Source organism: Pipistrellus kuhlii, unplaced genomic scaffold (genome assembly GCF_014108245.1).
Source record: "Pipistrellus kuhlii isolate mPipKuh1 unplaced genomic scaffold, mPipKuh1.p scaffold_m20_p_4, whole genome shotgun sequence".
In the NCBI taxonomy this organism is placed as follows: Eukaryota; Metazoa; Chordata; class Mammalia; order Chiroptera; family Vespertilionidae; genus Pipistrellus; species Pipistrellus kuhlii.
The window spans coordinates 73,305,933-73,427,828 of record NW_023425540.1 but is presented as its reverse complement, the minus strand read 5'-3'; the positions used below and the strand labels follow the sequence as shown (position 1 = coordinate 73,427,828).

Below are 121,896 nucleotides of genomic sequence, written 5' to 3'. Positions count from 1 at the left end.
CCTACTGGGGATTGAGCCTGCGACCAGAGCATGTGCCCTGACTGGGAATTGAACTGTGACCTCCTGGCTCATAGACTGATGCTCAACCACTGAGCCACGCCGCCGGCTGGGCAGTACAGGAGCACTTTAAATCTCACCAGAGCAGGCTGCAACCTACCACCCAACCCCTCCCCAAGCTTGGAGGGAACTCCTTTCTGAATTGCCAGCTGTCCTGACTCTTTCATTGGCCCCAGCCCTTCCTCCCAGCCCCAGAATTAGTAAGAAGCTCCGAGCTACCTGTGGTTTTCAGGCTGTGCTGATTCCAATCTGTCAGGATTCAGGCAACAAGTGGAGTGCCCATCCTCTCTCCGTATGTACTTCTTTTCCCACCTGTTTGAGACCAGCTCTTCCATTCATACAACGCTGAGGGTCCTCAGACTGGGACAAGGAATCTCCAAGGAGCCTCCTCTCCCCATCCTCCCACACTCCTCACTTCTGTCCATTTGTTCATAGATTCATGATCTGGAGGATCTCGTCCCCTCCCAGGATGGCAAACAAGTTCTATCACCACCACATTTGACTAGCAATGGCAGCCTAAAGTGGTGTGAGAAAGGAGCCTGAGGATTTCCAGGTGTGGCGGGTGCTTGGCAATGTCTGCTTGGGAGCAGAGGTGGGCGTTGTGCCCTGCATGTTGTGTCTTTAATGCTTCTGATTTAGTCTAGGTCTCTCATTAGCATTAATACGAAGTAGAGTTTAAATGATTCATTCAAGGACACTCAGCTATTATTTAATTGAGGTGGTTTAGAAGCTCAGGTGTTATCCATTCAACAGAGGCACTTACACATTTATTCAGCAAATATGGACTGAGCACCTATTGCAGTTCAGTCATGGTGTATTTCAGCACTGGGCACAGAGGGTGCGATGGTGAATGAAGCCTCGTCTGGTCTATCCTGAGGTCCACAGGACTTCCTTGCTGCCAATATTCAACATATATAATGAGTGAATCCGGCGTCTCTTGTGATGGCCATTTGCCGTCTGCTGAGCTTGCTGTTGCTCATTCCACCTCCAGCCCAGTCCATGGAGTAGGGTTATTGTACAATTTAAAAGCACAGAAAATTTGGTAGATACCTGGGGTTTCATAGTTTCAAATGTTTCTCTCCAAGTAATTTTCAGGAAAGAGGGTCACAAATGAGGTCTGTAAACAAAGGATGTGAAAACGCTAGTTGCTGATGAAACGGACCATGGATCTCTGGGGTTTCTAAAAGGGACAGCACAGGGGCTGCTCCGCACGCTCAGGCCTTTCTCCCTGCTCCTTCCTGCTGTATGCACACACACACACACACACACACACACACACACAGATACACACATGCACACAAACACACAGGCACAGACACACACACAAACAGACACGCACAGAGATACACGCACACAGACACAGACACATAGACACACAGACACACAGACACACAGACACAAACACATGCAGACGCAGACATATGCAGATGCAGACACACAGACACAGACACACAGACACACAGACACAGACACACACTCACAAAAGGACACACACATACATGCATACATGGACATGGAGAATACACATAGACACAAACATGTGTCAGGCTCTCTCTCCCTCTCTCCCGCTCTCTCTCTGCCCTGTCCCCCTTGCTACCACCAGGTTCTGGGCTCACCATCTAAGGTTCAAGTTCCTATTGTCCTCCTTTGAGCGATTTGACCTTGGGCAGTTATCCTCCCTGAGCGTCAGGTTCCCCCTTTCTGAGAGAGAGGTGTGGGGGGAGTTAAGGAGCACATTCCACATGTTGGGCATAGGGTAGCTGCCCTACTAATGCCCGTTACAGCCCTCCTGTGGCCCCCCTGAGGTCACCGGCTCCGGGTTATACCAAGAAAGCGGGGCAGGGAGGCGGTGTGCAGACTGGCATCTCTGTGCCCCACCCAGAGCTTGGCATTGAGCTGGGACATGGAAAGATGCAATCAAGACTCATTATGCAGGGAGGACCAGGGTTTTACCCTCAATCTTCCATTTTTCCCTTTGGAAAGCCCTAATTTGTTCCAGAGGCGTGAGGAGCGGGGTCTGAATGTTTTCCGGACTAAGTAAGCAGGGAGAAGGCTGCTGGGGCCTCCCCTGGACTAGAGGGGCCCAGGAGGTGAGCCCCAGTCCTGCCACAGAGCCTCTGACCAGAGCTGCGCTGGGCCCCTGCTGCCCGCCCGGGACCCACATTCTGTGCTTTTTTCATGTCCAACGCCCTGCCTGGGCCCCTGCCAAGCCCTCGCTCGCTGGTGAGGGCCAAGCCAGGGCCGTGCCAGGCTCAGTGGAGGCCCTTGGCCAAGAACAGCAGAGCCGTTCTCAGGAAAGCTGGGGGATTAAGCCCCAGGCCTGAGGGGACTCAGGTGTCCGCCTCCTGCCCCAGCCTGGAGATGAGGGGCAGGATGACCTCGCAGCGGCCAAGGGCTGTGAAACAAAGGGGCTGACACCAGCCACCCACCAGGGATGTGGGAACACCGCACCCCCTGGGCTGGATCGATGGGGGACCATGTCCAGGGAGATAAGGCCACGTGCCCCCTGCTCCTAACAGGCCCAAGTCTCTCAACTTAGAGCACCCCTTCCCCCAACAGGCCAAGCCCTGACCCCACTCCAGACTCAACCCTGGATGACAGCGGCCTCCCTCTTGTCCCTGTTCCTAGGCCGAGCCCTGAGTCATGGAGTGAGGCTGCTGAGGGGTGGGTTGCCGTTAGGGGCTGGAGCGGGCTCTGTCCTGGGCTGTCAGAGTCGGCAGCGGAGGGGTGAAGGTACCCAGCTCATTCTGGTGTGAGACCCCAGTGCCTGGCCTCTGCTCATTTCACTCCCCTGTCTGGAGTGCGTTTCCTCGGTCCCTGTCCTGTCCAGATCCAATCCATCCTTCCAGACTTGCTTGCCTCTGGGAGTGTTCTCCGACCTCAGCTGGCTCTCGGGCTTCCTCCTTCTCCCCCAGCCCCACTTCTCCATCTGCTGTGACGCTGACCGCACCGCACTGCCACCTCTGCAGACACCTGTCTCCCTCAGGAACCCAGGGCAGGGCCCGCTCTTCCCTCCCCTCCCAGCCTCGCTCTCCTGACCCTGATAGTCTCTCTGCCCTCAGGGCTGGGCCCGTCACTGGCAGGGCCTCCCTGGAGCAGGTGGCCATCTGACCTGGCCCGGTCCCCTGTCTGGGCTGCCTCTAGGCCCCTCCCGGCGGGCCCAGGCGGGTTGGGGGTGGTGTCTGTAGGGGCGCTGAGTCAGATGTTATTTTGGGCACCCCTTGGGCTCAGCGAGCTTTAGGCCCTAAGGCCTGTTTAGACGGCTGGGCCGGATGTGACCGAATCCAGGCGCTTGGGTGTCCACGGGAATGGGGGAGAGGCAGGCCAAGGCAAACGCGACTGGACAGGGGCAGACGGTGAGGATAGGCCTGGCAGGTTAAGGGATCCAAGGACTGACCAAGGCCCTGCCCGCGCGGGCCTGGTTCTTGGCTCTGGGGTCCCGGCTGAGGCCCTGAGCCTGGGAGCTGGCCCTCGGCCCCAGAGGCCATTCTCTGGTAGAGTTACAGTCCCAGGAGCTCCCAGCGAGAACACCTTGACAGGCCTCACCCGGACACACACCTGTGTACAGGGGCGGGGCCTGAGCGCTTTGGTTTCCCATCTGGGCTCTGTGCCCCGTGCACTGTGGGCCCTGGGAAAGCTTCTCTCCTCCGTGGGCCTCAGTTTCCTCATTTGTGAAAGAAGCTGCTTGGGCTCTACTGCCCTTTGGACCTGGGTGTCCTGTGAGGACCAGGACAACCCCAGTCTGCTGTTCAGCCCCTGCCCCAGGTTCCAGCCCCCAAATAACCAAGGAAACATGAAAACTTTTAAGGTCTGTCCACCACGTCCAAATCCAAAACAAGAGGCTGAAGCGCTACCGCAAACTCCAGTGCAGGCACCGGGCCTCGGGCTGGGGCGGGCCCAGCTGCCCCTCTGGGGCTGCCCCCCCCGGCGTCACCATCGCTGGCTTGTACAGGACTGCCAGGTGGTGCTTGGTGTCAGCCAACCTCACCTGGGCCCAGCGACACCTGGGAGCTGGCCCTCGGGCCTGAGAGGCCATTCTCTGGTAGAGTTACAGTCCCAGGACCTCCCAGTGAGAACACCAGTCAGAGGGCATTGCCTCGACAGGCCTCATAGGAGGCCTTTTGAAAGGAGGGAAGGGGTAGCTGCTGCAGAGCTGTGAGCCACTGACTATGCTGTTTCTCCCCCCCCCCCCCCCCCCCCGGGGGGCCCCAGGGGAGCAGGCCCATCACAGCACTGTTTCAGAGCCACCTCAGGGCTGTGCTGTGCCAGGTTCCCCACCAGAGAGGGAGGAATATAGAAAGCAGCCTCCACGGCCCCCATCTTGCTTGGTCCCCTGCAGCACAAGGGCAGGGACAGGTGAGAGAGACGAGAGGAAGGAGATGTGTGAGAGATCAGAGCGGGCGTCCCAGGCTGGGTCCAGATGCACCTTGGCTTCTGTGCTCAGAGTGGGCGGAAGGAGAGACGCGTTGGGCGACAAGAGGCCATCAGGAACAAAGGCTGACGCGTCCCTGCCTTCGTGGGGTACGGGCGTGGGGATACCTGCGGGCCCCTTTCTATCCTATTGGTGTGAGCTGCCCCGGTCAAGGCCCAGAGTTCCTAACTGCTGACCCCTCAGAATTGGGAAGGCCTTGGGACAGCCCACTGTGTGGAGGGTAAGACTGAGGCTCAGAGAGCTGTGGCTTGCCCCATATCACATGGGTGTGGCCTCTGTGGGAGCTGGCAGCCAGGTCTCTGTCTCCCAGACGCAAAGACAGTGCCTGACCGGCAGGGCCCGGGCCTGGGCCTGGGTGGAGGGCAGTTGACCTCTGTTCTCTGAAAACTACCCTCCCCCAGCCACGGAGACACCCCAGTCCCAGAACAGCCCGCCTGAGTTCCCAGGCAGGTGGTAGTGGTGGAGCGGCGGGGCGGGGCCCTTCCCAGGGCCAGGCCCTTCTGGGCTGAGGACATGGCTGGCCTGGGCAGCCCGGCGGAATTCCGGCAGCTGCCCAAGTATGCGGACGGCAGGGTGGACAGCCGTTCTCGCCACGTTCCCAGAGCATGCACCAAGGAAAACACGGAATGTTTCTTGGATGACACAGTCTTCGTCCAAAGTCATGCATTCCTGCGGGAGGGCGGTGAGGAGGGGGTCGAGGCTGTCTGCAGGGGCGGGGGCTCTGTTTTGGCACCATCCGTCCTGTCTGCAGACGTGGGTCCCCGGCTGTGCCCGCAGCCAAGGGCGTCTGCTGGATGCACTGCCGGGCGGCTGTGCCATGGGCACACAGCTGTGTTCCTGCCCTCACAGGCAGTCAGCAGACACCGGCCCTGTGCACACGGCAGATGCCCTGCTTCTCCTGCTTCCTGCCCTGGGCACTCTGCTCGTACCTATGTCTGCCCCACATGGACATGGCATGGCCCTGCCCATACTGCCCTTAGCCCTGAGCAGGCAGCCCATACAGTCCCTGCCCTTGCCCACACACTGCTTCCCCTGTCCCCGTGTCCTGCCCGGGCACCAGCTGGGATGGGCCCTGCACTGTACTTTAAAGTGGGCATGTCTCCAACCTACTGTAGACATCAGGTCATGTAAGTCAACCAGCGTGGGCTCTACCGCTGTTCACATATGGCTTGGATAGATATGTTCTCCTGGGCCCTCAGCCTCAGTTCTCTCCTCTTTCATTGGGCCTAGTCATACCCTTCACACGACCACTGGGATCATGATAAAGGGCAATGTCCAGAACACCTTTTGTCCCTGGGCCAGGACTAGGCTGGGCAGGCATTATGCCGGAGGCCTGATCTTTTGGCCTCTTCACAAAAGGAGGGAGCCTCCAGTCTTGACCTGGAAGATCCTGTGTCCTCCAGAGCCACAGGTGGAAGTCAGGAGCACAGAGAGGGCACACGGGAGGCCTCTGTCTGAGGGAGCCCCCCATCAAAGGCTGGAAAGAGTGCTGAGTACTGTGACTGAGAAGGCTGGGCTGGGGTCGGGGGAGGTTGTGGGAGCTGAGGGCATCCACTAGAGAGGCAGAGGAAACTATGAGATGGGTTTTGCAGGTTGAGTAGGAGTTTGCCAGTAGATCAGAGTGGAGAAGAACGTTAGAGCAAAGCCAGCATGTGTGCAGAGTCCCCAAGGTGGTACGTCTACCCTCAGGGAAGTGCAGGAGGCCTGGAAGGCTGAGCCTGAGAAGGGCCATGATGATGCACAAAGAAGGAGAGACCGACTTGACCAGTCAGTTGATGACGGAGAGAATGAGGAATTCAGGAAACATTCCAGAGCAGGTTTGGCTTGAGAGAGAACGCCAAGTTGGGCAGAGTTCCGTGATGAAGTAGGATCTCCATGGAAGGGGCAGTGTGAGCCGTGGTGAGGAGATGGCTATGTGGGGTAGAAAGAGGGGTCCAGATCTGCTGGAGGGCAGAGCCCGGTCCAGCCAGGGAAGGTCCTGACGCTTCCTTCTGTCCAGGATGGCTGCCTCGTCCTGCTCTGATCTCGATGTCTCTGGCTGGTACTGGGAGTTGGGGTGCCCCCTCCCCACCTCACCCCACCCCCCGTTTACATCGCTCACATACTTGTGGGCTCTTATCTCCAAGGGTCTGTCGTGCGTGCCCACCTTGCCAAGTGGTCCCATCACTGCTTGCTCATAAATCAGGCTTGCCTCTCCCCATGTCCGCCTGTGCCCGCCACACCCTCCCATGCTGCCCGCCCCGCCCTGAACCCCACCTGCTGGGAGGGGAGGCAGAGAGGAGCCCGGGGCAAGCCGAAGGCCTGCCCAGCAGCTCTTGGCTCCGCAGAGCAGCGGTCCTGAGTGACCTGGTTCTCAGGAAGCACCCCCAAAGGTCCCCACAGACTTCTCCAGTGGCTGCCACCCTCCCCGGCTCCTGAGGGGCGGCCCCTGCAGGGGACTGTTGCTCCCTCCAGAGGACTGACTAGGGTAGGGTGATGTTTTGGAAATTAGCCTACACGCTTATAGAAACTCAAAGTGCTGTGCCTGTACTCCACAGTGGGTCTGAGCCACCATCACTGCTCTTCTGAGCCTCACATCCCTTGTCTGTAAAATGGGTGCATTCACTCGTTCATTTAATAGACATTTACAGCAGCCCCCCACTTTTCTCCATTGAGCTTTCCGAGGTTTTCAGTAACCGTGGTCCGAAAATATTAAATGGGGAAATCCAGAATAAACAATTTGTAAGTTTTAAATTGCATGTCGTTCTGAGTGTGTGCTGAGATCTTACACTGTTCTTCTCCATCCATTGTATATATTGTTTGGTGCTATTGGTGGTTTGGGGCACCCCCTGGGGGTCTGGGAATGTACCCCCGTGGATAAGAGGGAACAACTCTACTGTGTGCTGGGCCCCAGGCATGGAGATGCACCAAGGAGAGCCATGGGCGAGTCCACAGGCTAGTAGGGGGGACAGTAGAGGTGGACAGAGGAGTGCCTAGAGTGTCTCACGATCCAGGACAGAGGGCGAGGTGCAGCAGGAGGACTGAGATGGAGAAGTCAGTCCTCTCCTGAGAAAGCAGGATCCTCTGTAGAGGACTGGGGCTGGGGGTGCATGGAGGGAGGGCTCCAGGCAGAGGCAGAGGCTCAAAGGGAACAGACCGAGGACCTGCCCGTGGTTTACTCCGATGAAGTAATGGGGATGCGGTGTGGGTGCTGAGACGAGGCTGACCTTTTCAGCTGACCGTGGGAATCAGGTCAGACGTCTGCCTGAGGCCCTGAGGAGCCATGGAGTGTCTGAGGCAGGGGCTGTCACAGTCAGGTCTGCATGTACCCTCGGACCGCCCTGGGAGAATGGGCCGGGGGACGCAGAGAGTCTTGTTCGGGGCTGTGGGATCCTGAGGGGCAACTGGAGGAGTCAGTGAGGGTCACATCTGAGGCGCTGTCCTAGATCTGCTTCTGGTCCAAAGGGTCGCGTCGCTTCCACCAGCTTGGAGGAGAGGCTGGCTCATCCCTGGGGGGACGGTCCTCCTGAGGACGCTAACATCTTCCCAGGACAGCACCACGCAGGGCCCCGTGCCAGCACAGTCCCTGCATTCCTACCAGGGACAGTCCCAGATCTGTCTGTTGGGCCACACTTGTTGGGCCACATGGCCAGTTGCCTGCTGGATGCCTCCCCCAGGATGCCCTCAGGCGCCCACCCAGGGCCCCTCCTCAGTGCCAGCCTCTGTTTTCAGAGGCCCCAAGTCCGGTGGGGAAGTTATTACAATGGAGGAATGGGGTGCCCTGAGGGGAGCATAAGGCGTGGGAGCCCAGAGGAGGTGCTGACCTGCCTCTGCATCTTCTTGATGCAAGCCAGTGTCCCTTTCAGCAAGCCAATTTCTCCTTGTCCTTTAAGACCCAAGGGTGAGGAAGAATCTTAAGAGGACAAGGAGAAATTGGCTTGCTGAAAGGGACACTGGGCATGGCAATTAACCACAATTCAGAAACCACAAAGCAAGACAGAGGCTAGACATCGGGTGGGGCGCCTGAGAGGGGAGAGTGGGGAGAAATGAGGTGGGGAGGCTGGTGGGGCCGGATCCTGCCAGGCGTGACATGTCAGGTGGAGTTTGAACAGCGCAACAGAAGTGACTGGGAGCCAAGGGAGGTTCACAGCCCAGAGGCTATGAGATCAGATTGGCACCCTAGAATGAGCCCGAGGCATCGCCTCCAGCGTGCCGAACACTGCACCAGGGGCACCGAGGAAGGGGCCCGGCAGGGGTCAGGACAGAGGTCACGGTAGCGTCCCAGAGAGGTATTGCTCAGTATTGCTCATGTCCGGCCCCCGTTTGTCCCCGCGCCTGGCACAGGTACAGGGCTGGGTTGAGTGGCCCACAAAGGCGTCCTCTCTTGGAGACAGGCAGTGGGAGGGTTGAGTCCTCCCTGTGCCTAGGATGTGCTCCATCCGCATCTGCCCAGCTCCCCTCACCCGCGGCCTCAGAGCCCCTCCTGAGAAGGTTCCCCGTCTTGCCTGGAAGGCGGCAGTTTGCCCCCAGTTCCTGCACCAGGCTTGCTGTCCCACTGCACGTTTCTAGAAAGGCCCAGGGAAGGCCTGGGGCCCACTCCTGACCCCCAGTGTCTGAGCCTTGAGGTCACCCCCAAGGTATGTCCTCTGGGAGGACACAGGCCCAAGGTATCTGTTCTCTTAAAAAGGCTTCTTCTAGAATCTTCCCCGTGGTGCGCTCCTGAGAACTCAGGTGGGGCGGATGCAGAATGCAGGAGGCACAGGTGTTGCCTGTATCAAACACACACACTGTCACTACAGGCAACAGCTGCGGATGTAAGGCTACGCACTCTGGAGTTCAATTTCCATCAAGCTCAGGAACGGGCAAAACCAGTCCATGCTGAGAGAAGCCAGAGGAATGGTGATCGTGGGTGGGAGAATAGTGACTGGAAGTGGGTGTAAGGGAGCTTTGGGGGGTCCTGGCAGAGTTCTATATGCTGATCTGGATGCTGTCAGCACAAAATGTGTTCAGTTTGTGAAAATTTAATTTGCTTTGATGAACATTCACATATGATGTGTGCATCTCTCTATATAAATAATATGATCCTGTGATTTAAAAGTTCAAAATTTAGTGGCAATATTGTACCTGTGTGTGTGTATACAAATCTATGCCTGTCTCTGTCTATTTGTCTGTCACCAATGTCTGTATATCTGTATATTTAGGATAATCTGGCTGATGAGTTTTTCTTGAAATACAGTGGGGTTCTCTGTGGGACAGGGTGGAAGGAGATACAGACTATGGAGTAGGCCCCCCTCCCCCCCACGAACCTGCACCCTGGGGAAGGGGACAGTGGTGCTGGCCAGAGGGGATGATGACGTCCCCTTCTCAGTCCCTACGAGCTGGCACTGGGCGGCAGACCAGGCTGTCAGCCCTCAGGCTGGCCTCCACACCCTGAATAAATACTTGCTGACCAATTGCCTGCCTAACTCACAGACCGTGACCCACACTGGCCAGGATGCCCAGAGACAGGGTGGAGGACACGCTGTCTTGTCCCAGTTATTAGGGCCTCTGGAAAAAAAAAAAAAGAGCAGTTGGAATAGCCAGCATTGGTCCAGGGACAAAGCAAGAGGGACAGACAGACAGTCGGACGTTTGCACTCACATGGTCACACACACACACACACAAACACACACACACACGGACACCCTCACACACCAGGCTTGGATGCCAGGCAACTAGAAGGGCCCAGCCACAGGACTCAAAAACAAAGACTCGCACTTGTCCTGCTGTTGAGAGGGACTCTCCCACCCTGGACCCAAAGTGCCTCCAGGGCAGGGCTGGCCTCGAGCTGGGTGACCCTCTGCCGGGTGACCCCAGGGACGAGACACAGATACCCCAAGCGCCCCAGGGGAGACACCCAGGTGGAGCACAGACACACGCTGGAAGAGGCAGACACACCCTCAATTGTTCACAGCGTTTCAGTCTGGTGTGTCTTGGCTGGAAGGGGCTGGCTCCAAAGAGCCGTTAGAGAAACCGGAGAGGATTCTGGGAGGGGCGGATTGAGTCCCAGATATGAGATCTTAATCTGGAGCCCTCTGCTCCACTAGGCTGGCTCACACGTCCCTGTTCCCCTCTCCCCAGACACCCCCTGCGGACTTGAGCTTTTCACCACCCCCAGCCCTGGAGGCTTGCTCCGGTCCCCCAGGGGCCTGGTTTGCCTCCCACCCCCACCTCGAAAGGGCAGCAGCAGCTTTGCCAGTTACCCCTGACCTCTCCCTGACCTCTGCTGAGTCCCTCCTGCCCTCCACCCACATCACCTCCCCAGCCCTGACCTCATGTCTGCAGGGCCTGGGCACGGGGGAGATAAGGCGGGCACTACACCCGCCTGCCTCCTGGGTACCGACGGGAAGGGCGGGCCGCCAGCCTCGAAAGACCCATGAGTCACCAGGTGGGCAGGGCCCAGGCTGGTGTCCGGGAGGAAAAGCCACTTCCTGAGGATAAGGCCAGAGGCCCAGAGGCCCGCCGGTTTGCATTACGTTTGGGGTTTTGTTTTGAGAAGTCCTGCTCCTATGTTACAAAGATATTCCCTAACAGTTTGTTCAGACGGATTTGGTCCTTTTTTTTTTTTTCACGTTTAGGGTCTGACATTAATCCATCTGGACTTTATGAGCCGTTAAGTAGGGGTCTGGTGCCATCTTTCCCATAAAATGAACCCATTCCCTCAGCCCGGCTACCACCAGGCCTCGGCGTGAGAGGCTCTGTCTTGGAGCTTGCTCCTCTGCCCGTTGCCCCCGGGCCATGGTATTTTCCTTGCAGCAGCTTTGTAGTATGTGCTAACGTTGGGCACACGCACCTAACCCCTTGCTCGGCAAACTGTGGCTCTCGAGCCACGTGCGGCTCTTTGGCCCCTTGCGTCTGGCTCTTCCACAAAATACCACGGCCTGGGCGAGTCTATTTTGAAGAAGTGGTGTTAGAAGAAGTTTAAGTTTAAAAAATGTGGCTCTCCAAAGAAATTTCCACCGTTGTCCTGCTGATATTTGGCTCTGTGGACTCATGAGTCTGCCGACCACTGACCTAACCATTCACCAGTCTGTATTCTTCCATATATGTTAGAGTACGTTTATCAAGTTCCTCAAAAATATCCAGCTGGAGTTAGGGGTTCCGGTTCAACGCAGGGCCATTTTCAAAGTGACAGACAAGGAGGAGAATGCTATTTGTGATTTTAAAGCAACAAGGAGCTTCCACCTGGAATTTACAGGGGATGCCTGCAAAGCAAGGAGGAAAAGACAGCCAAACCTGCAGAAAATTGAGCTAGAGCATGAAGCGACAACTTGCAGAGGAAAAGTCAAACCATGAGAGAGCCTAGGAAGACGCAATCTCATTTATGACCAGGGAAATGCAACCTGAAACCAAGATGAGCTCTTGGGTCCCACAGGCCAGGCTGCCGGGCATGAGCGAGCTGGGTAACTCCACGTGCTGGCAGGGAGGTGGGCGGGAGCGGCCCCGCGGCCGTGCCATCTAGAAGTGCCTGGTTGCCTTAAAACCTGCTCGCCTGGCTTCCTCCTCAGAACACTACTCCCTGGGCCCACAGGAACGCCCCTGGCAGCACTGTTTGGGGGAGAGGGGCTTCCTAGGTGGCTAGCACTGGGATGTGGGTGCAAAAATGTGGCCATGCCTGCTGGGGACACCATGTCACAGGGCAGAGCAGCACGCCCGGTGGAGATGAGACTGTGCTGTTAGATCTAAAACACAGGGCACCGAGTGGAAAAGGTGAGGAAGAAACATGGCCCACAGCCTAATCCCAACCATGGGAATAGCCCTCCCCCCAAAAAACAGTAATACGTGTTTTTAAGAATTGAGGTAAAATTCATCCAACATTAACCGTTAACCATTTTAAAGGATAGAATCCATCTGTGTTTATTTTATTTTATTTTAAAAATATATATATTTTATTGATTTTTTACAGAGAGGAAGAAAGAGGGATAGAGAGCTAGAAACATTGATGAGAGAGAGAGACATCGACCAGCTGCCTCCTGCACACCCCCTCCCGGGGATGTGCCCGAAGCCATGCCCTTGTCCGGAATCAAACCTGGGACCCTTCAGTCCGCAGGCTGATGCTCTATCCACTGAGCCAAACCGGTTTCGGCTGTGTTTAATACATTCATCATGAGCCAAACCAGTTTGGGCCGTGTTTAATACATTCACCATGTTGTGCAACCACCCCCTTTATCTAGTTTCAAGACTTGTCACCTCCCCTCCCCCAAAGAAAACCCTACCCACTCAACAGTCACTCCCTGTCCACGTTTTAGAAGCACACACAAGCGTGGAAGGACGTGTGCACTGGAACGGATGCCTGTAGGGGGAGAGACATGGGTACTGATGGGAGGAAGTAGGCGGTGTGAGGTGGGACCAGGGGCCGTGGGCGGCAGCAGCGGCAGACCCCATGGGGGTACAGGGTGTGCTGAGGTGCAGTTAAGGGGCTGAGTGGAAGGGTCAGGAACCTGAGGGCTGTGTCAGGACACACTCTCCGCTGGTCCCTGGCTCCAGAGCAGAGCAGAGCCTAATGTTCTGAGCAAGAAAACCAGACAAGTGGCTTGCCAGAGGCCTTTTATTTTATTTTATGTTCTTGGATTGGAGAATGTATTTATGTGAGAAGTCTTACCAAGGTATAAACATTCTGGGCCTTTGCACATGCTGCAGACTTAGCTGGAATGTTCCCTCTAAGCCCACCTCCCACTCTGTGTCCGCCTGGGGGCCTGCAGCACCTCAGAGCACCTCCTTCAGAAAGCTCTCCCTGACCAGTGTCCTCCCCACCCCCAGGGGCAGTTGCTCTCTCCTGGTGGGACTCACAGCCCCTCACGTAAAGATCACCCTCCATTTCCAAGTCTGTCTTCCCAGCACCTCAGTAGGAGGGGTTTCTGCAGGGCAGGAGGCTGCCTCCTCCTTTCCCAGGTGCCCGGTACCCTGAGGCTCAGCAAATGGCAGGTCACCCTGGTGGGGGGTAAGAGAGCTCAGGCCGGGGCAGGGCTGTGTTCCCAGCACTGAACCAGTGGGGTTTGGATTGAGGTGGTCTCCAGGCCCCTCCTCACCTCTCCCCAGCTAACCCAGGAGGCTGGAATAAGCTCTTCTCTGCTGCCAGAGACCCAGGGGCCTGGGCGACAGGGACAGCCAAGACTCCAGATCCCAGAAGGCAGAGGGGAGCCCGGGGCGAGTCAGACTGCCACCTCGGGGGTGGGGAGTGGGGTGTTTGTGAAAGGGTCTGGGGTGCCTCTTTCCATCACAACTGCCCCTGGTTGGCCAAAAAGATGGGGGCACCATGGACAAGCTGGCTGCCTCCCCGAGGCCAGATAGGGGCTGCCACACTTGGGTCTCGGCAATGGGGCCATTTCCCGACCCTCGGCAGGGCCCAGGGACTCTCCTGGCTGCTTCACAGACCCTGCCTCTGAGTGGGGCATTCTTCCCAGACAAGGGGCCGGTCTGGGGGACCTGTGTGAGCCCCCGGGTGGGGAATGTGAGGGAGAGGAAGGGTTTTTGAAATGCATGTACTTTGATTTTCTGTGATATCAGCTCCCAAAGTTGCTGCTCCCCTCCTGGCTTGGCAGCGCTGCCCGCCTCGCGCTGTTGACCTTGGCTGCGGGTTTGCGGGGGCTGGAGCTCTCACACCATAAATTCCTGTCTTCTAGGAATCCAGCCTGGGAAAGAAAGGAAACACGGAGGAGAATATTTGATTAACATTTTTCCAACGTGACCACATCACAGAGACGTGTGGCCGGAATTCTCACCCTGGACAGGCGGGGTAAGGCTGCGGCTCGTGCCCAGCTTGGGGGGTGGGGAGAGGGTGTGGGGAGGCCTGGCTGGAGGCCCTTCTGGCTTGGAGGCAGAGTGAGGGCTCTTGAACGGGAGCCAGGCCAGGTCAGATACCAGAGACTGAGGGCCTGGCTGAGCTCACCTTTGACCCCAGTGGCTCCAGAGGCTGTACCCTGACCTCGGGATGAACCCCAGCGGAGTGTGGCTCTGACCTGTTTTAACTATCTGCTTACCCACTCTGGACAGAGCCCTCTCTGACCCCGAATTGAATCTTGACCTTAACCCAGACTCTGACCTAGCCCAAGGTCTGCAATGACCTCTGGCCTCAGCCTCAGGTTAACCTGGGCTTTCCCCGGTCCCTGAGCTCACACGCAGACATCCTTCATCCTCCCTCACTGTCCTCACGCTCTGAGCCCTTAGCCCAGCCGGAGGCTAGTTCGATGGGACTGTCCTGAACTTCTCAGGCCAAGCCTCCGGCCATCTGCCTGCTCCCCTCCTCCCGGTCCAGGCAGAAGAGACGCCATTTTGTCCAAGGTACACCCCACCTGGTCCTGGGCCCCCCAGCCCTGCCACTTGCCTGACATCTCAGCCCATCCACCAGCTTTGTGTCCAGCACTTCTCATTGGTTTCCATCCCTCCTCATTAGCATTTACACATTCCATTGACACAAGAAAAAGAAAACCCTCCTTGAACCCCACTTCCACCTCTGGCTGTCCCTCCCCTCACCTCCCTGTCACAGTCAGATCTCCAAAACCCTGTCTGCACGGTTGTTTCCACTCCTCACCTCCCTTGCACGGCTCAGCCAGTCCTGTCAGCGCCCCTCCCCACGCTGCCCAAACGGCCCTCACTGACGTCGGCGGTGACCCCAGGGTCCAACCCACTGGGCGCTGCTGCATTCTTTAACTTATTCATCATCTCAGCAGCCTTCAACCCTGGACCACCCACTCCCCAAGACTGCTCCTTCCAGGGTCCCAGGACCTCACTCTGTCCCCCTCCGTCCAGACTGGCAGTGCCATCTCTGGCCGCTGTTCCTCGAGCATCACAATCTCAGTGTTTTAAATCCAGACTCTACTCCCCCTCAAACTGCTCGCCCTCGGACTCGAGGCCCAGCGAATCGCACCATCCCTGTTGCTCAAAACCCCAGGTCACCTTCCACACTTCCCTTTTCCTCCGTCCCAGGTCCAACCCACCTCCATGCGCTGGAAACCTTACCTCATGAGTATCTTTCCTCTGTGCCCACTTCTCTATTTCACCCCATTGCCACCTCCATCACCACCCCAGCACCGCCTTGTTACCCCCACCCATCCTCCCACCCTCACCTACATCCCCTCACCACCCCGCCATGTCTCAGTACCTCCCAAATCTCCATTGCCCCACCACCCTGCACACCAAAGCACCCCAACCCCATTGCTACCACCCTCTTCCCCCAACCCAATGGCCTCCCACTCCACTTCAAGCTGCTGTCGCTTTTCGTCTGAGCTAGCTCTCCGGCTCGGCTATCCTCATCCACTCCGGCCCCTTCGTTCAGCTTCATCTTTAAAAAATCCCAATCTTATCATGTCACTTCCAGAAAACCCACCATACCTTCCCATTCCCTGTAGGATAACATAAGAATCCTTTCCGTGCCCACAGGGCCGCGTGTTCTCTGGCTCCAGCCTCCCGCACGAAAGGAAGGCTTTTTCTTAGAACTCCACCAAACGATCCTATATTTCTTCTGGATAATTTTTCTTTTTAGAAATTCAGGAAAGAGGCAGTAATTTTTTTTAATTTTTTTTTTTTTTTATTTATTTATTTTTTTTTTTAGATATTCAGGAAAGAGGCGAATTGAAATGGAACAAAACCCTCCATGTATTGGTAACAAGAGTAGCATTTACCGTGCGCCTGCCACATTGGGCCCCTTCTGAGCGCCTCCTGGGCATCTCACCAAACGCTCACCACTATGTGAGGTTGTCACCGGGGAGTCTCCACCACCACCTCCACCTCATATTTCTATGTGAAGGGACCTCACAGGACATTCCAACCCCCAGACACCTGTATTTTATGTTGTGCTCTGTAGTAACTTTATTGGGGAAGGCTCTGCTTGGCTAGGTAGAGGGGAGACCTGGGGCTGAGGTCAGAGTTCTTGTGTTTTGTTGTTTTTTTTTCTAAACATCATACCTTTTTTTTTTTTTATCATGCCTTTTATTCCCTTTTCTTGCCTTATTACAATGGTTAAGCCCTCTAGCACAATGTTGAATACTAGTGGAGGAGGCAGTGGATAGAAATACACAGTAATAAGGCTGATGTTTATCTCTGTCTGATTCCTATTCTCTCTTAGTTAATTCTGAACTTTGAGGAGATACCTTTTTAGAGATTCCTAATACTCCATTTTACCGATGGAGAACTGTGAAGTAAAAGGTCGCACATTTTTTAAATGGCAAAGTTCCAATATAAATCCCAGTCATTTTGACTTCAAAGGCCATAATCTTAACTACTGGGCTATAAAGCCTTCAATAAAACATGTCCTAAAAGAACAATAATTTGACAGTGTAGTACTAGAATAAGATCACAAATACATATCGCTGGAATAGATACAACGGCAATTACATATAAATGCAACACATGGCAAAGCAAGCATTATAAAATGAATCTAAGAGTCAGTAATTCAGGGTGGGAGGAAATTAGCTAACACTTTCTATTTAACACTAAAATTACCGCGAGGCAGATGACAGAGTTAAAACTTACGTAATTACCGTAAGTAATAAAATTCTACAGTAGCCAGTAGAAAATAGTGAGGTCTCTCTTACCCTCTGGAAAAGCATTCATAAGTTTTCTTTAATGTTTCTTAAACTTCCTGAGAGGTTTATAAGTTTCCAAACAATAGAAGAAATCACAAGGAAAAGATGGATGTTTTTGGCTAAGATGGGGGTATTGGCGTCAGGGGAGGTGGAGAGGGCAAGAGTGGCATTCCCCTAGCAGTAACCATTGGGGACGAGGTCACAGTGACCAGCCGTGGAAATGACCTTTGAGGACCAAGAAATAGATACCAACACACTGCTGCCACGTTCCCCCTGGCAGCCCTTGGGTGCTCACCCAGGCCACACCTCCAGCACACACTTACATCCTTAGTTGTTCACTAGATCCCTGGTTTGCACTCACACCCTCTTGCGTGTCCACTGGCACATCTTCTCTCGACATCACACACCCCATTGTTCTCCTGGAAGAGTGCTCCCTTGGGGATTGCTGACATGTTTGCACGCATGTAGGCACGTGCACATTCACTGGGTAGAGATAGCCAGCAGCTGAGCACAGGCCAGGACACCATCTGCCTGCACAGCCTGGGCCTCTTTGGGTGACCAACTTACTCCAGAGTGTGGCAGCTGAGGGCCCTGCCAGAATTCACCAGGCAGTGAGGCCTGAGGCTGACCAGACCGGCCTAGGAGGAGCCCAGGGCTTGGCCTACCCACTGCTCAGCCGCAGCTCCTGCTGCCTCCCATATCCCCACCCTAGACACCTCTCCAGCCCAAGCCATACCGCGCATCTGCACCCACTCTGAGCCCTGTCTGCAGGCCCTGAAAGATGGATGGCAAGGATGCGGGTCTTGTCATCCCTTCACCTGCAGGTTCAGCCCTGTTTTCCAGGCTCCCCCACCTGCTCAGGGGTCTCCACGGAGAAGTGCTGACCTTCACCTCTGCTCCCTGTGTCTGTTCTTGCCCATTACCCCCTGGCAATTGGCCTAGCCCAACCTCACCCCTCAACATCTGCCTGAGCTCACCCTCCCAGACTCAGAACTTCAGCCTAGAACTTGAGTTCTGTCCCAAGCTCTGTCTGGAGCTTGGCTGAGCCCTCATCCCATCTGGAGGCCAGAACCCCTTCCCCACCTCCAGTGACTCGTCTGGCCAGAGTTGAGCACAGCACCTGGCACAGAATAGGATGGCAATCAATATTTGCCAGATGGATCAGTTCCTCAACAATCCCCTGACATAGTCCAGTACGCTCCTTGACCCACCCTCTCTGCCTTGCCCCTGAGCGGGCTGCTTTGGGCCAGGGGAGGAAAATTTGCTTGATGCAGCTCTGTTCCTGCCGCCCGTTCCCTCATTCACATAGGCTCCCCGTTCACCTCTTCCTTCCCCAGAGAGAGCGTGTCCTTCCCAATTCTGAGCACCTCCTCCCGGACACACAGAGCAGGGTCCCACCACCACATGGGACTTTTTTGTTGTCTTGAAGTTTTCTCCAGGCCTAGCTCCTCCTGGGCTGCAGGCACTCCATTCCGTTAACCAGCCTGGAACCTCCTACCTGGCCCCTCCAGGGCTGGGCATCCTCATGTCCCCTCTAAGGGTGTGTGTTCCACTCTCAGGGCTTGGCTGGGGGCTTCTGGGCTGCTCAAAGCCCCCTACACAGGTGGCCTCTCTGAGCGGTGAGAGGTGTACTAACACTGCAGGGCACCCACCACCACCACACACACACACACACACCCCTTGTCTCCTGGCCCTCTTCTCCTACATGTCTTCCTGCAATCTTGTGGTTAAAAATAAATGAGGCCCCGAGGCGGACGGTTAGTCATGTGGGTCAGTGTGGCTCTGACATTTACAATACAAAGAAGGTGAAGGCAGGTGGGACCCACCTCTCCAGATGTACCTCCGAGGCCCTCCCAGCTTCTCTCATGGATGACCCCAAACAAAAGCCAGGCTTTCCTGCCTCTGACCTCAAAGAGCAGCTGAGCCCTCACCCCAGCACATGGCAACCTGTCGGGCTACACCTGAAATAGAACGGAGAGCTCAGGGCGGCACTGGGTTTTGGAAGGCACCTCTACACGAGAGTGGCATCCCCCACATCTGGCCGGGCTGTGCGTCCTCACACTGGATGGTTGGTGCGCGGCCTCATCCAGATGCCCCTCTGACCAGGGACATGGTGACAAGTGAGGCTCAGGCTTTTTCTGAGCTCCTCATGTATTGACTTTTCCAGGAATTTGCCCCCAAACTTTGACTTATGAGCCTTCGTTCCTGTCTCTGACTGGACACGTAGCCAGGTCTTGGGAACCCAGTCTCCTTGCTGCTCAATTTTAATCCTTCGTGGCGGGAAGAACATGTTTTTTAAACACACAAAAAGCCCATCCTGTCTGAACTGAACATTTTCTCCCGCTTGTTCAACACCACCATTTACATTCCTGGGCCGGTCGCGGCCAAGTTATTTATAGCGCTGCCCTGGCATTCCATCTTGCCTAATTGGCGCGGCCTGACGGGGCCCCCATCTGTCATGGTAAGTGGGCCTTTCACCAGCTCCGGCGGCTCTCTGCCGTCCCGGACATTCCCAGGCCTGGGGAGAAGATGCCCCCTGCCCAGCCTCCTTCCGGTGCCCCTCATTGCCCCATCCAGCCCAAGGTGACGGGAGATCCCTGACAGCAGCTCCCGAGACGTTCCCAGGCCTCCACACCGCCGCCTTCAGCTTCCTGTCATCCCTCACTCCTTCCTTCCAACCTACAAAGGTGGCCTTGTCACTCCGCTGCCTAATGACTTCATGGGTTTCCTTCTTTGCGGGATGAAGCCTCCACTCTTTCTCCAGCCCTGAAAAGGCCGTCACCATCTGCCCGAGACATCCCCAGACTACTCTCTCTTTCCCCATTTCGGCCACAGTGAGCTACACGCCATTTCCCAGGAGGGAAGGTGTGCTCCAGGCCTTTGTGCGGGTTATTCCCTCTGCCGGCCGCACTCCCCACCCTATCAGCCTGCTGACCCTTTGCTCCTCCTCTGGGATCTGCCTTAGATGCCCCCTCCTCCAGGAAGTCCGTGGTGCTCCTCCCCCTCACCGCCTCCCCCGCAGGGCTGGGGTCTCCCCGTCAAATACCCAGGAAGTCCTCAGCACCCTCAGCACAGCATCCAGCACACATATCACCTTGAACTCTCCATGGCCAATGGCAGGGCTTCTCCTAGCTCCCAGGCGGCTAAATTCCTCAGCACTGCTGAGGCACCCCCCTATTCCTTCGTTCTTTGGGTCCTAAGGATGGAAGGGGTTTTGTTCCCCAAATACCATACCTGGCTCTGCCATGTTCTGGCTGTGTGATACTGGGTGCACTGTGTGATACTGTGTAATCCTAGCTTTTGAGCCTCGGTTTCCACACCTGAAAAATGGGGAACACTGATACTACCTACCTCTCTGGGTGGTTGAGGTGATTATATTCAAAATGAGAGAGAATTGGACATGCTCGGTGTACAGTAGCTGCTGCTATTATTTTAGTGCTTAATTCATTCCACAGAAATTGGAGTGCCATCCAGGAACACAGTGGTGAGCAAGGGTCTGCCCTCATGGATTTTTCAGTTTGTTTCAGAGACAAAGGGCAAATACATCATTATAAATTAAAATAAATTCCTGAGAGACAAACACGAGGCTCTAAGGCAATGGCCTGGGGGACACCTCCTTTGGGGTGGCAAAGAAAGTGAGATACACGCCAAGACCTGAAGGACAAGAACCAGCCAGCTGGGTGAAGAACTGCAGGGAAGACCTTCCAGGCAAAGGCACCGATGAAAAGAGAAGATGGTGCCGGGACAGTGGAAGGAGCCGAGGTAGTGCCAGGTCAGAGGACTCCACAGCCATGGAGGGGTGTCAGTTTTGCTTCAAACACAACAGGAAACCAATGGGCGAAGGGGCAGTTTAAGCAGGAGAAGGTGGGATCTGATATACATTTTAAGCCAATTTCTCTGGCTCTGTGGGGGATTGGGCTGGGGCGGGCAGAGGGGTGGCAGGCAGGAAGCTGACATTGCTGTCCAGGGGAGAGCCGGTGGTGGCTTGAACACAGTGGTGGCAGCGGGAAGCGAGGGGAGTGGATTTGGGATTTGTTTTGGAGGCAGAATTGACAAGTCTTGGCAATGGATCGGTGTGGGTGGTGAGGAGAGGGAGGAACCGACGATGCCTCCCAGTTTTCTGGCCTGAGCAACTGGGCAGACTATGGTGCCATTTCCTGAGACGGAGAAGACACAGGGAGGAACAGGTTGGGGAGGAAATCAAGAGTTTACTCTTGGGCATGTTAAGCTTGAGCTGTTATTTGTCTTGCCTGGCTGATTGCTGACAGAACTCCATGGGCCTCAGAGCTGCAGGGAAGCCAGAAAGAGGGGTGTCTCTAGGCTAGAAACCGCCCTGCCCATGTGTGGCCCCATTAGGTGTTTCAAAGCATTGAAATTGCTTGAGTATCCATTATCCTGCCTTCACAATGCCAGAGGCCAAGGAGCCTTCCCAAGCCTTAGCCAGGGAAGAACCGAGTTCCCCAACCTCTTTATTCTACAACAAAGAAGGACTCGGAGGGGAGCGTCCACATCCCTGTTGGATATCTCCCACTCCCCCCCACCCCCCCAACATTCATCTACTGTGAGCTTCAGAATCTGACCTTCTTCTCTGTTCCCTAGTCCAGCCTCCTCTTGCTCATCCGGGACCCTCGTACAGAATTCATGAGAACCACACAAACACCAGCTCAAGAGCCACCTGTTTCATCCATATCTACTAGTTACGAGTTGGGTGGCCTAGGATGAGTGTTCTGTAACTGTAAAATGGGGGCAATGGCAGCAATGTCCCCTCAAGTGCTGTGAGCATTCACTGAGCTGATATTTATTAGAGCTTCATACCAAGGCTGCTGGAAGTTCTTCTTGCCTATTATTCTTCCTGCCCCTCTCTCAAACTCACTGTAACCCCCTCGTGTGAAATCCCCAAGCCGGGACCCCCGAGCCTTCCTTCTTTTCCTGCCTTTTCCTCTGTGGCACCGCAACAAAGCTGTGGTGGTGGGAATTCCAGACAGTGTCAATCAATGGGAAGGGAGGGAGTACTGAGTCACCCCCTGCTGGCACGTGGTGGCCTCTGGAGCCTGCAGGCTGGGCTGGCTTTGTCTGGTGAGTGGGGCGGGAACTGGCAGGGGTCCGGAGAAGGGGGGACAATGGGCCCTTGTCTTTGCCGAGCGTTCTCCTTCCAAGATGCTCCTAGACAAATATGACCTCATTCCTCCTCCAGGCTCCAGGGCAGGGGGCAGAAACAGGCCTGGAGTTGGACCCAGCCACCCCATTTCACAGACTGGAAACCAAGTCACTGGGGGAAAGAAGACAAGAGGGCACTGAGGCTCTGGACCTAGTGCCAGGCCTGAATTCACACCCTCCTGGATGGTGGAGCCAGACAGACGGTGGGCAAACTTCTGGGTCAGACCAGCTGTGATTGGATCCCAGCCTTGCCACTCACAGCTGTGTGTCCTAAATGCTCAATCTGCTTCTCTGGGCCTACGTTTTCACATCTGACCAGCCCCTTCCTGGCAGCAGTGTCCTTGGGCATCATTGACCAAGGACGAGGGCTCAGACCAACCTGCTTGAAGCCCAGGTGCCCACCCACTGACCACTGACCTGAGGGGGTGATTTTCTGAGGTAGAAGGTTTGGTGATGGGATCAAGACCAGCAACAGGAATGTGCAACAGGAACGTATGGTAGGGACCTGCAATATCCTTCTGGCCAGTTTTTGAAGATCATTTTCAGATACTGGCCCTGCTGGCTCTCACACCCCTGCCCATGGCAGCTCCGCCTTCTCATGTGGCTGCACTTCCACCCGTCTCACAGGGTCTTCTCCCAGCCTGGTCTCTACCTTCCACCCAACCAAGGATGCCCCCTGAATCCAGTCCTCTCTAAGGTATTTCTCATGTGAGCCTCCAGGCCAGCACAGGCTAGACAAGGAGCTTTGTTGCTGATGACAAAGAGCATTTTCTTTTTTTAAATATATTTTTATTGATTTTGTACAGAGAGGAAGGGAGAGAGATAGAGAGTTAGAAACATCGATGAGAGAGAGTCATCAATCAGCTGCCTCTTGCACACCCCCTACTGGGGATATGCCCGCAACTAAGGTACATGCCCTTGACCAGAATCGAACCCGGGACCCTTCAGTCCCCAAGCCGACGCTCTATCCATTGAGCCAAACCGGTCTTGGCGCAAAGAGCATTTTCTAAGGTCATTTAGAACAACCTTCAATTCTCAGCTAGAGAAAACAAGGCCCATAGATGGTCAGTTCTCAGCCTGGTGCAGAACGTGGCCTCTGGGCTCCATGTGAGGGCTTCCCAGAGCTGGCCTCTCCCTGTAGGGTGGGTGTGGAGATGGCCGACCCCGGGCATGGTGACCCAGGTGAGGGAGGTCGGTGAGTGGGACTGGACTTTCTTGGAGGTGGCCCAGGCTCAGGCCCTTCCCTTGGCCCCAGCTTCCACCGCGGCTGCGTTCCCAGTGAGATAAACAAGGGATCAGTGGGAGCAAAATGAATGAAGTAACGGGGAAGATATGAGCTGCCGCGCCCAGCCCCCCAGCCCGCCCGCCGCCCGCCCACCCGCTGTGGACAAGGAAGGCTTTGGAAGAGGCCAGGCCCCCAGCCTCAGCTGGTGCCAGGCACCCAGGGAGCTCAGCTCGGGGCCAAGCTTTGGCTGACCCCCAGGCTCAGGATGCAAGCCCCTCTCAGAGCTCCCAGACCCTCCCGGGCCCAGGCCCTGTGCCCCACCCTCCTCCTTGGCCTCCTCAGCCCCCCAGCCATCAGTGAGCTGGGCTCATTTCAAATCCAACCCTGGGTGATCTGGGGAACGCCTCATTTCCATATGCAAACTCACCAAGCCCCTGACTGTCTGGAGCAGCATGGGGTTTGCCACCCTGGCTCAGTTGGGTCTTGGGTTTGGCCCAGCACAACCCATCCACACCTCTGGACATGAGATGAGCCTCTGCCTGCAAGAGGTGGACAAGCCATTTATTCCCAGGGCCTTGCCAACCACAGGGCCAGCTCCTTTAGCCATCTTGGCCTCTCCCAGAGGAGCCCGGGAACTCTGGGTGTGTCTCTGGGCCCAGATGGGTGGCTGGCACTGCTGACCCAGTTTGGATATCAACCAGGCTGGACACCAACCCAGCACCTTCCCCTGCTGAGAAGCAGACAAAGAGCGAGTGTCACCTGAACAGGGCTCTGCCAACCGGCTGTGGGACAAGCTTCTCACTGAAGGGATTCAGGGCCCCAGATCGGGGACCCCAGATCAGGGACCCCAGAAACTCAGACCCGTCCCTTCCTTGGGAGGAAGAAGTGGAGGTAAATGGGCCCTCTGCCTGCTGGGGATCATGCAGAGTGCCCACCTGTACCCTGAGCCAGGAGCCTAACAGAGTGGGGCTTGTGGTGCCCGCCCCCCCCAGGGCCTGCCTGCCTGGCTCACCCTGGACCTCAGCTGCTCTCTGCAAATGGCCCCCAAACTTCCCCAGGTCCTGGCCAGGCTGTCTCCCACCTCCCCCCGATTTCTCTGCAGTCCACCTGCTGCAGCAATGGAGCTATCGGCCTGGAATCTGCATTTTAACATGGGTGATCCAGGCCATACCTAGAGAGAGAAGATACTTCTTGTCCCTTCCCAGTTAGCCATCCCCTCCTCGTTTCCAGAATGTTCTGTACTGCCTGCTGAGCTCCACTCACCACACTGGCTCCCTGGTCCTCAGGCTCCCACTTTTCCAGCAGACTTTCTGCCACCCGACCCCGTACACCCTTTGCTCTGACTATGGAGAGCCACAGCTGTTTCCCCAGCACACAATCACCCTCCCTGTCCAGGGTGCTGGTCCGTCCATCTGGAATGCTTGTTCAATGGCCTCCTTTCTACCTGAGACATCCTTGCTCATCTCGTGGACCAGCTCCAACGTCACTCCAAAAACGCTTTCCCTGACCCCCACCTTGTCCCTGCTTCCCCTTCTTCCGGACATGTCTTCTAGTTGCATTCATCACTCTGCACCAAACTCCTCTCCCCTCCTGGCTGGGCTGTGTGTGACCCCCCAGCACGGGGCCAGCCCAGGACTGCTGGAGAGCAGGGCAGAGCAGCTTCGCAGTGACATGCACATCCAGACTCGGCTGCCGAAGTCCTGCTATGTACTCGTCTCTCTCCTCACTTTTTTCTAAAGACAATGGAGCCCTCGGCAGGGGAACGAACTACCCAGAATTCCTCAGTCAGGTGATGGTGATGGCCTTAGAACTGACCTGTGATCACTGCCTGCACCAGTGGCCTCACTGACTGGGACCGTAGTCTTAGACAGTGGCTTGGACACAGGCTCACCCAGTCCCCAGGCCCTAGATGGGCCTCGATGGGTCACATTGCAAAAATAAAAATAAAAATAAAAATAAAAATACTGAGATCAAGGGCTTGCCCAGAGCAGAGGCCCAAAGCCAGGGGCTTGGATATCACAGAGTGTGGAACACAGGAGCCCTGTATGTGGGGTACACCATGAACATGGGGGCTGGACTCTCCGGCTTTCCCCTGGGCCCCTCTAGCCAACAGTCCATCTGCCCCAGGGGCCACAGGTTCCTAAGGCCACCCCCCAGAGAGCTGCCAGGCAGAGACTGGATCCCAGAGTTGATACTAAACATGCCTGATCCTCGCAGACAGACGTGGGAGGCGCCCCGAAGAGGCCAGTGCTGTTTGAGCAGAGCAGCGATGAGGTGACCCCTGACTCCCTGCCAGGAAGCCACTTAGCGGCAGCCGCTGGCGCACCAGAGACACCCCATCTGTCAGCACAGGCCACGTGATGGGCTGCTGTCCAGCCATGGCCTCGAGGGGAGCCGCCAGAGGGGGTCCAGACGCTATTCAGGGCCCTGGGTATTCAGGGCCCTGACTCAGAGTCAGGAGAGGGCTGAGGTCACCATCCTGAGGGAACCACCTTGCTAGCTCTGGGTCCTCAGAGCTAGCTTTAACCACGGCCCATGCACAACCCGGGGCTTCCACTTTCTGCATCCTCTGAGCAAGGAATGCCTCGGAGGTTTGTCCTGAGTGCCAAGGCCAAGGTCCCAGACAAGTGAGTTGGCCACTTACCAACTGTGCAGTGGCCGTGGGCAGGTCCCCTCGCTGCTGTCCTTTGCTTTCCTTCTCCATAAAATGGACTAAAAATGAAGAATGATGACTGAAGGATGCATATGAGGTGCTCGTGAGAGCAGGGCGGGAGGAGAAACGGGGCGTTTATCCCTGGCTCTCTTCATGCCTCATCATAGGTCTGCCAGTGGCTGTTCCCCAGGATCTCAGCTGCTGTGGTGGGGTTGGGGGTCCTGTTACATGGTCCCACCTCTTGCTGGACCCTGGTACCACCTTCCCTTCCTGTGCCCCTCCAGGCCTGGGGGCAGGCTGATCACAGCTGGGCCTCAGCACTCCGTGCCTCCCCCCCCCCCCCCCCCCGCCCCGGCTTCTGCACCCACTCCCCTCCTTAAAGTCGCTTCTGTTCATGCCTTTGGATGTATCACTGACCTCCTATCAAGACGCTCCTGACACAGAACCCACCACAGGATGGTGCCCAGGGCTGCTTGACAAATGGAGTTTGCCCCAGCACCGTTCCTGCATCCCAAAGCTGGGGAATGGTCCTTCCGCCTGAGACCTTCCAACTGCCCCCGCCCCATAGTTGGCTGGCTTCTCCAGGGGCCCAGGCTTTTCCCTTTTCCCTTCTCCCTCTGCACGGCCTTGTCCACAGGTGCGGGCTTCTGCCTCAGCTCCCCCACCAGGATAGAAGTCCAGGCCCACTCACGCTGGCATGTCCCCTCCCCAACTCTCAATGTCAATCATGTTGCAATATATAAATGTATCATATCAACATGCTATACACATCACATTTATAAGATGTTATAGTATAATAGATTTAAAATTTAAAATCTTTTTTAAAAGAAAAGAAAAAGGCATATGCTTATGTAACCCTCACCTCTCTCAGGACACAGACATTCCTATCACTCCAGAAAGTTCCCTGGTGCCCTTTTCCAGTTCCTCAGAACCCCTGATATGATTTCTAATAACCATACATTAATTTTGTCTTCAGTGGAGGCATTTGATGAGCAATTTAATTTTTATGAAATTATATATTTTTTCTTTCGTAGCTAGTGCTTTTTGTGTCATTTTTTAAAAAGTATACATTTTTGTCTATCCCAAAGTTATAAAGATATTCTCTTACAACTTGTTCATAGTTTTAGCTTTCATATGTAGCTTTATAATCCATCTTGAGCTAGCGTTTGAGTGCCAGCATTTATTGCATAGAATTGTACTGTGCCTTTGTCATAAATTGAGTGGCTGCATGGGCAACCTCTGTTTCTAGACTCTATTCTATTCCATTTGGATTCATTTCTATTGGCGATTAAACATGGCTAAGCTGCTCCCTGCCTGACAACCCCCAGCCCTGGCTTAACTCCACTTTGCTCCACTTCAAAGCAAAGTTGTTTTAAGAGTTTACTGTTTCCACTACTTACCTCCCACTTTCTCCACCATCCCCTCCAGTCTGGCTTCTGTCATCCCTCTTCCACCAAAACACTTCCCTCCATGTTCCTGGTCCCTTTTTGTGGGTAAATCCAATGGATCCTTTATATTCTCCCTTTTATTCCATTTTGCTACAGTACTTGGCACTAGTATCAACTTCCCACTCCATGAATCCCCTTTCCCTTTTATTCTAGGACCACTCTTGATTTTCTGCCTGTCTCTCCAGCTACTCCCAATTTCTCACTACTCTCCCTTTTCCGTCTCCTAAAGTTGGGGCTCCTTGAAGTTTAGTCCCAAATCCTCTTCTCTCTCATGCCCCACTCCCTGCTCTGGGGAGCCCATCTTCTCCCATGATGACAATTACCACCCATAGTGAAGGTTATCAACTCTGTCTGCATGGTAGAATGCCATGGGAGCCTTAGAAAAATTCCAGAGCTAAGCATCCTCAGAGATTCTATTGGTCTAGGGTGGGGCCCAAGCATCAGTATTTTTTTTTAAACTTTCAGTTTTCATTCTAATATGCAGCCAATGTGGAGAATCACTTGGAGAGATGCTGGTGACTCCCAGATCCTGCACTCCAGCATCTTTCCCCACACTCTGTCCCCCAGTACCACAAACTCAGCATCCCTGAGACTGAAGCATCCCCAAGACTGAAGCATCTCCACCTGTCCCACCTTTCCAAACCAAAACCCCAGCAGTATATACTTGAGCTGGAAACACCAGAGTTTGTTTGGTTCCTCAGCCTCCTCACTCATCCTCAGATCTGGCCAAGTTCTTCCTGAGACAATCCACTTTTCTCTGACCCAGTGCCTAGACAAGCTAGAGTGGGGGCATCAGATACACAGGGGTGAGCAAGACAGACTTCACTGCTGCCTTTATGGGGCTTACAATTTAGCAAAGGGTCAGTGGGTGTGGGAGTGAGTGAGTGAACAAATGATCATCTATTTAATCTCTCAGCTGTGGTCTTGGACATCAATCACGCCATGCCTTTCTGATTGCCTGCTGTGATTTGTATGTTGGCTTGGTTTTTACAAATTCATTGAAGTTCAATTGGCATACATTAATAGCAATGATCTAAAATGTACAATTTGATAGGTCTTGTCATATGTACACAGCCAGGAAATCATCATCACTTTAAAGATAATGAGCACATCCTTCATCATCCCCCAAAGTTTCCTCCTGCTTCTTAGGCCTCCCATGATGTCTCCCAGACAACTCACTACAGATCCGTTGAATTTTCTAGGATTTTTTATACTCTTTTTTGGGGGTGGTGGTGGTGGTGGCTTCTTTCACTCAGAATGATTATTTTGAGATGCATCTATGCTGTGACGTATCAATGTTTTTTTTTAATCACCCAATCATAATCCACTGTATGATATTCTTCAATTTGTTTATCCATCCACCCACTGAGGGACATTGGGTTGTTTTCAGTTTTGAGCTCTTACAAATAAAGCTGCTATGAATATTCATGCATCGTTTTGTGTGTGTGGAGAGATACTTTCAGTTCTTTTGGGCAATATCTAGAAGTGGGATGGCTGGGTCATGTGGTAGGTGTGGCAGCATTTTAAGGAACTGCCACACTGTTTTCCAAAGTGGTTGCCCCGTTTTACACTCCACCAGCTGTGACTGAGAGTTCTAGTTTTTACTTTTTTTTAGGTCTAAAATTTCTTCATATATTCCAGATATAATTCCTTTGTTGGATTTGTGTTTTACAAAAATTCCAGTCTATGCCTTTATCATTTTCTTTTTTTTTTTTTAATGTATTTTTATTGTTGATATTACAGATCTCTCCCATTTCCTCCCCCTTCATCACTTTCTCAATAGTGTCTTCCAGGAGCTGAAGTTTTTCACTTTAATGAAGTCCAATTTGTCGATTTTGTTTTTCTTTTATTGTTTGTTCTTTTTGTATTTCAGAAATATTTGCCAAACCCATGGTAATTAAGGCTTTCCCCCTATGTTTTCTTCTGGAAGTTTCATAGTCTTAGCTCTTACAGGTAGGTCTAGACTAAGGGTATAGAACTCAATCAGAGAAGGGGCCAAAATCTAAAATCCAGCCTAAATCGCGGGCCGAATGGTTTACTGAACAGTCATAAACTGTCATTGTGATGGAAACGCAGCGGAGTGCAGTGATGACAGCGCGGTGCGGGCCACATTGCAAGGCCTGGCGGGACAGATTTGGCCCGAGGGCCTTGTGGTCTAGACCTATGTTGAATTAATTTTTGTGTATGGTGTGAGGGAGGGTGACTTCCACCAATCTTACTCCTCCTCCGATCCACTCGCCACACTAAAGGATGTTTTGGGAAACATGTAAACCTTTCCATGTAGCTCCTGGACTTAAAGTGCCCCCCTCAACGCATACCCCACCCTCTCTGAGGTACGTGCCTCAGCCCACAGCTGGCCCCAGTCACATCCAGCCTCCATCCCCCTGTTCCGTGAACAACACTAGCCGTTTTGCACTTGCTGTTCCTTCTGCCTGGAGGTTCCACTCCTCTCTCCCCTCCCGGCTGTAACCATAAACTTCTGGTGTTTCTTGTGAGTCCTTTGGGGACTAACTAAGATAGTGCCTTTTCCAGGAGCCTCAGACAGAGGCAGGTGACACCCGGAACCCCACGTTCTGCTGACACCGCTGATCACCGGGATCATAGCGACCTGTCTGTTTCCTCGCAGCAATTCCTTTGGGCAAGGGCAGGTGCTCCTCATTCAGGGCCTCAGCCAAAAATATTTAACAGCTGAGATCCCCTCTCCAGGACGTGCCATCTGAAGATCAGCCCGGCCTTTATCTGTGTCCTCGGTGAGGAGAACACAAGGCCTGGGCACTTGCTCTGCACACCTTTCCCTCCACCTGGACATTTGCTTCCAGGACACACTGGCCTCGTGTCTGTTCCCTTGGAGGCGGTGGGAGGCCATGTCCTTGGGAAAAGCAGGGCTGGGCTGGAGAGGGGAAGGGAGGGGAGCAGAAGCTGAAAAACAGGCCTGGGTCCGCAGGACGGGGTGAACTCAGTTCACCGAGGGCAGCCTCTGGTCAGGGTCTGTGGTCCCCCAGGAGCTGCCACGGGAGGCCAGGGGGCCCTGGGCAACTTCAGGGCTTTTGCACGGCTCTCCCTGCTCCGGCAAGGCAAGGGGGTGAACCTGAGGTCACCCCACGCCTCTCGCCGCTTTCTCAAACAGCCGCCTTCCACAGGGGACCTGGGAAGCCAAGTCAATAACGTGAAACCATAAACTATCGAAGGCGTTGAACGTTTGGACAGAGGAGCAGACGCGGCAAATGGGGCCTTTTCCCAGGCAGCTCGTGTGGAACAAGCACAACAGATTTATGAGCGTCTGGTTGAAACGGAGCTGTGCGCGGGTGGGGTGAGCGATGGGGGCTGGTCTGAGACGGGGACGTCTCTCGTGCACGGGAAAGCTGATAGATGGGGATTAATTGCACCGTCCCCATGACCGTGATTTAAGATGCGTGAAACACTGTCTCCTTCTTTAGTGCGGTTTGTTGTGGTGTCATTTGGAGGAACATAAATGCCTTTATCGGCACTTTTATGGGCTCTCCCAAGACCTTCAACCCCTGATCCTCTGTTCTCTGAAAGGGGCCATTGGAGAGGGATGTTGGCCTGTGTGTGTGATGGGGCTGGTGGGCTGCGAGCCCGTCCTTGGCCAGGACTGCGGACTCCCAGATGTAGCCGCATGGCCTGTCTCGGAGTCACGGGGCGTGTCTAATTCTGGTTACAGACTCTGGACAGACTCTGAGGCTTCGAGTGTGCAACCACACACACACACACACACACACACACACACACACACACACGTGCACACTCGAGCTTTATTGAGTGCCAGGCTTTATTGTAGGGATAAAGGAGAACCTCTCCCCTGCAGCCTCCCTGAGGGATCGGCTCATTTGTGGGAGCAGGTCTCCTGACCCACTGGGGAGCCACCCACCCTCCCTGTGCCTTCCCCCACAATCCAGGGATATGCTGCGGCAGCTCCTCAAATGCCCTCGGCTGGTGTGGAGCAGGTGGCAGCTGCTCAGGGTCCGAGGCAGCCTTGGGAGGTGGGCAGGGCAGAGGCCATCAGGGCCTGGTCACCTCCTAAGGTCCCTGGAGGAGGCACTTGCCTACCCGGGTCAGTGGTGATGGGTTCGTCAGGGTCAGAAGGGCCAGAAGATAGCTGCACGTGTGTTTGTGTATGTGTGTTCATGTGTGTTCATGTGTGTGCTTGTGCGGACATGCTTTGTGTATGCATATGCACAATTTTACGTGTGGGTTGTGGGGGCGTGCCCATACATATGTATACATGTATGCGTGGAGCTTGTGCGTGTATTCAATGACGTCACAACAAAGCACACTAGGGGGCTCCATGTCCTTGGGGTGACTCTTCTTCCTCCCAGGACACCCCTGAGCCACTCCTGCGTTGGTCCTAACCACACCCGGTGCCAGGGGAAGCCCCGAGGCCAGAGGAGCACAGAGGCTGCAGCTCTCAGGGAGGGAGACCTGGGGCAGGTGGCCCTGGGGAATGGATGCCACAGGGAGTTTACAACGTCCAGGCCTGCCTTTGGGAGCCCCAAGCTGTGGTCAACTGACTGTCACTGTTGGCTACTGGAGCTCCAGTCCCGAGGGACAGGATGTGCTTGTGAGGAGCTGTACAGCCCTGCCTGGCTGTCATCACACCATAAAGAACGAGCAAGATCAACAAAGCCCTGCCATCTTACACACTACCCGGCTCCACCGCCAGGCCGCGTCCTAACCCACCTCTTCCTGCCCCAGAGACCAATCCCCTCCGGCCGTAGTCTCCCCTGACCCCCTCACCCAGGACCACACGATACAGGAGCACTCCAACCCCCTAATTTCTAGAGATGGGGGTACCAACTTTTGTCCTCAAACAGCCTAGGCCCTGGATCTGTAGCAGAGCCCAGCACAGCCCTTCTAGATGCCTGAAGGCTGTGCTGATGCTGTGAGGCCAGCACAGCCTTCCTTCACCCCAAAGGAAACTGAAACCCAGGGAGGTGAATGACTTGGCCAAGGTCACACATCTATGAAGGCGTGAACCAGCCTGGAAGCCTGGCCTGAAGGTCAGATGCTTAGCTCTCCAGGCTCAGTCTCTTCAGCAGAGACCAAGCAAAAACTGACAGGCTCTAGTGTGTGTGTGTGTGTGTGTGTGCGCGCGTGCACGCATGCACGCACGTGCACACATGCACGCACGTGCACACATGCACGCACACACGCACCTCTTCAAATCCCAAAATGCACACACAGGAACACTGAGTATACATGAACATGTGTGAGCACGCACATGCACGAGAACACATGAATACACACACAATCCACACATACATGTATACATATGTATGGGCACACCCCCACAACCCACATGTAAATGTGTGCGTGTGCATACATAAAAGCATGTCCGTACAAACACACACATGAACACATATCAACACGCATACACATGCACACACGAGCAAACACATGGGTGTATGTATACACATGAGTATGCACAAACACACGTGCATTCACATGCACATGAGGGCACACACCCACTCAGCATGCAGCAGAAAGCACAGGTTCCCTTCCCACCCTGCTCACCACGAGCCTTCCTGCTGTTCCATGCAATGATGGATGAGGAGCCCAGGGGCCCAGGGCCTGGGCAATGAGAGAGGCCTCAGCAGGATGGCACGCAGGCCCCATCCAGACTGGGGCGTCACCCGGAATAAAATCATGAGGCAAACATGAGCAAGGCTGTAAACATGGGCAGACAATAGGGGAGACAGGCCCTGGGGCTCCATAACGAGCGTCCAGCCGGGCCAGAGCTCAGGGCCTGCTTGGCTCAGGGGTGGCTGAGGGGACGGCAGGCGGGGGCTGCTCTGCGCTTGGCTGGGACAGCTGTCTCGGGCCGTGGCTGGCCGGTCCAGCTCTGAGTTGGCTGGAAGGCCTGGCCTCCACACAATAAACAACAGAGAAAGATAAATCGCAAATGTGTCTGGAACTGGTGGGGAGCGGGGAGGGGTATGAGGGGGTCACTGGGGGACCTGTTTCCTTCCTTGGCCACTCCGCTGCCCCCATCACAGGAGGGTTCAGCTCTCCAGGGGGCTCAGCCGTGGAGCCCAGGACCGCTGGGGGTCAGGGTGGTGGGACCAGAGACAAGATGTATTGAGCATGTGGAGCCAAAGAGGGCCTTTGAGGGGAATTTCCACCTGGAAAATTCCAAAGGAGCGCGAGGGCTCTGTGGGGAGTGGAAAGGCTGGAGGGCGGGGCTGGCATCCCCAGACCAGGCCGATGGGCCATCAAGGAGCCCACAGACCCACCGGCATCCGCTGCTTTGGCCCCCACCCCCAACCCCCGCACCCCACCAAGGATACAGGCCAAGCAGCACATGTTCTCCCCTCTTCCAGAAAAGGAAACAGGCAGGTCGGGGGCTTTCTCTGCTGTGCCTCCTTCCTGTGCCCCCCAACCCAGGTCCAGAGTCCCCCCTTTCCCTAGGTGAAAAGGGGGAGCAATTCTACCTGCTACCCCACTCCTCCAACTCCACTTCTGATGCAAACCTTCTCCCTGGGCTGCATTCTGGATACTTCCACCTCCACGCCCCTGGGTACCCAGAAGGTATAGGCCCTTTTCATGGTTCCCCTTCTGTGGACCCACCTTTACTGCCTCAGCCAGAGACCAGGGAGCTGGGCCTGAGTCCCCCGTCTTTCCCCCTCCCCAGGCCCATCAATTCTTCCTCCACTTGTTCCCGCCCATCCTCCCACCACGTGGCAGCCAGGCTTTCATCTCCTCAGCCTGCACAACAGCCGGAGAGGTCTGGCAGGATGCATCTGACTTTCTTGCTCTCTCCCTGGTTCCCCATAATCTTCAGGACAAAAGCCCATTCTTAGGGTGTCACGGGGCACACCTGGCTCCTCACTCTTTTTTTTTTTTTAATTAATTTCTTTATTGATTTAGGTATCACATATTTGTCCTCGACCCCCAGCCCCTCAATCTTTAGCCATTATTTTCTCTCCTGTACCCCTTGACACCCACAGAGGAAACCTTTGGTAGGGCCTTGACTTCGCCATGGTTTCCCCACCACCAGGTGCTTCTAGAATGTTCTTGTAACTCATCTCCTCCCCTAGTCTGAGCAGGAGTCATGGCTCTGCCCCAGGAAGCTGGTCTGAAGGAGGAGACATGGGCCTGCCATAAAAAGTGAGTGAGTCTGAGGGGAAAGACACAATCGCGCTCTGGAAAGGGTCTGAGGGGGGAGACACAGTCCTGGCCCAGGAGGCCTAGTCAGGGGGGGGGTACACGGCCTCCTCTGAGAAGACCCAGCCGCAGGGGCAAGGGCCCTGGTGCTGTGACCTGAGTGGAGATGTGACCCTTCTCTTACAAGTCCCCCTTCATCAGCTCTCCCCCGGGCGGCTCAGCGGGTGTGGGTCTGGCTCCAAGGCCCCTTTGGCTCTGGGGAGGGCCTGCCAGCATCCGCCTGCAGGAAGCCGGTGCCCAGGCAATGCCAGAGAGATGTGAGGCACAGAGCCACTTCAATGATGGGGTTGGCCCTACCTCCGGCTGCAGGGCCAATGCTGGGCGCACCCAACACTGGCCCCGCTGGGCTGTGAGGCGTGCAGGGCAGGGGCCTATGCTGGCTTATGAGCAGGAAGGACAGACAGGCACCCTGTGCACCCGACTCAGGCAGTCCACCTCCCAGGGCAGAGACCTCGGTCCTCTCTGCTGCCCTCACTTCCCACATCAGGATGCTTGTATGGGCTGCAGGATCCCAACTCTGCTTCTTGAGGATGGGTCCCACGTGACCCACGTTGAACAGAGTGCCCTGAAAAAGGAAGGCGGGAAGAAGAACCATCCACCAAATGCCCGCTGTGTGCTTTCCCAGCACCATCTCACTGCTTACAAAACCCTAGAGGAAATCGTCATTGTAGGCTCGAAAGGGCTTCCCCATCAAACACCAATAACCCATGCCCCTCCTTGCCTCCCAGCTCCCATCTGCTGCCCCAAACCCTGCGGCTTTGAGCGTGGCTGCCAATGGCTGTCCTGCTTGAGAATGTTGTCCAGCCTTCAAAAAACACCTCAACAGTATGGAAGGAAGGGAGGAAGGAAGGGAGGAAAGAAGGAAGGAAGGAAGAAAGGAAGGAAGGAAGGAAGGAAGGAAGGAAGGAAGGAAGGAAGGAAGGAAGGAAGGCTTAGAGGCCTCACACCTCCTGTGCCCATTGGTAGACCCTAGCCCCCATGTTCAGACCTGTGACTGGTCATGATGGGCCACAGAGCAGGGCTTGCATGTGGATAGTGCCCCAAGCATCCAAGCCCACTGGCGTGGGGAGCTGTGCCAGGGCCATGAGGAGAGAGGGTGATGGTCCCAGGAGCTTGGGTGTTCCAGCCACCCTCAGTGCAATAGGCAGCAGGCCCTGGCAGGGAACAGGCTGGACTGTAAGTGGCAGGGAGCCCGGGCCCGCAGGCAGCTGGCAGGGGCAGCAGCTGCTCATCTTGTTTTCCACTCCTCCCCAGCTCATCATCCAGCTCATCACTTTCCCCTACGGTCCCTGGTCAAGTGGATAGAGACTAGGCTGTAGTGCGTGTCATCCAATGGAGCCTCAGGCAGGCCTTGCATCCAACCCCAGCTCTGCTCTAGCTAAGCAGTTTCTCCACTTACATGGAGATACAAACACCCACAGTGCCCGGTCTCTAGTGGTTACCCGCCGAAGGGCAGGCTAATGATGGCGGAGCAGGCAGCAACCGCACATGACTGTTACACAGGATGGTTGTCTCATTGAGGCCTCCTCTGAAGCAGGGCCTTGTACAAGAAGGACAAGACAGGAGGAAAGTCCAGGACTTCAGCCACCCTGGACACTGGTCTTCATGATGTTGGAGAGGATTTTTTGTTGTTGTTTTTTTAAATATATTTTATTTTATTTTTATTTTTTTTTACAGAGAGGAAGAGAGAGGGGTAGAGAGCTAAAAACATCGATGAGAGAGAATCATCAATCAGCTGCCTCTTGCACACACCCCACTGGGGATGTGCCCGCAACCAAGGCACATGCCCTTGACCAGAATCGAACCCGGGACCCTTCAGTCCACAGCCCAATGCTCTATCCACTGAGCAAAACCAGTTTCGGCGATGTTGGAGAGTTTTGCTGATGGTCAGAAAAATACCACCAGCTCAGGACAGAGGCAGTGGGGAGCCCGGTTACAGCTCTGGTTTTGCCTTTGCCTGGCCTTCCTCTGGTCGTAGCTGTCATTTGAACAAGTTGGATGTGCTGGTGGTCTCCACGGACCCTTCCAGAGCTTGGCTTTTAGGATGCACGTTCTTCACACCCAGGGGCTAGGCATCTGCCTTCCTTGACCTCAGTCTGCAACACTTGCTTGCTCAGGTTCCCTTGACTGGAAAGCTCATCTTCTCTGGTGTTCCCAGCCCTGCTGGTTCTCTGACACTCACCCCGGCCTAACCCAGCCTTTCCCAGATCCTTGGCCCTGAGCAATCCAAGGACTTCTCACCGAGTCCCGCGGCCAGACCTGGACGGCACATTCTTCCTCAGCCCAGCTCTGCGGCCAGGAGCCCAGTCTTCTCCCCTCCCTGGCTCAGCCCATGGGCTCCAGGGAAAAAGCGAGCCCTCAGCATCCCTGTGTGCCCCTCAAAGTCTGGGCACAGGCTCCTAAGTCAATGGGACTTAGAAAAGGAACGATTGTAAGCTTGTGGCCTGACTTCTAACCCCTGCTCTATCACTTTGAACAGGGTGACCTCAGGCAGTTCTCACCACTGACTCCAGCCTCTTCCCCCCCACCCCTCCAGCTCTCTGTCACCCCTGTAAAGTGGGGACGCACCACCGCTGCATTCCTGGCTCACAGGTAAACATTTGAACTGAGTGCTCTCCATGGATCATCTTAGTTAATCCTCACGCCAATCCTAAGAGGTCGAGTCTACTGCCATTTTAAGATGAGAAAGGGAGGCCTGGAAAGAGGCGGTGACTTTAGAGGCCATGCCGAGTCCATGGACAGCCAGGGGGGTGACTCCTGCTTCAAGCTGCTCCCTTAGCCCTGGGTTTTCTGGTTTCTTTGAGATCACACCTAACCACAAAGCTTCTCAGCCCCACAGTACACGAACCAACTGGGCCTGATGGTGGGCTGCCCACTGATTCTCAGGCATTGGCTGCATGGATGCCAAGTCAGTCAGCCCAGAACTCCACCCTGGGCTACCATCACCGTGCAAGGCCAGCATCCCAGCACATGAACAGACATCAGCTATGAGATAGCCAGGACCTGCAATCTGGCACACCCCCACATCCAGGGTCACCTCTCTAACCAGACACATGCCTAGTTGTTAAGAAATGTCTGGTGATGTCAGAGGTCCAACCTGGGAGCTAAGTGGTGGCAGTGGTGGTGATGGTAGAGATGGTGAAGGTGGAGGTGAGGATGGAAAAAATTATAGAGATGACTGAGACATTGGCAGTGGCAATGGTGGTGATGATGGCAGGCCTGCTGAAGATGGTGGGGATGGGATGAGACTGATAGTGAGGACGGAGGAAGTGGTGGGGACCATGGGGTTATTGGTGGTGGTGATGGTGGTGGTGACAGGGATGCTGCTGTGACTCATGAAACTGGAGACGACAGTGATGGTGAAAATAACAGCCAGAGAAGCGTTGCTGGGAGCAGCTCTTGACCAAAGCCCCTCCAGCAAACACAGAAGCTCCTTCCACCATGACTTTCAGTCACAGAAGCCCCCTCTGACCAGTCAGTGTCACTGAGGAGCATTTAGCTTCAGGTAAGAGAATGGACAGGAAGGGGACGCCGTTGCCTCCCTGGCATTAACGAATGTAAGCGAAGGATCAGGAATGACTTAGGCAGCTGACAATGTAGGGGTTTCCCGTTCAGTGAGAGGCCTGGTGACTGGGGTATCAGACAGTTGGGATGATTGGGAAAGGCCCTCCTCTTCCAGCAAGGAAGCAAGGCCCTGGCCTCATTCACACAGGATAGCAAAGGCTCACGGTAGATGCAGAGCACCCGGGAGCTATCCAGGCTGGAAGGCTGGGCCCAGCAGAGTCTGCTGAGAGGGACACTGGAAAGGTGGAAGGGGCCCCGGGAGAAAGCTGCCAGGAGTGAGAAAAGTGAGGCGGACGGAGGTATCTGAGGCAGAGGGGCTGGGGCACGCTGGACGCGAGGGTGAGGCAACGGTGACAAGAAGGTTCCAGGAGTGGTTCGAGCATGCCTTCTGAGGCGGTCACTGGGAATCTTAGCATCTTTGGCAAAAAGTTACAAATTCCTCTTCTATTGTTGACATCAATACACAAACACAGCAGTCCCGCCATGACCAATGTCTGAGCTTTTCCATTACCGGCGGGCGGCCTGCCCACCTTCCACCCCGAGCACAGTCCCACGGCGCACCCACTTCTGGCTTCTGCCAGGACCCCAGCGAGGGGCTGGCCTGGAAGGGCCTGGCCAGGGTGCCGGCCAGCCTCCCTAGCGTGCTGCCCGGGGAGAGAGCCTTGCCAGGTGTCAGACTCAATTTCCCGACTCTTCTTGCTCAGAGAACCAAACATCTTTCCCTCCACACAAGCCAAGTCCTCCCAGGCCACCTCCTTGGCAAGCAAGAAGACCTCTGGGGGTGAAGGGGCAGTCAGTCTCCCCAACTCATCAGGCAGGGCAGGGTGGGGGGCAGAATGCAGAGAGGTCATTCATCCGATTTGTCGACCACCTCTCAGCAGGCAACCGGCCAAAGGTAGGGCAATGCTGCCAAATGGGGTGAGATCCAGGAGGGGACAACTGCAGGCAAAGTGGCTGGAGGTGGTGGCGGAACGCTGGACCAAGGAATTCAGAGACTTGGGTTCAAGCCCCTGACTCACCCTGTCCCGTGGGCAAAACCAGAGCCCAGTCCCCCCCCCGGTGGGTAAGGTGGGTGAGTAACAGGACTTTTGAAGTCCTTCCCATGGTCAGCAAACCTCCCTCCACAGCCAACCCATATCCCTTGCACAACTTTGCACTAATTGCTTTTTAAAATATAACAGCTTTATTATGATACAATTCGCATACCATATAATTTGCCCGTTTAAAGTGTATAATTCAATGGCTTTTAGTATATCCACAGCGTTGTAGTCATCTCCACAGTCCATTTTAAAACATTTCATCACTCTAAAAAAGAAAATGCATAGCTTTTAGCTATTAACACCGCTCTCCACAACTCCCAATCCTTCTGCCTCCCAGCAGCTCTAGGCAGCTAGTAATCTACCCACTGTCTCTATAGGCTTGCCTATTCTGAACATTTCATGTAATTGTTGTTTCTTTTGAGAGAAAGGGCACTGGGAAAACCAGATGTTTGCTGTCCCGAACCAGTGCCGCCCCTCCATGGCTCTATCCTGCCCCAGGTCCCAGGCCCCAGGTCCTGGCTGCCAGGGCTTTGGGCTATAGTCTCTCCATGCCCCTCCGACCAGAACCAAATCCTATTTCTCTCTCTCCTTCTCAGTGACTCCTGTTCTCTTCTTCCCCTCACACTCACCCGCTGACCCCTCTCTCTCACTGTGACAGTGTCCATGGCTCCCTGTCCCTCAGGAATGTTCTAAAGTAAAGACCTGATTAAGTCACCCTGACCCAGCACAACGCCTTCCACAGGTCTCTGCTAGCCTCAGAAGTCAATCCAAACTTCTTCCCCAGGCATTTTAATCTGGACTGCCCTGAGGGCAATGCCTAAACAAAGGCAGGCATTTAGGAGCTATTTCCAAGAGACGGGAGGGAGGAGCAGGGGAAACACGAAGGCTACCTAAAGATGCTCTCAAAGTCTGCTGTAGGCAGCCGGAACAATTCCGCTGGAACCTCCGGGGACTACACAGATTGCCATCCAGCCTGGTCTGTTGGAGAGACAGTCTCCTCACCTTCACTGTTTTGCTGCCAAATGAGTTAACCCCCAGCCCACATCCCGTCCGTACTTGCTCTCAGGCTAAGAACGCACAGGCTCACAAACTCAGAGGCAGAGAAAGGTGCCACGGTTGATGTCATTGTAGCCCTCTCCCGATCCCCCTTGGCGGGCTGTGTGCGCACACAACTGTGAGCTGTGGACATCAGAGGCTCATGACTCACAGCTGCCACTTCTCCAGAGAAGAGCTCTCAGCTGATGGAAGCTGAGCAAGCTACATTCAATGGCCATCCGAAATGGGGGCCTCCTGGCCTCAAGGGGGTGGGGCAGCACTATGGTGCAGTTTACCAGTGTGCTCCGGAGCCTTCCCTGTGATCAGGCCAAGAACACACTTTCCCTAAGGCCACGTCCTGCTTCCCTCCCTCGGGAAATCATGGCACCCAATTCTTGACTCGGGCTCTGCTTCTGGACACCCAAACCAAGGCAGGCATTGTGCAGAAGGCAGGGCACTTGGAGTCGGTGGGGCTGTCTGCCAGAGTGGGGGTGAAAATCTGAGAGACCTGCCATACCAGACTCAGAAGCTCCAGCCACGGAAATCCAACATGCCTCTGTGGTCTCATCTCCCATCTCATTCCTCCAACCTCCAGCCAAATGTTGTAGTTGATTGGGGCTGAGAATGAGATTGGCCCACCCCATGCCATGACTGTCTGGACCACAAGGCCCACAAGGCCCATGAGGACAAGAACTTGGCTGCATGTAGGAGTGCAGCCTGGGGAACTACCAGTAGTAGCCCTGGGTGGAGTCTGGCTGGGGGTGACCAAGTGATTGATACCGAAAGGTCAGATTTGAGGAGAGCAGGGAGTCCCAAAGGCAGGTCTCTGCCTTGTGCATGAGAGATAGCAGAGTGCTCACACATCACATTCAGAGTTCAGTGTGTGGGTAAATGGCCTAGGAAGCTCAGGGCCAGATGCAGAGACCAGAGGGGCTGGATGGGCAGGTCAGACAGGGATTCAGGTCTGTCATATAAGGATCAAGTGCCACAATCATAATCAGGGTATTTGGTGAAGTCTGCTCTGAGAGAATGAGGCCAGAACTCAGATATCAAAAATGCGGTCATACCCAGAGCCAGGGTGAATTGAGGTGGTTGCAGGCTTGGTCCCAGTAGGGGGTATGCAGGAGGCAACAGCCGATCAATGATTCTCTTTCATCACTGATCTTTCTCTCCCTCACTCTCCCTTCTTTTCTGAAATCAATAAAAATCTATTTTAAAAAAAAGATATTTTATCTCATTTAAATTTTTAAAAGATAGTTCACTTTTAAAGAAAAAATACCACTGTATTGTAGGGTTTGTAATGTACATAGAAGTAAAATGCATGTCTACCCAAAGGATAAAAGTGGCCCTAGCTAGTGTGGCTCAATTGGCTAAAGCATCCTCCCATAAACCAAAAGGTCACAGGTTCGATTTCTGGTCAGGAAATATACCTAGGGTGTGAATTTGGACCCAGTTGGGGCATATAGGAGTGGCAACCAATCAATATTTTTTCCATACATCAATGTTTCTCACTTTCTCAAAAAACAAAAACAACAAACAAACAAACAAACAAACAAAAACCTTGTAGGCCAGGGGAGAGTGGAAAGATATATTCTAAGTAAAATATAAAGACTTCCAATCAAACCATTTTTCCAGGTAATGCTGTCCTTCAGAAATGAGGGAAAGATAAAGATTTGCAGAGATAAATAAAATCTGAGGGAGTTCATCACTACTAGATCAGTCTTATAAGAAATTCTAAAGGAAAATTTTCAAGCGAAAATAAAAGGATACTAAATGGTAACATGAAACCATGTCAAATTATAACATTCACTAGTTTAAAAAAATACATATATAGGCGTATTTAGGAAACTCTAATGCTATAATGGTGGTGGGTAAATTACTTTTAATTCTAGTATGAAGATTAAACAACAAAAGACTTAAAGATAACTATAGCTATAATAATTTGTTAATGGATACACATAAAATGGGGTGTAAAAAGGTAGAGTTTTTGCATGTGATAAAAATTAAGCTGTTATCAGCCTGGCCAGCATGGTTCAGTGGTTGATCATGACCTATGAACCAGGAGGTAAGGGTTTGATTTCCGGCCAGGGCAAATGCCCAGGTTGCGGGCTCAATCCCCAGTGTGGGGAGTGCAGGAGGCAGCCAATCAGTGATTCTCTCACATCATTGATGTTTCTCCCCCCGCCTCCTCTCTGAAATATATATATATCTTTTGGGATCCAGTATATGGTCTAGCTGGGACAGTGTTCCATGTATGGGCACTTGAGAAGAATATATATATATTTGTTGCTGTTGGATAAGATGTTCTATATGTCTGTTAGGTCTATTTAATCTAAACTATAGTTCAAGTCCAGTGCTTTCTTATTGATTTTCTGACTGGATGATCTATCCATTGTTGAAAATGGGATATTGAAGTCCCTTACTATTATCATGTTGATATGTAAGACATTATTATAAAATTAAGTTGTTATCAGTTTAAAGTACACCATTATAACTATAAGGTCTTTTATATAAGACTCTTGACAACCATAAAGCAAAACCTTCTAGTAGATACACAATGAATAAAGAGAAAGAAATCAAAGAATACCACTATGTCCCATAAAATCACAAAGGAAAACAGCAAGAGAGGAAGAACAGAACAAATGAACTATAAAACACCCAAAAAACAATGAACAAAGTGGCAATAAGTCCTTACTTATTACTAATTACTTTAAATATAAGTAGATTAATTTCCTCATTCAAAACACATGGAGTGGCTGAATAAATTAAAAAGAGAAAACCAACTATATGCTATTACAGACTCATTTCAGCTTTAAGAATGCACATAGGCTGAAAGTGAAGGTATGAATAAAGATATTCGATGCAAATTAAAACCAAAAGAGAGCAAGGGAAGCTATATTCGTGGTCAGCAAACTGCAGTTTGCCAGCCACATGCAGTTCTTTGGCCCCTTGAGTGTGGTTGTTCCAGAATATACCACGGCCTGGGCGAGTCTATTTTGAAGAAGTGTCATTAGAAGAAGTTTAAGTTTAAAAAATTTGGCTCTCAAAAGAAATTTGAATCATTGTACTGTTGATATTTGGCTCTGTTGATTAATGAGTTTGCTGATCACTGAGCTATACTAATATCAGGCAAAATAGATTTTAAGTCAACAACTATAATAAAAGATAAAAGGTCATTACATAGAGATAAATAAATCAAGAGGATATAATAATTCTAAATATACATTCAGAAGACCTAAATATGTAACTCAAATATTAAGAAATCAAGCCCAGCAGGTGAGGCTCAGTGACTGAACACTGACCTATGAACCTGGAAGTCACAGTTCTATTCCCAGTCAGGGCGCATGCCTGGGTTCCAGGCTTGATCCCCAGTGTGGAGTGTGCAGGAGGCAGCAGATCAGGATTCTCATCATTGATGTTTTTCTCTCTCACCTTCTCCCTTCCTCTCTGAAATCAATCAAAATATATTTTTTAAAAAGTTAAGAGACCAAAAGGGCGAAATACTATACATTGCAACATGATAATAATAAGGGACTTCAATATCCCATTTTCAACAATGGATAGATCACCCAGTCAGAAAATCAATAAGAAAACACTGGACTTGAACTATAGTTTAGATTAAATAGACCTAACAGACATATACAGAACATCTTATCTAACAGCAACAAATATATATATTCTTCTCAAGTGCCCATACATGGAACACTGTCCCAGATAGATCATATGCTGGATCACAGAACAAGCCTTTACAAATTTAAGAATTAGAAATCATAGCAAATAGTTTTTCTAACCACAATGATATGATACTAGATTAAAAACAGGAGGTAAACCAAAAATTCACAAATATATGGAAATTTAAAAACACATACACACAACTACTAGAACTAATAAACAAATTTATCAAGACTGTAGAATACAAGAGAAATATTTTTAAAAATCAGTTAAATCTATATACATTATAAGTGAACAAGCCCTAGCTGGTTTGGCTCAGTGGATAGAGTGTCAAACTGCGGACTGAAGGGTCCCCATTCAGATCAAGAGAGCACACCTCGGTTGCAGGCTTTCCCCAGCCCAGGCCCTGGTCAGGGTGCGAGCAAGAAGCAACCAATTGATGTGTCTGTCTCACATGGATGATTCTCTCTCTCTGTGTGTCTCTCCCCCTTCCACTCTCACTAAAAAACCAATGGGGAAAAAATATCCTCTGGTGATAATTAAAAATAAAATAAAATAGAAGTGAACAATTTATTTTTAATATGTTTTTTATTGTTGATAGCATTACAGATATCTCCCATCCCCCCTCATTTCCTCCCTCCTCCCAGCCCCTACCCACCTCCCCATTTTTCACTACCCCTATTTCTCGTGTCCATGGGCTATGTATATAAGTATATAAGTTTTTTGGTTTATCTCTTCTCATCTCCCAACCCCACATTGAGATATGTCAGTCTGTTACATTTCTCCATGCTTTGGGTCTTATTTTGTTGGTCAATTCATTTTAGAAGTAAACAATTTAAAAATGAAATAGGCCTAGCTGGTTTGGCTCAGTGGATAGAGCATTGGCCTGCAGACTGAAGGGTCCTGGATTTGATTCTGATCAAGGGCACATGTCTGGGTTGCAGGCTCAATCCCCTGTAGGGGGCATGCAGGAGGCAGCCAATTGATAATTCTCATCATTGATGTTTCTCTCTTCCTCTCTGAAATATATTAAAAAAAGATAAAAATGAAACCAAGAAAAAAATTCTCTAATTATATACAAAAATTAACTCAAAGAATTATAGACATAAATGTAAGAGCTAGAACTATTGAATTCTTAAAAGAAAATCCTACATAATAAAAAGCTGATATGGAAATCGACCTAACGGTGGAACCAACGGTTGCTATCATGCACAGTGACCAATGGGGAGCAGAAGCTCAATGCAGGAGCTTCCCCCCGTGGTCAGTGCACTCCCCAGGGAGAGCGCCCCTCAGCCAGAAGCCAGGCTCATGGCTGGTGAGCACAGCGGTGGTGTTGGGAGCCTCTCTTACCTCCACAGTAGCTCTAAGGATGTCCAACAGGGGGCTTAGGCGCATTCCCAATGGAGAGTAGGCCTAACCCATTATCCCCTGAGGGCTCCTGGACTGCGAGAGGACACAGGATGGGCTTAGGTACCGCCCCAGTGCATGTGTTTTGTGGACCGAGCCTCTAGTACAGGTATAAGTCTTTGTGATCTTGGACTAGGTAATGGTTTTTTTCTTTTTCTTTTTTAAAATATATTTTATTGATTTTTCACAGAGAGGAAGGGAGAGAGAGAGTTAGAAATCAGCTGCCTCTTGCATGCCCCCTACTGGGGATGTGCCCACAACCAAGGTACATGCCCTTGACCAGAATCGAACCCGGGACCCTTTAGTCTCGAGGCTGACGCTCTATCCTCTGAGCCAAACCGGTTTTGGCTAGGTAATGGTTTCTTAGATAAGATGCTGAAAGCACAAACAACAACAACAAAAAGTAAGTCAATTGAATTCATCAAGATTTTAAACTTTTGTATTTCAAAGGGCCATTAAGAAAGTAAAAAAAAGACTACCCACAGAATGAAAGAAGATATTTACAAATCATTTCTCTGATAAGAGACTAATTTTCAGAGTACATAAACAATTCTTACAACAGAACAATAAAAAGATAAATAACCCACTTTTTTTTTTAATGTGAAAAGGATTTTAACAGACATTTCTCCAGAGAACATATACATAAAAATGGCCAATAAACACATGAAAAGAAGTTCAACATTATTAGTCACTAAGAAAATAAAAATCAAAACCATTCTACAATGTCTATAATAAAAAAAAAAAGACAATAAAAAAGTGTTGACAAGAATGTGGAGAAATTGAAACTTTCATACATTGCTGGCAGAAATATAATATAGTGCAGCCACTTTGGAAAACAGTTTGGCAGTATCTCACAAAGTTAAACGTAGAGTTGCCAAAGGAGCAATTCTACTCCAATGTATGTACTCAAGAGAGATGAAAAAGTGCATTCACACAAGAACTTGTACACAAATTTTTATAGCAACATTATCCATACTATTCAAAAAATGGAAGCAACACTCATACTCAGTACTGTAAGCTGGATAAATAGAATGTGGTACATCCATACAATGGAATAATATTCAACTATAAAAATTAATGAAAAACTTATTTCATCCATGCTACAGCATGGGTGAACTTGGAAAACATTTTGCTTAGTGAAAGAAGCTACCAAAGGTCACACACTATGTGATTCCTTTTATATAAAATATCGAGATTAAGCAAATCCATAGAGACAGAAAGTGGTCGTCAGGGGCTGGGAGGGGAGGAGAATCAGGAATGTCTGCTAATGAGTATAGGAGTTTGGGGAGGGAGATAGAATTTTATGAAATTAGTATGGTTGCACAACTTTGTGAATACACCAAAAACCATGGAATTGTTCTCTTAAAAAAGTAATTTTTGTGATTTATGTCAATAAAAAGAAGAACTAGATCATCTGAATGAATTTATATCTATCAAAATTTATATTTTATAGTTAAAACTTTCCAACAAGGAAAAATTCCAGGCCCAGATGGCTTCACTAGTAAATTCTAGCAAGTAATTAAGGATGAGGTAATACAAATCCCCAAAAACGTTAAGAAGACATAGAAGGGAATACTTCCCAACTAATTTTATGAGGCCAGTGTTACTGATACCAAAACCAGACAAAGACATTACAAAAGGAAAAAACAGCCTAACAAATATAGACAAAGGATCAGCACACCAAGGCCTGTGGGCCAAAGCCAGCCAGAAAATAATGTTTTGTTAAAACACAGCCACACCCATTTATTTACATATTGTCTATTGCTGCTTTCATGCTACAGTGGTGAATGTGAGTAGTTATGGCACAAATCATATGGTCTACAAAACTTCCAATACAGGGTGGGGCAGAGGCGGTTTACAGTTGTTTATATGGAAGATAAAACAATAATTAATAAATAATAATGCAAGAGTACAAGAATAAACTTTCAAATATTCACAACTGTAAACCTACTTTCACCTCAGCCTGTACTTATTACCTGACTCTACAGAAAAAGTTTGCTGGCCCCTGCTATAGACAATAGCTCTCATGAAGAAAGATGAAAATCAACCAAGAAATATATAAGACAGATAAAACATAGATTGCATTGAATTTATTCCATAAATGCAGTGTTGGTCTACCAAAATATGAAAATAAATCAGTCATTGTAATGTAACATATTAACAAAATAAAGGTTAAAAGGATATGGTGTCTTGCTGGCACTGCTCAGTGGTTGAGCATTGACCTATGAACCAGAAGGTCATGGTTCAACTCCTGGTCAGGGCACATGCCCAAGAGGCAGGCTCCATCCCCTGCGTAGGGCATGCAGGAGGCAGCTGATCAATGATTCTCTCTCATCATTGATATTTCTATCTCCCTCTCTCTTCCTCTCTGAAATCAATAAAAATATGTTTTTAAATGATATGGTCATATCAATAGTTGAAAAAAGCCGTTAATAAAATTCAAGCCCTAGCTGGTTTGGCCCAGTGGATAGAGTGTCGGCCTGTGGACTGAAAGGTCCCGGGTTTGATTTTGGTCAAGGGCACATGCCCGAGTTGTGGGTGCAATCCCCAGTGTGGGGTGTGCAGGGGCAGCTGATCAACGATTCTCTCTTATCATTGTTGTTTCTACCTCTATCTCTCTCTCTCCCTTCCTCTTTAAAAATCAATAAAAATATATTTTTTTTAAAAAAATTCAATATCTGTTCATGATAAAAATACTTTTCAGGGAAATTTTCCCATTGGGCATGTAGGAAATTTGTAAGTCATTGCTCTGTTCTAACAACAAATAAAAGGCTGAACAAACTGAAAAATCAACAATTCTTCTTAGATCCATCTGAGAAGTTAGGTCACAGGAAAATTGCTGCACCCAAAGCTGCAGAGACATCAACATCATTAGTCACAAACAATTACAACTTAGCAGAATAGAAGCCCATAAGCGGAAAACAGAGGGGATCAGTGCCAGGGAAGGCAAATCTGAACTACAATTAACAAATGGCTGGAGACTCAGCGTGGACAAGTCTGAGAGATAAAAACTCTAGAGTAGGGGTGTCGAACTCAATCAGAGAAGGGGCCAAAATCTAAAATCCAGCCTAAATCGTGGGCCGAATGGTTTACTGAACAGTCATAAACTGTCATTGTGATGGAAACGCAGCGGAGTGCAGTGATGACAGCGCGGTGCGGGCCACATTGCAAGGCCTGGCGGGACGGATTTGGCCCGAGGGCCTTGTGTTTGACACATGTGCTCTAGAGGGACCAATTATAAGGTGACCTGTTTCCCCCAACACACACACACACACACACACACACACACACACACACACACACACTTTTGTGAGTTTGTGAATTTACCTCCTGGAGCTCTACCAGGTTCTCACAATGAATATCAGAAAAATCTCCTCATGCTTTTGGCAGTTGGGAGGGAAATTAAACCTTTATAAAATACATCAGAGCATTCTGTTCTTCTTAATAAAGCCCTCCCTCAGGAGAAACCATCAAACCAGAGCCCAACTTGTTGAGTTTTTATCAGAACCTAATTAACTTGGGGGAAGAGAAATACCCAACTCCAGTCCACTCAAGCCATCCTGTTCCACCCAAGCAGGGGGTGAGGGTGGGGTGGGGGGGACAACTGAGAAGCACTTGTGAATGTCACAGTCCAGAGGCATAATTTCACTAAAAGACTGAGACCTAATTATAATACTATAGAATGCATCACCCACATTACCACTACATCACTGAAGACCTATTTACAGACAGTCCTTTCACCCAGTATATCATGTCTAACTATATAAAAAAAAAATTACAAGGCACATTAAACGGCAAAAAATAAAATAAAACACAGACTGAAGAGACAGAGTAAGTATCAGAGCCAGACATGGCAGGGATATTGGAATTATCAGACCAAGAATTTAAAACAACTATGATCAATATGCTAAGGGCTCTATAGATAAAGTAGACAGCATGCAAGAACAGATGGACAACATAAGCAGAGATATGGAAATTCTTAGAAAGAAATACTAGAGATCAAAAAGCACTGTAACAGAAACGAAGAATCCCTTTGACGGGCTTATTAGCAGACTGGGCTCAGCTGAGGAAAGAATCTTTGAGCCTGAGAATACCTCCATTGGAATCTCTAAAACTGAAAGGCAAAGAGAAAAAGGACTGGGGGAAAAAAGAACAGAATATCCTAAGACTGTAAGACAACTACCAAAAGGTGTAACATATGCATAATTGTAATATCAGAAAGAGAAGAGAGAAGGGGGAACAGAAGAAATATTTGAAACAATAATGACTGAGAATTTCCCCAGACTAATGTCAGATACCAAATACAGATCCAAAAGGCTCAGAGAACGGTAAGCAGGATGCATGACAAAAACCTACACCAAGGCATATAATATTCAAACTAAAGAAGCCAGGGGTAAAAAACAAAAAGCACCTTATCTACAGAAGATCAAAGATGAGAATTACATCTGGCTTCTCCTCAAAATTTATGCAAGCAAAAAGAGAGTAGAGGGAAATAATTAAAGTATTAAAAGAAAAGAAAAATGCCAACCTAGAATTCTGTAACTCTTGAGATTATCCTTTTAAAATGAAGAAAAATAAAGACTTTCTTAGACAAATAAAAATTGAAATAATTTGTTTCCAGTAAACTAGCTTTGCAAGATACATTCAAAGAAGTTCCTTAGAGTCCTCAAAAATTAAAAATGGATCTGTCGCCGAAACCGGTTTGGCTCAGCGGTAGAGCGTGGGTCTGTGGACTGAAAGGTCCCAGGTTCGATTCCGGTCAAGGGCATGTACATTGGTTGTGGGCACATCCCCGGTGGGGGGTGTGCAAGAGGCAGCTGGTCGATGTTTCTCTCTCATCGACGTTTCTAGCTCTCTATGTCTCTCCCTTCCTCTCTGTAAAAAATCAATAAAATATATATATTTTTAAAAATGGATCTGTCTATAACCAAGTGATTCCACTTCTGGGGACTTATCCAAAGAAACTCAATATTTGAAAGAATATATGCACCCCTACATTTATTGCAGCATTATTTACAACAGATAAGCTATGAAAGCAACCCAAGTACCTATTAATAGAAGAGTAGATTAAAAAACCCTGGTACATACCGTGTTTCCCCGAAAATAAGACATCCTCCGAAAATAAAACCTAGCGCATGGAAAGATAAGACATCCCCTGAAAATAAGACCTAGCGCAACTTTGGGAGAAAAATTAATATAAGACACTGTCTTATTTTCGGGGAAACAGGGTATATACCATGGAATATTATCTACAATAATAAAAGAGAAACATGCAAAAATGACCATACCTCTGTAATGCCTATCAGCCAATTAGGAATGAGTATGCAAATTATCCCAACAAAGCTGGCAGGTTAATTTGTATACACAGGAGCAGAGTGGATGGGTAGGGCGGGATACCTGCTATGAGAGGGAAGGCGACTGCGGAGGGAGCTACAGGAGTGGTGCTCCGGCCAGGAGGAAGGACTTGCAGGCTCCCTGGTGGCTGGGAGCAAAGCCAGTGGAAGGAAGGTCTATTCTTGCATGAATCTTTGTGCAACAGGCCTCTAGTTCAGCCATAAGAAAGAATAAAATTTTACCATTTGTGATAACTCAGTGAAAGAAGTCAGTCAGAGAAAGACAAATACCATGTGAGTTCACTTATATGTGGATTCTAAAGAACAAAATAAACAGACAAAATTGAAATAGACTCATAGATACAAAGAGAGAACTGGTGGTCTCTAGAGGGGAATGGGAATTGGGGCACTGGGTGAAAGTGGTGAAGAGACTGAGAAGCACAATTTAGTAGCTACAAAACAGTCATGGGAAAGTGAATAAAGCATAAGAAATGTAGTCAATAACATTGTGATAACTATGTATGGTCTCAGGTGTGGTACTGGACATATTGAGGGGAACACTATGTAAAGTATATGATTGTCAAACCACTAAGCTGTACACCCAAAACCAATATATAGTAAATTATTTTAAAAGAAGTTCCTTAAAGAGAAGGTAAATCATATAAGGTCAGATATAAATAAAGGAAGAATGTCAAAGAAGAAATAAGTGAAGATAAAAGAAAAACTTTTATTTTTAATTGATATAAAAGATAGTTTGTTCAAAATAATAATAACAACAATGTATTGGATTGTGTATTCAGATATATATGTGTATATTATATATATATATGTGTGTATATATATATATATATATATATATATATATATATGCTTATGTGTGAGTGAAATAAATAACAGCAATGGTACACAGGACAAGAGGGAGAAATTAGAGTTATTTTGTTATTATAAGGGACTTGCACTACCTGTGAAGAGGTATATGTTATTGGAAAGTGAACTTGGATTTATATGTTTGTAAATATATATTGCAAACTCTAGGGCAACCACTAAAAAAGTTTAAACAAAAGTAAAAGAAAGGAGAGAATATGGAATAATAAAAATGCTCAATTAAGATCTAAAAGGCAGAAAAAGAGTGGAAGGCAAAATAGGAGAAAAGAACAAGGTAGACAAATAGAAAACATAACAAATATGGGAGATATTAACCCAACTATTAATATATCAATAATCACTTTGAATGCCAATGGTCTAAATGCACCAATTAAAAGACAGATTGTCAGAGTGGATAAAAAAAAATAGGACCCAACTACTATACATGTTGTCTACAAGAAACCCATTTTAAACATGATCATACATATAGATTAAAGGTAAATGGATGGGCCCTAGCTGGTTTGGCTCAGTGGAAAGAGCGTCGACCTGGGAACTGAAGGGTTACAGGTTTGATTGCCGTCAAGGGTACGTATCTTGGTTGCAGGCTTCTCCCAGCTGAGCCCTGATAAGGGTTCATGCAGGAGGCAACCAATTGTTATGTTCCTCTTACATTGATATTTCTCTGTCTTTCCCTCTTTCTTCTACTCTCTCTAAAAAATCAATGGAAAAATATCCTAGGGTGAGGATAAATAAATAAATAAATGGAGCCCAACTTGCATGGCTCAGTGGTTGAGCATTAATCTATGAATCCGAGGTTGCTCCTGGACTTCTCACTGTTTATGCCAATGTCACCCCTTGGCTTCAAAATGTATTATGCTCAAACTTGAAAGATACTGGAGAATATAATGGTAGACTCTACACTGGATCAGTGGTACTCTGAATTCTTATCTTTTTTCCCCCCAATGTGCCTGCTAATAATTGACTTTTGAGAGCTCTCAGATAGCTCTTCCACATATTTTGTTCAAACTTTACAACTGTATTCAACAAGAGAGACAGGATAGAATGCTCTTACTTCATTTTATCCAGAACCAGAACATAAAGATTTCTTTGGACATACAAAAGAATTAATCACCAGCAGATCTTCATTTCAAAAATGTCCAAGGCAGAGGCAGTTAGGGGCAAGATCAGGCCAGCACAGGGGAGCAAGCAGTTAGGGGCGAGATCAGTCTGGTTTGAGAGAGCAAGCAGTTAAGGGGCGATCAGGCCAGCAGGGGAGGGCAGTTAGGGGCAATCAGGTTGGCAGGGGAGGGTAGTTAGGGGGCGATCAGGCAGGCAGGCAGAAGTGGTTAGGGGCGATCAGGCAGGCAGGCAGGCAGGCAAAGTTAGGAGTTAGCTGTCCCGGATTGTGAGAGGGATGTCCAACTGCCTGTTTGGGATCAGGCCTAAACCTGAAGTTGGACATCCCTCAAGAGGTCCCAGTTGAAGAGGGTGCAGGCTGGGCGGAGGGTCCTCCCCTTCCCCCACCCTCCCGCACAAATTTCGTGCACTTGGCCTTTAGTAGATGTACATAAAGGAATGAAGAGCACCAGAAATGGTAAGTATGTGGGTAAACATAAAAGACTTTTAATTATTTATTAAATCTTTTCAAAAAATAATTGACCAACTAAAGTAAAAATAATAATAATGTATTGTGGAGTTCATATCATGTAAAAGAAAAATATAAGAAAACGGCTTCAAAGAGGAAAAATAGAGGGACAATGTTATAATATTTTATACTATATTTTACATGATATAATGTTACTTGAAGATAGACTAATAAGTTAAAGATGTATACTATAAGCTATAAAGTAATCACTAAATAATAAAAAACTAAGAGTTATACCTAATAAACTGATGAATAAAATAGGACCATAAAAAGTTATTTAGTTAGTGCTTTTAAATGCCAAATAGAAGGAAAAAGAAAAAGAACAGATGTGTCAAATAGAAAACAAATATCAAGATGGCAGAATTAAATCCCACTGTAACAATAACTATGTAAGTATAAATGGCCAAACCTGGATTACAGCATATTTTTATATGGCCTCAAGCTAAGAATAGCTTGAACATTTATTTATTACTAGAGGCCAAGTGCATGAAATTCGTGCACTGGGGGCGGGGGGGGGGGGGTCCCCTCAGCCCAACCTGCACCCTCTCCAATCTGGGGCCCCTTGGGGATGTCCAACTGGGCCTAAACAGGCAGTCAGACATCCCTTTCACAATCTAGGACTGCTGGCTTCCAACTGCTTTCCTGCCTGCCTGATTGCCCCCTAACCACTCCCCTACCAGCCCAATCATCCCCAACTGCCTTCCCCTGCATATTCCCTCTTTATTAGATAGGGTTTTGTTGCCAAAACCGGTTTGGCTCAGTGGTAGATAGGGTTTTGTTTTGCTTTGTTTTGTTTTGTTTTAACATATTGGACAGCCCTAACTGGTTTGACTAGGTGCATGGAGCATTGGCCTGGGTTCCAGATTCGACTCCGGTCAAGGGCATGTACCTTGGTTGGGGGAACATACCCAATGGGGAATGAGCAGGAGGCAGCTGATTAGTGTTTCTCTCTCATCGATGTTTCTAGCTCTCTATCCCTTTCCCTTCCTCTCTATAAAAAATCAATAAAATATATATTTTTTAAAAAGGGAACCCGGGACCTTTCAGTCCACAGGCTGACGCTCTATCCACTGAGCCAAACCGGTGCCGGCTGGCACAGAACTTTTAAAACCCTTGTGATGTTCTATGTGGTAAGAGCACTAGGAGCATCTCTTATTTTAATACTAGAGGCCCGGTACACAAAATTCATGCAAGGTGGTGTGTATCCCTCAGCCCAGCCTGCACCCTCTCCAATCTGGGACCCCTCGAGGGATGTCCGACTGCCCTAAACATCCCCCACACAATCTAGAACTGCTGGCTCCCAACTGCTCGCCAGCCTGCTGTCCTGATTGCCCGTAACCACTTCTGCCTGCCAGCCTGATCACCCCCTAACCACTCCCATGCCAGCCTGATTGATGTCTAACTGCTCCTCTGCCAACCTGTTTGCCCCTAGCTGTCCTCCCTTGCAGGCCTGGTCCCCCCCAACTACTCTACACTGAAGGCCTGGTCACCCCCAACTGCCCTCCCCTGCTAGCTGGCGGCCATCTTGAGTCCACATGGGGATCACACCATGGGGGTGCGGCAAGACCCCAGCCCAGGCTGCTGGCACTGGGAGGGGGTCACGCTATAGGGGTGCAGTGCCCCTGCCAGGCGAGACCCCAGCCCAGGCTGCTGCCCACTGGCAGGGAATCGCACAGTGGGGGTGTGGTGCCCCTGCCAGGCTGAGACCCCATCTAAATATAAAATGTAAAACTCTAAAATTTTTAGGAAAAAACTGTTATGACCTAGGATAGGCAAAGAATTCTTCAATATGACACTGAAACTACAACTGGTGAAATAGAAAAAAAATTGGTGCTTCATCAAAATAATCAGCTTTTGCTCTGTGAATGTCATGATTAAGGAGGGGGGAGGGGTGGGGTTAGGGCCAATGTGACCTCTCTGGCTCTTTGCATGTCCAGACACCTGTGCAGGCCTCTGGCCCGTACACATCTGGACTTTGCAACATGTCTTGACCGCCCATGGGAAACTGTTACAACAGGTGCGATGCAGAAATACCCAAACCCTCAGAATCCAAGTGTGATTGGAGTTGATGTATTGGACAGACACATAGATCCTTCTGGAGAGCTGCACAGCCGTGGGCTTCTCAGCACAGAGTGGGAGTGGTCTTCAATGTGAAACCTCTTACTGGTGCAGCAAGAACCAAAACAAGTGTGCAAAAACACTCTGTAGCTGCTCCTGTGGAGAAAACAATGGAACCTAAACCCGCTAATATTTCATTTACAAATATGGTTTAGGTAGATAAGAGACTTATATACAAACCACATCCTCAGGACCCAGAAAAGACTTTTTGAACAATGTGAAAGGAATCGGTCTCAGTAGTTACCTCAAAGGGCTGATGGCAACTACGATACCTTCAAATGTTAATAAAGGCCGAGAAGCAATGGAATGGGTGACACAAATTAAGTGCAGAGACTGACGAGCTGACAGCTTGGCAAGAGGGAGCAGAAGGACGCCAGCAGCATTTGTAGAGAAATGATGATGAAAGTTGGTATGCAACATCCAGCCCCCCCGAGTCTCTCTTAACTGGCATTAGATTTACTTACCTATTAAAAACAAACAAACAAAAAAACAAACAAACAAAAAAACAAACAAAAACACACAACTATACACCATGGGAGACCAAGACGGGTTCCTCCATGGAACTTCTCGCCAGATCGGCTCAGCCCACGCTTGCCTGTCTTCGGCGGCTGCTGCTCTTCCTCCAGAGTAAGGCAATGAGAGGGCATGCAGGAGGCTGGGGGGAGGGTGCTGTGACCCGCTCATCCCCCTGACCAACTGCCACGGCCTGTGGGAGCATCTAGGGATCACTGGGCCCGAAGCGTCGTGAGTGACTCAGAAATAATGTTGAGTCCTGACCGGTTTGGCTCAGTGGATAGAGCGTTGGCCTTTGGACTGAAGGGTCCCTGGTTCGATTCCGGTCAGGGACATGTACCTTGGTTGTGGGCACATATTCAGTAGGGGGCGTACAGGAGGCAGCTGATTGATGTTTCTCTCTCTTCAGTGTTTCTAACTCTCTATCCCTCTCCCTTACTCTCTAAAAAATCAATAAAATATATTAAAAAAAAGAAAGAAAGAAAGAAAGAATGTTGACATTTGGAAACCCTCATGGAACTTGCATGCAGAACGGGCAACAATCTATGGCAGCCAGAGATTTGAAGGAATCTGTTCCTTTTGGTGGAGACAACTGCCAGCACCACCCTGATGCTTCGGACCTGCCACCAGCCTCTGGTGGTCTTCTGATGGTGCTGTTGGCCTGCTGGGATCCCTTCCAGAAATAACCACCCATGAGAAACGGGAGGAAAGCTGGCAGGTAAGGAAAGGCATAAGCAAAATGGGAGAAGAAGTGGATCATGAGGTGGAACTCTTGTGGCTGGAAATATGGTGACCTGGAGCCAAGGAAGTACCAGGTATACTGGTTAATAATGAGAATTTTGGGTTTTTTTCAATAAATGGAGTTACACATATGTTGATATATATGCGATTTGATATGTATGCTTTTTTGTTGTGCTGACAACACGCTTCAAAGCTTCATGTGTTAAATTTGCTGAAGGTGTTAACACCATAGATATTTTTATGCTTAAAAATGTTGCATTTCATGCCCCCAAAAAAGAGCATTTGCAGGAAGTTTTAATTCATTACTTTATTTTGAAGAAAAAGTTATCGTATACTTTGGGAAGCTTAGGGTGAACATGCTCTATCTCAAGATACTTGTGAACACTGGTTTAAAAACGAAAGACAAATGGAAAACCGAAAATTCACCTGTAAAATGTTGCTTCAACAGCACAAAAGAAAGTCTTTTTTTTTTTTCTTCATCAAATTGTGATGAAAAGTGAATTTATTTTGAGAATCCCAAATGCACAAAACCATGGGTTGATCCAGGTCAACCATCAACATTGAGTGCAAATCCAAATCGCTTCAGAAAGAAGACAATGCTCTGCATTTGGTGGGATCAGGAAGGTGTGGTGTATTATGAGCTTCTAAAACCAGGTGAAACAGTTAATACTGATCGCTACCGACAACAAATAATCAATTTGAACCACGCTTTGATTGTAAAATGACCAGAATGAGCCAGAAGACACGGCAAGTGATTTTGCTTCATGATGAGACACCATCACACACTTCAAAACCAGTTAAAGACATGTTAAAAGATCTTGCCTGGGAAGTATTAATCCACCCGCTGTATTCACCAGACCTCGCTCCTTCAGATGACCACTTGTTCCGATCAATGGCACATGCACTTTCTGAGCAGCACTTCAAAACATATGAAGAAGTGGAAAATTGGGTCTCTGAATGATGTGCCTCAAAACAAGAAAAATTCTATTGGGACGGTATCCACAAATTAGCTGAAAGATGGAGGAAATGTCTAGCTAGCAATGGACATTACTTTGAATAAAGCACTTTGATGTTTCTCTTGAAATTATCCTGTTTTCTTGGATTACAAAATCCGCATTATTAATCAGTTAACAGTTAATCCGCATTATTAACTGGTCAACAATTAATCTGCATTATTAGCCAGTTAATAATCTTTATTATTAATTGGTTAATAGTTAATCCATACTATTAACTGGTTAATAATTAACCTGTATTATTAATTGGTTAATAGTCAATCCATACCATTAACTGGTTAATTAGTAATCCACATTATTAATAGGTTAATAGATGATCCATATTATTAACCAATTAATAGTTCATCCATATTAACCAGTTAATAATTAATCCACATTATTAAGCATAATAATGTGGATTTTGTAATCAAAGAAAACATTATAATTTCAAGAGAAGCATCAAAAGTGCTTTATTCAAAGTAGTATTCATTGCTAGCTACACATTTCCCCATCTTTCAGGTGCCATCCCAATAGAACTTTTCTTGTTTTGAGGCACACCATTCAGAGATCAAATTTTCCTCTTCTTCATATATTTTGAAGTCCTGCTCAGAAAGTGCATGTGCCATTGATTGGAACCAGTGGTAACCTGAAGGAGCAATACAACAAAATAGCATACACATCAAATCGTTTAAATCAACCTATGTGTAACTCCATCTATTGAAAAAAAAAATCCACATTATTAACCAGCACACCTAGGAGTTCCTCTCACACTGGCCCCTCCATTGTAATGACCTATGCTATTGCTCATCGTTTGCATTCTGTGGTGGTTCTCCCAAGAGTGAAGACAGAGGGAGATAATGTTGTGTTAAAGTTCTCCGAACAGGAGGAAGGCCCTCTCCGGGAAAGTGGCCGGCAGCAGCTCCCTCACAGCACCCCTCAGAAACCTCTGCAAGGAGGTTCCCCGTGGCCTCACCTCTCCAGAGTGCTTCTCCATCCCCAGGCAGAATGGCTGCTCCTCACCACCCAGGCTGCAGAGAGCTCTGCCTCAGCGGGGAGGCTCTCAGGCCTGCTCTCCCCGGCCTGAGGAGGGCGCTCTTCCTCCGGTGCAAAGGCCCAACCCTTTAAGCCGTGATCAAGCTCCAAGGAGACACGGTATTTCTCAGTCTCCGTATGGCAATCCGAACGGCTCTTTTCTTGTACCAGAAACAGTCCATTGTTCCTGAAAAAACTGACCATTTATGGACAGACCATAAAAGTAATTACTAATATAGGGTTTGGACTATATGTCTTTATATTCTATTCAAAGAAAAAAATGTGGCTAAGAATCTTAGAAAATTCTTGGTATTTTGCTTCAACTTCATCTTAGTATACTTGGTTACTAATACTTAAAATAATATTTACAAAAATACATAGATCCCTAGCCAGCATGGCTCAGTCGATGAGTGTCTATTCCCTGTCAGGGCACCCACTCGGGTTGCGGGCTCAGTCCCCTATAGGGGGCGTGCAGGAGGCAGTTAGTCAATAAAATCAATAAAAATATGTATCTTAAAAACAACAACACATAGAGATATGTATTCAGACCACCTCTGTTTCAGGAGAGGACATTAATGATATTAAATGATCATAAAAATAAAAAATGCAACTATATTTTAGGCAGAATTATTTTAAGCTGAAAAAAAGGCAATGAGACTTGATCAAAACAAAGAGGAACAGGATTTCTAAATCAAAGGGAACGTCTGAAATTATTAGTGTTATTTGAAATGACTGTCTGGTTTTGAGGACTCCAATATCCACGTGAAAAATGTAACAACTTTTGAAAAGTACTTGGAAATTGGTGTTAGCATATTAAATCTCCTTAAGGTAGAATTTTAAAACCTGTCATACTTTGGAACTCTACCTGGCTTCGGACCAACCCAGAACAAAGCAGGGCCGCCTCTACATCGACACAATTGCCCTGCTGTGGTGAACTTCAAGAGCGAATCCACTTTAAAAGGAGAAATTGTATAGCTTGAAAGGATATATTAACTTGTGTAAAACAACCTGTTCTGTATAAACCACCATTAAAAACCACAGCATTTTAATTGGGAACTTAAACGACATTTTTGGAGTGAAAATGATCATGCAAGTAATATGTAACTCCAACAAAAATACGATTTTATTGTATTAAATGAGTGCTGTATTAGTTTGCCAAAGCTTTGTAACATAGTGAAGGTATTACTTTACTCGGATTTGTTCTTTACGACCTAGTATGCTGTATCGTGGGCTGATTATGTTAACTGAAAAAGTAAAGTCATTACTGCGGGGAGAGGGAGAAAGGAAGAAAGAAAAATTACAAAGAGAAAATATTTGCAAAATATATTAATATATATCTAAGAAAGGACCTGTATCTAAATACATATAAAGAATAACTCATAATAAGAAGTCAATTTCTGTACCTCCCCCACCCAAAAAAAATGGGGAAATGTTTGAACAGACACTCCTGTGAAGAAGATAAAACAGGTTACAATACTGACACCAATTCCACTGTGTGTGTTTCCCAACACCACTAAGCAGCACTTTGAGGTTTTTATGGAGGCGTCATTACATAAACATGATTGATTAAACCATTGGCCATTGGTGATTGAACTCAATCTTCAGAGGGGCGGGGAGAAGGGGAAGAATGCAAGTTCAACCCTCTAACCACCCCGTTGGTTCACCTGTCAGCCAGTCCCCATCCTGAGGTTAGCTATGGACTTTCCAAAAGCCGCTTCATTAACATAACAAAATACATCTTTATTGCTTTCATCGCTTAGGGCACATGTGTCAAACACAAGGCCCGCGGGCCAAATCCGTCCCGCCAGGCCTTGCAATGTGGCCCGCACCGCACTGTCATCACTGCACTCCGCTGCGTTTCCATCACAATGACAGTTTATGACTGTTCAGTAAACCATTCGGCCCGCGATTTAGGCTGGATTTTAGATTTTGGCCCCTTCTCTGATTGAGTTCGACACCCCTAGCTTAGGGCATTCGAAAGGTTTTAGGAGCTCCAGGCCAAGAATAAAAACAAAGACCAGATATATATTTCTTCTTATAGATCACAATATCACACAGGTAAATGAACAGATGTTCAACATAATTGGTCATTAGAGAAATGCTATTTAAAACCACATTAAGATACCACTGCACACCTCTTAGAGGGAGTAAAATGTTTAGAGATTGATCACATGAAGTGTTGGCAAAGATAAAGAACAACTAGGACTCTCCTGCACTGCTAGTGCAAATGTAACATGATACAACCACTTTGGAAAACAGTTTGGCAGTTTCTTAAAAAGTCAGACATATATCTACCAGATGACCCAACCATCCTACTAATATTGCATATTAGAAGCACATTACACATAAACACATATAGTCAATGTCAATGTACTGATTCTATCATGGTATTTTTCTATGCACCATTGTAACATTGTTAAGTGTTTATTTGAATAGTTCATGTAGAAAGCACTGGTAATAATGATACCTACTTATATTGTAATTAGTAATAAACTTGAAATATTTTTATTGATATTTTCATTGTAATTATAGTTAATTCCCTTTTTCAGTTTAAAAAATAAGTATGAACAAATTTTTAATTTTAAACAAAGGCATATCGCCAATGTAGAAAAATTGAGATATAGGAGCTAGGACTATGACTACAATAGGAAAGAAAAAATGGAAACTGAGAAACTATATTGCAAATTTCATAATGAACTGCAAATTGGCTTCGGTAGAGCAAAAAAAAAAGCACTTTGTTTTATGTAAAATATTTTTAAATAATAAAGTGTGCAATATTAAGAAACATTTCAGCAAATACATAATACACTTTTAAACTTTTTCCTTGCCAGCCAGTGTTGCTCAGTGGTTGAGTGTCCACCCATGAATCAAGAGGTCATTGGTTAGATTCCGGGTCAGGGCACATGCCCAGGTTGTGGGCACGATCCCCATTGGGAGGGTGTGCAGGAGGCAGCCAATTGATGTTTCTCTCTCATCTATGTTTTTATCTCTCTATACTTCTCACTTCCTCTCTAAAATCAATTGGAAAACATTTTTTTAAAAATTTTTTGACAAAAAAAATTGACAAAATGACAAAATTAGCCATCTAAATCAGATTTTAAAGACAATTTGTACCAGAATCTGAGTTGGTCAATTTAGCCAGCTGTAAAGTAGCTAGAATTCAACAATGTGAAAAGGAAATCTAAGGGACAAGATAATATATTTATTTGCAAATCATGTATCTGATAAGGGGTTGTAACCCAAAATTAAAACACACACACACACACACACACACAACTCAATGGCAAAAAATAAAATCTTATTTTAAAATATTATATGCAAAGAACACAGTCCGCAACTGATGGCCCTCGCTGGTTTGGCTCATAGAATGTCAGCCTTCAAACTAAAGGGTCCTGGGTTCGATTCTGGTCGAGAACACTTGCCCAGGTCGCAGACTCAGTCACCAGAGGGAAGCATACAGGAGGCAGCTGATCGATAATTCTCTCTCATCATTGAGGTTTCTATCTATCTCTCTCCCTTCCTTTCTGAAATCAATAAAACCATATTTCTTAAAAAACACCCACAAACTGATGGTTACCAGAGGGGAGAGATGGGGGTTGGGCAGAAAAGGGGGAGGAGATTAAGAAGCACAAACATCCAGTTATAAAATAAGTCATGGGGATGTAATGTACAACTTAGGGAACGTAGGTGTTTGTTTGTTTTTTAAAGAACTCTTATAACTCATAACAAAAATACTTGAATAGATACTTCTCTAAATAAAATATGTAAATGACCAAAACTCTCATGAAGAGATGGCTAACATTATTAGTCATTAGGGAAATATAAATCCAAACTATAATGACACTGCTTCACACCCACAAGGATGGCTATAATTAAAAAAATGGAAAATATGTTTTGGTGAGAGGGTGGAGAAATTGTAACCGTCATACATTGCTGGTGAGAATGTGAAACAGTATAGTCGCGGGGGAGACAAAGCGTGGCAGTTTCTCAATAGCAATTCCTAAGAGAACCGAAAACATATGTTCACACGGAAACTTGCACAAAAATGTTCACGGCAGTACTATTTACCATAGCCTAAACATGGAAACAGGCCAGATGTCCACCAACTGATGAACAGATAAACAGATCGTGGTATGGTCATACAATGGAACATGGCTGAGCCACTTAAAAGAATGAAGTTTTGGTACTTTCTACAATGTGGATGAACCTTGAAAACATTATGCCAAGTGAAAGGAACTAGACACTTTAATATAAAACAGTGAAAATAGCCAAGTCCCTGGAGACAGAAAGGAGATTAGAATGAGAGCGTGAGGAATGGCAGCTTAATGGGTATTGGGTTTCCTTTCGGAGTGATAAAAATTAGAGAGTGGTGATGCTTATATATATTGTGAATGTACTAAATATCACCGAACTTTACATTTCAAAATGTTTAAGATGGTAAACTTTATGCTCAGAATGTTTTACTATAGTTAAAAAAAAAAGTAATCAAAAAGAAAATAAACAGACAAGGCACAGACTTGGAAGAAAATATTTACAAAACATATATCTGGCAAAGGACTTGTATCCACAATATGTCAGTAACTCCTACAAATCAATAATAAAAAATAACTCAGCTTAAAAAAATGGGAAAACACTTCCCATTCTTAAATGACATTACACACATCTCAATTTTATAACTGATAATAAGTTCAACATAATTAGTCTGCAGGAAAATGCAAATTAAAATCACTCTGAGGTACCACTACATAGCTATAAGAATTCAGATTTTCAATGGATATATACTGCATGATACTACTGTAAAGTCTAAAATTAAAATGACCAAATGTTGATGAGAATGTGGAGCAACAACTTTCTTTATCGCTGGAGTAAATGTAATACATGCAAACACTGTGAGAAAGGTTTTGACTCTTTCCTGTTTGGTTAAACATACGCTTTTCTTATCACCCAGTCATTCTACTCCTAGTTAGTTACCCTAGAAAACATTCTGAAATAATGGAAATTTTCTCTGCCTTGACTGGTATTATGGACTGAAAGTCTGGGTCCCTCCAAGGTCATATTTTAAAGCCCTAACCACCAATGCGATGGTACTTGGAGGCCGGACCTTTGAGAGGTAATTAGGTTTTGGTGAGTTCATGAGGGTGGGGTCCTCATAATGGGATTAGCAATCTCACAAAAAGAAGAAGGGTTTTCTCCCTCTCTCTCCCTCTCTTTCCCCCTCTCTCTCCACATCCCCGGTGCACTGCCATGTGAGGACACAGCCAGAAGGTGGCCACCTGCAAGCCAGGAAGAGAGTTCTCACCAGGGACAGAATTTATCACCACCTTGATCTTGGATTTCACAGCCTCCAGAATGTGAGAACTAAAAGTCTGTGGTTTAAGCCATGCAATCTGTAGTATTTTGTTATGGCAGCGCAAGCTGACAAAAGCAATTGGGCCATGGGTAACACAATGTATGTATTTGTTAAAATTTATCAAATAATACATTAGTTTTTGTGCATTTTTATATTAAATTTTATCTTGAGAAATATTGAACTCCATTTAGTAGGTTTGCCTGTTACAGTGTTATGGGTTACCAACTCTGAAACTATTTTCTTATATTCCAAGCTTGAGCAAGTGAGTTAAAAATGGGAGCCCGATTTCTAATTATTGGAGAAGAAGAACATATATACAATAGTTTCCCTTTATCCATGGGGAAAATGTTCCAAGACCCCCAGTGGATGCCTGAAACCATGGGTAGTGCCAAACCCTATATATAATTTTTTCCCCTCCCTCTTCCCTCCCTCCCTCCCTCCCTCCCTTTCACTCTTTCTAAAAAATCAATGGAAAATAATCCTCAGGTGAGGATTAACAAAAAAAACAAAAACAAAAAATGAAGGCAGTGTAGATAAATCCTGTGCTTGCCTCCTCCCATGATCACATCAAAATTACAACTAAATTATAGAACAATCCATCTTGAGAACCACCTTAAGATTAACTTAACAGGCCCAGCCAGTGTGCTTCAATGATTGAGCATCTACCTATGAACCAGGAGATCACAGGCTCAATTCCCAGTCAGGGCACATGCCCAGGTTGCGGGCTCAATCCCCAGCAGGGAGCGTGCAGGAGGCAGCCAAACAATGTCTCTCTCTCTAGTCAGTGTTTCTATCTCTCTGTCCCTCTCCCTTTCTCTCTCTCTCTAAAATCAATAAAAACATATCTTTTTGGAAACTAATTGAGAGGGTTATCTTGGCTATTGAGGTCCCCCCTGAGGAGTGAGGAGTCCTACAATGAGCTCCCCAACTGGAGCACCAGTGCCAGGAGGAAGAGCCCCACACATATGGCTGTGAAAATCAGTGGAGATTCCATCCTGGTGAGATGGAGGGCTGCGGTAGACCCAGGCATTTTCTTAAAGAACTGAGACACAGACTCACTTGTTCACAGATACTCTCCCTGGGCTCCAACAAAGGGAAAGTCGTTTGAAAAACACCAGGGACACATGAGGAGAAATTGAATTGTCTGGCTTCAGGGCTTGGGCTGGAGGGGCAGCTCTCTCCCAGACAGAAGTGCTGACAGGCACCATTACTCCTTTGTTGAGCCCTTCCCTCACCAGACATATCTGGGTCTCCTTCAACTTGGCTAACACTGCTCACCCCACCCTGATGACTCCCTAATACCCCCCTCCACCCAACCCATGCACCAGCCTGAACCTCTTTCAGCAGCTGTTCCTCACAAGCTACTGGCCCCAGCCCATACAAACTTTCCTAAAATCTTTCAAAGATCCACAACCCCCCAAAAAGCAGCAGCTGGCCTTCACATGCCCTTACATAAAGAGATAAAAACATTTAAAAAGTCAGTCAGAAATGAACAATATAATAATTGAAATGAAGAATACATTAGATGGAACCAATAGCAGATTAGATGAAGCAGAGAATCAAATCAGAGTTTTGAAAGAAAGGTTGTAGAAAACAGCCAATCAGAATAGCAAAAAGAATTTTAAAAAATGAAGAGTTTAAGGGGCCTCTCGGACAACATTAAGCATACCAACATTTGCATCATGGAGTACTAGGAGAAGAGAGAGCAAAATAGATTTGAAGAACTAATGACTGAAAACCTTTCTAACCAGGTAAAGGAAACAGACACACAAGTTCACGAAGCTTAGAGAGTCCCAAACAAGATGAACCCAAAGAAGTCCACACTCAGATACATCATAATTAAAATGCCAAAGGTTAAAGACAAAGAATCTTAAAGCAGCAAGAGAAAAGCAATTAGCAGGGAGCTCCCATAAAACTGTCAGCTGATTTCTCAACAGAAACATTGCTTACCAGAAGAGATTGACAAGAAATATCCAAAGTGGTGAAAAGCAAGGACTTACAACCAAGATTACTCTACCCTGTAAGGCTATCATTTAGAATAGAAGAAAAGCTAAAGAGCTTTCCAGACAAGAAAAAGCTAAAGGAGTTTATCACTACCAAACCAGCATTACAATAAATGTTAAATGAACTTCTTTAAGGAGAAGGTAGGAAAAGATTTAAAATACAAATAATAAGAGAGAATCAAGATGGTAAACGTGGTACTTGCCGCTTCCTACGACTACATCAAAATTACAACTAAACTACACAACCACCATCATTCAGAATCACCTGAAATCTGGTTGAACTAGAGAAGTAAAGAATAAAGCACTCTGCCCCAGCTGGTTTGGCTCAGTGGATAGAGCTTCTGCCTGCAGACTGAAGGGTCCCAAGTCTGATTCCAGTCAAGGGCACATGCCCAGGTTGCAGGCTGGATTCCCAGTAGAGGGGCATACAGGAGGTAGCCAATCAATGATTTGCTCTCATCATTGATGCTTCTATCTCTCTCTCTCTTTTCCTTCCTTTCTAAAATCAATAAGGATATATATATTAAAAAGAAGAAAAGAATGGCAATAAATACATATCTATCAACAATTGAATCTAAAAATCAAAATAAATGAACAAGGAGTCTGATGAACAAAATAAACTGATGAATAAAATAGAATCATAGGTGCCCTAGCTGCTTTGACTCAGTGGATAGAGCATCAGCCTGCAGACTGAAGGGTCCTGGGTTTGATTCTGGTCAAAGGGATGTCCCTTGGTTGCAGGCTTAATCTAGCCTCAGTCACCATGCATGCAGGAGGCAACCAATTGTTGTGTCTCTCTCACATTGATGTTTCACTCTCTGTCTCTCCCCCTCCCTTCCACTCTCTCAAAAATTAATGAAAAGCCCTAGCTGGCTTGGCTCAGTGGATAGAGCATCAGCCTGTGGACTAAAGGCTCCTGGGTTTGATTCTGGTCAAGGGCACATGCCCAGGATTAGGGCTTGATCCCCAGTAGAGAGTTTGCAGGAGGCAGCCAATCAATGATTCTCTGTCATCTTGATGTTTCTATCTCTCTCTCCCTTTCCTTTCTTCTCTGAAATCAATAAAAAAACATATTTAAAAATAATAAAAAATTAAAATTAGTGGGAAAATATCCTTGGTTGATGATTAACTAAAATGAAATAGAACCAGAGGCATGGAAACATGAAAAAATAACAATAAAATGGCAATAACTATATACCTATCAATAATTACTTTAAATGTAAATGGATTAAATGCTCCAATTAAAAGACAGAGTGGCTGAATGAAGAAAAACAAGACCCATACATATGCTACCTATAAGAGACTCACTTCAGATTGAAAGACACACACAGACTAAAAGTAAAGGGATGAAAACATAGATTTTATGCAAATGAAATGGGAAAAAGCTGATATAGCAATACTTATATCAGACAAAATAGATTTTACACAAAGGCTATAATAAGTGACAAAGAGAGACATTTCATATAAAATAGCCAAGAGAGCCAAAACCGGTTTGGTTCAGTGGATAGAGCATCGGCCTGTGGTCTAAAGGGTCCCAGGTTAGATTCTGGTCAAGGGCATGGACCTTGGTTGTGGGCACATCCCCAGTAGGGATTGTGCAGGAGGCAGCTGGTCGATGATTCTCTCTCATCGATGTTTCTAACTCTCTATCCCTCTCTCTTCCTCTCTGTAAAAAAAAAAAAAAAAATCAATAAAATATATTTTTTAAATTTAAAAAAAATAGCCAAGAGGGAGGGAGCTTGGGGGGGCGGGGGCGGGAACCAAAAAAACAAACAAATAAATAAAATAGCCAAGATATGGTAGCAACTTAAGTGTCCATCAATAGATGTTGGATAAAGAAGATGTGGTACATATATATAAAGGAATATTACCCAGCCATAAACAAAAAATTAAACCTTACCATTTGCAACAACATCAATGGACCTGGAGGGTATTATGCTAAGTAAAATAAATCAGACAGAAAAAGACAAATATCATATGATTTCACTTACGTGGAATCTAAAAAATGAAATAAACGAAAAATCAAAACAGAAACAAACTCATAGATACAGAAAACAAACTGATGGTTGCCAGCTGGGAAGGGGGTTAGAGAGCTGGGTGAAAAGGGAATTAAGAAGTACAAATTGACCGAGACCGGTTTGGCTCAATGGATAGAGTGTCGGCTTGGGGACTGAAAGGTCCCGGGTTCGATTCCGGTCAAGGGCATGTACCTTGGTTGCGGGCATATTCCCAGTAGGGGGTGTGCAAGAGGCAGCTGATCGATGACTCTCTCTCATCGATGTTTCTAGCTCTCTATCTCTCTCCCTTCCTCTCTGTACAAAATCAATAAAATATATTTAAAAAAAAAGAAGAAGTACAAATTGGCAGTTACAAACAGTCCTGGATATGTACATTATGTCATAGGGAATATAATCAATAATACTGTAATAACTATTGATAGATATGGTGCCAGGTAGGTACTAGATGTACGAAGGGCATCATTTCATAAATTATATAAATATCTGACTGCTATGCTCTTCACCTGAAACTAGCATAACATTGAATGTCAATTGTAATTGGAAAATTAAAAAATAAACTAAGCTAAAGAAGTAAAACTTATGAATTATTTATTTCTTGAATTTTCCGTTTACTAATTTCAGACCACAGTGGTAACTAAAATTGCAGAAAATGAAACTGCAAGTAAGAGGAGGGACTATTCGACCTGGGAAGGAATCTAGAAATATACTAGACTGTTGATTTTGAAATTGGATATATCAGGGGTGGGGGTGAGGAGAGGTTAACCAAAGAATATACACACATACACACACACACACACACACACACACACACACATACATACACATGTAATCCATGGACACAGACAATAGAGGGCTGAAGGCCTGAAGGAGGGAAGAGTGGTGGGGCAGGTAGTAGGAGGTCAATGGGAGGAAAAAGGGGAACATCTATAATACTTTCAACAATAATTTTTTTTAAAAAAAATTGCATGTATCAGCAAGAAGTCACAGTTTTTAACGTTGTGTGTGTGTGTGTGTGTGTGTGTGTGTGTGTGTAGAGGGAGATTATATGATATGAGGCAAACAGCGATTCTAGGTTTTTAAAAATTACAAGGGAGTTCCTTATAATATTCTTGCAGTTTTTCTATAAGTTTAAACTTATTTCTAAATTAAAAGTTTCCCCAAAAAGTGGGGAGGGGCGGGGGCGGGGGGAGGAATCCTGTGAATTGGCAAAGGCAGCTTATAGGGCTGCAGAGAATAGATGTGCTTTTGAAACTCACCCAGCAAGGATGCTTAGGAAAGAAAATCCACTTCACACACACAGACGTGTGAGCGTCCCCAGGCACATTTTATTATCCCCTCCGGAACCGAGGAGAATGCCACGTGGATTTTCCCGTTTGGAAGAGGCAGCGGCAGCTGGGCAGAGAGAAAAAAGGCCGGGCCCGGAGCCAGGATACCTGGGCCCGCAGGCCCGCTGGCTGCAGCTGCGGAGGATGGCCCCTGTCCTCTGGACCTCACCGTCCTGTCCACACCGCGAGGTGGCCAGAATCTCGAGTCACTCTCTTTTCACCACTCTGGATGGTCCTGACGCCAGCATGGTGCTCGCCAGCAGCTCAAAGACCTGCTGCGGCCCTCTTGGGGGTTTCCACTTTCCAAGAATTAGTCTCTCCACTTGCTCAGGCCGCCTCTTGGAACACCAGCCTCTCAGCACTTTTCCCTGCCTTGTCCCGGGGCCAGCCGTGAGCTCGTGATGTGCTTTTCCAGGCCCAGGCATCTCCTCACCCTTGGAGCCGCTAACTCACCCTGCCGCGGTCTGGGATCATCCTCGCCCCCCGCCCCCAAGGATGCGGCTGCAGCAGCAGGGGCTCCGCTCTCGCCAGACTCTCTGGCCTTCGGGGTGGTCACGGAGAGACACACGACCTCAGGGCTCAGTGCCACCAATGCTCACGGGCTCAGGTAGATGGGACTCACCTGCGGGCCCCCACTGCCCACACCCTACTGTGTGTCCTGGGGTCTTCGAGACTTCCTCTGCAGGCTCCAGCCCCCCCAGGGCAGACAGAACATTCCTTTGTGCATTTGACACATTTTTATTGAGTGTTCTGACTCAGAGTGAGCACACACAGACCCAGAGAGCTTCCATTCCAAGCAGACAAGAATGTGTAATTGTGCGCGAGGGGGAAGTGCTAGGAAGAAGAGGGTACTCCAATTCCCTAGGCCAGTGGTCGGCAAACTCCTTAGTCAGCAGAGCCAAATATCAACAGTACAGAGATTGAAATGTCTTTTGAGAGCCACATTTTTTAAACGTAAGCTTCTTCTAACGCCACTTCTTCAACATAGTCTTGCCCAGGCCGTGGTATTTTGTGGAAGAGCCACATTCAAGTGGCATGTGGCTCTTGAGCTGTGATTTGCCGACCACAGGCAGCCCTGGGCCAAAAGAGGAGAAATGAGTTTGGGTCATGAGGAATAAGAAATGCAAAGGCCCGAGGCCATGTCAAATTTAAAGGATGCAAAGAGGTCGGTGTGGCCCTTCAGCAGGGGCCAGACATACAGGTAGACCAGATGTGCATGTCACTCGAGGGGTGACATGAATACGTTTTCATTTCAGTGACTGCAGAAGAGAGGGTGCACCGAGGAGAGTGGGTGCACCACATAGGAGCTTTGCAGACAGGCATGGGGGAGTCCACCCATGGTACTGCAGAAGGTGGGGTCTGAAGTTTCCATCCTGCCCAGGAACACACCGGGACCATCTCAGCCCCACAGCGGGGCCCAGCCAGCCCACAGGAGGGGCGTATGCCTCCGGCTCCCTGACTAGCTCTCCTGTGCCGTGACCTGGCCCCAATGACACACTCTCTTTAAACAACAACAAACTCTTTGTTAAGATGTAATTCACATACCATACAACACATGCATTCGAAGTGTGTAATTCAATGGTCTGTAGCATACTCACAGGTATGTCACCATCAGCACAACCCATTTTAGGACATCTTTATTGTCTCAAAAAGAAACCCCACGTCCTTCAACTGTCACTCTCTGTCCCCTTCCCAGCCCTAAGCAACCACTAAATCTACTTTCTGTCCCTGTAAGAATGGCCACTCTTTGCCTCCCTGCATCTGGGGCTGACTCCGTCCCTGAGCACATTAGGCCATTGCAGGGTTAGAGTTTCAGGGCCGGCAAAGAGCCTGCCCTGCCCTCAGCTGCCAGCTGTGTCCTGCCTGACTCCTGGGACAGCCCTGCAGCTGGCAGCTCCTCTTGCCAGCTCTGCCGGCCTCTCCTTTTCCGTTGGAACCTGGAAGCGTCTGTTCCACCTGCCACACAAGGCAGCTCAGGAGCAGCAGCCCCAAGCACCCAGGTCAGACCCCGTGCCCCTGTCCCTGCCCCTGTCCAGGGCTGGATCCTGACATGCTTCAGCCAAAGCCTGTTTGTTCTCTCTCCCTCTCTTGAAGGCAGGACTTGGATGCCCCTCCATTTCCCCCACCTTCTCATCCCCAGGATCCGCCTGACCTTCCCAGAGGCCTGGGTGGTGGGGCCCTTCCCGTCTCAGGAACACTAGGGGGAGCCAGGAAGGAAGGGCATCCCTGGTTGACAGCCCAGTGTCTTCTCCCTTCCTTTTAGCAAGAGGCCTTTGTTTTCTGTGGAGAATCCACCCCATCGCTTTGATGGAGCCGACGCTTCCCTGTTTCCCTCGTAGAGGTAGGCATGTGACTCAGGCCTGAGTGAAACACAAAGGGAGATGGAGAGGGAGGGAGGGAGGGAGGGAGGGAGGCAGGGAGGGAGATATCTCCAGGAAGTGGGTGATGCTGTGCTGGATAATATGCTAGCAGTGGGCCCTTTGGGGATAAGATGCCTGTAGTGACTGCTTTAGGATGGACATGTGACCCCTCAGGACTATTCGTCTTCTCTGAGGTTTGATGTTTGGCAGCTGGAAGGAAGAGGGTCTTCCTTTCGTACTAGACATTGTAAGGACAGTGCCTGGGGCTGCCGTACACCAGCCTTCCCAACTCGAGGAGAGAGCTCGTTGGAAAGAGACACAAACACATCGAGGGGCAGAGCCAAAAGCTGGAGATAAAGAAACCCGGTGACATCATTTCTGTCCCAGGACCCAGCCACACCCTGGGACTTCCCAGATACCCGGGTCAATAAATTCCTTTTTTGCTTAAGTCATTTGAGTTGGGTTTCAGTCCCTTGTGAGCAACACTCGCTGAGCAGCAGAGGGGAAAGGATCCTGGCATCTGTGGGAACTGGGTCATGTGCACGTGAAGGCTCCTGCCAGCCAGGACCTCGGCCTGTTCAGGCTGCCCAGGGAGCCACCCTCGGCATCTCCTCGTCTGCTCTGCTCTCTCCGGAGGCAGCCCACCCACCGCAGCTTCCGTGACTGTCACTGTGCCGCTGGCGTAGGGGACAAGCGACAGGAGGCACCCCTCACCCTGCAGAAGGAGTCCGCTCTGCACCCCTGGCCTTGGGCGGCTCTCCCTCCGACAACCAGCTCATGGCCCTTTGTGGAGGAATGTCCTTGGGCTGCCGGAGCAGGCTTCCCTTCACTTGAAAAGAGCCAGGACTTCAGGGATTTTCCCACCCCTCCCTGCAGGAGTGCCCACCCCGGATGGACACCTGCAGGAAGCCACACGCAAGGAAGTCCAGCATGCTCACCTCAGTCCAGGAAGCACAAGGCACTCTCTGGAGTCCCCTCAGGGTCAGGCTCCTGTGGCCTGTGGTCACTTCTGCTTGACTTCCTCCCCTGTGCTGTCTGCGGGCACCCTCCCTTTCCAGTTCCTCTTGGGAGCACGTCCTTAACACATGAATGGCACAAAGATTGGCATCTCAGGGTCTGCTTCTAGGAAAGCCAACCTCAGACTACTCCCAAGAATGACGCTCCCGTCTAGACATCTCCTTCAAATCCCAACCTGGTTTCACGCAACCCCTTCTAGCCGTGTCTGGGTGGCTGACCCACCTCAAACTCCATGAGCCCCATGTTGAGACCATTCTTTCCTGCATCCAGCCTTCGTCTGTTCCTAATCCACCCATCTTTTGATCCAAAATATGAGGGTCATCCTCAGCTACTGTCACCATCTTCCATCTTCAACATCCAGGCGGTCACCAAGGCCCTTAGCTTCTGTCTCCTTAGTGTCCTGTGACTTTTCCCCTCTCCGCATAGTTTGCTTTGCTTACGCTGAATACTACTCATTTCAGTCCAGCTCAAAGTCCAAATATCTAACCACATGATTTCTCTGCATAATTCCCCTCCATAGCTACCCATTGTTGTAAGAGAACAGCATCCTTGGTTCAGTGACTGTGTGAGGCCCTCTAGGCTGTCCCTGGACCAAGCTTCTGGCGGGGCACGGGGAGCATGGAGGGGGCAGGCCCAGCCTGGCCTGGGTGTGCCCCTCAGGAAGACATCCTCCCCGAGCCCAGCTCTCCCTCTCTGACAGCCACTGCACCAGGAAGCCTTTCTCCTTCGTTTTCAAAAACAAACTTTCACAATTAAATTATTTAGAACTTTCCAGCACGCCGTTTCACAATGTGGCCGCCGCTCTGTTTACCAGCGGGTGTTTATATTTTGATGGTTTCTAGTTGGGGCTTTGGGAAGTCCAACATTTCGACTGTTTTCCTGTTTCAATTATCAGACGTGTCCTCTCGTGTCCTCTGGTTGTGTCTCCTTGGCCTTTCTCTCGGTGCCCTTATGTCTGGCAACCGGCTTCCCGGGTAACATCTTCAAGAGACCATCTGGATGTCTTTAGGCTGGGACCGGGGCCGGAAATCAATCCGCAGGGTCGCCACTGCCGCCTCCGCCCGCCAGCACTCCTGTGAGCCATCTGGGCCACCACGGCGGAGGCTCCTGGCTGCTCCCACCAGGACACACAGGCATCCCTCATCTGGGGTCCACTCACTGGTCACGAGCCTGGGACCATGCCTGCCTGGTTCAACCACCTTGGCTCAGTGAGAAGCAGGTCATTCCCACAGGAAACTCGCATCAAACTCAAAACAGAAAGCGGCAAGAAGACCGAGTGCTTTTTATAGCATGCAGAGCACTTTCACATGCACGCAGTCATTCGTGCCCCATAGGAAGCCCAGGAGGTGATGATAACCATCCCCGCTGACCCATGTGGCACCTGGCGCTCAGAGGGAGCATGCAGGCCGCCTCCCATCCCAGCGAGTCAGAGGTGGTGGAGCAGGAGGACTCCAAGCCAGACCTTTGGCCTCCGATGCTGTGCTCTGTCTGAAATAAACAGGCACGTAAATAGAACCAGGGGTGCGTGGTGAGTGTTGAGGGGTACAGAGCGCAATACCAACGCGGCCTCCGTGGGGGTTACCGTGGCCCGGGGAGGCTCCTGGGGGGCAGCTTGGAGTGGGACCAGGAATGGCAAGGAACTGGAGGGGCAGAGGTGAGGCTCGGGACCAGAGAGACAAGCAACAACGGCCTTAGCTGCTGCATCCCTCCCACATCCCGGCTCCTGAGACCTCTTCCCACAGCGCACAGGCAGTCACTCTCGCCCTCTCTACTTTACCCACCAGGAGACAAAGGCTCAGAGATGCAAGGCCGTGGCCAAGGTCACCCAGGCGATAGGGGAGGAGCCATGGGGTGCATACCCAGAGGGCCAGGAGAAGCTGGGTCCTCTCCGCCTGCCTGGGTGACAGTCAGACCACCAAGGAGAGGGCGGGGCATGAGGAGAAGCAGTGTGGGTGGGGGTCAGGGCAGAAGGCTGTGGAGACTTTGCCGACAAGGTTCCGCATGCAAGCTTTGGCCTGCAGAGTGGGAGCACGGGGATCTCTCTACTTGCAGCAATAGCTTTGGCGGGCCCTTCCTGTAGTCTCCCTGGAAAACAGGCAGGAGGAGCAGATGGGTGGGGAGTGTGATTTCGGAGAGACCATCAGAGTGAGCTCCCGCCCACCTGAGAGGAAGCGGCTGCCCCACTCCCTGCAGGGAGCGGGCCGAGGTCCCTGGCCATTCTCTTCCGCCTCGTGCAGCCTGCCTCTCTCTCCCTCTCTCTCCCTCTCTCTCTCTCTCCCTCTCTCTCTCTCTCTCTCTCTCTCTCTCTCTCTCTCTCTCTCTCTCTCTCTCTCTCTCCCTCTCTCTCTTCCACAGACATTGGCGGAGGGAAGGTTTGTTTCCAATTTGGTTTCGGGAGGCTGGAGCAAGACTTCTGTTTTTCCAAAGCACAGCAGAGACGGTCGGCCTGAGAGTAAGGAGCATGAAATCCGCGCTAAAAGGTTTCGTGTGTGCAGAGACGAGGGCTGGCCCTCCCCACCACCATTACACGTTCTGGCCCTTTCCCTGGGCCCGAGGGGAGCCTGCACTCTGCCAGTTCCCCTGGCCCCCATGTGGCAGTGGAATGACCCAAGGCAGGTCCAGGGGGTATCACGCTGTGTGCCAATCACACAGCGCTAGACGCCTTCAGAGCCCCTCGGAGCCGGAGTCGGCTGGGGCTTGTCCATCCTACCCTCCTCCTCTAGGAAGCCCACCCTGCCTGCTGCCACCTACGGGATCTCACAACGCAACCACCCCGCAACTCGGCTCTTGGCAAAAGCATTGCCTGTTGGTGCCCGGTGAAACACTGCATTGAACTTGCCACCTTGTAGCATTTTATGCCAGCCTTCTAGTATTTTGTTTTCTTATCCTGTATCATTAATTCTTCCCATTATTTATCCAACTGTTACTCGGTGGCTATACGGTGCTATCCCAAGGACATGGGACGCTAGGAACAAGAGGATGTTTTAGATGCAGGCTTGCCCTCGGTTGCTCAAAAACTGGGGAAAAGGCCAGGCAGGCAAACAGGTGCTTAACATAAACAAGAACACGTGCTGATGCCACAGAGAGAAGGGACTTGAGGGCTGGGGAAGGTTTTCCAGGAAAGGTGAGTCTGAAGGAGGAGCAAGTGACTGGGTGTAGACGGGGAGGCCAAACGCGCCACGTTGTGGGCAGGCGCAGCCGAAGCGTTGGGGAGGGGGTGGCAGAGAGGCAGGCTGGGGCGCGTGGGTAGAAACAGTGTGAATGCTGTCGGCAAACTCATTAGTCAACAGAGCCAACTGTCAACAGTACAACGATTGAAATTTCTTTGGAGAGCCACATTTTTTTAAACGTAAACTTCTTCTAACGCCACTTCTTCAACATAGACTCGCCCAGGCCGCGGTATTTTGTGGAAGAGCCACACTCGAGGGGCCCAAGAGCCGCATGTGGCTCACGAGCTGCAGTTTGCCGACCGCTGTACACCGCCCTCAATGCGTCACAGGTGTCAATGCGTTCATGACAACCGACACCTGATGAGGTAGGTGGATGGGTGCTATTGCGGGCCTCCTCCATTTTACCGATGAGAAGAGAGGCAAGGTTAAGCAGCTTGCCTGATGTGTCTCAGCTGGCAGCGGGCAGAGCTGGGTGCTGGCGCAGGCGGTCTCCAGGGCCCCAGCTCCTCACCATGGCATGGTGCTGTGTCTCCGGGATGCGCTGCTGCATCTTCCCGGAGAGCTGTGGACACGACAGCACAAATACATCAGCTCTCCAATCCCAAATGATCACCACCATCACCACGCCCCCCCCCACCCCCCAAAAAAAGGCCCACCGATCTCGTTCTCTCCTGTTCCCTCATGAATCTCCTTTCTGCAGCAAGAACATCAGCGGCTGCCAAAGCCGGTTTGGCTCCGTGGACAGAGCATCGGCCTGCGGACTGAAGGGTCTCAGGTTCGATTCCAGTCAAGGGCATGTACCTTGGTTGGAGGCACATCCCCGGTGGTAGGTGTACACGAGGCAGCTGATAGATGTTTCTAGCTCTCTATTCCTCTCCCTTCCTCTCTAAAAAAATCAATAAAAAGGAAAAAAAGAAAAAAAAAACATCAGTGGCCTTCACTGGGGTCGGCCTCTCAAGGTTTCCCACTGAGCCCCCTCATTGTGACCCCTCAGGACGCGGCCCCGGTCCCCACAGGAGTTGGGGGTGTGGGGGCTGAGGCCTGGCCACAGGTGAGCTGACCTGCCAGCAGCCCGGAGGCCGGCCAGGAGGCGAGCCTACCCGAGGGTGGCATGTCCCAGCCGCCTCCCCACCGGCCCAGCCCGCTCCAGGCGCCCGTGGAGGATGAGCTCACACAGGGGCTCTCCTGCGCCTCCAGGCTCGGAGCTGCACCCAGCGCTGGCGGCCCTCCCCAACCCCGAACTTGGAAAGCCTGTCCGCGAGCCCTGGCCACGGAGCGTGTCGGCCACGCACGATCGGCGCTGAGGAATGGCGCCCCGGGCCCCGCCGGCCGGGCTGCACAGCAGGGCCTGCGCGTGGCCTGGCCTGCCTGCGGGGAGGCAGACGCAGCCGCGGCCAGCGCTGGGATCACGTCTGGATCCACAGCCCAATTGATTAGCACAGGCGTGCCTGGAGGCTGGAAGCCCAGCAGCGAGTGCTGGAAACGATGCTAAAGCCTGAGTGAGGGCGGGAGCCATGGACAGGGAGTTGGGGGTGGGGAGAGGGGGCTCCCCAAGACATTGGGGGGGGTTCTGTGGGTAGTACTGGGGTCCTCCAGATTGGTTACAAGGGGAAGGAAGTGGAAAAGGGAAGGAAGGGACCCAGACCTGGGTGGCTGGAGGAAAAGCGGACCAGTCCCAGCAGAGAGGAGAGGACACGCTGAGGGGCGATGGGGAGGGCGCTTGGTGAAGTCTGGACTGTGAGGGACCTGGGGCCACCCAAGCAGAGATGTCCACCAAGCAGTTAGCCACTAGCCCAGTGGAAGAGAAGGCGGGACTAGTAAGGGCAGAGCCTTGGATCTCCTATTCAGTGGAAGGAGAGTCTGGGTTTTGGAAAGAGATGAGATGGCCCGGGGGACAGCTAACTCTGATGGGAAGGTGCCGAGAAGATCTTGTGGGGGAGACTCTGATGGAAAAGGTGGGAGGCTCCAGAAAAGTCAAAGAGGCAGCAGATGAGAGTTCTGCTGGGGAACAGAAGAAAACAGGGTAACGCCATAGGATTCTTGGGAGGTGTGTGGTTCAAGAAATGAGGGCCAAACCAGGCTTCAGGCGGGGTAAACACAGAGCAAAGGCCATTGAGTGTAGAGAGTAGGGCATCCTCCCAGTCAGGTGACCTGGATAACATATGCCAGAGACAAAAGGTCTGTACATCATATTCACCAGGAGACACATGCCAGAATGTTCAGAGTAGCTTCATTCATAACAGCCCAAACTAGAAACCACCAAGTGCTCATCAGATAATGAATGGATAAACAAATTATGGTATAGTCACACAGAGGGATTGTTTCAGTAATAAGAAGAAAAAAAAGAGCCCTGGCCAGTTTGGCTCAGTGGTTAGAGTGTCAGACTGCAGACCGAAGGGTCTTGGGTTTGATTCCCAGCCAAGGTCATGTGCCATACCTTGGTTGTAGATTTGATATCCAGCCCTGACTGGGGTGGGTGTGGGAAGCAACCAGTTGGTGTCTCCCTCACATCAATTTTTCTCTCTCTCCCTTTTCCTCTCTTCCACTCTTTCTAAGAATCAGTAGAAAAAGTATCAGATGAGGATTTATTTGAAAAAATCCCAGACAGGCACTAGCCAGTTTGGCTAAGTGGATAGAGCGTTGGCCTGTGGACTGAAGGGTCCCAGATTCGATTCTGGCCAAGGGTACATGCCTGGGTTGCAGGCTCAATCCCCAGTGGGGGATATGGAGGAGGTAGCCAATCAATTATTCTCTCTCATCATTGATGTTTCTCTCTATCCTTCTCCCTTCCTCTCTAAAAATAAAAATATATTTTAAAAATAAAAAGCTCTGGGCCAGCATGACTCAGTGGTTGAGCACTGACCTATGAACCAGGAGGTCACGATTCAATTCCCAATCAGGGCACATATCCAGTGGGAGGTTGTGGGCTTGATCCCCAGTGGGAGGTGTGCAGGAGGCAGCCAATCAATGATTTTCTCTCCCTCTCCCTTCCTTTCTGAAATCAATAAAAATATATTTTTTAAAAGAATGAACTTCAGCTACATGTAATAAGATGGTTGAGTCCCAGAACTAGGCTGAGCAAAAGTAGCCAGACTTAGAGGTGTATCGCTGTTCATCCCATATATAAAAAGTGCTAACAGGCAAAACGAGTTTACAGTGACAGAGGTCACAGTAATGGTTACTGGAGAGAGTACGTCTCCTGGAAGGGGAATGAAGGAAACTTCTGAGGAACTGAACACTATTTGTGTCTTGATCTGAGTGGCAGCAGCATGAGTAACTGCATGTGTAAGATTCATCAAGCCATAGGCTTAAGATTTATACATTTTACTGCTTGTAAATTTTAACTCAATAAAAATTAAAGTGAAGGAAGAGAGATCAGGTGATATCATGGGAAATGGTGGAGTTGGACATTTAAATAGTCTCTTCACTGAAACAACCGCAAGCTGGCAAAGATTGACTCAACCTGCTTTTAAATCCAACTTTATAGCAACCAGGAAGATGCTCAACAGATAAAAAAGGAAAACTGAGTTTCAGGGAGAGGACATGGTGGTATTTTCTCCACCTGACTCTTCCTCCCCATTCCCTGGCGTGGTGGCAGCTGTGGGGACGGTCGCCTGCGTTTCTGGTGTGGCCTGCTGGTGCCTGGAGGCTAATACAGACCTTCTTCTTAAAATGCTATAATTGTATGTTTTTAAAAATCTGTCTGGTGATTCCCAGAGAGCAGGCTAAGAGGCTATTGTTATGCCCTTCCACCCCGTCAGGCTGGCATGGCTTTCCAGGCAGCAGTAGCATCTGTAGAAAGATTTAAAGTTATATGCATCCCATACCCTCTTGGGGCAAGAGATGGCAGATGGGGCAAGTGGCCTGCAAAATCCAAAAGACTGGGGAGGAAGAGACAGAGAAAGAAGGTTATTGAGCTATCCCTCCTTGCATCCCTCCCACTCTCTCTAAAAATTAATGGAAAAATATCGTTGGGTGAGGATTAACAAGAGATAGATAAATAGATAGATAGAGTATATACAAAGAAGGAAATGAGAAGGGAAACAATACCACACTACAAAAAAAAAGATCAATTAAACAGAAAAGAAAACCATGCTGCAGTAAATAAGAAACAAAAGTTATAAGACACAGCAGGGGTCCAAGATGGTAGCAGAATAGGCAGATGTTACACTCACTCCTCCTAGGGCCAAACTGGAATTACAACTAAAATATAGAGGAAAACAGCCAGAAAACCAACTGAAGACTAATTGAAGAGAAGTCTTATAACTAAGGATTTATGGAAAAAGTCACATTGAGACAGGTAGAAAGGGCAGAGATGCAAAAAGTGCTGCCCACTCCCATGGGCAGTGGCTGAGATTCCGGGGATTTCCCTGAAACGCATGGTATCTTAACCCCAAGCCCGGCTCCCCAGCCCAGAGCACCACAGCTGAGAAGAGGCCCCCACATAGCACTGAACTGTGAAAATCAGCAGGGATTCTGTTCACAGAGACAAACAGAAGTCTTCCAGAGACACAGGAACCCTCTTAAAAGGCCAATGTACAAACCTTGTTCACAGTCGCTCAGCCTGGGCTCTGCCAGAGGGAGGGTGGAGCAGACTGCAGACATGTGAAGGGAGTGTGAGGTTTCTGGCCTTGGAGAGAGAGCTAAAGGGACAGCCACCAGGATCCCTGCACTGAGTCACTCACTCTCCCACACGGCAGACACAGTCTTTCTTGGGTGAAGCACTCCCAACACCCCATTTTTTTGTTTGTTTATTAAATATATTTTATTGATTTTGTATAGAGAGGAAGGGAGAGAGATAGAGAGTTAGAAACATCAATGAGAGAGAGTTATCAATCAGCTGCCTCTTGCACACCCCCTACTGGGGATGTGCCCACAACCAAGGTACATGCTTTTGACCGGAATCGAACCTGGGACCTTTCAGTCCCCAAGCCGACACTCTATCCATTGAGCCAAACCGGTTTCGGCCCAACAAGCCCATTTTACAAGGCCAACATTATCCTAACTCCAAAACCACATAAAGAAACCAAGAAAGAAAGAAAAGTGTAGGTTAATATCCCTGATGAACACAGATACTAAAATCCTCAACAAAATATTAGCAAACTGGATCCAGCAATACATTAAAAAGATCATACACCATGATCAAGTAGGATTTATTCCAGGGAAGCAAGGTTTGTGTAATATCTGCAAGTCAATAAAAGTGATAGATCAGCCGAAGCCGGTTTGGCTCAGTGGTAGAGCGTTGGTCTGCGGACTGAAAGGTCCCAGGTTCGATTCCGGTCAAGGGCATGTACATTGGTTGCAGGCACATCCTCAGGGGATGTGCAAGAAGCAGCTGGTCGATGTTTCTCTCTCATTGACGTTTCTAGCTCTCTATCCCTCTCCCTTCCTCTCTGTAAAAAATCAATAAAATATATTTTTTTTAAAAAAGTGATAGATCATACGAACAAAATGGATAAAAACCACATGATAATATCAATAGAGGCAGAAAAAGCATTTTATAAAATCAAGCATGCGTTTATGATAAAAATAAAACTCAGCAAAGTGTAAAAAGAGGGAATGTACCTCAGCATAATAAAGTTATATATGACAAACCCACAGCCAACATCATACACAATGGGCAAAAACTAAAAGAGTTTTCCTTAAGGTCGGAAACAAGACACGCGCTCCACTTTCACCATCTTATTCAGCACAGCACTGGAAGCCCTAGTCATAGCAACCAGACAAGAAGAACTAAAAGGCATCCACATTGGGAAGGAAGAAGTAAAACTGTCATTATTTGAAGATGGCATAATACTATATATATAGAGAACCCTAGAGATTACACTAAAAAGCTATTAGAACTGATAAATCAATTCCGTAAAGTAGCAAAATACAAAATAAATATCCAGAAATCAGTTGCATTTTCATATACCAATAATGAACTATCAGAAAGGAAAACTAAGAAAACAATCCCATTTTAAATTGTATCAAAAAATAAAATAATGCCGAAGCCGGTTTGGCTCAGTGGTAGAGCGTTGATCTGTGGACTGAAAGGTCCCAGGTTGGATTCCGGTCAAGGGCATGTACATTGGTTGCGGGCATGTCCCCGCTGGGGGGGTGCAAGAGCAGCTAGTCGATGATTTCTCTCATCGATGTTTCTAGCTCTCTATCTCTCTCCCTTCCTCTCTGTAAAAAATAAATAAAATATATTTTTAAAATAATAATAAATAAAATAAAATATGTAGGAATAAATTTAACTTCAGATGTGAAAGGCCTGTACTTAGAAAATTATAAGACACTGAGGAAAGAAACTGAAGAGAATACAAGTAAGTGGAAGATATAATGTGTTTATAGATAGAAAGAATTAACATCATTAAAATGTCCATACTACCTGAAGCAATCAATAGTTTCAAATAATTCCTATCAAGATGTCAATGGCATATTTCACAGAACTAGATTAAATATTCCAAAAAGTTCTATGGAACCACAAAAGACCCCAAATAGCCACAGCAATCTTGAGGGGGAAAAGAACAAAGTTGGAGGAATCATGCTACCTGCTATCAAACTACACTAGGTCAGAGTAGTCAAAACAGCATGGTACTTGCACAAAAATAGACACATAAAACAATGAAACAGAATAGAGAGCCTTGACTTAGGGTGATGAACACACTATACAATATATAGATTACATAAACCCACACCTCTAAAGCAAATTAATATTTGACAAAAGAGGCAAAAACATACAATGGGGAAAACATGGTCAATTCAATAAATTGTAACAAATCAATAAAATATTTTTTAAAATAGAATAGATGCACCCTTATGTTTATTGTAGCGTTATTTACAATAGCCAAGATTTGGAAGCAGCCCAAGTATCTCATTAGTAAATGTGGTACATTTGGACAATGGAAAACTCCTCAGCTGTAAAAAGGAAGGAATTATCTCTCTTTTTTTTTTTAATATATTTTTATTGATTTCAGAGAGGAAAGGAAAGGAAGAGAGACAGAAACATCAATGATGAGAGAAAATCATTGATTGACTGTCTCCTGCATGGCCTCTACTGGAGATCAAGCCTGAAAGGCACATGCCCTGATTGGAATTGGACCATGACCTCCTGATTCATAGGTCGGCATTCAACCACTGAGCCACATGGGCTAAATACAAAGAAGGAATTCTTTCATTCTGCAACAGCATGAATGGACCCGGAGAGCATTATGCTAAATGAAATATGTCAGTCAGACAAACACCAAATGATTTAATTTATATGTGGATTCTAATGAGCAAAATAAACTAACAAACAAAATAGGAACAGACATGTGATGCAGAGAACAGACTGACAGCTGTCAAAGGGGAGGGAGTTTGGTGGGCTGGGGGAAAAGGTGAAGAGACTAAGCAAAACAAAAAAAACACCTCAGACACAGACAATAGTGTGGTCATTATAAGAGGGAGGAGGGTGGAGAAGCAGGAGAGGGTGAAAGGGGAATAAATGATGATGGAAGGAGACTTGACTTAGGGTGATGAACACACTATACAATATACAATATATAGATTACATAAAATATAGAATGGTACACCTGAAACCCATATGATTTTATTAACTAATGTCACCCCAATAAATCCAATGAGAATGACAATTATAAAATAAAAATAATAGAAATGAGAAGGAAAAAGTAGAATTGAAGAACAGATAAAGAACTTCCCAAGCAAGAAAAAGCTAAAGAAGTTCATCACTACCAAACCAGAAAAAGATATACAGCAAACAGCTGAAACCGGTTTGGCTCAGTGGATAGAGCGTCGGCTTGGGGACTGAAGGGTCCCGGGTTCGATTCCAGTCAAGGGCATGTACCTTGGTTGCGGGCATATCCTGGTGGGGGGTGTGCAGGAGGCAGCTGATCGATGACTCTCTCTCATGGATGTTTCTAACTCTCTGTCTCTCTCCCTTCCTCTCTGTACGAAATCAATAAAATATAATAATAATAAAAAGAAAAATATACAGCAAACAAATAGCAAAATGGCAGGAGTAAATAATTTCTTAGCAGTAATTGTTTTAAATGTAAATAAATTAAACTCCCAAATCAAAATGTAGACATTGGCAAAATGATTGGTTTAAAAAATGATAATTCAACTACGTACTGCCTATAAGAGACTCAAGGACACAAAATACGTTAAAAGTAAAAGGAAGAAAAAAGATTTCCCATGCAACCTATAACCATTATAGCTGGGATGGTTATACTAATTTGAAACAAAATAAACTTTAAATAAAAAACGGTTACAGCAGGCAAATAAGGAGATTATATGTTAATAAAACGGTGGATTCATCAAAAAGATATAACAATTATAAACATTTATTCACTGGTCTCAAAATATTTAAGTAAAATATTGAAAGAATTAGAAAAGAAATAGTTCTACGATAAGGTTGGAGGAGTTCAATGCACCATTTTTAATAAGGAATAAAACATCTAGTCAGAGGATCAATCAGGAACAAGAGGACACGACCAACATTGTAAAACAATTGGACCTGACAGACCTACCCAGACCCTCTAGTAAACAACAGCAGAACACGTTCTTCTCTGGGCACATGGAACACTCTCAGGGTGAACCATATGTTGGGCCACAAAACAAGTTTCAATAAATTTTAAAAGATTGAAATCACATTTTCTCTGACCACAATGGAATGAAGATAGAAATCAATAACAGAAGGAACGCTGGAAAATTCACAAATATGTGGAAATTAAACAACACAATCTTAAATAGCCAATGGCTGGAAGCAGACTATCACAAGGCAAATTAGAAAACACTTGGAGACAAGCACAATGAAGGGCCAGCACCCCAGAGCACACAGGCCACAGCGAACGCTGTGCTCGGAGGGACATGGACAGCCAGACACCCTCCCACTTACAAGGGAGAGAGATCGCAAAGTCATCATCCAACTCTATGCCTTGAGGAAGTAGAAGAAGATCTAAGTAAACCCAAAGCTAGCAGGAGGAAGGAAACAATAGGGTTTAGAGTGGAGATAATGAAATGGAGGGTTAAAAAACACACACAATAGAACCAACAAAACCAAGAGTTGGTTCTTTGAAAAGATCAACAAAATTGACAAATTTTTAGCCTGATTGACTAATAAAAAGAGTTGGTCCCAGCCAGTGTGGCTCAGTGGTTGAACATCAACCTGTGAACCAGGTCACAATTCAATTCCCGGTCAGGGCACATGCCCTGGGTTGCAGGCTCGATCCCCAGTGCAAGCCATGCAGGAGGCAGCCGATCAGTGATTCTCTCTCATCATTGATGCTTCTTTCTCTCTTCCACTTGCTTCATCTCTGAAATAAAAAAAAATATTTTTTAAATAAATAAATTCAGTAACAACTAGTTTTTTAAAAATTAGTTAAAACTTTTGTGCTTCAAAGGGCACTGTCAAGGGAATGAAAAGACAACATGCGGATTGAGAGTATTTGTAAATAATATATCTGGTCAGGGTTTCATATTCAAAATATATTCTAAAAAAATCCCTTCAGTTCAACAACAAAAAGACAAACCACTCAACTTTAAAATGAGCAAAGGGTTTGAATATATACTTTCCATAGAGGAAATGAAAATGGACAATAAGCGCATGAAAATGTTCTCAACATTATGAGGGAAATGCAAACCAAAACCATGATGAATTGCCTCTTTACCCCTCCTAGGATGGCTATAATTTATTTTTAATTCAAAAAATAACAAGGGTATGGCAAAGATGTGGAGAAATTGAAAGCCTCATAAACTGTGGTGGAGATATACAATGATGCAGCTGCAGTGGAAAACAGTTTGGTAATTCCTCAAAAAGTTAAACATAGAATTGCCATTCTACAACCCAGCAAGTCCACTCCTAGGTATATGCCCAAAATAATTAGTTAAATTCTAGGGACTGAATGTTTCCTCACATGTTGAGGTCTTAACTACCCAGTGTGATGGGATTCGGAGCCCCTGGAAAATACATGCTGTTAATGAGGTCATACTGGTAAAGGTAGGGTCCTCGTCTAACCAAGGTGGCCATCTACCAGCAAGAATGGGAGTTCTTACCAAAACGCAAACCAGCCAGCACCGGGGTCTTGGGCTTCACGGCCTCCAGAACTGTGATAAAATGGATGCCAGCTGTCTAAGCTCCCCAGTCTGTGGCATTTGGTATGGCAGCCCTAACAGACTGATACACAGGTATTCAAGCAAACACTTGCACATGAATGTTCTTAGCAGCACTGTTTACAATAGCCACAAAGTGGATATAATCCAAATGTTCATCAAAGGAGGGAGGAATAAACAAAATGTGGAATACCCATACAATAGGATATTTACTAAGCCATAAAAGAGAATAAAGTTCTGATACATACTACCACATGGATAAGCCTTGAAAACATACGTATATGCATATGTTATATATTTATCATAATAGAAAGAAAAAAGGGGGGCGGAAGGCAGAGGAAATATGAGAGGGAAGGAGGGAGGAAAGGTGAGAAGTGGGGGAGGGATTGAGAGTGAGGGGAAAGAGGGAGAAAGAGAGAGAGAGAATATAATGAAAAACCTGCAACAAAGGATAACACTCAGAAATGCTCACAGGGAGGGAACTATGGCAGGGCTTGAGCAGTGAGGATGCAGTGAGCATGGGCCAATGGGTCATGTCCCCGGACGCTCTGCCTAGACCCCTCGGTTCCCGAGTTTACCTGCTGCTGGCAAGGTCCTGGCATGAGGCTATCTTCCCACCTGAAGTTTGTATTTCTGTCTTTCTTCTCTGCCTGAGGTGAAATTCTCTGGCACCAGAGAATTTGCTGGGTGCCTCCCAGAAATGCAGAGGTCTTGATGACCCCAGGCACTGCCCCCCCATTAGAGAATAAGTGCCCTGCCCCCCTCCCCCAGAAATGCCCTACAGCTAATTAAAAGTAAATAAAAGCAGAAATTCCTTCCTTCAGTTGCCCACATTCTTAGTACTCAGTACCCCACATGCGGCCAGTGGCTACCATTTGGACAGGGTAGCGTTAAAACACCCACTTCATTGCAGAATGTTCTACTGGGATCCCCGGGGACTGGGCCTCGGCTGCCTGCTCATGAGCACAGCTTCCGTTGGCTTGTCTTCCTTCCCTGCCTCCCTCTCCCCGCAGCCTTCCCTGTGCTTCCTGGGAGCTCCTCCCAAGGAAAAGACCTGCACCCAAGTCATTGCCTCAAGATCTGCTTTCAAGGCAACCTAACTCGATGGATGCACTGGTGACATCGGGATGAGGGCAGCCGGGGAGATGTGGCCACACACACCCTGTGAGCCCCTGAAATAGCTGAAGGTCTATGTGTCTGACCTGCCTGACCTCTCCGGAGGTGACAGGTGGAGGAGTACCCAGAAGCCAACGTGCAGGGGGGTCAATAACCCTGAGATCTGGGTGTGAGCAGCCCGGCCCCTCAGTCTCTGCGTGATGGCAGTGGGCATCAGCCCCTGGTTATCCCTCTTGCCCCTCCCACCCAAAAGTCCCAACCCTGCCTACAGCCAGGCATTCAGGCGCAGGCACTGCACCCCCTGAGGCCAGGGGCAGGAATTCCCTCCTGAAGGAACCATTGGGCTCCCAGTGAGGACCTGGAGGCTCAGAGAGGAAAGGCAATTCCTCATGGGCCACACGGCCAGCCGCTGAGGCGCTAAATGGGCTCCCGAGGCCAGGTCTCCTGACGCCCAGGCCCTCACTGTGTCCGAGCCTCTGGGGAAGACCTGGGACCACAGGAGCATGGGGCAATACAGGCTCCAGGCTGCCCAAACCAGAAGGTCTGGCACTTCCCAGCTGGGGGTCTCTTGCAGGGCACTAGGTCTTCCTCTGGGAGCGAGCAGCTGCCCACCTGCCTTTGTTAAAAGCCTTCATTTGACTAAAAGGCACATGGCTCCAGGGACCCTGAAAGGCTGCTTCATCTTTTGCCATCCAACCCTCCTGCCTGGGACCACCTTCCTTTTCTCAACAGAACAAACCATCTGCCCAACTCGTAAGTCCCTTCCTTGGTGACGGCCCCCAGGGCCCTGTTCTCGCCACGCTTATGCACTGATGCCGTCGCTGCCTTGCTCTGTGCGTGGTCCCTCTGGGTGTTGGCAATGGCAGGGAGTAGGAGGACACCCCGGAGCAGGGGTTCTGGCCACCTCACCCTCTGCCCCTCTGTCCCCTCACTTCCTGAGTCTCCCCCACTGGGACTGGCCAGGCTGGCATCAGAGAGCTCCGAGCCATGAGCGTCGTCCCAGGGCACTGTCAAAATTAAATTAACATTTTTTCCATTCCCCCTTTATTGCAAGCACATTGAATGCTATTGCACAAACTCCATTTCTCCACTGGCTCCTCCACCCCCAGGATTCGTGACAGGTCTCACGCCACCTCCCCACGCTAAACCCTCCAGGGTCCTGTTGCCCCAGAGACGGAGCCAAGCACCAGCTCCAGGCACAGGCCAGGACCCCCTGACCACCGGCGCTTCCTTCTTCGCCGGCTGCCAGCCCTCCTGGCTCCCAGGCCCCCACCCTCTCTGCCCCTCTCCCATCGCGTTAGGAATCCCAAAGGAGAAAAAGTCCCCACGCCCACCGGCCATCAGCCCGTGGCAAACACGCTAAGAGCTCAGGCATCAGGGCCCAGAGCGGCGAGTGCAGCTGGGGCTTCGATTGTGTCATCTTAGCAGATGACACAATCCAAAGAGGGCTAACGCTCGGCTGGGATGGTTCATTCATTCGGTCAGGAAGTTCCTATGGAGCACACCCTGTCCTCCAAGGCCAGGGAGACACCCAGCGGAATCGTGCCCAGAGCTCCCCCTCGCGTGAGGGATGCGGCAAGGCAGCGAGGACACCCGGCGTGGTGAGAACAGGGCCCCCGGGCCGTCACCACGGAAGGGACTTATGAGTTGGACAGCCGGTTTGTCTCGTGGAGAGAAGGAAGGTGGTTCCAGGCAGGAGGGAAGGACGGTAAAAGGTCAGAAGCAGGAATCAGAGTGGTGTGGTTGGGGGGGGATGAGCCTTGGGTAGAACCGAAGGCGCTGGTGTTGGATCTGGGTCAGTCTGGCGGGGCGGACAAGGACCTGGCCACAGGGCGCTCTGAGGGGTCGTGGGCAGGGGGAAGCCAGGGAGGGGTGTTGAGCTGGGGAGTGGCAGAGTCCGTTTTGCTTTTGAAGGAGCTCCCTCTGGCTCCCCGCGGAGGGCCAGCTGGAGGAGCAGAGACCAGTGATGTGGATGTTGCAATAGTCCTGGCCAGCAAGGATGAGCTCAGAATGAAGGCAACAGCAGTGGGGAGAGAATAGTCATGGGATCGCGTGGATGAGGGAGAGGGAGGAGTCCAGGTGCTGCCCGCATCTGTCCCCGGGAACCAGGTAGGTGGCGTGCCCCTTCACTGGGAGGGGCGCCTGGGCCGGGCATGGCTAGCCATCCCCTCTGTGGACTGCTGGGACAATCCTCAGCCGCGGTGGTTAGCAATTAGGCCACTGGCCGGGGGAGCGGGAAGAGGATCTGAGAGGACCGTAAGGACAGGAGGGGCTCAGAGGGAAGCTCTGGGGGAGGCAGGGAGAACCCAGGGCCAGCAGGGGCGCATGTCAGCTGGGCCGGTGATGGCAGGCTGGGGAGCAGAAGGAGGAGCAGTTGCACGTGGAGACAAGAGCCCCAGCACCCAACCTTCCATCAGTGGAGGACTGGGGACAGAAACTGGACGGGGACGGGTGCTGGAGAGAGTGGGTAGTGAGAAAACAGGGGATGGGAAGTGTAGACAACTCTGAAGAAACGTGGCTGCGGACGAGTGACGGAAGCTGGGGTGGGGGACCCAGAAGGATATTTTTCACTTTAAGGCGAGAGGGAATTGAGCCCGGCTGGCGTGGCTCAGTGGTTGAGCACCGACCTGTGAACCAAGAGGTTACAGTTGGATTCCCGGTTGAGGTTGCTGGCTCCATCACCAGTGGGGGGCATGTAGGAGGCAGCTGATCAATGATTCACTCATCATTGATGTTTTTATCTCGCCCTCGCCCTTCCTCTCTGAAATCAATAATATTAAAAAATAAAAATAAATTAAGAAAATGAAAAGCAAGAGGGAATTGAGTGTAGGGCTGTGCTAAGGGCTCGGAAGCATTTGCCATGGGCGAGCAGGAGCGACCGCTGGGGTGAGGTCTCTGTGTCCAGAGGGCACCCAGCAGCACCCAGCGGACAGTTGTTGGATAAGGAAGCGGGCACAGCTGTCAGGAGCAGGCTCCAGCATCACACAAGCCCCTTAGTGATAGGGTCAAAGGGAACGGAAGGCCAGCTGAGCAGGGGCGGGTTGTGGATGGGGGCAGGATGGGGCAGGACTCTCCACGGAGCAGCTTGTGTGCTTGGATTAAAGGGGGAGCAGAGGAGGGAGGGCCTCCACCACCGGCGGCTCCGATGCTCCCACCCTCCCCATCACCCAGGAGCACACGGGGTGCTGGGATAGGGCTGAAAGACATTGCTTGCTGTGTGGGGCAGGGCAGGAGTGCGGGCTGCAGAGGGGTCAGAATGAAGGCCGGGGCCTGGGCCCTGCCCAGCCTGCCTCTGACCCTGCGTGCGGCCAGGAGCAGCCCCTTCTGCCCCTGGAAGCCCCCACTTCCCCGTCTGCAGAATGGGGACCCGGTGCCAGCGTGCTGCCAGAGGGGTGCGAGGTGGCGCTCCGGAACCGGCATCTCAGGCCCGCGGGGTTCCGAGAAGTCAATCCTGCGTGAGTCCGGACTCCTGGAGTTCTGTAACGTCATTTCTGCATTGCCACCAGGGATGGGTCCAGCAGACATCCCTTCCCTCAGAATTGCTCTGTCTGCCCATCCCAGCTGCCAGCTCTCCTTTCCTCCCTTTTCCCCATCAACTCTGGGCACGGCCAGCCTCGAACAGGTCCCAAGTGAGCACTTGGCCGGCGGGGCCGTGATTCATGCCCCTCCAGCAGGCTTCGTGGCTAGCCCGCCCGCCAGAGTATGCAAGACATTCCTGGCCTGGCCTTGCTCTCGGGATTAGCGGGCGGGGGCGGCTGGGGCTGGGGGAGACAGTGCTCTCCGTCTCCAGCCAGGCACGGGGCATGCAGGCACGAGCAAGTCTGAAGTGGCCGCCAAGCTGGCCAGCGGGGGAACATCATCCATAAACCAAGGCCACGTCTGGGACCCAGACAGCGGGGCTGGGTGGGGATATTCAAGGAACGCCGCCACCTGCTCCATGTCCAGGGGAGGAAGGAGGGCCAGGAGTCTGAGGCCGGCGAGATTGCTCACCCCAACCTCCTGCCCTATTTTCCCCGCGGGCCCCTTCCCACACCTGGGATCCTGGCCCATCCCGGCCCCACCGCCCAGACCCCAGGCGTGGCTGAGCGTGAAGCCTCCTCCTGGACAGAAGAGCTCAGGCTTCTCCAGTCTCTCCCAGGTCCCCCCGCCCCACGTTCCCTCTCAGGGATGTGCCTCTGCCCTCAGACCATCATTTCAGAGCAAGATATGCCTCTCTAACAGCCAGCCTCCCAAGGCAGGCTGTGTACACACATGCACACACAGAGACACACAGGTACACGCACACACAGACACAGAGGCACAAAGAGATACATGTGCACACAGAGCTACAGGCATACACACAGAGACGCACAGGTACAGACACACATGCACACAGGTACGCACAGACATAGACACACACAGGTACACGCAGACACATGCACGTTGTACCAGTGTCCTATACAGGGCTTTGTCCCCCTCAGACCTGGGCTGTGACTCCCCGCTCAGACCAGAATCCCCGGTCTCGTCTCTTCCTCAGGAGGAACAGGAGGGGTGGGATGGGGGCCTCGGACAGCGGGGGAGCAGAGATGCAGGAAGGTGCCAGGTGAGGGCTCTCCTGTCCCTGGCGGAATCTATGGGCCAGTGACCAGGATAAGCAGTTCCCCACTCAGGGCAAGAGGCCTGGGCTAGACCGGTCACTGAGGGGAGGCTTTGTGGTGAGGCGACTCTGAAGAGGGTCTCGGGCCTGTGCGCAGAGAGGGCTGTGCCGGGGCGGCTGGCAGCAGCTCTGCATCTGGTGGGGCAGCTGTGCCCTCCCCACGAGGCTGAGGCCGCAGCTGTGAAATGCCTCAGCTGCCTTCTCCAGGCCTGGACACGCTGTCCCGGAGGCAGCCCTCCCCCCAGCCCTGGCCCTTCATGCTCCTGGGCCTTCTTCTCCTTTTTTTCCAATATATTTTATTGATTTTCCACAGAGAGGAAGGGAGAGGAATAGAGAGTTAGAAACATTGATGAGAGAGAAACATCGACCAGCTGCCTCCTGCATACCCCCTACTGGGGATGTGCCCGCAACCAAGGTGCATGCCCTTGACCGGAATCGAACCTGGGACCTTTCAGTCCGCAGACGCTCTACCACTGAGCCAAACCGGTTTCGGCCCCTGGGCCTTCTGAGGCAGGTTTTGCTCATCTATTTCAGGGAACAGGGAGAGTCCGCCCTACACCGGGATCCTGTGGGAGCGCGATCACAGTGTGGAGACCCCTGGCACACACAGTTGCCATGGAATCCGTGGCATGCTCTTGCCCTCCGTTGGCCACAGGTAACCCCAGGCCACAACAGGGCCAAGACGCAAGAAGCAACTGATGTGAGCCTGTCCCTCATCCCACGTCCAGCACCAAGCCCTTCAGGAAGTCACAGAGGCAATGCAGACTGGGGGATGGGGGGGAGGGCGGGCAGAGAGAGCTGGCCGGCCTTGGGAGGACACCCACAGGGGCCCTTGGCGGAGGACGGGTCCCCTGCCCCCATAACTGGAATCCCTGGCACCTCAGGGCTTCCTCAGGGGTCCGTTCTCTCCCCAGAGGCGGAGGGTGGACAGTCCAACACAGAGGCCCCGGGTTCCTGCCCTGCTGGAGAGGATGGATAAGGGACAGAGGCCAGAGGCGACACGGCTCACTTCCAGCCCCAGTTCACTTCTGACCTAAGCGCTGAGCCCTCTCCCCACAGGGACACCCGGCCCAGCCCCGCGGAGCCTGGGCCAGATCCGGAGGGCAGCTCAGCCGGGGCCAGGGCTCGCTCCCTGTTCGGTCCTTAAAAGTCCATTGGACTGAGCGCTGCTCCCACTGCGGAGAGGCCTGTGTGCAGGGGCTGCATTCGCGGTGTGCCGTGGAGGGGGAGCTGGCCGGCGGGCTCCCCAGAAAACGCCTGACTCCCAGCCAGATCCCGGGAAGAGACCACAGCCCCGGGCCCTGGAGTGGCGGGGGAGGGGGCTGTGCAGTTACAATGGGTCTGAATGAGAGGGAGGGGCAGGGAGGCGAAGGGGGCTCAGAGACAGGGAAGAGGCTTAGTGGGCGCTCTGAAGGGGAGGGAGGACTCGGAGGAAGGGTCCCAGGCCTCCCGCCCTCCCTCCCAGCAGGCTTCCTCTCAGTGGCTCTGCCACACAGCTCTCGCTGACCCTCCGGCCCCCTGCCTGCTGGGCCTGACCACACTACCTGGGCCCTCTCCTCCGTGGACTCCGGGACAGAGGGTCATGGTTGGACCCTCTCTGAGGACATCTGGAAAAGACCTGGGCGGTCAAGCGAGTGGGAGTGGGCTCCAGGCCTGTTGGCAGGCTGCGAGGCCCAGGGGCCCCTCCCTGGAATCGCCCTGGGGAGGGAGGGGCACGGGCTGAGAACCAGCTCACTCCACACACAGAGACCCAAGCTGCTGTGGCTCAGCGCAGGGTGTGGGCTGGCCCCAGGGGCAGCATCAGTGCGGAGGCCTGGCCATGGGACACTGAGGGGCTGTCCAGGGGCAGGCGTGTGGCAGGTGTGGCGAGGAGAAGGGTGCGGTGGGCTGAAGAAGCGGACGGGCACTGTCACGGATAGCCTGGAGAGCGTTATAGGATTTCATCTTAAAATTCTGTCACTACGGAACACCGGAAGGTGAGCAGGCAGGGGAGAGGCTGCGTGGGAGGAGGTCCCAGCGTTGACATTCTCCCTGAGGAACAGAAAGGGGAGAGGGGGCTGCTGGGAGCTGTTCATCGCGGGATTGCCCTCTGCCTTCTCAGGCCAGGGGACCTTCTGGGGACACACACACACACACACACATACACAGCTCATCCATGGAGGATGCACCATAAAAGGGGGGATGGGAGGCTCATGCAGTCACCCTCAGGCTCCGTGGAGATCAAGGGTGAGACCGGCTCCCAGGCTCCATGCTAAGCCAACGGGGGCTACGGGTCACAGCAGGACCCTCTCCTCCCCACCCACCGCCCAGAAGCGCAAGTTGCCCTGGAAATAGTGTTTCGGTACAAACACTTCCTCAGGAGCTGGGCTGAGGGGACAGGGGTGAGCAGGCCATCTGGGGAGAGGCCAGGCTGTGCAGGCTCTGGGGAGACCCCTCTGGTGAGCGAGTGGCCCTGGTCCCTGGGGAAGGGTGGCCAGAGCCAAGTCTGCCTTTCCCAGGGCCCACGGGAGCGTAGGGGTGGAAGAAAGAGTGACAGCGACAAGAGAGGCCTTGGGCCAGGGTTTCAGGGGTGGGATTGCAAGGCCTGCTCTGGTGCTGGAGCTGGGCCTCAGTTTCTCTGTCTATAAAACGAATGCATCGTCCCCACGGCTCCTTCGACTCTGGTTTGCCACCTCTCGTGTTCTCTGCTGCTGCCAGGGCCTCCCCTAGCGGGACAGGGGTCCTAGGCCCTTCCCACTCAGCCCCCTGCTAAAGCCCCCTCTGCCACCCACCTCTCTCCTCCTGGTAGCCGGTGTGAGAAGGAGCAGTCGGTTGGGTATATGGGGGTGTCACCGGGGGGGGGGGGGGGGCGGCCCAGAGCTGGGGAAACAGCCTGGAAGGGCAGGTTGGGGAGGATTTGGAAATTTCTAGAACCTTGACAGCTGGAGCCCGTGAGTCAGGGGGGCAGATGGAAATGATTAGGGGACTGGCAGGAGGCATGGCGGGCAGAGACAGGAACCGAATTAGCTCAGAGCCCTGTGGCAGGCGGCTTCCTCCCGGCCTCGAAGCCTCGGGGGCCCGGGGAAGCCTCGGGGGCCCCGGGGCTGCTCTGCATGTTTGGAGGCACCAAGCCAGGCTGTTCAACCAGGCTCACCAGCTGGAAGACAAGGAGGCTAGAGGCGGGAACCCCCTCCTCTGACCCTCCGGCCCCCTGCCTGCTGGGCCTGACCACACTACCTGGGCCCTCTCCATCCAGGGCCTCCGTGGACTCCGGGACAGAGGGTCATGGTTGGACCCTCTCTGAGGACATCTGGAAAAGACCTGGGCAGTCCAGCGAGTGGGAGTGGGCTCCAGGAAGAGAGAGGACACCGGGCAAGAGAAAGGCATGGGGTCCAGGGCCCGGAGCCTGCTGCTATCGGCTCCTCACACCTCTGTCCAGGGGAGGAGAGGTTCTGTGTCCGCCCCTCATGTCCACTTTCCCTTCCAGAGGTTCTTGGACCAACCCTAGGGATAAGGCAGACAGTCCCCCCACAATTCAATCCAATATCCCCCACCCCCACCCCTTGGGAGGCTTCTCTGTGTCCCTCAAATTGAATCTCATCTCTAGGGCAGAGGAAAGCAAAGACTAAGCCATTTTCCAAAGAACTCCCTTCTACACTATCTATCAAGCCCCTCCTGGGTCAGGCCCATGCTAGGTTCTGAGGATTTTGAGAGAAGCCCATTGAGTCCCTGCCCTTGAGAAGTACCCAGTCGAGCAGATGGCCATGGACAATCAGAGTGCCTGAGCATGAATGACCCAGCAGAGCACCATGGCGGCTCCCAGGACGGGGCGGCTCTGAGGTGGGGCCGTGGAGAGCAGGGCCTGGGTTGGAGAGGCTGAGGAGGAGAGTGCTCCAGGTGGGAGGGAAGCCAGGAGGAGGCAGGAGGGCACTGACCCTCACTGTTCAGCCATTCGGATTGATGCGCAGGGAGGCCCCTGTCTCCATGAAGCAGTGAGGTGGGAGGCAAATCAGAGTGGAGAGAGGATCTAAGACAAGAGGAAGTGAAGCCTGGCCGGTGTGGCTCGGTAGCTGAGCGTTGACCTATGAACCAGGGAGTCCCAGTTCAATTCCTGGTCAAGGCACATGCCCAGGTTGTGGGTTCCATCCCCAGGAAGGGGTATGGAGGAGGCAGCCAATCAATGATTCTCTCGTATCATTGCAGAGCCCAGCTACAGGGATGGGAGTTCCGGACAGAGGTGAATCCTAAGGAGGAAGGGTTGGGAAAGCAGGGGACATCCATACAGCCTGTCCCAGGGCACTCATGGTCCAACAACAGCCACGTCAGCCAACTGTATGCCCACGTGCCAGCCAGCAATTCTGCAGATCACCACGGGGCTCAAACATGAGCATGACTGTGGGTGCCACACCTAGCTTCTTCCAGAGCATCTCATGGCTCCTTTTCTCCTCAGCCACCCTACCCATCCTCTCAGTGTTCCGCAAACATTCACTGAGAGCCCCTCTCTTCCCGGCCCCTGCTGGGCTCTGTGGCATGGAGGTACTGGCCTACAGAGGGACACAGATGGAGGGTCCTGGGAGCCATAGCTGACTTCTAGAAGGATGGACCACTCCACCGAGGAGGTGGGGACACGGTGGTAAAGAAGTGGCTGTGGAGGTGAGTCTGGCACAAGGAGTTTGCCAGGCAGGAGCTGTCATGGGCATAGACATGGGGCTGCAGGGGGCCTCTCAGAGGATGTAAGGCAGGCCCACGAAGAGTGCAGAGGTGGGCAGGGTCAGAACGTCAGCACTGAGGACCTGGAGGCATACGGCTTGTCAAGACGTTTTAAGCAGGGAGGATCTATGTTGTAGAAAGATCATACTGGTGGCCTGTAAGCAGCATAAGCCTACACTTAGTGGCCATACATGAAAAAAAGGGGACAGACCCAAGAGGGGCTTAGGAGGCAAAATCTATAGGATTTGGTAATGGTGCATTGAGGGAGGAAGAAGGAGGCTTCTGGGAAGCGGGGGTGGGGTGAGGGGAGCGCGGGCAGAGGTGTTGCAGGTGGGGAAGGAGGCAGGTGGCGGGGGATGGGAGGCAGATTTGGAACCATCGCTGAGCCTCCCTGGAACCTAGCGGCTTTGCAGTGTCTGGGACGTGTCAGCCAGTGATGATATGCACAAGGACCATCAGCACAGAGCTGGAAACGGAAGTCTTTCTTGAGAGTGAAGGATCTTAAACACAAGGCCAGAGAGCTCACAATGTTCTCATGGATGTGATGGGGAGCCACTGGAGGCTTCAAACAGAAAAGTGACGATAAAATTTAGGAGAAATATTTGGGCAGCAGGGAAGAGGCTGGCAGCAGAGAGACCTAGGATGACGGTGGAATGTCCCCCCAGAGGCCAGGCCCACTAAAGTGGCCAGGGTAGGGGTCATAGAGCAGGTCTGTGAAGCGAAATGATCTAGGCATATGGGTCATAGTGGATTTCACTTTTTTTTAAGTTTCATTTATTTTATTTTATTTTTAAATATATTTTTATTGATTTCAGAGAGGAAGGGAAAGGGAGCGATAGAAACATCAATGATGAGAGAGAATCGTTGATTGGCTGCCTCTTGCACGCCCCCCATTGGGGATTGAGCCCTCAACCCAGGCATGTTCTTTTGACTAGAATCGAACCCGGGCCCATCAGTCTGCAGGCCAATGCTCTATCCACTGAGCCAAACCAGGTAGGGCTGGATTTCACTTTTTACATAAGTGGTGTCTTGACAAGGTGAGTCATAAATTATGCTTATGCTGTTGCTTTATGTCAAATCCTATTTTAAATTACTAAGTCCAAATTTGAAATTAGCCCTAGCAGGTTTGACTAAGTGGATAGAACATTGGCCCGAGGGTCCCTGCTTCAATTCCAGTCAAGAGCATGTACCTCAGTTGCAGGCTAGATCCCCACTCAGAAGGCAACCAACTGATGTGTCTCTCTCACATCCCTCCCTCCATTCTCTCTACAAATCAATGGAAAAATATTCTCAGGATTAAAAATTAATACATGGCCGGGACCGCTTTGGCTCAATGGATAGAGCGTTGGCCTGCGGACTGAAAGATCCTGGGTTCGATTCCGGTCAAGGGCATGTACCTTGGTTGCGACCACATCCCCAGTAGGGGGTGTGCAAGAGGCAGCTGATCGATGATTCTCTCTCATCGATGTTTCTAACTCTCTATCCCTCTCTCTTCCTCTCTGTAAAAAATCAATAAAATATATATATATTTTTAAATAATACATGAATAAAATCTTCTGAAGAAAATAAAATTTGTTACAAAGCTACAATAATTGCCTAGCTAGCATGGCTCTGTGGTTGTGTGTCTACCTATGAACCAGGAGGTCACAGTTCAATTCCTGGTCAGGGCACATACCTGGGTTGCAAGGTCAATCTCCATTGTGGGGTGTGCAGGAGGCAGCAGATCAGTGATTATCTCTCATCATATATGTTTCTATCTCTGTCCCCATCTCTCATCCTCTCTTAAATCAATAAAAATATGTATAAAGCAAAACAAAACAAAAAAGTTACAATAATCAAGGCAGTGTGATACTGCCATGATGAAATAAGCCATTATATTTATGGTTAATTGATTTTTCACAAGGGTGCCAAGACCATTCAATGGGGAGAAAAGAATCTTTCAACAAATAGTCTTGGGACAACTGGATACACACATGCAAAAGAATGAAGTTGGACTCCTACTTCACATCATATAAAAAAATTAACTTTAAATAGATTGAAGACCTAAATGTAAGAACTAAGTTGTAGGACTCTTAAAAGAAAACATAGAGGTAAATCTTCATGAGCTCAAATTTAGCAATGGCTTCTCAGCTATGACACCGAAATCACAAGTGACAAAAGAAAAAGATAGATACCCAGCCAGTGTGGCTCAGTGGTTGAAATTCAACCTGTGAATCAAGAGGTCAAAGTTCAATTCCCAGTCAGGGCACATACCCAGGTTGCAGGCTCGATCCCCAGAGTGGGGGGTGCAGGAAGCAGCCAATCAATGATTCTGTCTCATCATTGATGTTCCTATCTCTCCCTCGCCCTTCCTCTCTGAAATCAATAAGCATATTGTTAAGTGAGAGAGAAAAATAAATTTGATTTCATCAAAATTAAAAATTTGTGTTTCAGAGGACACTATCAAGGGAGTTAAAAGAAAATTCACAAAATATTTGCAGACATATTTCAAATGACTGAAGAGAACACGTTGGTGGGCGTGGAAGGGGGAGAGGGTACCCTGCCCAATATGCAGAGGGCAACCATTCTGCCCTGTCCCTCATGGGGTAAGTTTGCCCGGAAGGGGTCTGCCCATATAGGAAATTAGGGAAATGAGAACTGGAGGAGGGTGGGAAGGAGCAGAGACCTTTGTCCCCAGGGCAGCCACAGTTCTCTGGGAACTTGCTCACAAATTCCCCAAATTCTCCCAAATTAATTTTAGAACAAGTCTTCGAAACCCGGGGAGTCTAGGGGACGACCTGGCGCCAGTTCGCGCAGCTCTCAGAAAGGGGACAGCGTGAGGGACAGGCTGTCTGGCCTGGCCTCCTGTCCCAGCCAGGCCTCGTCCATGGGAAGGTCATGAGAGGCACGAGCCAGGGACAAGCCCCATGCAAGGCGTGGGCCCAGGCGGCGGGCCAGAAGGTCCTTGGGCCTGAGGTCTCAGTTCCCACTGACATCAGCGCAAGGTGTCAGGGGGCCTGATTCATCGGGGCCGGGGCTCGAGGCCAGCCCTCTCCTGGGGGGTGAGCATAGCAGAGGTATGAGACAGCCCCAGCCAGGCAGGAGGCCCTGGGCTGGGCTGGGCTGGCTACGGTGACTGTTTTATAGAATTAGCAAGTGGGACCTGCCACAGAGGGAGGTGGAGATGTCATTGTCCTGGATTCCAGCAGGCGGCCTCCCCCCTCACCCCCGCCCAACCACTTCTGATTCACAAAATTAATTCCAATGGCTAGAGAGAGGAGCCTGTCAGCAGGGCCAGGGGGTCATAAACACGGGAAATATTAATAGCTCCAGCCAGGCTGCCTGGGGGGCTGGGGGGCCTGCCAGAGGGACTGACTTATTTAGTCTCCTCATTAATGATGTGGAAAGAGGAGAGTTTACCCAAGCCCGGGGCGGATGCTGACCTACATCAGGGCAGGGATTGCCCAAGCTGAGGACAGACTGCGGGGGTCCGTCCAGGGCTCCATTTCCCCCAGAGAGGATTCCTCTCTGCCCTGGCCACACAGCCCGGCCAGATGTGAGTGGGTGCCCCAGGGAGGACGGCCCTCCTTTACGTACAGGGGGCTCAGAGGTGACTCGTGTGAGCACGTGAACACACACACACCTCTGCACATTCCTGACCACAGGACCTCCTCTCTCCAACCAGGAGGGCCCAGCCTGGGAATGTGGGGCCAAGCTGGGGTACAGAGTATGGAGCCACTGGTGCATGCTGGCCAGGTGAGGATGGACTCCTTCCAAAGCAAGGCCCCTAGCCTTTCCTCCCAACCTCAGGTCTCAGGATGCTCAAACCTGGGAGCTCAAGAAACCCTATTCATGCACGTGCATGCAAACACACACACACACACACACACACACACACACACACACACATCTTGCTACATCTCTGAAACGCACTCCCCCACACACTTAGCTGGGTCCACTCCCCCATCTCACTAACGAGAACAGAAATCAGTGCATTTGGTACATCTGCCCCCTCCCAAGACCCTTAGGTCCTGAGACTATTATTCCAAATAATACCTCTGCTAGAGCCCTAGCATCTGGGGTCACAGACAAAGGAGTTTGTGAATTGAGACAGCTGGGAAAGGGTTTGCAGAGAATGGGTTCGGAGGCATGCCCAGGGCCCACTGCAGACAGGCTGGGAGAACCCTTCTCCTACCCCCACCCCCCTAGCTGCATGGCTCTTAGCTGCCAGCGCAGGGACAGACACAGACTGGCTGGGACTGGCAGCAGTGGGGCTGGGAGCCTGCCGAGTCCCGAGCTGGAATGAAGGAGAAACCTGTCCAGCGATGAGATCAAGGAGATGGCACCAGTGTCTCCCCAGGGAGCTGAGCTCCGCGTCCCAGGACATTCCAAACTCTGCGAACAAAACATGGGGTGGGAGGCCGGCCAGGCTGGGCCTGTGCCAGGCGGCCCCCCACCCTTCCCATCAGCAGGGGGGGGCCTGCCCAGCCGTGGGACCGGCTGGGAACATAGCATGAGCTGCTGGGAAGGCTGCCCACACAAGTCGCCTGGGGACGCGGCGTCCAGACACCTGCCACGTTTCCCCGACAGGGTGCCCGTCTCCTCCGAGCAGGGCCTTGTGCGGAGCGCTGTGCACCGAGCCGGCACATCCACCTGCAGGATGCCGCTCAGCGCGGCAAACACCTCCAAAGCAGTAATTACATTTAATAGCTCCTGGAGGGAAGCCAGGCCTGGCAGGTTTCCCCCGATGTGTAGGGAACTGGGGCTCAGTGTGGAATGTGGGCTACACAGCTATCAAGGGGGCGATGCAGATTCTCACCCGGGACCGCTGCCTCCCAAGCTCTTGCAGCTCCGCTTTGTTCCGGCAGAAGGAGGCCACGGAGACCCTGGGCTCCATCTCCCCGGCCGAACCCTAATTCCACAGCAGAGCCTCAAATATCAGCACATTCAATACCTTTGCTCTATAAATAGGTAAACTGGGGCCAGAAAGAAAGAAAGAAAGAAAGAAAGAAAGAGAGAGAGAGAGAGAGAGAGAGAGAGAGGGAGGGAGGGAGGGAGGGAGGGAGGGAGGGAGGGAGGGAGGAAGGAAGGAAGGAAGGAAGGAAGGAAGGAAGGAAGGAAGGAAGGAAGGAAGGAGGAAGGAAGGAAGGAAGGAAGGAAGACCAGCACTTGCCCGAGTTCAGAGGACACCAGAGGTAAAGGTGAAATTCTGGTGATGAAGTTCACAGGAACTACGCCAGGAAGCTGCTTCCAAGGCAGCGGGACAGCAGCCAGTGTCCATGGCTCGGAGGTGGGGGAACAGAGGGGAAATCATGATGGTTTCCTGGAAGCGGTTTTTCCTCCCCCATAGTCCTGTAAAGCAGCCAACTCCAATGACCCTAGGTAGGGACAGGGATATATCAACAAAAGAAAAAATTGCAAAGAAGAACCAGAGACCATCGGGGTGAGTTTTAACTGCACGTGTGACCCTGGGCCTGTCCCTTCCCCTCTCCGGTCCCGTCAGCACACTGGGGGCGAAGGGTGCTGGCTCCCGCTGTGATCTGCCAGCTCCGATGCGCGTGGTGCAGTGCTCTGAAGTCTAACCCAGGGCTGCCCAGAGACTGACCATCGCTCAGGAGACCTCAACTCCTGTACAGTGCCTGGGGCAGGCAGGGGGCAGGTTGCCCCAGCTTAGCCGGGGTGTGAGGCCTGGGGAAGAGCAGGGGAAAGGCTCAGAGATGTGAGTAGTGCTGGCAGACCCTGGAGGAACAATGAATGAACAGGGAATAGAAAGCGTGGGCGTGCGTGGCCAGCATCAGCAGCTTGGACCATATTCCGTAAATGATAGGAAACTGAGAGGATTAAGAAAGGCAAGGTCATGGTCAGAGTGACCATGACGTGGGAGACGCTGTCTTAGGGAAGGATGCATCCATGTGGTCCAGCAGTGGCCAGGAGGCTGCAGCAGACGTTGACTCAGAGGTGAAGTCTTTCTACCCCATCCATCTTGGACGGTGGGCCCCTCGAAGATAAAGGGAAGGGTCTGGTCCCCAGGGCAGGCAGCAGGAGGCAGGGTGGAGCTGATGGGCATGTTCTGTCCCTGAGGGGGGCCTGGCCATCACAGCACTCTGCATGGGAGGGCCATCCCTGGGTTGGAGCAGGTCATGCTGACCGAAGGCACATCTGGCTCCCCAGGCTCCTCCCAGGGGCCACAGCTTGCAGTGCAGAATGGTTCCCAGAAATTATGGTTCAAATGTCACATAAACGAAGACAGAGATTCAAGAAGGAATGAATCATTCATCCTGGCCCAGCAAAGGTTCTCTGAGCACCTACTATATGCCAGTTTTGGGCTGGGGTGGGGGCAGAGACTGTGGGATGCCCAAAGATCCATAAGCCATGGAGCCCCAGGGAGACTGGGCAGTGGGCACCTGCCTGGGGAGGACCTGGAAGATCGTGGCCGTGGCTGATGGAGAGGAGATGGGAGGGGGAGAAGGGGCAGGAGGGCCAGTGGCTGGAACTGCTGGGGACAGTGCAGAGCACTCATTCATGAGTCTGCAAGTGAGTGGGAGGCGGGGAAGAGGCGGAAGAGGGCCCAGCAATACAGTCCAGCTCCGGACTAAGACCGTTAACCCCAGAGCCCACCTTCCCCCCCCAAACCGCCCGTCGTGTCAGGTTTTGGTGGAGACACAGAAGCAAAGCTACAGGCCATTTTCACCTTCTGAAAACCACAGACATCTGACTCTGGGCACCAGAGCCAGATTTCTGGGAGAGACAGCGGCCCTGTGGGCGCCCCGCCTGACGTCAATCGGGGCTTCTCTTTTGTGTCTGCGGCTTCGACGGGAGGAGGCCAGATCAGGGGGCTCAGCAGAGAGAGCAAGGGAAGGACCAGAGGCCAAGCATGCCGCTGTCCTTTTGACCTGTCCTCCCCATGCAAAGCCCTGGTGAGCGGGGCAGGTGTCAGTCACCGGACAGAGGCTGGGAGCATCTGAAGTCGGCGCCAGAATCGGGACCCCCTCACCCAGCCTCATGCCTGGGCCCTAACGGTAAAGCCACACCCCAATGCGGGCTGGGAGGCTGCCTTTGACTACAGAGGTGGCACCATCGGCCACTAAGGAGAGTAGGTACCCCTGGGCTACAGACCCCCACCCAGGGGGCTTCCTCCCCATGCCCAGGCCACGCCCTCCCTCCAGGCCATGGCCCCCAATTGCCCTCCCACCTCCAACGCTCTTGTCACAGCTGCCCTCACTGCCAAGGCCAAGTTTCTGCAGCACGGCCCAGCTCTCCGACACTGAGCTTCCTGGGCAGGGAAACTGAGGTGGAGAGGGCCGAGGGGCTGCCTGGTACACCCTGGGTCCCCACGCCCAGCACTGCCATCAAGACACATTTTGCTGAAGAGAGAACTAGACTGAAGTGCCTTCTCCACCTGCCAAGCCCAGCTCCAGCCCTCGCGCTGCCTTTGGTAGTCAGGGACCAGCTTGGGAGGGGAGGAGGGTGGCAGGGGAGAGACAGTGGGGAGAGGACAAGGATCGCCTTCGACACATTGGCTGCCTCCATCGGCCCCACACAAGGGTTCTGTCCCAGTTCATACTGGAGTGCCTAATCTGACAATAGGATTCTTGACCTCAAATCCAGAGTGACCCCAACAGAACATGACCCCAAATTGAATCCCAACTCCACTCCCAGACTGAACTCCAAGCTGAAATATAGGCCTATACCCTTGAGCCCAAAGCAGATTGAGCTCTGACCTTAATCCCAATCCCAGGTTAAACCCTAATCCTGACCCCAACCCCAGATTGCATCCTGAGCCTGACTCCAAGGCAGAGTCCTGGCCCAGCATAAACCACCTGGGAAAGACTCTTAGGACATCAGGTCCCTCTGAATTTGAGGGACATCCGGCTATGGGGAAGAGAAAGACAGTAGAGGCCACTGACATATTGTGTCATGCTGGCCATCATCACCCTCCCCAGCCTCAAATTTATCAAATCTTTGTTTTTTGAGGGGGGTTTGTTTGTTTGTTGTGTTTTTGTTTTTTGTTTTTGTTTTTAATTTATCAAATCTTCGAACCTGCCTGCCTCTGTGCAAGTTGATGGAATGAAAGGCCTGGGGCCCTAGCCAGTTTGGCTCAGTGGACAGAGCACTGGCCTGGGAACTGAAGGGTCCCAGGTTCGATTCCAGTCACGGGCACATGCCCGGGTTGTGGGCTCAGTCCCCAGTGGCAGGTGTGCGGAAGCTAGCCTATCGGCGATTCTCCCTCATCAGTGATGTCTCTATCTCTCCCTCTCCCTTCCTCTCTGAAATCAATAAAAATATATTTAAAGGAAGGAAGGAAGGAAGGAAGGAAGGAAGGAAGGAAGGAAGGAAGAAAGAAAGAAAGAAAGAAAGAAAGAAAGAAGAAGAAAGAAAGAAAGAAAGAAAGAAGAAGAAGAAGGAAGGAAGAAGAAGAAGAAGAAAGAAGAAAGAAAGGAAGGAAGGAAGGAAGGAAGGAAGGAAGGAAGGAAGGAAGGAAGGAAGGAAGGAAGGAAGGAAACCTGGGTAGGGCCATCCTGGAGGGGATACTGGGCCCATACACCACCTGCATGCAGGTCTTTCAGGAATAGTGGCCTGGCCCTGGGGCTCCTGTTCCAGAAGGGACTGAGATCTGGCATTGAGCATTCCTCCATGAGATGCTGACCACGCCTGGACCAGGGCCACAGTCTGCGGAGGGTACAACTGTGCAGGGGGCCAGAGCACTGGGGCCAGGGGCTCAGCGGTGCAGGGGCCCCCAGTCTCTGGGCCTCACCCACTCGCAGGAGGTGCAGGTGTAGAGAAAGCAGTCCAGGTGCTTAGGGTTGGCTGAGTATTGTAGTACCGGTCTGAGAGGCCACGCCTCCTCTCCCCAGGTGCCTTCTAGTCCCTAAAGCCGGGGTCAGGGCCCTGAGGAGGCCCACCTGAGCGCCCTCCCGCAGTGCCCTGATCCTCGGCCTTGTCTCCCACCTCCCTGTGAGAACATGCGCCTGCAGCCGCAAAGAGATCAGCATGAAGGAATGTGCTGTCCGGAGGCCAGCGGACAGGATGGGCCTGCTGGAGAGGGAGCGAGCGAGGAGAGCTCGGGAAGATCGGAGTTGGGAAGGAAAACAGAGATGTGCCTCGGCCCCGGGCCAGGCAGCACCGGCCCAGCCATTGTTTCCAGCCCCACAGGTCAGGTGCACTAGGCCCTCCGCCAAGCCCCAGCCTCTGCTCAGCGCGGCCCCAGACTCTCCCTAGGCTCGCCTGCCTCCCTCCTGTCCCAGACCCTGACCTCCAGAAAGAAGGCAAACCTGGTCCTCCATAGCCCCGACCAGCCCCTCGGACCTCTGTCTCCTGGCACATCTCCCCTCCCCCCACCGAGATCCAGGCCCTTTCCCAAGTCTCACTCTGTCCAGACCTCCCTTGTGGGAGGAAGCTTCTGGTTTCAATGGCCTGATAAGCTAGTCCATATGGAGGACTTAATAGCTGATAATGGCTTAGACCTGTGCTCTCAAAGTGTTGTCTCCAGACCAGTAGCATCAAAAATCATCTAGAGCCGACACCGGTTTGGCTCAGTGGATAGAGCATCTGCCTGCGGACTGAAGGGTCCGGGTTCGATTGCAATTAAGGGCATGTACCATGGTTGCGGACACATCCCCAGTGGGGGATGTGCAGGAGGCGGCTGATCGATGACTCTCTCATCGATGTTTCTAACTCTCTGTCCCTCTCTATTCCTCTCTGTAAAGCACATGTGTCAAACACAAGGCCCGCAGGCCAAATCCGTCCTGCCAGGCCTTGCAATGTGGCCCGCACCGCGCTGTCATCACTGCACTCTGCTGCGTTTCCATCACAATGACAGTTTATGACTGTTCAGTAAACCATTCGGCCCGCGATTTAGGCTGGATTTTAGATTTTGGCCCCTTCTCTGATTGAGTTCGACACCCCTACTGTAAAGAATCAATAAAACATATTTTTTTAAAAATCATCTGGAAATTGGTTAGAAATGCAAATTTTCGGACCCCATCTCGGCCCTACTAAATCAGCAATGTATGTTGGAGCAAGCCCTGCAGGGGCTTGAGAGGCACACTCACGTTTGAGAACCACTGGCTTAGAGTGTGACCCTGGTCAACTCCACAGATGTTGATAGAAATAATAAGTAATTGAGTGAATGGCCAAGCAAGTGGATGAGTTTCAAGAAGTCTGGTGTTATCTTCAGACTTGAGTAGAGTGGGTTTTTTTATTATTATTATTATTATTATTGTTGTCCAATCCCCAGGGGCAGTTGAGATCTGCAGACTGAACCAGAGAAGGACTGTCCAGCTGGTCTCCCTCTGAGATGGAGCAGGCTCTCAGGCACTCTCACCTCCAAATAGCCCATCCAGTGGGCCAGGCCTGGAGCCCAGGCAGACTCAAAGTGGACCAACCAGTTAACGGGAAGGGGAAGTCCAGGAGGTCAATGGGACGTAGTGACAGGAGTCTGGGGCCTGGACACCAGGCAGGAAGGCAGAGTTATGGAAATCCAGAGGCAGGTAAGAGGGTCCCGGACACATGGACTCTCAAGTTTGGTCCAGGACTCTCAAGCTTGGGAAAAAGTGACTAGAGGGACCCTCGGAGGAAAACTGAGCCTTCATTACTAGAACTAGAACACAAGATTGGATGCCTCGCACCTGAACGTTGACGTTAGCTCTTTCAGAAATCCCCAACCTAAGGTCAGGCTGGGGCAGACCTGAGACTACCAGTGTGGTCCACAAACTCCAACTGCGGGGAGGGGACAGGGAGCTGCAGGGCGAGAACCCAGCATGTTCTGAGTCTTGGTAACGCATCCCAAAATCTGGCCTTAGTGTCAGATCTCCGTTGGTGCTGGGATTGCCCTTTCCAGAACTTCACACCAGCTTGACGAGGAAAGCCCTCCAGCTCTCCCAGCTGCCTGGGTATTGCCCAACCTTAGCCATGGTTGGCTGAATCATGGCTAGTATTTTTTCAAAACAAGCTACGAGGGATGAACAAGGTCTGTCCTGACCTACTTGTTCTGTCCACCCGCCCGCTCATCTCCCATCAGTGCCAAGGAAGAGAGGACAAATCCTGTGGCCAGACTTCCACACTGACACCACGGAACCTCCTGTGGCCAGCTTCGTCCAGTGTTAAAAGGGTCATTTTCCACTTGACATAAAAAGAGAAGCATCTTCAGCCACAGCTGCCATCTCTCCCTGAGGCGTCCTCTAAACCTGGGTGGCCCATAGGATGTCCCCCATGTCCTGAAGGATCCCGTGGGGAAAATGCCACACACCAGGGTCCCTTCCTAGAAGATCAAAGTCCCTGTTAACAATTAAAGGCTCTGAGAAGTCCTGCAAGAGAGTAGCCTGCCTGACTTTGTTGACTCCAGTATTTCCCCAGCTCATTGGACCCAGATCCTTTTTTTTCTTCCTCTCCCAGAACAAATATTCCATGCAATATTTGTTCTTTCTGGTGTTGCAGGGAGGCAAGAAGAAGTAAGAGCAGTGTCTCCTTAAAAGGCCCTGGGACAGAGACAGCAGGGACTCTGGAGACTCACAAGAGCTCAGCATGGACATCCGTCTCTCAACCTACAGAAAGCTCTATCTCCAGAGCCACGGTCCCCCAAATAAGGTGTCATTCAGCCAATGCCTCTGAGGAGGGGCATGCTTCCCTGGAAGAGAGAGGCAGAAACAGGCTGGAGGACCCGGCCAGCAAAGGAACAACTGGCATCTCCCAGCATCTCCCAGGGCAGGGAAAGCCTCCTCCTTTCGTTGGACTTGAACCAAGGACCCATTCATGTCTCTACCTGACTCCCCAACCCTGCCCAGTTGGGCTCCCCATCCAGGTCTTCTGCATCTCCCGGGCCCTGGAACAGCCTCCCCAGCTCCACCTGTGAGCGTTGGGGCTCCCGTCCCCCTTTGAGGTGAAGGGTAGAGAAACCCTGCGACAGCTCCCTCCCTCCTGCATAGGCTCTTGGCTGCCTTCTGAAGCCAGACAATTCAGGGAAATGTTTGCACCCAAACAACTCCGAGGCTTCAGGAACTGGCCGACCCTGCCCAGGAAAGCAAGCTCCTGCAGCTCCACCCTGCTGCCCCCTCGGCCTGGGACCAGCGACCAAAGCTGGAGGGGTGGCCCAGCGGAGAGGTCACCGGAGCCAACGGGGTCTTCGCCTCCCCCCCCCCTCCCTCTAGGGGCGGGGGCTTTGCTGCCGGCCCAAGTCAGCAGGGAGCTCTGTCCCTGGCTCTGGGTTACACAAAAGCCAGATTGTCAACATTTATCTGGAGAGCATGGTGCTGGACTAATCTGGCCTGGAGATAATGAACATAGCACTTTGATGTGATTTGAGAAATGTATTAATTCATTCAGCAAGCATTTGCGGCTCTTGGGTTTGGGGCCAAGCCCTGTGCCGGGCGCTGGGGATGCTGGGGTGGATCAGCCCCCATCCCACCCTGGAGAAGCCCCCCGTCTAGGGGGAAGAGATGGAGACCCAGAATGGAACACGAGGGCAGGCAGGGGCACCGCGTCTGCTCCCGCTGAGGCTCCTCCTGAGACATGCCAGCCCGGTGTTGGCTAACATCAGGGCCCGTGGGGTCGGTCGGTGCACACATGGGTGGGACGAGCTGGGGGCCCATCACCCAATGCACCCGCAGCCGCAGTGGCTGCCGCCGGCTCAGGAAGCCACGGGGTCAGGGCAATTTGTAAAAGCGGAGGTCCCGGTCCCCATGTCTGATAAAGACTGAAATGCCTTCTGGCGGCTCCCCTCCCAAGCAGCCCTTCCCATCCGCTCTGATTCTGCCCTTGCCAACCCCAACACAGCCCTGAGGTGAAGAACTCCAGGTGCCAGCCAACAAAGGCTGTGAAAAGCAACGGAAAGAAAAAGCAGACTGGCTTCTCCTTGCTGGTTGCCACACACACGTCCACACGTGACATTCCTGTGCTCGGACCTCCGGGCGCATCAGCTTCCCGGTTCCAATGGAAGGGAGAAGGCCGGTGACCCCACTTGCACGGCGGCCTGCCCCTCCTCACAGCCGTTGAGGACACCGAGGCCGAGAGCAGAGGAAAGGGGAAGATGGAGGGGCAGGCTGCTGGGGACAACTCAGGTCACGGCAGCCAGCCTGCCTGTCACAGCCCCTCACGCCCACCTCGACCGAGTGCCAGAGACTGTGTGTTTTTGTCTCTCTTGCGGGGGGGAGGGGTGCGGCTCACAGCCCTGAGTGATGAGTTAAGTGACAATGAATTCGAACCACATGGAGCCCAGGCTTAAGGGGAAAGTGTTTTGGTGAAACACAGCTGGGATTTCATCAGTCCCCACCCCCCAGACGGTACAAAAATAGTGCGGGCCAGGCCGGCTCTGACCCACAGGCCTGGCCCAGTTTCGCCACCCCCCATCCTGGAGAGGCTCGCAGTGGCCTCTTTCCCTGAATCTGGGTTGCGTAATCTCGCCTTGTTGTTTTGGTCGCCTGTTTGTTGACGGGCCTGGTTGGTGTCTGGGAGAGTTTGCTCCCTCACAGGGATCCCGCTCTTGGCCCCGGAGACAGGGTGAGGCGGGAAGACCCTCTCCCTGGGGGTCCTGGGGCCCGTGGGAGCCTGGGAGCTGCCCAGGAGGAACTCGGTCCCAGCCCCAGGACCAGGGGGCAGCCCTGCTGCCTCGGGAGGGCGGGGGGCTGATGGGTGCTGGGTACTAGGTGGAGAGGTGGGCTTCCCCCAAGCAAGAGCTGGGAGGTCCCCTGGACACTGCCCCTCCAACCCCGTTCCTCGGAGGAGAGACTGAGGCCAGAGGCACCGAGTGAGTGATCTGAGGCACCTGCTTAACGACACAGCCAGGAGCCACCCCACGCAAGGCCTTCTGCGTCCCCGGTGAAGCCTAGCACCACAGAGGCTTCCAGAATGTCTGTGACTGAGAGAATGAGCAAAGCCATCCCCCCCAATCCTTCCCTCCGAGGAAGGAAACGGGGTGCCTGGGCCCCCGGACACACCTAGGAAGTTCATCCTGAGCGCCGATTAGCAATCGTCTTTCTCCAAAGGTGTATGGTGGGGGCTGCTAGGGGCCCTCCCAGGTCTGGGATCGGGGAGGGAACACGGATAGGGCCCTCGCCGCCCCCGCAGCAGGGCCCGTGGGACAGCAGCTCTCGAGGGAACGAGATGCACCCGCACTGAGGCCAGGGGCTGGCTATTGGCATGGAGAGCGAGATGGCAGCACCCCAGGGAGGGGCTCCAGGCAGGGCTCTGAGCCACAGCATCTCTCAGACCAGCCGATGGAGCTGCTGACCTGACAGTCCAGAGTCACGTCTGGAAACCTCGGCCCCACCAGATGCCTACACCAGGGCTGGACCCTGTGTCCTGGGGGTTGGCCCTGAGTAAGCACGGCTGCAGGGCTGCAGGTGTTCATGGCCACTAGGAGAACCAGTGTCCTAACCCAATGTCCTATCCCAGCTTCCCATCCCAGCGTCCTATCCCAGCGTCCTAACCCAGTGTCATCCCAGCGTCCAATCCCAGTGTCCTATCCCAGCGTCCCATCCCAGCGTCCTATCCCAGCGTCCTATCCCAGCGTCCCATCCCAGTGTCCTATCCCAGCGTCCCATCCCAGCGTCCTATCCCAGCGTCCTAACCCAGTGTCCTATCCCAGCGTCCTATCCCAGGCTCACGGGCAGGTCACAGCCTCCCAGGTGCTGACCAGAGCACTGAGTCCCAGGGAGACCCGGCCTGGGGACCAGGACCAACACAGAGCAGTCGGTGGGGCACTGGGGCTGGTTGGCAGCAGAGGGCTCTGGCTCTCCTACAGCTACCAGCGGAGCCATAGCTGCCCCGTCTGCAACTCAAATACAGTAGCATGAGGGGCATCAAAGGACGGCACCTGGGTGTGGGGAGGGGCATGGGAGGTCAGGAAGGGCCCAGGCCGTCCACCTGGAGGGACCACAGGAGCAAGGGCCTTCTTTGTGGTCTGAGGCGGGGTCACGAGCCCACCTCCCTTCTCCCAACACCCCCAGCCTGGCGGTGGGGTCGGGGGGAAAGGAGGTGCTGTCAGGACTTGAACCAGCAGCTTCCTACTCTCCCCAAACTCAGCAACATAAAGTCAAGTCAACCTGGTTCTCACCAGAACCATCCGGACTCTCTCCTCAGGCGGGGCACCCCAGGGAGAGCCGGGAGCCCTGGGACCGCAGCACAGGGCCTGTGTCAGTCCTTCTGCCTCGGTCTCCCCGTGCAGGGTCAGGCCGGTGCCTCGATCGCACACAGGAAGTCCGGCCCGGACCTGGCCTGGCCCCATGCTGCCCCCGGCCCTGAGGACCCTGGGACCCGCCTGATTAGAAACCCCCGCTGGCCTGGCTGCCCTCCCGCTCCCCAGAGAGGTTTCCGCTGCTCTCGCTCCATTGTTCTCCCCTGTGGCCCCGGGCCAGCCCGAGGCCAGGCTGGGCCGCCGGAGCCAGCCAGTGAGGGAATGGGGGCCCAGCCCGGCTCTGGGAACCCTGGCCCAGACCCAGGGGGTGGGGATAAGGGGTTTCTTCCCAGGCCTCTTGGCAGGCGTGCGAATTAGGGGCGCAGGACGGAGGGGCGCAGGGGGTCAGGGTCAGCTGACTTAACCTCTCAGAGCCTCAGTTTCTTCATAACGTGGGGTAACGGAGACAGCTCCCTGCCACAGCCAAGGGGCCGAGTGAGATGTGGCGTCTGGGGGAAGTCCTCACCACGTTCCTGGAATGAAGGAAGCGCCCCGTGAGGGTGGCTGCCCTGTTAGTGCTGGAGGGGCCGGGGCTCGGGGTGGTGGGAAGGGACCTGTGGGACAAGGAAGATCCGTCAGAAGAGCCCGAAGACGATGCCACTGGCTCCAGAATGGCCTCTCCTCCTCAGGCAGATCAGTGGCGAGAGAAGGAGCCCCCCAGCCCTAGGCCTGGAAGCTCCTACACACACACACACACACACACACACACACACACACACACAGAGCCCCCCAGCCCTAGGCCTGGAAGTTCTGGGTGACGCTCCAGGCCATGCCTGGGCCTCAGGGTCAGGTTTTCCCAGGAGACTGAGCGCCCGAGCAGATGCCTCACAGGTCCCCGCAGTCCGGACTCCTGCGGAACCAGCTCTGCCTCTGGCCAGTGAGCCCCGGATCCTGCAAAGCCTGTTTGCACTGGAAGCCTTGACAAGGTGGCGGGCTAGCCCTGGCTGTCTGCACATCTCTTCTGAAGGCCTGGGGGGGGGGGGGGGGGCAGAAAGGGTGGCTCCTGTGACAGACAGTCTGCACATCTCTTCTGAAGGCCTGGGGGTGGGGTGGGCACAAAGGGTGGCCCCTGCGACAGACAGTCTGCTGCTCCTCTTGGGCTGGGGACAGCAGCATCACTTGTCAGGCCTACGACTCTGGAGGAAGACTGCCTGGTTTGAATTCCAGCTCTGCCACCCAAAGCCTGAGTGGGCTGTAAGCCTCAGTTTCCCCATCTGTGAAATGGGTCTGTGATAGCAGCAGGGAGGGGCTGGAAGGAGTTAATGCGAGCAGAGCCCTCAGAAAGTATCTGACCCACAGCGAATACCCAATAAACGCTAGCCCTCGTTATTTTTTATTTGTGTCTCCGTCTTGTGTGTGTGTTGACTCATAGTTTCCGTGGGCACGGAAGTGCGGGAGGAGATAGGAAACACTGTGGTCTAAAGTGCCTGTGGCTCCAGGGGCTCCGGGCTGGAGGCTACGGCAATAAAGGATTCCTTTCAATCGGGGCCAGTGATGCTCCGATAAAGCCTGACCGCAGTTCGCAGAACGGCGGGCTCCGTGCTCTCCCTCCGGGCCTTGGAGCCGGGCCGGCTCCGGAGCTGAAACCCTCCTGGGCAGGGAGGCAGCCAGCCCCTCGGCCCAGGCCGTGGACTGGTGACACTTCCCTGTGTGCCTTCTGCCACAGGCGGCCGGGGTCTGAGGAGGCAGCACCTCGGAACCCTTGGGTCTTGGCACTCTGGGGCCTGAGCAGCGTGCTGGAAGGCTGTCTGGCCCAGCCTTTGGCTTCTTGTGAGGCCTCTGCTGTCTGCCTGGTGGAGGCCGCTTGGATTTCCCCCACCCCATGACGGAGAGCTCACGACCACAATGCAGAGACCTAGGCTCTCACGTGCTCTCGCCCAGGAGCGCCCTACGTCCCCGGTGAGATCATTCGGGGAGCTATAACCCCACCGCAGAGGAATCAGTCCAGGGCACCGCGGGGCAGTCCTTTCAGCTCAAAAGTCTGCTCCATCCCAGACCAGCCTTCTCCCTCGGCTGGCCCACGGTGTGTGTCTGCCCCAGGCCGCTGCCCATGGCGGTCTGTCCCGCAGATCAGCCCCAGCTCCACTGGGCATCTTGCTGTTCCAGGTTCTCTCCTCTGAGTCTGGGGCATTAGGGTGGACAGCCGGCCCCCATCCTTCTAAACGCAGATACTGGTAGAGAAGGAGGGAGAAGGAAGACAACAGCTGAGCACCCTGTGTGGAGCGAGTGGGCTTTGTGTCGGGGGCCCAGGGCAGCCCCCCACAGCTGGTGGCATACCCTACAGAACCCGAGGCACGTCAGAAGGCGGGGGCAGACAACACTGAGGGCCCCGGAGGCTCTTTTAAGCAATGCCAAGGGACTGCGGGGTGAGCTGGTGCAGAGTGACAGCTGTCACCACTCCTGGCAGGGGACATGTTGTCTGCGTTATGTCAAAACTAAGCTATTCCCAAGGCAGTCCCCCAAGAGAATCTCCACGAGCTGTGTCATCCAGAAAGGAAGAGTAGACCCTCTATACGCAGAAACCCTCCCTGGGGCGGGAACCCCAGGCAGCACTGACTCCATAGCCAGCCAGGCAGGGGGTGAGGCAGGGCTGCCACGGGGCTCCAGCCATCCAGATGTGCGGCCAGCATTCCTCCGTGGAGACGGTCGGAGCAGCAGCCAGGGGCCCAGATGGATCTCATTAACCTGGGAGCAGGCTCTTTGGGGCCCAGATGCTCTGTGTTTAGTCGGCGGCGAGCCGGCTTTGGGCTCCAGATGTGGGCCCGGGTGGGGGAGGGACACGGCTCCAGATGTGTGCAGTCTGAGCGGGAGTGGCCGCAGGCTCAGCGGCAGCACCTGGGCCCAGGAAGCCTGAGGCCTCAGGGGCTGGGCCAAGGGGTCTCCCCACTCACGCCCTTTCCAGCACCCCAACCCCAGCCCACAGGCCCCAGGGCCAAGAGGGGTTCCGGATTCCCAAAAAAACTCTGACTCAGGAATCGCAGAGCCCAAAGGCTTATGCTCCATTGCTTGAGCCCAGGGACCTGCCCGGGGTCGCACAGCCAGGGACAGACAGAAGCCCAGCAGGAACGAGGAGTCTGAGGTCCCTTTAACCACCGGCAGCTTGTGGGGGACACTTGCGGGCAGGTGCCTGCCTCTCCCCATCCCCATCCCCACACAGAAGCTCGCAGCCCCACACAGTTAGGCAGCCTGGGCATCCGTGGCCGGGCCGAGGAGGAGGCACTGCCCTGAGGGACGGGGCATCCCCAGGAGGATCTCGGAGGACGCAGCCTTGCCCTGTCATCGCCCTGATCCGGTCAGTGCTTCTCCACTGGGGAAGTGAGGGGCAGGAGCCAGCGAGGCTGACCGCTGACCCCCCGCCCCAGGCATCAGCCGCCCAGCTGAGGTGGCCAGAGGCGTTCCCACTCACTGGGCACCCCTCCTGCCACACCAGTTTCCCACGCCTCCTCTGGGCGAGGGGACATCCCCCTCACAGAGGTGGCAGCTCCCCGGTGAGCCAGCCTGTCCGAGGACACCAGCCAGGCCAGGCAGGGCTAGAGCAGCAACGAGGGGCCTGCCTGGCCTGGCGTGGCCTGGGGGCTCTGCTGGCTGGGGGCTCAGTGTGCTGTCTAGAAAAGGCATTTCTAAGGAACACGGAGAAGGTGCCCTCCCAGGGGCCTGGCCCTCCTGTCCCTGTAGAGCACATCTGCATCTCCCTGACGGGACAGACGAGAGAAACCCAGAGGTCCCTGCATTGAGTCCCCAGGGGCGTCGCACCCCTCAGGAGCCTCCGCCCAGGGAACTGGAAATCTCCCAGCAGCCCCCTCCTCAATACCACCGCCTCCTGACCCTCCCCACCCCTTCCACCAGACCCTGGAAGTGTGGCGGGAGATCAGGGATGAGGGCGGAGCAAAGGCCCCTTATCCTCCAGCTTCAGGCCCCACATCCACTCAGGGGCTCCAGCTCCGGACGCCGAGTCAGGAGGACACGGCAGCTGCACGGGGCAGAGGTCGAAGGTCAAAGCAGCTGCCAGGAGGCCCAGCCAAACGAGGCCTCTGGGTGGATAGCAGCCCCCGGACCCCCCTGAGGGCAGGGGCGAGCAGGCCCGTTACCCTGTTGGGGGCTGGGCCTCCCGCAGCCTCCTCCTAACCTCGTCCTGGCAAAGCAGCTGGGGAGAGGGACAGAGGGACCGGCACGGTCTGGCCTGGGCGGGGAGGCTGGCCGGGGGAGCGGGCTGAGGCGCTGAGCACTAATGGGTTATGTCAGGCGAGTGCTCTGGGGAGGGGGCCGCGCCTCTCGGCTCTGGCAGCCCCACCTGGGGCCCGCGCCCAAGAGCCGGAGCCTGGACAGAGATGCTGGCGTGGGTCTGAGTGCAGGATGAGGGCTTGGAGAGGGGCTGCTGGGCCCGAGCGAAGAGCCTCGTCTAGCCCTGATGGCCAGGAAAGCGAGGGAGGATGATCCCCCACCCCGTCAGGCCCCTGTGGGGTGGAAAACACAGAGACCCCCTCCATGGACCGGGGTCCCCAGGAGAGAGGCTGCAGGTCCTGTCAAAGCATCCATGTGGCTTGGCTTGGTGGGGAGCAGAGTCCTGGGGTCCATCCCTAAGCTTCAGGAGGGCCCTCTCATGCCCCCCACTTTCACTCCTGCCCAGAGCCCCACCCAGGGCTCCATCCCAGGTCAAGGACTCTGGCTCCTCACCCCGCACTCTCGCTGCTCGGCCCGGGGTTTGCCCAGCAGCCCCCATCCTGCAAGCTGCACAGTGAGAGCCCCTCACACGCCTCCGCTCTGGGGTCGGGAGGGTCAGGAGTGGGGGTTGGAGGCGGGAGATGGAAAGGAGCCCCTCTCTCAGGGCTGTGGGCTCAGGGCTTGAATGGGAGCTCACACGTGCAGACTGGGGGCTCAGTGCAAAGGGAGGTCAGCGAAAGGCCAGGGACGGAGCCTGGGACTGAGGAGGGGGCCCCTCGCAGTCACCGCAGGGCGGCCAGGGCCCTGTGTGTCTTGGCCCAGCAGGACCCCTAGGCCGCCAGGTATGTAACAATTCCAGCCATTTCCTGCCCTATTAATGAGAAAGGGGCTGATATAAATACACGCTCAGCATAAATAAATACAGGCCAGGCCCCGGCTGCATAGCAGACAGATTGCGTGGAGCTGCTGGCCAGCCCTCCAGCCAGTTCCCCCCCACCCTGCCCCCGTCCCCTCACCTCCCCGCCGCCGTCCAGGGCCCCTTCACACTCAAAGGCCTGAGACAGACAGGCTGACCGCCCTCACCTTTGACCTCAGAGCGGGGTCCCTGTAGCCCCTGGGGAGGCTGCAGGCCCAGGAGAGGGGGCGGGGCTCCCCGGGCTCCCAGGCCTGGAGCAGGTGCTGCTGGGGCACAGACGAGGCAGCAGCCCAGGAGGCCCAGGTGCCGTGCTGGTGCCTGTTCACAGGTGCGGGCACTGAGGCTCACGGAGGTAAGGAGCCAGCCCACGGTCACACAGCCAGAAGGTTGTGGGTCCAGGATTCAAAGCCTGAGGCTTTCTGATCCCGAGGCCTCTGATCTGCCCACTGTGTGCAAGGGGCAGAGTCTCTCCCCTTCCTTCCTCCCCAGCCCCAGCCCCAGGACTCCAGGGTCCTCTGGGCCTGGACGCATATGTTTTATGGAACCAGAGCTCAGCTCCTATAAGGGCCCTGCCCACAGATCTGCACACGCAGGCCTGGCGCCTCCCCAGCCCCAGACCAACTCCTAGCCAGGGCGCTCAGGACATTGAGGTCTCTCAAATGCTGACTGTCTCATCAGAGGTCACCTGGTCAACCCACACTGCCCAGACGTGGAAACTGAGGGCCAGCGGGGTCGGAGCCTTATCTAAGGTCACAGAGACAGGGCAGAGCCACAGAGCCCAAGTCTCCTCCGGCCTCTGGCTCAGCGTGGGGAGGGCCGCATCCTGACACCAGCCTCTCCTGCTCAGGGCTGCCCCAGCTCTCCAGCCTGCACACTGCTCGGGGCAGACTCAGGCGTCAGCCTGTGCCCCAGAACCCAGCCTGGAAAGACATGCAGGACACAGTGGACATTGTTTTCTTCAAGCTGAGAACCAGAGAATAAGGAAACATTTTTACCTTAATGTCTCTGTATCTTTGGTTGTTGCTTATTTTAATTCAGTAGAAGTAAAAGATAGCAGTATCACATGCACGGCCCAGAACCTCCCGGCTGGTCCTGGCCTTCAGCCCAACCTCCAGCTCATCTTGCCTCCAGTCCTCTCTTCCCATGCACCCCCCTTCCCCCTTTGAGGCCTTTCTCCACCTGCCCCTCTCTCCCTCCCTCCCTCAGGCCCTGCAGGCCCCAGGTTGTCAAGCACCAGCTTGGTCCCTGGCAGTGCAAGGCCCTCCAGCTCCCCATGCTGCACTGGGGCGTTCCCCACCCCCAGGCGCACACTCCTGCACCCAGCGTGCCCAGTAAGCTGGGGGTGTGTCCTGGAATCCCGGTGTGTCCGCTCCTTCCCCAGACCGTACAGAGCCCTCCCAGCAGGTGCTCTGCCTCACTGGCCAGACCGGAGGCCTTTGCAGGGCTCCCCACAAGGACAGGCTGGGACTGCTCCTCGGACTTGGAGGAAGGGCCTGGAAATTCACTGCACACCCACCCTGGGCCACCTGCAGGTCCCTATGGGAGACAGGGCAGAAACCCGGCCCTAACTTCCCTGGGAGCCAGAATGGAGACGGAGGCCGGGACCGGTTTGGCTCAATGGATAGAGCGTCGGCTTGGGGACTGAAGGGTCCCGGGTTCGATTCCGGTCAAGGGCATGTGCTTGGTTGCGGGCATGTTCCCGGTGGGGGGTGTGCAAGAGGCAGCTGATCGATGACTCTCTCTCATCGATGTTTCTAACTCTCTATCGCTCTCCCTTCCTCTCTGTATAAAATCAATAAAATGTATTTAAAAAAAAAAAAAAAGAATGGAGACGGAGAAGCAAGGCAGAGCTCTTTGGAGCATCCTCCCGTCCTCACACCACCCTCAGGCTTGGGAGGGAGCGGAGGTTGATTGCTAACTCTCAAGAAATCATCCCTTCCCCCCACTTTACCATATCACTCACCTCAGTGGTGTCGGGGGATTTGACCCACTGCAGCCTGAACTCTCCTAGCTGTATGAGCCCTCCCTCAGCAAGACTGGGCAGCTAGGGGTGAGTGCTGAGAAAATGATGTTTCCCTCTTTCAGGAGGGAATGGACATATGAATCTGTGAATGGATTTGTGAGTATGCGGATGGGTAGACAGGCTGAAGGATGGATGGATGGATGGATGGATGGATGGATGGATGGATGGATCTGTTGATGGATTTGTGGGTAAGGAGGTGAATGAATGGGTAGACAGGAGAGTAGATAAGCTGAGGATGGAAGGATGAAGCGTTGAGTGGGTGGGCGGGTGGGTGGACATTTGGATGGATGGGTGAGTGAGAATTAAGTGGCTAAGTGTGTAAATGAATGGGTGGGTTAGCTACAGACTGACTCAGGAATAACTACTCCTCAAAGGAATTTTCTAAATCTCTGAAATGTGAGGCCCTGGCACCCCCCAAAGGCCAGAGTCTCTAACTACCCCTCTCCTCTAACACACCAGATACCATGGGACGGGGCCTGGAGAAAGTGAGGGCTTCTGGGAAACAAACATCTGGGGTCCAGTGCTGGCTTTTCCCCTGATTCACTCTGGGCCCTTGGGATTGTGCCACCTTCTGAGGCTCGATTTTCCTTATCTGGAAAAGGGTGCTGATCAAACCTGATGCCTGTATCACTATGAGATCTAAACAAAATCACGCGTGTAAAGTGTCTGAGATGGTTATCTGGCATGTATCGGGTGATCAAGGAACATGATTTCCTTCCCAGAGGCAGCCCTCGGGCACGCATGCAGGCACCCATACGCATACATACACATGCGCACGCACACATATGTGCACACACATCCCTCCAGCCCCATGAGGCCCTAGATCAGACAAGACCAGGAGAGGCAGATGAAGACACGTTTATTCACCAACGGTCTCGCGTTCTGGCAGGACTGGCCCGGCCTTGAGAACCAGAGACTCAAAGAACGGGGACTCAAACAGAGACTGGGCTTCCTGGGGCTCGGCCTCCTGGGCCTGGGCCAGCTGGGCCGTGTGCTCAAAGGCGGCCTGCAGCAGGTGGGAAGCCAGGCAGGTGGACCAGGTGACCAGATAGGCCAGGCGCCAGGCGGTAGCCTCGATCGTGCTCTCCACACACCCGTACAGACGCTTCGTCAGCGCCAGCAGCCCCAGGACAACCTGGTTCTCCAACAGAGCCTGGAGGGACGGAGAGGATGGGCAGGGGGCCACCACACGCTCACAGGACCGCACTGCCCGACGGCTAGCCCGCTAGCCCAGCCCCGGTCATGCCCAGCCCCCCAGGCCTGCCCCCGGCAGCCTGCCCTGTGCCCTGCCACCCACCTTGCCGGGCAGCCAGCCCAGACTGCAGCAGTGGGCCTTCCACAGCAGCCGGCAGGAGAGCAGCAGCAGCAGCAAGGCGGCCAGCATGAGGCTGTGCAGACACGACAGAAGCAGGTCCACCCAGGTGGCCGCGGAGAGACCCAGCTGCTCCCAGGCACCCGGCTGCTTCGGGTCCAGGCCCAGGGCCCGGGCACAGCCCAGCATTCCCGCCCACACGAGCCTGGGCACCCTCAGCGCCAGCCACACAGGGACCTCCAACAGCGCCCGCCCGGCCCGCAGGACCGAGCCCACCGGGCAGGCGGGGAGCCCGGGCTGTGGGTGGGCTGGCCGGCTGCAGGAGCCCTGGGCCTGCTGGAGCAGCCCGGACAGCCAGTGGTTGAAGAGGATGATCTTGAGGAGCAGAACGTTGTAGAGGTGGACCCGGTTCTGGACCAGCTGCGGGGAAAGGGGAGACCGTGGTCAGCCATCGCCACTCTGTGGGGGCAGGAGCCCTCCCTGAGTGTTATTGTGGGGGTTGGGGCTGCCAGGTCACCTTAAGCCAGGACCCCTTCCTCTCGAGGCCTCAGATACCCCACATATAAGAATGGTCTTTGCCGCCGAAACCGGTTTGGCTCAGTGGATAGAGCATCAGCCTGTGGACTGAAGGGTCCCGGGTTTGATTCCGGTCAAGGGCATGTACCTTGGTTGTGGGCACATCCCCAGTAGGGGGTGTGCAGGAGGCAGCTGATCAATGGTTCTCTCTCATTGATGTTTCTAACTCTCTATCCCTCTCTCTTACTCTCTGTAAAAAATCAGTATATATATTTAAAAAAAAAAAAAAAAAAAAAAAAAAAGAATGGTCTTTATCTGTTCACTTCTAAGGAGTCCATTCTCTTAGAAAGTGTCTCCTCTTACATGCGGTTCTCTCTCTTGTGGGTTTAAATAATTATTTCTAAAACTTCAGACTGAAGGAGATTGACGATGATGATAATGTCGATGACATAGGAGTGACCATTCCCCTCAGCCCTCTAATCCTGTAGGATCTGAATCTGTTGCTTCTCGGTGCCATGAGCACAGCTGGTAGCAAAGGGCAGTGTCTTTCGGGGCAGAGAGTGTGAGGCGTGGGGGACAGGGACGGAAGGAATGACTGACCCGCTGAGAGGGGTGAAGGAGAGGGAGGAAGCTAGGGTGATGTCCATATTTCTGTCCTGGGGGACAGGGTGGACATGATGTCTCCCTCCATTGGGAGGCAGTGAGGTTGGATGGGGAAAGAGCTCTGAAGCCCCCAGTCCCTGAGTAACACCAGCCCACCAACCTGGACCCCGTGTGTCCTTGTCCACAGGACCATCTGGAGCCCTAAGTGGTGGGGTGAGAGGGAGCAATCTGGGGTTGACGGTATGCCCTCCCATGTTGGGGGCCGGCAGAGCCGAGGGGATGGAGCTGTGCTGAGAAAGGAAGGGAACACATGGGTCCACCTACAGAAGGAATTAGGATGGGGCAGGAAATAGCATCTGCCCCCACCCCCGCCCCCACCAGCTGATAGTGCTGAAACCAGGGAGGGGAGCAGCCTCCTAGATCCCACATGACCTATAAGGTCCCTTAAAGCAGAGAAAGTGGAGGCTCAGAGAGGTAGAATAATTTGCCCAAAGTCACACAGCTGAAGAGCAGAGTAGCCAAGATTCAAAGCCAACTGCCCTCTCCTCCTGCTACACCACGTCCTCAGCAGCCCCCACAGGGACCCTCTTCTCATAACTCAGCCCCCGGAGCAGCTGGAGCTCAGAGACGTGGGCCCAGGCATCAGCATCTGCATGTCTTCAAACGATGAAAGGGGCCTGGCTGGCGGGGGTCAGTGGGTAAGCTGAGGTCACAGCTCAATTCCCGGTCAGAGCACATGCCCTGAGTGTGGGCTCCATCCCCAGAGTGGGCCATGCGGGAGGCAGC

At 51.6% G+C, this 121,896-nt stretch overlaps 1 protein-coding gene and 1 pseudogene across 1 annotated transcript in view; one reads left to right on the top strand and one right to left on the bottom strand.

Moving 5' to 3' along the window:
- Nucleotides 1–5,002: 5,002 nt before the first annotated feature.
- LOC118703680 lies at nucleotides 5,003–55,771 on the top strand (annotated as a pseudogene).
- Nucleotides 55,772–119,529: 63,758 nt separating this feature from the next.
- The window catches only part of TMEM270 (transmembrane protein 270), a 3,566-nt gene continuing 1,199 nt past the window's right edge, over nucleotides 119,530–121,896 (bottom strand). Inside the window, exons 2-3 of the mRNA XM_036409796.2 lie at nucleotides 119,977–120,411; nucleotides 119,530–119,832 (exon numbers count right to left, since the gene is read on the bottom strand). Coding sequence (XP_036265689.2) covers nucleotides 119,539–119,832; nucleotides 119,977–120,411 — 729 coding nt within the window. The 3' untranslated portion in view covers nucleotides 119,530–119,538. The remainder of the gene's footprint in view (nucleotides 119,833–119,976; nucleotides 120,412–121,896) is intronic.